Below are 117296 nucleotides of genomic sequence, written 5' to 3' on the forward strand. Positions count from 1 at the left end.
GCACCAAATCTGTGTAACAAATGGTATCAACCCAAAAATTGCTGCAACAACTTATGAGACATAATAGAGCATGAGGATGATGATCATATACTTCTATCATCATGTTATAAACTCTTATACACTTTTACAATTTATTTAATTTATTTATTAAATTATTATTTAATTAATGAATTCATGTTTATTACAGATTTATGACTAGAACAACTTGACACACAGTGCTGAGCTGCATCTCAAATTAATCTTCAGGTTCCCAGCTTTCAGATGATGTACACCACTTCTATGTGACATCTACTGTTGACCTGCTATCTCCCCCTAAAGACCCCCCTAAAAGAGACAAAAATGTGTCTATTGTTTTCAAGAATCTTCACACAGGGTTAAATTATTCAGAAACAGCTGTTGCATGGCAACATTCTGCATCAACTGTTGTTTTTATTCTTACTGTATGTATATATATCTCTGGGACTTGAGCTACTGAGCTCCAGTCAGTCCAAAAGTGTTTCATTTGACACCTGAAGCCAGAATTGTGCAGCACACCGACCTCACTCTTTACTCTGTTTGCATGAAATGACACAAAGTGCAGCCTAAAAAGACAAACTGAGACTGACAGAGACACAGTCAGACATATGAACAGTAACTATAACACACACATCTGATGTAGTGTCCTACTCTGGGAGAGGTCAAGCTGACATCCTGGGGTCAAACGAGACCTTTTCTATTCTGTTACGCTTTATTATTGGTGGACATCTCTTTGTCTTAGACATTTGAAGGGTGATGCATGGACACATTATTCAGCCCATTATTTCCACTAGATGGAATTAGAAAAATGATGAGCACATCCATGAAGAAACAGACACGTGTCACAGACGGTGACAGTCACATTTGCCTGGTGTCTAGGAAGCTGTGTGTTTCCAAATGTGACATGCATGTATGATCATGTGTGTATACAGTATGTTTAATTGGAAGAGGAGGAGCACGTCAAGCGGCTGCCATCCAATCATGGGCGTTCCTCGGAGGAGCGAGGCGCCTGCATTATTAATCCGCTGCATTTGGGGGTGAGTGAGCCTGGCTATCAGAGGCAACAAACCGTTTACAGTGGGGAGATGTCTGCAGTGCACCCCCCCAACAAGACCTCCACCACCATCACTGTCTGCCTGCCACCTCAACTCCATACATGCAAATGTGATTTCAGAGGCAATTTGCAAAGCAAAGGGTAGATTACTGGTGTGTGTCGTTAAAAAAAAACACATTTCCTCATTATAAAATCTGTTGTTTGTGAGACTTATGAATATGTTATTCTGTCAGGGTTCCTGTGCAAACCAATTACAAGACAAGACAACTGATGAAGGAGGTAGAACAAAGCATACAGTATCGGGTTAAAGTCATATTTGTTCTCTCAACAAGGACGAAGAGCTTCTGGTCACACCTGATTTTACCTGAAAGCTGGATAAGAAGCAGTGGTTGTCTGTGCCCGAGCCCGAGCAGCTAGAGGGGGCAAGCTGTTAACACCAGTAATACTGGAGGAAGGAACTCATCAATTCATGGCGTGTCTTTGTTCCCACTCCACAGGTGAGAAGGAGGAGGAGGAGGAAGAGGATGAGGGGAGGTGTGCGTCTAACTTTCATCAAGGTCTAGACAGCCTCTCAGATGAACTCATTAGCTTCCTGAAGGATTATTAACTCACCTTTCCCATCTCCTTTTCTCTCTCTCTCACATCCTCACTTGTTTGAACTATTTCCCTTTTCATCCCCTTTCTCTTCACCAGATCTTCCACTTTCCTTTCAGCTTCTTCCTGCTGTTCCGCCATCGCTCTTTACTCTCGCTTTCCTTTAAAAAGCAACAATAACCCTCTTAATCGTCACTTGGCCATCCATCTGTTTAAATGCAATAACAATTTACCAAGTTACCTGCTGAGATCTGGGAGTCTGCAACATCACTATTGAAGTGGAGAAATTAATGAAATTAACATACAGTAGGTGTTAATGAGTGTGTGAATTTATTTATTTATTTATTTATTTATTTATTTATTTATTTATTTATTTATTTATTTATTTATTTATTTATTCATTTATTGATTTATTCATTTATTTATTTATTTTATTTATTTATTTATGTATTATTTGTTTATTTATTTTTATTTACAATTTTTATTTATTATATATTTTTTTATTTTGTATTCATTTATTCATTTTTATTTAAAAATGTAATTCATTATAATTTTTATTTTATTTTTTTTAATAATTTTTATTTTATTTTTAACATTTTTTATTTATTAATTTTATATTTACTTTTCTATCTTATTATTATTTTATTATTATAACCATTTTTTTTCCTCCACTCTTTTTTGAATACTCTGTTTTTCCATTTACAGTTACTATCTGTTATTAAATGTACATATTATTTTTGTTATGGTTTAGTTTGTTGTCAAAGTTGAACTTCAAAGTCACATTGCAAAATTAAATGCACAGTTGGAGTAAATCATAAGGCTAATTGAAGTAAAAGGCCGAGTCACTTTTAAGGTATATTTTGATACTTCATATTCTTTATTGTCAGTGGACACATGGCATATACTGTGACTTACTAAAGGACCTGAAAATAGGACAGAGACAGATATAGAAGGACAAGATACATTTTCATCCAACCATCAAGTGGATTCTAACTTCTAAGTGAACAAACTGTGCTAAATCAGTCATTATTTATTCAACAGAATGTGGCATGCTGTACTTTTTTCTAAAAGATTCCTCCATAAACTAAAGAACTTTTACGCTTCAAGTGGCGGTGCAAACTTTTTCACAAAAACAAGAACATTATATTTTGCCATTTCCGATCTGCTTTTCTGTTATACATCATAATATTACAAGAGAATGATGTGGATGGAAACCCGTCAGCGGAGAGGAAAAGACAAACTGACACATTAACTTCCTGAGCGTATACACCAAACAACACTGAGAATCTTTAAAGGGACTGTATGTAAGTTTTTACACATATAAACGTTTTTTAATGCCATATGTGAACAGGTTGTATAATCTAAAAAATTAGACCTTCCGCGACCTTCTGAGTTTCCTCTATCAGCCTGTAGACTGATTTTAATGTGAAGAATGGAGGCCGTTTTTTCCAGGAAAATCTAACGGAGGTGACGTCATATCAAAGCGGACCCTGAGCTGGCAAAATTCCTGGACAGGTAAGATAACATTACTGCCAAGCACGTGAAATATAAAGTGATATTGTGGTTGTCAATCACGTTCAGTCTCGTGTGTGTCGCCTCACTGTTTTGACCGATGCTCGCTCATGTCTACGTAGTGCGAGCACGAGCAACAGGACGCTGACTGTCGTTGACTTAACAAACACATGTTAACAAGCAATTTCTGATTCTTACATAGAGCTCCTTAAAGCTGGCAACTTTTTAACATCTCCTGCTCCGCACTGATTGGCTGATGTATAGCAACCAGTGTCTCCATAGTGACATGGAGGCAGCAGTTTGCTGTGAGCAGGGGATGATCAGCAGCCCTAAAAATGCACTGCGGCCACAGTGACAAAGCAAAAGCATTAACGTCTGTAAAAAAAAAACACACCTTAAATTCTGTGCACATACATACACATGAGGAGACAAACACATGTGCACATTCGTACTCATCTGGAAGCACTCTCTCCTCCCTTCCGACCTCACACCCTAATAGCTGTGATATTGAGCAGTTGTCGTTTAATCTTGGAGGAGAAATGCAAGCTGAGCCCTGAGATGAGAAAAGATGCCACATCTCTCACAGCAATATCTCTGCTCTGGCAATAAGTTCAGATTTCATTATACATTATGCAAGAGACAATCTTCTGCTCTAAATGAAATGTGCATTACACCCAGATGGCTGTCTGACCCATAAGATTGGGAAATGGGAAGTCTGAAATTACCTGGATAAAAAAAGGCACATGAGTGCCTCGTTTTTACGATTTTTTTATTTTTTCCGTGGTAATGTTGAATCACCGCCACCACCACTCCCTACATGTTTGGGTTTCAGACCATGCAATAGGGAAAGCTGAGAAGTGGATTGGATTTCAGTGTATCCATGGTAACAGTCTTGACAACGAAAGCGTCAATCTCCTGCTCTGAAAGGTTGCATCTGCATGATTGATAAGGGTGAGTGCACATGTGAGTGATGTGTTGGTTAAAAAAAATCTCCCCCTCTTCAATTTATAAATCATCCACATTTGAACGCGTGGTGACGGGTGATGCCACTTGATGCTGTGCTCTCGTGATGCTTGTTGTTTTCTGGTGTCCATGGTTCTTATTTCTGATGCTGCTCTGCTGCTCCCTCACACAGTAATCATCCTGCATTTATGTTAAATCAACACTCAACAAAACTTTTCTACTGGGGGGGAAAAACAGAGAACCATCTTGTTGTATTCACTGTGAAAAGATGCTTGTTGTACTTAGTTATTATTGTGGCTGAAAGAAGGAAAAAGAAAAGTAGTTCTTTCCAACCTTGACAGGAAATGAAGGTGAAGAAATCAGACACACCTGTGAGCTGGGGGAAGGGGAACAAAAGCAGCATGGAGGAGACAAGAAAGAGCTGTGAGATCTTCACTCAAAAGAGAAAAGCAGTGACGTTAATTGAAGTAAACAGAGTTGTTTCAAAGAACTGGCTGGATTTTCCTGGACTTCCCTCGTCGGCAACAATGCGCTGCTGGAAGTGTGCCGATCCCTGAAGTTTGCTCTCCTATCTCTTTGACCTGCTCGGATGTGGCTTCCTTCTCTCTGTTGGACCTACAGAAAGTTAAGATAAGTCTCCTTTTCACAACTCTCCAGGCTCCTCCTGCCTCAGGTTAATGTGCATGACCTCATCCTCTACCGTCAGCCAAATTCAATCTGATTTTGCGCCGCCCCCTACCACTTACACGGCTTATTGCCTCCTTGGACATTCTTTTTTTAATCTTTTTGTAGCTGGGTTATCTCTTAAACTTGCTAATGTCCATATTTTTAAACTGACAGTTATTCTCCTAGTGCTTTAAAATACCAATCAAGGTCAAAGTCGCTTTATACTTCTGACAACATCGGGCCTCAGGGAGCAGAGAACAGGCCTAACGACGGAGAAAGACAGCAGTTTATCTGCAGACAAACTTTACCTCATAAAATCCCTCATAAGGTGTTCTGTCTTCAAAATTGCTGCCGTTGTTGTCGTCTCTCAACTCTCAATTGCCACCTCACTCACGGGTGTTTGACATCACGCCTTTATTGGAACAAATGTCCTGAAGTTTGTGGCAGTATGTCTGCACACAGTGTGAGATGTGTGTGTGCGTATACGTGCTGTTCGTGCACGTATCATATGCTGCTGATGAGCGGCAGTTACATCTATGTGTGAATCCCTGTGGTGAAAACACACACAGCTGAGAACAGCACCCTCCACGTCGATACGATATGTTCACCTCACACCCTCCAGTCACTACATCACCCGTTTTCTCTCGCTAATGAACCGGCCACCATTCACGGCTCTGCAGAGGCCCAATTCAGGCACTCGGTAAGGGATGATGGAGCTACAGCGAGCCGGTCATGAGTTAGCATTTCAGCACTTCCGGTTCCCTCGTCTAGAAGTCAACAGTTTTTTTTTAATGGGTTTTTAGTTAGATGCCTGAAATAAGGTCTGTGGTTAACACAAGCTGAAAGAGATTTTATTCTATGACATAAAATACATCAATATACACCCCACCCCAGCCTTAATGTGTCTTAAAAAAGGCGGTTGCTAACAAGTGGCTAAATGAGTCTACTAAACGTCATAACGCCGACTCGTCCGCCTTTACAGCCTCGTTGTTTATACTCGTGCTCATGCGACCGTGGTGTAGTTTGTTAGCTTTTTACTTCTGCCGATTACATTCACACTTCAAAAATCATAAAAGTGGTGGTCATTTGTGGAGATTATCTCACTGAACAAAACATGAAAGTATCTAGTAAGTAAGAGTTCTGTAATAATCCAAAACCTAATGGAAAGATACCATTGTTTTTTTGTCGAGGGAACCCCGGACAAGGCTAACTTCCTGGTTGGCCCTGAAAGGTTTATTTTGCACAACTCGGTCTCACGGGAAGGCGGATAAATAGCACGTCATTACACCGACATTCAGCGTGTCACAAGGTCACATTTTAGTTGTTTGAAGTATCTTTCTGCACCACAATCTGCTGCTGCTTAATTGGGACTACAAATTGAGACTCAAACTTCAGCACAAATTAAAGTTTTGCTATTTTTATTTATTTTTAAACTTTATAAAACTTCAGGGATATGTTCTTTATTTATTTATTTATTTAAATTTTTGTTTAACTTCATAAGAAGCTTTATAAGAGCTCCCTGCACTTTGTTTTAAGATAACGCTGATAAGTTATATTTTAATTAAACATATGCTTTAAGGCATTTCAACGAAGTTTTGTTTTGGAATTTGTGTTATTCCCATTTTTGACACCAAGATTTAAATTTTTACTGCAAATGTGTATTGGTTCAAATTATCGGTTATCGATCCTTGATTACCAATAATCGGTATCGGTCCTGAAAAAAACGCATTGTCGATCCCTACTTTTCACCTATCTTTTTTACACAACACAACAAAACTACGGTGAAATCCGCAGTTAGGTTTAGGCAACAAAATTAGGTTTAGGAAAAACATCATGGTTGGCTTAAAATAAGTACATAAACTAAGTAAAATACGTACGGAAATAACGTAACATAAGTAAGGAAGACACGTAATAAACGTCACTAAAAACACGGTGCTTAACGCCTGGTATAATGTTGTAATAATGGTGCTTAACGCCTGGTATAACGGTGTAATAATGGTGCTTAACGCCTGGCATAACGGTGTAATAATGGTGCTTAACGCCTGGTATAATGTTGTAATAATGGTGCTTAACGCCTGGCATAACGGTGTAATAATGGTGCTTAACGCCTGGTATAATGTTGTAATAATGGTGCTTAACGCCTGGTATAACGGTGTAATAATGGTGCTTAACGCCTGGTAAAATGGTGTAATAATGGTGCTTAACGCCTGGTTCTTAGACGACATGGAAACAAACACTACAGATGGTGATGACTGAATTTTCCTGAGTTTGAGGTGAATCGAAAAGGGCCTTTTTTAAATATGTGTTAGCGCAGTTGGTCAGGACTTTCAGTGTCCTCTACTGTGTTCTCAGCAAGAGCAGAATAAGATGAAAAAGCAGAACAACCCACAGAGAGATTTTCCACAAAGCAATAGGAGGATGAAAGAAGTCACAGTTTTGAGCATATAGTAGCAGCTCCATGTTAAACTTCATGCTTAATAGAGTGGCAAGAATATCACTATAAACACAAATGAAGCGTAAAACACATCCACCCCCGTCCCCCCCAGAGACCCTCCTCCTCTATTCACCTGGAAGTAATGCAACCATTAAGCTGGACTGTGACGCCCGTCTCACACCAGGGTTTTCTTTCCCAGAGCGATGGCTCCAATAAACCCCCTTATTATTGGTCAAACATGCTCCTTTCTCCACAGTAACAGTGGACTGACTGGGCTGAGAGGTTAGGAAAGTGACAGTAAAGGCCAACTAATGATGTTGAGCGGCAAGAGGCGAGGAAGCCAGGTCTCTTAGCAACGGTTTCGCCTCTTCTGCCGACGCTGTGATACCGGCTGGAATAAACAGAGTTTGGTGTTTGTGTGTGTTTGTTGGCAGATATGTCTGCGTAACTGTAGCAGGTGTCGTCAGTTTGACACCACAAAAAGCTTTGCATAATGCCTGGTGGTGACTCGGACCAAAAACATGGTTTTCTTGTGTTGTGCCTTGTGTGTATGTGGGTATATTATGAATTCAGCTGGAGAACATTATGTTCTATATATTATAGGTTGTAACTTTAACAAGAGTACATCAAATTTGAGTCCGTTGTTTGGTTTAATCTGTGATGTGGGCGTGAATGTGTGCGCTGCATGTATGTATATGTGTTGCTATGACCATACGGGACTAAATTCCCCCTTTAATTGTCACAGTCTAGTTAAACCAAAACAAAAGTATGTGCTGAGCTAAAGTAATAAAACATATGTACGTATGATGATGCAATATTATTAATCAATCAGTTTGTTTTCAGCTACAGTGTAAAAATGAAACTTAAAAGCAACATCTTCTAACATGTTGTAAAACTGAATGAAACGTAACGTTTTTAACACAAACAAAAAGTCTTCTTTAGGTTTAGGCAAAAAAAACCAGGTAGGTTTAGGCAACAACACTACAACTTCTTTAAGTTTAGGCAACAACACTACAACTTCTTTAAGTTTAGGCAATAAAACTACAACTTCTTTAAGTTTAGGCAATAAAACTACAACTTCTTTAGGTTTAGGCAAAAAAAAAACAGGTAGGTTTAGGCAAAAACACTACAACTTCTTTAAGTTTAGGCAATAAAACTACAACTTCTTTAGGTTTAGGCAATAAAAATAGGCATATTTTATCACCACTTGTGTACATGACAGTTCTGTGTAGTCATTGTCTTTATTTGTCCAGCTTTGTTGTCCTTGTACCTAGTTATTTTTTATTTCTGTGTACGTATGTTTGCAGCTTGAATGATGGCACATACATCATGGCCTTTATATGTGTGGTTGTCTGCATGCTAAGATGTTCACGCACTGTACACATCTACTGTAAATACACACATCAAATCTGATTCTGTGACTGTGCTGGCGTATGTCTGCGCTGTCTTGTTCTGTGACATCAACAGTGTAAGAAATGTATTTCAGATACACAACACATGCGAGTGCATTGCACCCTCTTGAGTTGAGACGTGAGAACTTCTGTTTCCTTCTTTTCCAGCACAGAAGGAAAAGTTAATTTCACCAACTCTGTAAACTCAATTTACCTGAAGCTCACAGACTCAGCAGCTGTCCTTCTGTTTACCTTAATTAAATCAACATAATATAAATGCACAGCAAAACTAAAACTAAACTAACACATGCTGTAGACCCTCTTTTTCTATAATTTATATTATTTTATCATTAGTTTGTGTAATTTAAATACATTTATAAATGATATATTGTATCATAGTTTATAAGAGACCAATCTGATTAGATGAGTAAACTATTTATTAACAGTTTAATAAAATGTTATATTCTATATTAAGTATTTGTACTTAATATAGTACATACAATTTTAATATAGCAGGCCTATATAAAATGTTGTCTGCAACAATAACATAAATTATAGGATTAGAAAATATTATTACCATTTCATTGTATAACAGTAAAATAATCATTGCTTAAGTTTAATTATCTATCAATTTATCATTTATTAATGATGGTTATTATAATGTTTTACCCAAATTAAATTGATTTAAGTCATATACTGTAAGTACTTGTGCCTGAATTAAAGATCTCTGGCGACATCTGTCGTTTGACAGGAATACTGCATGACATATTTAATTCTCTGTTTATGACGTAGAAGAAGAAGAAGTATAAAAGTTAAAAACACAATATAAAAGTTTAAAAATATATGATATGATGTTTTGAAAAAATGTTCGTGTTAATTTATATCAAATTAGTAAAAAGCATGTGCACCACATTTGCTGAAATTCTGTGCATGTTGATTATTATATCTGACAGATTATAGTCCACTCAGTCCTTTTTACCTGCTGAAATTTCTTTAAAGGACCATTAAACCCATAAAATACAGTTTTCACCTGCCAAAAACTGATTGCAGCTCCTACCTTGTGACTGAAAGTTTTTGAACGAGTGAAAAATGTGTGAAAAATATTAGAAAAATGTCCAAAAGTATTTGTAAAATAGGCTGTGATATGCGCCGACATATCCTGCAGCTTCTATGCTGATGACACTATTTTCTCCAAGTAGATGTTGTATTTTATTTTGGTCAGAGAGGGAATCGAAATCTTGGAGTTTACATTTAATTTTTGTAAAGAATTTTGTCAGAAAAAGTATTTGTAAAATACGTGAAAAAACGAGTGGAAAATATGTGAAAAATATTAGAAAAATATCCAAAATTATCTGTAAAATATGTGAAGAAACTAGTGAAAAATGTCAGAAAAATATTAGAAAAATGTCCAAAAATTATCTGTAAAATATGTGAAGAAACTCATGCAAAATATTTGAAAAATATTAGAAAAATGTCCAAAAAGTATTTGTAAAATATGTGAAGAAACTAGTGAAAAATATGTGAAAAATATTAGAATAATATCCAAAATTATCTGTAAAATATGTGAAGAAAATAGTGCAAAATTTCTGAAAAATATTAGAAAAATGTCAAAAAATTATCTGTAAAATATGTGAAGAAACTAGTGAAAAATATGTGAAACATATTTGAATAATATCCAAAATTAGAGAGGGAATAGAAATCTTGGAATTTACATTTAATTTTTGTAAAGAATTTTTTCCTAATTTCTTTATATGTGTTTCATTGTAGCAGGAAATGTTGCTCTGTCTCCACCTGTCTCTGTGGACAGAGCTCTCTCTCTTTCTCTCTCTCTCTCTCTCTCTCTCTGTGTGTCTCTCTTTCTCTCTCTTGTCGCAGCAGCTCCACTCTGCTGCTGCGCATCTCTGTGTGGAGCTGTGCGTCAGGAGGAGAACTCTACAGGAGCAGCAGGAGGACACACTGGTTCATGTGAGGAGCTGCTATCAAATGAACAAAACGCGCAGTGTTTCTGCCTGAAGAAGAGCCATCAGAGAACGACGACAGGCATCAATCACTGTAACAAGAAGCTGCTTGAAGCTGCAGTTGTTGTTGGAAGCGACTTGTTTTTGGAGTTTGGTGTGATTTCTGGACACTTTCCACGCTGCAAGACGCAGAAACAAAAAATGCATGCTGTTGTTTATAAAACTGACAACTGCTGATTTTACAGCATGGTTATTTTAGTGCTTTAAAGACCCCCTTCTTGTACTTTGGACCTGGTGTGTAGACTCACATTGCAGGAGGTGCTGATGCTGCAGAAGAAGAAGAAGTGAGGAAGGATTTAGTGAATTTTGTGGATTGCCTCGTTTCATTGGACAAACATGATTTCAATTAAATAACTTGCAGGATCGCCCTCCTCTCCAAGACTGAAGCCAGACAACCTACACCTTTCCTCTGTGTCAACCATCACCTTTGTGCAAGGACTATGTTGATGAAGGAGTACCGCATCTGCATGCCTCTCACAGTGGAGGAGGTAGGGCAAGTTTTCTTGCTTTTCGTGATGTTTTGCATCCTGATTGTCTAATCTAGCCACCGCCAGATGGAGCTGCTGTTGTCTCTCTTTTAGCCTGCTGTTTTGTGTTCAAGAGAAGTCATGCACTTTAAGAGAGATAGTGTACAGCAGCAGCAGCAGCAGAGGGAATCATGTTATTATTGGTTGTGAAGGACAAACTGTGCTATTTTACTTTGAGTGTCTGGATTGTGATTGTATGCTTTGTGAGTGTTAAAAAGTCTAGACACAAATTGCTTTCTACCTGTGTTCACAGCTGTTATTCTGTTTCCTCTCCTCCAAACACCACTGCATTTTTTTATTATTACATGGTCCTCATGTGTTCTTACCTTTGTACTCCTTTATACCTTTTGCATGCACTCTGTCTGAGAGTTAAAATGCAAATTGAATGCACATTTTTGATCATGTGTTATCTACTGTTACACCCCACCCTTTGGCAGCCCTATTGGGGCGAACAACACTTAAACACTGACCCAAACCAACAACAAAAGACACCTTTAAAACTCTCAAAATCCATAGGATTTATTAACAAAGACATGTCAAAAGTCATAAACTGAGAGGCAGCAGAACCAGCAGTCCCCACACCAGAAGCCTTCTCCTTCTGCTGCTGGCACAGGAGCTTTTAAGCACTTCCTTCCCAACCTCTTTGAGCAAATGCAGCACACCTGGGCACCTCGTTGAGGAGTGCAGCACATCTGGGCAGAGCTACTGGAGAGGGAAAAGGGACAGCAGCACAGAAAACACATACAGCCGTAACACCCCCACCCTGTTGTTGTAGTTTTTTAATTCAGGAATTGATGCATGCACTCTGTCTCAGAGTTAAAATGCAAATTTAATGCACATTTCTGATCATGTTCTACCTACAGAGACACATTCACACACACAGTATTTGCGTTTGGAGATGAGTAGGGTGAAGGAGAGGATGAGGGAGAGAAGCATCTGCTGGGTAAAGTTGCCCTCAGGTCACAATGACACAGAAACAGCCTCACGATCAAGATGCTGTGGTGTTTAGACATTTTAGGATGCAAATATGATTTCTTAAATGTTCAGCGCTCAGCTTAGTTTTGACTGTATTAATTAGATTTTTGCTTTGTCCTCCTGTTTTTCCTTTATTTGCTTTATGTTTCATGTCTGAACCTAAACAACAGATGCTGCAGCATAAAGGTTTTATTGAGATTAACTGTGCCATAAAGGTTTTTACACACCATTTAACCCAGTTTACGGTGTGTCACGAGCTGCTACTTAAAGGGATTCAGTGCACCTCTGAATAAGAGTGCTTCATAGAGTCACTACCACTACTGTTAAATTGTGTCTTAGTCAGCTGTGCAGTTTGTGGAGATATGATCCGTCACTGCAGTCAAGTTAAGCTCATTGTTGTGTTCTTAGGTTGGGTGAGGAGGAGATCTGTACTTTTAATCAGAGTGCCGTCTCCCCTGAAGTCTCTTGATCCTTATCTGGCTCCGTCGTCCTGCTTTGTTTCTGTGAGTTTCATGTTTATAATTACCAGCACGCTGCTTTATCACACCGTGTCCTACGGCTGATTGGCTCTTCTTCTTTGCTTCGCTCCAGCGGTGATGGAAGACACCGTTGTCCTCTGTGGCCAGCTAAAGGCTACCACATCTGTTGTTGTAATGATAGTAATGGGGTCTGACCTAATCTATTGATCTGTCATTGACTTGACAAATGAACATTTGTAATCTATTAATTTTTTGCAGAGTGCAAGTACACACAGGAACACATAAATCACAGTCATCACCAGTATTGTGGGCTCTTTCCTGATTCCACGCAACAGCCACCAATGAAATCAAGAAGCGGTCAATATCTTTTAGTGACGCTGTCATCCGGACCGGTGCACATGACTTATTGTACTGCTATGTGCTCTTATGAAAATTGGATGCATGATAAAACAGGTCTCCATCTCACAGAGTCAATATACCGGATTCATGATGAGCAATGATTCATTCAGTGCTTTGGTGTCACGGTTATATTGTATACATTGCTGACTCAACACATGATAAGAGTCACGAATCAGAATGTCCTCGAATGGCATTGCAGCATGAGAGAAACAGACTCTTCTCCAGTGCCCAGTTGCATAAATCACCTTACATTACAACCTTAAGTTTGTCCCTTATGTAAAATATTCCCTTAGCTCAGGGGTTCATTTAGGAGTGTTGCATAAAGCCTCTTAGGTTGTCTCTGATTCTGTTGCGTAGTTTGTCTGTGAGATTCATATTGCCACCTCCGTGAATCTTGGAATAACGTTTAACTCTACAATATTACATTTATACTAAATATGAATGTTATTTGTTAAACAGGCATATGACACAGTTTGATTGTCACAATCCCTTTTGTGTTTATATTTAGATAACGTCATTGGTGTTGAGGTTTCTCCTGTAATTGTGGCTTTTTCAGCCGTGTGTGTGTGTGTCAGTGTGTTTACATGTAAATGGTTAATGCCTGTTGGAGATGCACCGCAGAGCAAACCATTTATTTAACTAATGTAAGGTCTAAAGATTCAGGGTCGCTGTGTTCTCAGAGCTACATTATCTAACACAGTTAAAATGACATTTATTTTTGTCAAATTGTGTTTGTTGTGCTAGTACATTTAGTCCATGTTGAGTGTTTTCATATCAGCGTGCACATTCAGAAACCTGCCATTGATCAGAAAACATTGCATCTTTAATAGGATGAGGGAGGCCAGAGGATGCATCTGTCAAAATGTAAACATAGGATATAGAGAGCTGAAGTCCCGCCCTTTCCGGTGGACACCATGGGACCTTATTTCGGAAAAAATATGAACGATAATCAATGGAGAGAGAGATACAAATTGTTTTGATCCCGTTTGAATTGCGCCATGAAACACACATATGATGTTTGCCAATTTAAAAGATACATTTTGTGGCAGCTGCCAATTCTCTGGTGCTTGCTGTTGTTTCCCTTTTCCCTGGTGTTTTTTTGGTTGAGTTGCTGAGTGATTAGAGGGTTATTCAGTTCACCTGTTGCGCAGGGTGTGGGGACTGGCTCTTAAATGATAGTTGAGAGCAGCTTGGTGCATTCCCCTCTTGGCCAATCAGGGTGTAACGACGCCCTTTCTGTAGGGCTTAAAAGAGGAGGGAAACTGCACACCCAGTGTCATTCTGATCTCTCCTTCACTCAATGCAACATGTGTTATCAGCTTTACCAGAAACTCTGGTCTGTTTTGGGCCCTTTTGGGATTCTGTGATCTTTGTGTTTTGTTTGTTGAGAGTGTTGACTCTCCTAGTTGGGGAAACAAGTTAAGTGCCAACCAATTAGGTTACCTGCACTGGGACGATTAGGTACTATTTGTGCAACAGCTGGCTTGCCTTACGATAGCCTAACGCCTGCAGGCTGTATTTTTGTATTCTATTCATTTGTTGATTTTCAATGAAACCCTTTATACCCATTTCTTTTAGTGTATTTTATTTGGGAAAACTTTAAAGGAGGGTAAAAGGAAAAACACGAACCAATATTTCAGTTTCCTTAATTGTTTGTTAATATAGAGGCATTTGTTCATTATTGAAGAGGCATTTGTTCATTATTATTATTAAGAAGGCATTTTATTTTATATTATTATGTGGATGGGAACTGTTTTTCAGTCTTCTGACCGAACAACTAAAGTCTGGGGAACTCAGTACCGCCACAATTTTCAAGTCAAGAAAGTCTCAGTTTGTCGTAGTTATCATTTAGTTTTGTGTGAAACCGCTCAGTGAACTACATCTCTCGTCTCAGGCAACATAACGTTACTTCTTAACTGATGTGTTTTATCCAGCGACTCCTGGAGTGTGTTCCAATCCACGTACTTCCAGAAGTACACTTCAACGTAGTGCACGTTGTGCACTCTGTACTCACTTGAGCAGTGCGTAAATTTCAACGGGGTAGGGTCGTCTCAAATCGAATACTCTGCGGCGCACTGACCGGAAATGACGATCGCAACATTTGACCGCGGTTCGCTACCCGCCAAAATATCTTCTGAAAAAAAATGAAAGCAGAGTGGAAATTACGTTTCCAACGTCGTAGCCTACGATGTGTCCTGCTGTTGGCTGAAAATGCACCGGTATGTTTACGTATTGTATTGTTTTATTCTGTTATCTACGTATGTTTGAATAGTGGTCGTGGCTCCGCCCCTTCCGCTACGTAGCCAAGATGGCGACAGTTGAGTGTGGAAAGTGTCCAGCGCTCCACACTCAACGATCTGACCGTTTTGAGTACAACATCCGGGTACTTTGCGTGCACTGCATTTTGCCGTACTTCCCAGTGTGAACGCACTTATGCACTCAAATTAGTAAGTGTAACTACAGAAGTACGCGGATTGGAACACACTCATGATGTTTTTATCAGCCGGGAAGAGAGCGAACGATCAGACCCGTTGCTGTGTGTGAGTTCATCCCAGTAGGAAACACTCAGGCGTCGTAGCTTCAGAGAGAGAGACGTCACTACGACCCTTTTGGGTGTGTTGTCTTTCTAATTACGTGTTTTACGTGTGATACTTCGACAGTTTTACAACAAAAAGCGACTTTCTTGACTTGAAAATTATCCTTTAAATTGTCAAACATCATATGTGTGATTCATGTCTCAATTCAAACTCTTTCCGTTGACTACCGTTCATATTTTTTCCGAAATAAGGTCCCATGGTGTCCACCGGAAGGGCCGTGGCTTTGGCTCTCTATACACAAACACAAATGCCACTTCACGTAGATTTATTGTCATTTCATTTCTAGTTGTGTCGGATGTCTTTTGTTTGTTGGAACAACAATCTAAGAATTTAAAACAAGTTTGAAAAACGTGTAATCCTAAAAAATCAAATTAAATGGGCGAATCATTCAGCGGATAATGGCTAAACGGATGTTCAAGGCTTTTTTTCTAAATGATCCTTGAATTCTTGCGTGAATTTTTAGTGCTTGCGCTGATAATACTAAACCATGAAAGTAGCTTACTGTACGATCTCCTGCAGCATGAAAGACAGACACTTGTTTTGAATAAGGTGACATCAGCCAACCAGTGTAAGGTCAGTCTGTCTCCGGAGGGTTTCCATATGTTTGTTTGTTTGTGTCCCAGTATACTGAGACGCTGGGCCCAGACCCAAGATCTTGTTTACGTCCCCGGAGCGGAGACTCTGTGCTCTGACTAACGAGAAGCCTGTTCCGTCGCTGTTCCCGGTGGAGCTCGTATAGCTCAGCCAGGCAGTGACCTGGCTCACTCACGCCAGATGGAGAGAAGCATGCTCACTAAGACGATCTGCCAGACGTATGAGCAGATGAGAGAAAGAGACAGAGACAGAAAGCATGTTGAGAATTTGATTGATTGCTTTGGGTAACCGTCTGAGTCCGCCTTAGTCAGCATTTTGTTTTGGCCTTTGCGGGTCGACGATTCTCCGAAGCATCTGTATGCGCAGCCACGGACAATTCATTCTGACATTCATTTTCTAGACGACACTGGGCAGAGCTTTCACTGCCTCATCAATTACCATTCAGTTTCCTCTGCAATTAATTAACCATTCACTGGTTAAAGGACAGAGAGTGTCTTTTCTGCACCTGAGCAGCAGCTGAATTACTCTCACCGCTTGCTTGATCAGCTCCTCAGTAATGAGCTTTGCAGAATGAGTTGAGAGAACATGAACACCATCTTTGCTTTGTTAAAAGACAAGGGGGAAGTGTCTGCTTGCCATCATCGTTTAATAAAAGCAGTAAATTAGTCATGAAAATGGAGCCTGATTCCTCTTTCCGTGCTAGTGTTTAAGCTACTTGATTGGCCTTGGAGCTTCACTGAAAAACCTTTAAGGATTAAAAAACACTTCTTATGCTTCCTCTCCGTGATGTATAGCATTAATGGAAAATTAATTCATTCAATACTTTAACTTGTGCTGTATATTTTATACTCTTTCAGTTTTGATGAGTGGATTTTTACGATGAGTATTAGGGCCACATTGAGGGAAAGAAAAATCTGAAATTTCAAAAATAAAGTCATAATATTACGAGAAAAAAGTAATTTGCTCCTCCACAAAAGAGTCAGTTTCCACCATCTGGTCCGTGTGCTTCTTTCTTCGGAATAAACGATTTCTTGCACAATCTTTTCAAGGTCCTGATACTGATGATAATTTGGTGCTGATGTGGCAAAAGATGAAGTATTTTGTTATTTGTGAAACTGAAACTAAAGTATAACTTCACAAGATGCTCCACGTTCCTCATTTTCACACTATTTACCCTCTAAAATAACAAGGTAAAATTACTACTTAATAATATTATACTTTATTCTCAAATACTATGACTTTATTTTGCTTAAAATTCTGACTTTATTCTCATAATATTATGACTTTTTTCTCGTAAACTTATGACTTTATTCTCATAATATTATGACTTTATTCTCGAAATCTCAGATTGATTTTTTTCCTCAGTGTGGCCCTAATACTCCGTCGTAGATTTGAACATGAAATCAAAGAAAGATAATACACGACAATGGATCGGTTCTCTGCCGATTCTTTGCAGATTCCTGCTGTACTTTGCTTTTATGTTTTTCCATTCACAACATATATAAGTTGCTTTCTCTGTTGGCCTGTGTTCAATGGTCTGTATTCGGTGCTTGCCGTTAGTCAATCTTTATATGGCTTTGTTACGTTCCGCCTCTGGTTTTTACTGATAGCGATCAGTCACTTTGCGTATTTATCCACATACCATTACTTGAATTGCTTCCATTTGCCTGACTTGTATGGTTCTCCAGCTGCCAGGCTGCCGGCTCATAGGACAGCACTGAACAAGTCCCCGCTGTGCGGGGATAATTGAAACCCTGGTGGTGTTTCCGAGGTTGCGCTTACAAACCTCGTCTGAGATTATTGCTTCTCTATTAAAGCTAATTTTCTGCACTTCTCCAGCTGAGAAGCTTTCTTTCTGAGTCAGACTGTTGCTGATTTCTCTGGAATGCATTATTTTGAGATCCTGCAACATCGGCATTACATTCCCGGCTAATCTTTTGGCAATTATTGCAATGTGTTTCGTTTCCAGGATCCTAAATAATCATTTTAATGTGCTACATTATTGTCTGTGTGTGTGTTTGCATGTTTTTGTGACGAGTTGGGGGACTGAGGGAGATTCAGATTTTGGTGCACTGGATTAGTGAAGCAGTTGCAAAGATGTTTTAGCCTCCAGCAGAGTGAGACAGAGATGGCATACACTTACATGTTCTTGATGTCAGCAGATGCTCTGCTTGTATCTTCGGTCTGTCTGACTCTTCTTGACAATCTGTGTCAACTAAAGCGAGCACTACAGCTTTTAAAGGCATTAACTTGGCCAACTTGATTTGGCTTGTAAATGGATTGTGTAAGAGTGTAATGCAGTGGCACTCAGTTTTGGCCTTGGCCAACTGCAAGTAGAAGTATAGGGCCCTTTTTGTCTGTTAGTTGGATGGATAAATTGACTAAAGATGGCGATGTGGTGATCCGGTGGTTGGAGTTTGGCTGGGGAACTCTTATGCATAATTTTTCTGACATGTTTTTTTTTAGTTTTTCCTCTGTTTTATGATGCCCAGTTCCCATTAAAGCTGCAGTAGGTAGAAGTGGAGCAAATAGGATTTAAAAAAAAGTTATTTTTATAAAATGGTCACTATATCCTGACAGTAGTGCATGAGACAGGTAGTCCTGGTAACAGGAAAAAATCATGTGCCTCTGAGTCCTCCGCTGCTCCTAACGACATCTGCAAGATTTCCCAGACCGGAGGAAAACAACCAGTCAGAGCCGAGCTGGAGCCTTGCCGTCTCCAAGCAGCTGTCAATCACTCGTGAACTCTGATCAAACAGTCAAACTAGGCAGCGCTGATCAAATATGAAGCAATATTCTGTTACTGTAATGCCTATTTCTCTCCTCAAATGTTTTCAGAAACACCTTCTAGTGTACTGTTTAGCTGTAAAATGAGAAAGTTTGTGAGATCAGTTGAGGAAATACCAAGCACCGCCCACCAGCCAGAGCAAACTTTCTCATTTTACAGCTAAACAGTACACTACAAGATGTTTCTGATTACAGCAGCCATGCATGAGGAGCTGCAGAAGTCTAGTTTTCTCTCAGAGCACTTGAATTACAATATGCTGAAAGATTATTATGGAATTTTTTCCCAATGATGCCAAAAACATTCTGCCTACTGCAGATTTAAAATGTGGTCCATGTCACTGCCTTCTCTGCTGTTGGCCTGAGGAGGGTGTAGACAGACATGCACGAGCTCCATGACGCAAAGTGTTGCCAGCTGCTTCTTTTCACCTGCCCGCAAGGAGCAACACAGCCTGAAGTAACGCACAGAAGGCTCTCCAGACCCATCCGCCTCCATGCAGGTTCCCCGAATCAAAGGAACACTTCTACTGTAGTAATCATGTTTTTTTTTTAGGCAATTTACTGAGAAGACGTGGAAAGGTCACATACTGAAACCGAGCTAGCAGAAATGGCCCGACTGCAGTGGCTACGTAGCAACATTAATGATGTGGTAAACATCTAGGGTCAACAGTTTTCTATTCATAGTAGAGAGCTAAGGACTAAATTAAGAGCGGTTGTGTAGGAACACTTGGTCAGGTGACTGGAGGTTGTGGGAATCAGGCTGACGGTGGACAGGTGAGGCGGGGGAGGCAGAGTCCATGCCTACATGTGCCACAAGCAAAGCATTTAAAAATGTGATTTAGCCTAGTTAGGCAAGAGATATCCTTCAGTATTGACTGGAACAGAGTAGACATGGCGCTTTCATTAATTTAAAGGCACACGGTCGATAAAGGGCAGACACAAAGACGGAGGTGAGGCTGGGAAGAATAGACAAAGGAGAACAAGTCAAACGTGGTGATTAATTGGGTAATATGCCAGAGCACAAAAAGAAAACAAAGATGCAATGGCTCACAAATGACACACAGAGCAAGTCAATGAAAGGGTTTAGAAACACAATCAAGCAGCCTGGAACACAAAGACGTGTGTAGCTGGACAAAGAGAGCCGGCTACAGTACAAACAAAGAGAGGACGGCACTACGATGGAAATTTAGACACTGTATTATTCTTTTTTTAATATCTACATCTGCATCAGCTTAATGATTTAGAGAGGGAGACCTAGAGAGAGAAAAATCAGGTGCTAACAAGAGATGATGCCTACACTGTAAAAAAAAAAGTATAAAATAACGGAAATTTTCCGGCAGCAGGGGCGCCAGAAAATGTCTGTTTTCCGGCCACAGGTGTCGCTGTTAACAAGCATTTCTGAAAGTTACAAATACTCCCTTTTAAATAAATAAACTGATACTTATAATACATAAACTGCTGAGGCATGATTGTTGGTGGACGGAACATAAGCTGCATAACCAGAAAGATGAGGAATGTTCTTTGTATCTAAAGCAACATTTGTTAGAAACGTATGAGTGCATTGCAGAAACAGCAGTGCCTCAAAACAGCAGTAACTCTGCCTACAGCCTATGTCATGGCATTGGCTGACATCTGTTGTGCCCTGTTGCTGCTGCCTCTGGCTGTGTGTTTGAAACGCCACACATTGCAGCACTGAGCTTCAAACAGAGGTCCCGTGGGGTTAGAGAAAGCAGTGGCACATTTTTAATGGTCCCTTGCACACACACACACACATTGTACTGACACTTCCTAAGAACCTGGGTACACCGCTTTAATTCCAGGAAAAAGCAGCCTTGTGGATTTATTATTTATTTCGCAGTATCTTGTGGGATGTGCACCGGCAGAACGCCGCTGAAATAGAGGCAATGTGAGGATACTCTGCTGTACCTGGACGAGCTCAGGACATTTCTTTCATTAATATTTCCCTCATAAACAAGAATGTCGACTTCTGTTAACTACACATTACTACAAACTTATACTAGCACATTGCTAACTCCACTAATTACCCCACTTTACAAAAAAAATATACAGTAAAACCACCATAAATAGTCTTCCAATTAAACGACAGAATATGTTGTTAAAGTCTGCTGGTTGCCTGGCAACCTCAAGGTGAGAATAAGACTCATATAACCTCTCATAACCTCACATAACCTCCCGTAACGCTGCAACGTGACATTTTTATATAAAAAAAAAATGATTGAATAGAAAACAATTTGGATTCAGACTTGGACATTGAGGACATTTAAACACCGGCTACACATCTTTTCGGTGTATCTATTGTTTGAACTTGTTGTCATATGAATGAATGAATTTAATTTCAGCATGTCAAACTTCCTGAGACTCAAGTACCGATGAGTCGAGACGTTTGCGAGTCAGATTTGATTTGAATGTTTTGGTGAATACAACACTGGTGTGCCTGCGTGTGTTTGTGTGTTCTACAGAGCGGGCTGTTTAATGGGAAGCCATCACCTTCACGTTATCAGAACAGGAAACTCTTAATCGCCCATCCCTCCATTTCACCCTGTACCCCACCTCCTCTCTTCCTGTCCTCCTAAACCTTACTTACTGTCAACATCCTGTCTAAACAAGGAGAAACAACGGCTACTGAGAATAGAAGCTGTGCTGACACATTGTGAATGTGTCAGTAGAGTTATGGGACAGGTGGTAGGAGAGATGCTGTATGAGGAAAGGGGAGCAGCTGGGCATGCCGCGCTATAATGTGATCTCAACTTATCAGGACGCATTGTGCGCTCTTGATTGGTGATGGATTGTATATGTGATCAGACTCATTATATGATAATGAGGAGTGACGTGGATCAGTCATTTGCTTTTGTTTTTAAATTACACTGATTCCCCCAAAACGGCTGCTACAGAACATCTTGTAATTCAGTCTCAGCCAAGTCTTTAACTGGAATTATGCTTCTGCTGACATAGACGTAAACATGCTTGCGAACCTACGCAAAGACGGGTGTTATTGATAACCGTAGGTCGCAAAGGCTCGTAGAGAGTCTGACGAGTGGGAGTACATTTCTGCATAGTACTACAACAAGTGCTCTTACAAGTGCATATAAAGAAATTACTCTTCCAGGCATTTAATATTGTTGCCCATCTTGTCAGTGTCCCATCCTTTTATGTTGATGAATCCATATTCTTTCACAGATTTGACACTGTCACAGAGGGGAAATTTATGTCCTGATTTCTTTGTTTTCTCTGCATTGTAGTTTGTTAAACGGGGCACTGCTTCCTAGCTGACACATACGTTCATTATATCCCCAAAAACACACAAACGTGTCCGAAAGACACCATAATTCCAGTTTTAGAAGTTTCAAACTTTGCAAACACAACAAAAAGCTGTGTCGATTTTATCGATATTTTTTAAATCGGGTTATATGAGGTACTTATCCATAGTAGGTGTATTCCTCACAGTAGATGACGGTCGGCATGCCTCCAGCATCGAGAAGCAGACAGGAAAACCGGCAGCGGAGCAAATCAATACAGTGCTGTGGACGGGGATGGCAGAAAAACACATTTTAGTCAACAAAAAGAAAAGGCTCACCTTAAAAAAATGTATAAGTGTACGCTATATTTAGAATATTTACCGACAGCAATCTGAACTGAAAGTGAAACGCATCTATAGCCGACTGTTTTTGTCATCTGAGCCTGCTGGCTTTGGAGAGAGGGCGTAGAAAAAGTTTCACTTTCTGCTCAGATCCCCGTCAGAAAGGGCGATCTGACGGCAAGATAGAGCGGTGAAAATATTCTAGATATAGCGTACACTTAAATAGATATTTTAGGTGGGTAAGATAAGTTTTTCTGCCGTCCCGTCCACACCACTGTATTGCTTTGCTCTGGTGTTGGTACTCCTTGTCTGCTTCTCCAAATCTTCTGTAAATAATACATTAAAAGTACGTCATTCAACCCCAAACACCCAAACTATCCTTTTAAATTTGGACTCTCAGACCTGCACATTACACTCCCTCATCCTGTGAATTCACACAATGATGCAGACACAAATCATTGTAGCACTCATATTCTGTTGCAGGTTGGGAACATATGCGCGCACCGCCACCGCCACCAATCAAAATGTTTCCGTTAGCAACTCAAAGCGAGAGATTCGACCGATCAGTCAATGAGCCGCATAATTATCGTCTGATCCTTTTGAAAGGGTTCGCCTTCAAAGGGTAATTAGGAGACGTTCTCTCCAACTCCACTGGCATAAACCCAATCACCTTCCAACCTGGTCATCACCGAGACGCAATTACAGTAACGTATAGCTGTCCCTGCATGTGCCATTAACCTTCTCACAAGTGTCTCTCTATAGATACTGCGGTAAAGCCACGGCATGCAAATGGGCTGCTTCACAGTAAAACAAGCCTGTCCAATAGATACAGCATATCGGAAGTGTGATGTATTGACCATGACACACACCCACACCCTTCTCCAGTATGTGGGTGTGTGTGGTGTACTGTAAGCACAGATACACCGTGTACATACCAGAATAACAGGTACAAGTGTCCCTGGTTGCTATAGGAACATCAGCAGCTCACAACTGATTAGAAACACTCTTTGATGATGAAGTGGCCTTTCCTGAGAAACAAGAGGAAGAGCGTTTTGCTAAAGGGCACACAATTAAATACATTAATTGTCATCATACATTAAGTTATTTAATTTAAATTTTCAATTTAACACCTTTAATGTGTTTTAATGTGTGTTGAAAGACCTTAAAGATAATTTCCGGGGGTCGCCAGATGGCTGTGGAGAAAAAACATTACATAAAAATAACATAACATATTATAGACCGGGGGATGTTGTTTTTGCATTACATCGCCTGCAGCCTATGATATAATTTGCCTTAGAATAGATTTTATGTGAGTGTGCTTGTGAAAGTCAAAGTGTGCGTGCACACGGGTTTCTGACGGGGGATTTCAGGCGGGTCGGGGAGAGAAAAAGTCACGAAACGCATTAAAAAATCCACATTGCCTGGAGCACATTGGACAACGCCGAGGTGCTAGCTGTTCAAACTAAACAAAATTGACATCACAAACAAAGCACTCTCTGTTTAGCCTACATTTATTAATCAGAGCATTCACAATAATCACTCAAAATCAGACGGGGGAGGCACGTGGAAACAGCGGTTTACGGCGGGCAGGGGGTTGCGACTCGAAAAGGTTGAGAACCACTGATCTAACACACCAGATGGTCTAATGTTACAGGGGCTTGTTTGGAAACTTTCTTCTCTTATTTCACGACAATAGTTCACTGAAATGTGTTTCTGAAAACATTTTATGCCAGAAATAAGCTGTGCAGTTGCTGAATCTATCTTTATTTTAGATTTTACAACGCTCAGTTTAAATGTTTCTCGGGAGTTTCCAGAGCCGGCGAGTCGCGTCGGACGCCCCTGATTTGCTTAAAGTAGCCTAGACATCAATTTTATGCAAATGAGGAGCGGGCGACGTGATGGTCCGTCTCTCGAGTCGCGCCGCCACGCTACCAGAATGCATTGCACGGTTGCTTACATAGACAATGAATGAGAAACATGGAAAAGGACGGAGCCTGTGGACGCGTACCTCGAGTACATGTGTATTGATGTGTGTCTATAGTCTACCAAACGCTTTGTCAGGCGGTATTTGATTTATTTGATAGGCGTGATTAAATAGTTTCATATGAGTTTGGCAAATTATGGAAGAGTTGCACGATGAGGAGGAGCTCCTGTGCCTAGAATTAATAAAGAGAAGAACCAAATGAGGAGGTGGTATGTGCGGCCTATTAACACAACTCGGCTCTGATGACCAATTAAACGTCTACGGCGTCTACGGTGCCTGGCGTGTAGTCTACCTCTCCAGCTCTGCGGAAGTTCTGCACAAGCTTTACTGCAGAAGTATAAATGAGACATAAGCCCTGGTGTGTGTGTCGGTGTCGGTGTGCTACCGTCTTTTCTGTATTTTAACACCCACATAGAAATTTGACAGAAACACTTACCATCAGAAATGAATTTCCTCTCCCTTGAGTGTCTCAAAATCAGTGTCAAATATCTTTAAGAAACGCACAAGGACAACGTTTCCTTCAAGTGGCCACCTGGGCCTGTTTTTTCTTCCAAGTGTAAACAGGAACGAACTTGTGAGGGCCGACGTGCACGCAGAGTTGGAAAGTTATTTGAACAAGCTTTAACAACCTTTTTAAACCACCCACTGAAAATGAATAAAACCCCTCTCATCTTGTGGTGCATGATTATGCCATACTTCACACTGTATGTCCTTGCTTTTGTATTCCCACAAACACTTTCTGTCACGATATGTTTTCTCTTGTGTGTGTGTTTGTTCCCGGCTGGTTTCTGTGACTCAACGTTCCTGTGCAGCGACTAGTCGGTGCCACGGGTGCAGGTGGCCAGCAGCATGGATCCTCTTCTCTCTCTCCCTCTGGCGTCTGTTGATTTTGTCAGCAAACCTGCAGTAATCTGGAGTTATTCTCTGCTCTATACAAACTGATATTTAATTGCAGTGATGTGACTTTTCCAAGAGCTGCTGCTCATCGCAAAATGATCTTTACCTCCATGTTCATGCAATATATGCATCACTGTAAACAAACATAACACACGGCGACCACAGGCGCAGTTTGTGTTGGTTCAAGGAACTCACTTAAAGGGACTGTTTGTAACTTTTTAAGCGTATAAATGTAGCGGGTCGGGACACATGCGCGAGCAGCCTCGTCTCCGCTGCCTGCTCTCCTTCACTCAGACAGCGTGCGCGTTCTCGCGTACTCGCTCAACCTCTAGACGTGAACACGCGTTCACTCCACACTGCAGAAGAGTTAGTAGCTCTGAGAATATCTAGTGAATGTAGAGTGGACGTTTGTGCAGAAATAACTGCTGCAGCTCCTCCAGACCAACAGAGGTTTCCCGTGTCTTGTGAAGTGACGGGGCTCTGCAGAGAGACACGTTATTGTCTCTTTACCGACCGGGTGCCGGTGTCTCCCTGCTCTCTCCGGCTGCGGGCGGAGAGAGCAGGCCACAGGTTGATTTCACGGCCACAGGTGTCGCTGTTAAGAAGCATTTCTGAAAGTTACAAATAGTCCCTTTAACCCCCCTAAAAATATATTTTTTTCTAACAACACAGAACTAATAATTTATTGTAATGATGAATAATATCAACCATGTTGTGTCTTCTTATTGACAGAATAAGAAACCAACAAGATAAGAAGATAGAATTGTGGTCTTTTTATTTACATTTAACATCGGACACTCTCTGTCCACACAGAATCCGTTAAATATGCACTTCCTGTTATGCCATGTAAACAAACCACGTACCTATCAGCTGTTTGGTCAAGATCAGTCTAGAGACGTAGACACTTTTACGATGGGTGAGTAGTACTTGCTATCTTCCGACGTTTGTGTTTCTTAAACAGAAAACATCGGTTTTATGCTGCGATATTTACTGAAAATGATGTACAGTACATTAAAGGTAGACTAAGTAAACTTTGAAGCACTCTCTTGGTGATCTCCATTCAGTCAGTCACACACAAATGCACATGTACTCGTAAAATAAATCTATTTCCTAACCCCTATCTCTCGGCCTCACAGCTACAACCTATAATTCTAACCTTAACTTAAGATGAGGTTACCTTACTTTGCAAAAAATCCTCCGGTCTCGACCTCAAAAACTGCAACTTTTTTTCCCACAAGGACTAAAGTACAACACACATCACACACTGCTGTTTCAGCAGAAACATGGTCATGCTGCTGTTGAGAGCGAGTGCATATGACTGACTGCATTTGCTCCATTTACGCCGATTCAGCAGAATGTGAAGGTTGAGTGTTGACTTCCTGTAACGATTTGATAAACTCACATGCCATAGCAGTGTCGGTCACATAGGCAGTGTTAGGAGGATGCCAAGGAGGGCAGCTGGCATCGAGGGAAGCCATGTGTTGTGGTAGCTCAACACCAGTGTGTGCCGTGCCACACGTTGCCTGCTTTACTCAAGAACTCAGTCAGTCAGTGCAGCATCCAAGAGCAATGGAGCGTGACAGGTCCGAGAGCAAGATAACCGAGTGTCAGCAGTGCCTTTTCTTCAGGAGGAACAGCAGGTTCACATTCTACCAGAGTACGTCTTTTGCATCGTGAGTAAAGTGTTGCAGGAATTCATTATGCAGAACTTGTTTTGGATGCTTGAAAAAAATGCTTTAGCTCTTACACAACATACACCGAGGTGAGGCCTCTACACACCGCAGCGGGGTTTTTTTTGTGCGATTAATTTGAACGTCAATATACTTTTTCTAACTGTTGTTTTTGTCATGAGTACTTTCACACAGAATGCAAATATTAAAGGCAGGGTTGACAATGTTCTCCAGTCTCCACTATTTGTTATATTGGTTGAAATGGTCTTTACACCCCGACAGCGATCCATTACTGATGAGCTCTGATAAAAGACTGGAAAAGAGCCGTCATCTGTAGCTGCTGTAATCCTGTTAAAACTTCTACCAATCACTGCCTTGCGGTCCGCTTGGAAAGAACCAATCAGATGCCTCCCTGCCTCTCTGCTCGTACTCTACCCTTGGCGTGGAGTTATCTATACGATACCTCCTCATTTCACTAAATTATCTGTTAGTTTTACTTGCTGACAGCCTAATAACTTTCACTTGTTTGATGTACAGCAACAATATAAGACATTTATACCGATGTTAGTTTTATGTAACCAGGTTTTGAGATATTTCCGCCTACACTTCACTACAATGGAGGTGAATGGAATTTCATTTCCACAGGATGAAATGCACTTTAGTAGTGGCAACAAATAAAACGTAGTATCCAACTGCTATTATGAATGGACTGAAGTGGAAATGACACCAGCTCTGATACGCACAGACTTGCCAAGAGCAAAAGGCCGCATTACATAAACTATGTGAAAGACGTGTGGAGAGGTGTAATTTATTAATACTGATCGTTGCAGGTTGGAAGCAGCACTCTCCTGTCGTGCTTCCCTCTCCACCCCTCTCTCTGGCTCTCTTCCTCCCCCCCCCGTCTTCTCATCCTGCATCTCTGCAGTGTCTGAGGTCACTGAACCAAACATTACATAACGTCAAGATCACTCACTACGGATCACTCCACTATGCATCATTTTTACTCCCCGCCTGGCAGCGCATCGGGTGACCTGCTGACGTGATGTGTTTATACTGTATGCATGGGCCAGGAGAGAAAAAAGGGTGAAAGGGAGGATTGGATTAAGGCAGAGAGTCAAAGAGAGGTAAAGATGCCGCCGAGCAGGGATAAAAGAGCAAAAAGAGGGCAGTGCTGCAAAAAAAGATATTTGGGAGACTGACAGATTGTTGAGCTATTACATAACTTGATTGAGGGCGGCCGTTTCTCTCTCGCCCTCCCCACTACTCCGGCTCCTCTTCCCATTTAGAGGATGCATGTCACTTTCTCCTTCAAGCTTTTCTCTGCTTTGCATTACTTTCCGAGTTTTTCTCATTTCCCCACTCTCTCTATCTTCGCCTCTCGTCTCCATGAGGTTTGAGAGCATCATTATGTCATTCTTCTGATTCTGAAATCATTTCACCAAAACACTTTGCCATCCAGACTCTGTTTAATCTCACTCCCTGCAAAGCTTAATTCAAAGTCAGTAAAAAGCAGGAGCAGTCGGATCAATCAAACCCCCTGAGGAGAACAAAGAAGAAGCAGAGCCGTCGGGTGGATGCTGAGGTTTGACATGCATTAGCAGCAATGCTGATTTTTAAGTGATGTCATTTCTGTCACATATAAAATATGTGTTTGTGTTTCAACTCATCTTGGAGCTGTACTGATGTGCAGCGTACTGCAACCTAATAATCAGTCAAGGTAGTCAATTCTTCTTCCCCATTCAGTCGGTTGATAAACAGCTCTCCCTCCCAGTTACATAAGCCTTTTGTCCTCTCTGTTCCACTCTGGAGTGTTTTGGTACAACTTGAATTTCAGGTTGCTTGGGGAAAACCGTCTCATTTATTATGCATAGAGAGAGCGCGGCGTATTTCTTACAGCCCTGCTGAGATAGAGAGAGAGAGAGAAAAGAAAAAGTAAGCACGAAAAGTAGAGCAAAGGGAGAAAGAATGAGAGAGAAAGAGATTGACCACAAGTGTTATCTTGGTTTGGTCTTGCATACAATATCAGCCTTGTTGATATTGTATCTGCGGGGTGTAACGTATCATCTACTACATCGATGCATCGATTTATATTCCTACAATCCAATTACATCGATAGGTACTCGGCAAGTTGTCCTTCACGGGGGACGTATATCGATCTAAAATTGATTTGCAAATCTACTGCATCGATACTAAGAATTAGCACCTTGTATTTAAGCACGACAAACATTATATGGACGTATTTTTTAGCACTTTTAATAGTAAAGAAATGTTAAACGTTACTCCGGCTCACTCTCTCTGTCTATGACATCATCGACATGCGCCAGCAGCGCCAATCTCAGAAAGACGACAACAAAACGAAGCTTGGCTGATGGCGAGGAAGAGCCAGACGAGTGAGAGAGCCGTGTTTGAGGTGGAAACATTTTGGCTTTTGTAAAAAGGGAGATGTCCTTGATAAATCGCTCGCTGTTTGCAGAATATGCAAAGACCAGATAAAATACAACGGCAACACGACCAATCTTTCCACGCACCTGCTGAGACACCATGGGAACGCCCAGGGAACTCTAGCAGTGTTCTCGCAGCAGCGGAAACATTATTGGTAAGAAATTAGGCCAAAACTTACCTATAGGGCTAAAGACATCACGGCATCCATTGCCAGGTTTATCTGTCAAGATATACGACCGTACAGTGTGGTTGAAAATCCTGGGATCCTGGCCGTCCACACGCCATCGTACAAAATCGTATCGCTCTAGTTGAGCCAAATATCGTCCTTGAATCGTATCGGAACCGTGGAAAGTGATACGTATCGTATCGTTGTAAAAACTTATCTTTACACCCCTAGTATCTGCCTTGATGGAGCCTACTGTAACTCGGGCATCCCCACTGTTGATGGAAAACGGCAACAACATAGATGAAGAAACTGCAAAAGGAGAAGCTTGTTGAAAACCCTTGGAAGTCGGCATGACATCATACCAGCAGTGGCATGTGCAATAAGGGCAGGGAGGGTTAGGACCGAGCATAGGGTCGTCTTTATGGAGTGAGAAGGACTGGCAGTGCTGTGGGAGAAACATAAGACAGCTGTGGAGCTAATATATTTGCAAATGTAAGGGTTTTCTGTGAGGTGTGGAATAATCAGAATTCTAATTATCAGTGTAGGTTTAGTCATCTCAGTCAAAAAGGGGATTTAAGGCAGAACAAGCAGTGGAAATTGACTGGCAGATTTAAGAGTCTGAGCCTGATAAATTAAAATAGGCAATTTCTCATTCTTTTCTATAAACACAGTAAAATTATATGATTAAGGACAAATAAGGTACTGTATTTGTTATGCCAACAATCAAGGATTTCTGGTTAGGGAACACTTAATGTGATGGAGAGCAGTTAGTATATTTACTACTCACATCTTGTTTCCAACTACCCGGGGATCCGGTTGGAATTTACAGCAACAGGACAACTCTGCACAAGTTCTTGCTTTTTCAGAGTTGTATAACTCACAACCAAGTGAGAAGGCAGAGCTGTAATTTCCCCCAGGTACTGTACGGTACATGCAGTACAGAGCAGATCAAAAGTAGACTGGACTACACAGCTGAAGCAGAAACACAGAAAACGCAATATAATGTACAAAACTGATTTATAAATGTGCGTTTTAGTCAAGACACTGCTGAGTCAGCCCTGCTCTGATTTAAATAAAAAATGTTTTGGTTATATAAAATGTGTTAATGAAGGCAGTTTTTTTTTATAAATAAAAAAAACAAAAACAACTAGGGCCCGTTGCACAAGAGGGATTTACCACATACATGCAGATCGCAATTTGTGGCAGCTTCACGTTTCACAAAAGACTACCGCTCACCAACTTCAGATAAATTAAAGTCCTAAAGAGCATTTCTTTTGATTAGTGAAACATGTAAAAATCAACTGAAGAGAAAATCATAGCTTGCATGTTGCACATTCGGGTTTCTGTAGCACGATTAATTATGCAGTCGCCATTTGGAGAGTGAGAGGCCACGTCTGAGGGGAGAACAGGAATGAAAACGGATCCTTGCACTTGAGCAGAGGGGGGGGGGGGGACCACGAAGCGAGATTAGTTGGTTAGTGAGGTCTATTGAGCCTAAAGCCAGAAGGTGGTTCTCTTTTAACCCGGATAGATCGCCATGGTAACTTATGCTGCAGACCTATGGTGCATTCAAATGGGGTCGTGTTTACTGTGTTCACGAGTCCATATGAACGCCCCCCCTCTTGTGGTATTCACGACCTCGTAAGCAGAACGTTTCTGAAAGCTCAGAGTTCACGAGTTGTGACGTGTTTATTGACGTTGTCAGAAGTTGTCAGAATGTAAGTACATTTTTCGGTTAATAATAAGTGAATATATTGAACTCCAACTCCTTTGGAAATAGCGTCACTCTATAGTGAATAGTCAAATCTATGAGCGATATAGACTCAATGGAAGGAATACGTTATATATGCAAACTAACATTACGTTAGTCATGAAACCAAAGCCGAAGTGTAACCCCCAGCTGATAACAGAGCACAGGGTGTGCAGCCCGTCATGGTCAAATATCGCCGCTTTGTCACGCCCCTCGGCGTCTGATACCGAGGCAAAAGGCTCAGAATACGCAACCTGATCAATGGTAATGACAGAAGAAGGGTGCTCTTTGAGGCTCATGGACACTGAAACGCTTCACTTCACAGTTGGAGGCTGGCAAAGGAGGCACCCAGGGGAGAGGACTACACACAGTATACAGTAGGTGCAGCTCACAGAAAGGTGAACTAAAACACCTGCATCTGTGTTTGTGGGGAATTATTTCCTATTAAAGAAGATGTGTTTGCATGCCCCGTCCTGCTCACAGTGCACACACACACAACCTGCAGGATGTTCAAATGCAAACAATTACAAGTGAATCTTCATCAGTAGCACTCCGTATTTAATCAGGTAGAAATTTGGTGCTTGATGAATTAAAGCTGTGATGGGAGAGGAGAGCGGAGATGGACCGTTAGACACACTGAGCCTTAATTGTATGGATCTATTCAGTAGCTGCTAGATTCAAAATGAGAGTGTGCATGCCCGAGGTAATGTGCATGTGCGTTTGTATAATTTAACGGAGACACAACGATTGCATTTTTTCCCTCCTTTGTAATCTGTTCATCTGTACTTCTTCCACTGAGGTTTTGAAGACTATTTTTCAGTCCATAGGCCATTTCAAGGACTATGTCATGACAAAGTCATTGTGAGGTGTTTTTCCACATCAGCACCTACAGTAAGTGGATGAACGAATGTCCAGCATCACACAGTCACAGCCTTGACGGACAATAATACAGCACACAGTGGCACGACTTCACTGCTTCTTCCAATCTACACGCTGAAAAACAGAACAGAGAACAAAAGAAAGTTGGCGGCACGAAACTAAAGTCTGAATCCACGGCATCTAAAGTCATTAAATCATAACTAATCAGATTAAGAGCCAAAACATTTAACAGTTCTGCGCCTGTGGTGGCTGTAAATGATTTAATCAGACATGTTGCGCCATATTTTCTCTTCTGTGAAGTGTCTTATTTCAACCAGAATGCACTGCACGACAGGTTATCTAAGTCAGTCTTACATTAGTCTCTCATAGGGAAGCTTTATGCAGCAGGTACATTTAAGTGTCTATAGCAAGTCTGACTTTAAGTTATATTAAAGACAAAGACTAGATCTATTTTCATACAACTGATCCCAGCTCAGCTGTCCTAATCCAGTCAAGCATATACAGCACATGGCCAAGAAACTGGCTCTCTAGGAGAATCTAGCTGGAGAAATCACGGCTCTGTAATCCTTTACGCTGACAATGGAAACTGTTCATGTTTAAGAAGTTGGGTTAACTGCAGAAGGAGATAAACATGGGGGACAAATGTGTACAGTAGTTAGGTCTTACGTCACAACAGCTGCAGAAAGGTTTTACAGCACCCTCTCAAACACACACAACCAGACTCACTCACGATATTTAAAGGCATTGAGCCACTGATATTTTACTATGAGAGCACAGCCATGACCTCTGTGCCTACAATAGCTTAACAGAAACTGTGTATGTACACGTGTGTGTGTGAATACAAAGTGTGTGAATGCATGTGCAGTACACACTAAACCTTATAAGCATGAAATGATTTCGAACAGGCGCAGTTTGAACTTAGATTAGTTTAGATGAAATGAGGAGTTATCTATACGACACCTCCTCATTTCACTACAAACACTGAAAACACTGTCTGAAAATTTCCGAGAAAAAAAAGATCTGAAAAATGTCCTAAAAAAAAAGTGTGAAAAATGCCCGAAAAAAAAATTTGTGAAAAAGTGTCCGAAAAAAAGTCTGAAAAAATGTAAAAAAAAAAAAAGATATGAAAAATGCACGAAAAAAAAGTCTGAAAAAATAGATCTAAAAAATGTCGGACAAAAAAAGTCATGATAGAAAAAATACAGAAAAATGTCCGAAAAAAAAGGTAGGAAAAATGCCCGAAAAAAAAGTCTGAAAAAATAGATCTTAAAAATGTTGGACAAAAAAAGTCTGATAGAAAAGATCTGAAAAATGTTCGAAAAAAAAGTCTGAAAAATGTCCAAAAAAAAAAAGTCTGAAAAAATGTCCAAAAAAAAAGATCTGAAAAATTCCCGAAAAAAAAGTCTGTAATATGTCTGAAAATTTTCGAGAAAAAAAAGATCTGAAAAATGTCGGACAAATAAAGTCTCATAAAAAAGATCTGAAAAATGTAATAAAAAAAAAGTGTGAAAAATGTCCTAAAAAAAAGTGTGAAAAATGTCCGAAAAAAAGTGTGAAAAATGTCCGGAAAAAAAATTGTGAAAAAGTGTCCGAAAAAAAAAGTCTGATAGAAAAGATTTGAAAAATGTCCAAAAAAAAAAAGTCTGAAAAATGTCCGAAAAAAAAAAGTCTGAAAAAATGTCCGGAAAAAAAATCTGAAAAATTCCCCCAAAAAATGTCTGAAAAAATGTCCAAAAGAAGTCTGTAATATGTCTGAAAATTTTCGAGAAAAAAAGATCTGAAAAATGTCGTTAAAAAAAAAAAAGTGTGAAAAATGCCCGAAAAAAAGTGTGAAAAATGTCCGGAAAAAAAATTGTGAAAAAGTGTCCGAAAAAAAAAGATATGAAAAATGTCCGAAAAAAATTGTGAAAAATGTAAAAAAAAAAACAATTGTGAAAAATGTCCGAAAAAAAATTCTGAAAAAATGTTCGAAAAAAAAAGTCTGAAAAAATGTAAAAAAAAACAAAAAAATATGAAAAATGCACGAAACAAAAGTCTGAAAAAATAGATCTAAAAAATGTCGGACAAAAAAAGTCATGATAGAAAAAATACAGGAAAATGTCCGGAAAAAAAAAGTCTGAAAAAATGTCCGAAAAAAAAGATCTGAAAAATTCCCGAAAAAAAAGTCTGAAAAAATGTCCAAAAAAAAGTCTGTAATATGTCTGAAAATTTTCGAGAAAAAAAAGATCTGAAAAATGTCGGACAAATAAAGTGTCATAAAAAAGATCTGAAAAATTTCCAAAAAACAGTCTAAAAAATTTCAGAAAAAAATGTCTGAAAAAAAGTCCAAAACAAAAAGTCTGAAAAAATTTCCGAAACAAAAAGTCTGAAAAATTGCACGAAAAAAAAGTCTGGAAAAATGTCGAAAAACAAGTCTGTAATATGTCTGAATTTTTTCAGTAATTTTTTTCTTTCTGCTCTACTCTCTCTTTCACTTTAATTTCCCTCTATCACTTGGACAACAGCAGCATTGATTGTCAGATTGATGCCTCCCACTGCATTAAAGCTTCAGTGGGCAGAATGTTTTTGGCATCATTGAGCAAAAATTCCATAATAACCTTTCAGCATTTTGTAATTCAAGTGTTCTGAAAGAAAACTAGAGTTCTGCACGTCCTCACGGCTCTGTTTTCAGTCGGGATCATAAATCTGATGAAGGTGAGGAAACAGTGAGGTACCCTTGAGCAGGCTGTGTTTGTACTGGACAGCTTCCAAGTGAGAAAGTGTAACTGTGTGAATGTGATCAGGGCATTCCTGAAGAAGAGAACATTGCTCTCGGTGAACCTCCCCCCCTGAATAAATAAAGGTGAAAAACAAAGAAAAGGATACAGATCTTATCTCCCTCTCTCTCATTCACACAACTACGAACACACACAACCCTCAAATGGACATCAAAACGACGCAGCAGCCATTTATCTTAAAAGGAGCACAGTCATTTATCCAAGAATACAAAGCGCTCAAAGCAGTAATTACTCTGTCTGAGGTTGAATTTTAATTTCATGTTAGCATTGTGCCCAGTATGGTCTTATGTGTGTGTGTGTGTGCGCTCTGTCAGGATTCTTATCTTACACTCACACTAACACACTCCTTGGCTGCGGCACAATGACGGCTCCCCGCCACCTGCTGTTGTGTTAGAACAGAGAAGCAGAAAGAGACACAGTTTGATCATAATATTGGTTCAATGCTTTCATCTTCAAATAATATTTTACTTTTCATATACTGCATGCATATTAAGCCGTGGTGACTCAGTTGCATGTTTTAGTTGCAACCGGCAGGTTTCTTAAATGTACTGTAGTTTGTGTTGTTGTTGTTGTTTTGCATTTATTGGGGGAATCATTCTTAATTTCCGAAGACCATGATGTTAACGTTTTAGTCTTTTTTAGCGGGTACAGGGGGTCTTTGGGGGGAGATAGCAGGTCAACAGTAGATGTCACATAGAAGTGGTGTACATCATCTGAAAGCTGGGAACCTGGAGATTAATTTGAGATGCTGCTCAGCACTGTGGGTCAAGTTGTTCTAGTCATAAATCAGAAATGAATTACATGAATGAATGAATGAATTAAAATTGTGAAAGTGTATAAGGGTTTAGAACATTATGATAGAACTATATGATGGTCATCCCCATGCTCTATTATGTATTATGTACACAGATATGGTGCTAAATTTAACAATTTTTTTCCACTCGAGAATTGATAAAAATGATCAATAATCCCTCCAAAATACCACATTAAAACACCAAGACCTTTAGGAACACCATAGAAAAAGCCATGCTGAGATTTGGTGACAGAAAACTTTTGACGTTTGGAGATTTCTGCAAGAATTGCATTTTACCGGCGATTGGATGTCGAGCACTTCTGTTCTGGAAACGTCTCATAAACCAAGAAGGTGAGAAGAAGAGTTCAAAAAAGGAAAGGTTGAAATTAGGCACAAACATAGAGACACTGTGAGGATACAAAAAAAAAAGCAAGAAAGCAGGAAAATTGAGGGTGTCGATAAACCAAATGACTTAAAAACAACACTTAAAAACAATACCCGCGCCGACGATACAGCACCTTACCTCCCTGATGTCAGCCGTTGATCCTGCTAACGGCTCCGTAGTCTTTAGAGGGAAATAGAAAACAGACAATCAGAGATTATTCATGGCCACTCTCACCTGAGCAAGGGGCCACTTCTCCCTCCTAGTCATTAGAGCAAGATTTCCAAAGACAACAATGAAAACAGCCTCTCATTCATCAGCGGCAGACAGCAGACAGGAGCTGAAGACAATGGCAGCCAGGATGAACATCATAACAGCTGCCGTGTTTATGCAATATGTCTGAGGCCTGAATGAGCCGAGGGAAACATGAAAGATGGTGCTTAATGTTAATACGCTGTTGCTCGCCATCAGTGTGATCAGAGTGGCACTCAATGGTCCCCTCAAGTGGGTATTCTGCCATCATGCTTTTCATCTAGCAAGGAGATTTATGTGCCGTTCAACCGCTTCTCATCTTTGTTTTGCCCAAACAGGAACCTCTGGAAATGTAATTATTGATCTGTATGACAGACAACCTCATCCTTCTTCTTCTTCTGTTAGCTGTCTGAATGTCATGGACTCCCTCACTCTCCATCATAATGACCCTTACGGTATATTTTAAATACACATGAAAATTTCAGTGATATTGTTAATGCCGTAGTTAATTATAAAAGGTGGACGAAATAATGTGAACTTATTACAGCAATTACTTCGCCTTTGAAATTCACTTCTGCAAACACAGTGACAAAGATCTTGGGGCGCTTTCACAAGCCAACATTTAGTTTGTTTTAATTGAACTCTTGTGTAGTTTGTTTGGGTGGATGTGAACGCAGTAATCGTGCCAAAACAACCAGTCTGAGACCGCCTGCAAGAGGTGGTCTCAGACCGTTTAAATGACACAGGTAAATGACAGGTTAACATGACATCTTCAGCACAAGTCCAATGTTTGCTTGACATCTGGGCCAAAGAGAACACACAGAACATGCTAAATAAAGTCCACAAAAATAGTGATGTTTATAAAGTCTCAAAAAACACTGGACTTTTGCCCAGGAGACCGCTGTTCATACCACGTGTGAAACCAGAATCAACGTTGATTTATTTGGCACTTAATCTTTTCCTCCACCTACCTAAGGAGTTTTGTTGCCTAAACCTAACCAAGTCGATCTTTTCCTCCACCTACCTAAGGAGTTTTGTTGCCTAATCCTAACCAAGTCGATCTTTTCCTCCACCTACCTAAGGAGTTTTGTTGCCTAATCCTAACCAAGTTGATCTTTTCCTCCACCTACCTAAGGAGTTTTGTTGCCTAATCCTAACCAAGTCGATCTTTTCCTCAACCTAACTAAGGAGTTTTGTTGCTGTCACATTTATTGGCCCATGCAGTTCATTTATATGTCAAGCATTCTGTTCCTTAGCAGTGGATTTCACAGAGATATATCTGAGTGAAATCCATCCATATTGTTTTATCTCATCTGCCCATATGGTGGATGAATTATTCTGACATCAGAGGGCTCACAAAGATATATATATATATATATATATATATAAACATATAAACACCCTGTCTCTCACAGCAGATGCACACCAACAGTGGCCAAATGAAGAGACATATTTGTTTACTCTGGCAAAGGTCGATCCTAATTTATCAAACCATATGCTGACAAACATAATTAAAAACTTGGACCTCGAATACATTCAATACTTGGATTGAATAACATTACAGCAACAAATAAGTCTTTAAAAAAACACTCGCAAAGTAGCCTTAGTTGCTTCCTGTGACGACAGAAGTTTATTTTGAAAAATACGTAGGCATGTAATGAACGGAAATTGACACGTGTTGCTGGACATACGTAGGAAAACGCACCAAAAAAAGGAGGAATAACTTTTCGTAAGCGATCATGCGAACCGTTATGAGGATGAAAGTTGATATGGGAAACATGTTAGCAAGCAGTGGCTTATTAACAACACGTCCAACAGATACGGAGCAACATTAGTATTCATTTAGAGTTGTTTTTGTGTCATTTTATTTTGTTTTAGTCTCCACCAACTCCTGAGGGAAATATCTCTTTAGCTGCTAAACGCTCCACAATGTTCACCAGCTCGTCACTAACTCTGTCTGTCTGCTGTTTGGTCCTGAGCAGGTAGCATACAGTCGATTTTATTGAGCGTAATTTGCTTAAAACAAGCTGCCTGCTGCCTCTGAAAATAACCACGGTGAGACTGAACCAAACAGTAAAGTCGAAGGCCTGCGACTGTGTCATTGCAGCGGAAAAATTATGCCAGACTCCGACAGCTGTTCAGTCAGAAACATACGGCCATCAACATTCCAGCTGGGAATACTCCCTCTGCTTTTTTCTCTCATGGTCGGCAGATGGAAAAATTTGGCATTGTGGTAGAAGAAGTTGCACCCTGAGCTTGTTTATTGGTACATGTTGGCTCTGCTGTTTTTTTTTCCACTGCTCTATCAAATTACTCTTCTCTCCATTCCTTGCGTTTTGTGGCTGAATGTAGAGTCACAAGTCAACACCCCAATCAGTCCTTGTCCTTTCTTTTTTTTTTTTTTTTCCATTAGCTTAACGCTGCTATCCTTGGTTGGGAGCTCTGTTTGTGTGTGTGGCAGTTGAGTCCTACATGACCCCTTGGCATTCCAGCGGAGTGGCACAAGTCACCATTGGGGCTGTATCAATTTCCTCTCCGGCCCGGAAATAGGCCTACAGGCAGTCGGAAACCTCCGTCCTGGAAGCGCTCTCACTCCGACGCTTGTCGTTTTCCAAATGTATGGAAAATAGTTGCAGATCCAGCCTGTCAAGTGTCACCAAAAGTGACATTATGATTGGGCCAAGTGGGTCATTCAGCGATGAGTGAAAGATGTGGGTGTTGACTGATGTGCCAGTGGGGAGCCGGGGTATAGGGTCACCTCGCTGGCCGCTGCTGCTGCTGTTACTATTGTTGTACTGCTTGGACCCGATACGATGCAGACAGCTCTTAATACCCCCGGCTTTCTTTCGCTATGGCGACTGTCCCCAGGTGTCAGCACCGCGCAGTGATAGCAGTAATCCTGGTATTTTCCCTTCTGCGTTTATTTTTGTGGCTGCTATAAAATTATACCGTTGAGTCAGTTGTCAAGCAAAGAGCAGGTTGTTTCCATTCAGAGCAGCCTCATCTGAGTTGTGCTCCAGATGCGTACCTACAGTATAAGGACGGTTTGTTTCTATAACAACGTTAAAATGTCAGCATGAGTTCCTCCTCCTACCTTTAATTGTCTTACTAGATTTAATAAAAAAACAATTGATCTAATATCTTCTGTGTTTTGTTTGTCTGCTGTCTGTGTTTCAGTACCGGATCGGCCAGCTGTATATGATCAGTAAACACAGTCATGAGCAGAGTGAACGCGGGGAGGGGGTGGAGGTGGTCCAGAACGAGCCGTATGACGACCCCGAGCACGGATCGGGCCAGTTCACCGAGAAACGAATCTACCTCAACAAGTGAGTGTCTTCCTCTTGCTATGTAACATATGTTCAATTTAATTAAATTAATTATTTACAATGTGTAATAATGTGTGTTTTATATCACTGGTTCCCAACCTGGGGGTCCCAACCCCCGCTTGGGGTCACCAAAGCTTCACAGGGGGTTGCAAGGCCTTCTTGATTTTAGGGGTGTAACACAACTCTTTTAAAAAACATACATTTGGTTTATATCTCAACATTTCATGCATTTCTGTGAAGAAAACTAAATTAGATTGTATTTTTTATAGTTTGACACTGAATCTGTCAAAAGGGAAACCTATTAAGTATGTACGATGGTTAAAAATAATAATAAAAAACAATACAGAGAATTAAGAGTTCCTAAAACACACAGGAAGTGTGAATCTGCTCAAAATTCATCCAAATCCCTCGTTTTACACAAACTGCCTGCAGTTATTACGTTCACTATTTGGGTTAATTGTACAGTTTATCAGTTGTTCTGTATTGTTATTGTTATGCATTGAATATAATATGAAATATCCATAAAGTATGTCACTTAGTCAGTTTACTCTTAGTGATAGAAAAGGGGTCCCTTAAGGAAAAAGGTTGGGTTTGGTTTATATAATGCTCCATTGAAAGGAGAAACCTATCTTTGATTGTCTAGACCACTGACAGGTGAAGTGAATAACATCTTCTTCACATCTCGTTACCATGGCACCTGGCAGTGGGGGGGATATATTAGACAGCAGGTGAAAATTTAGAACTTTGAACTTATCGAGTTGGAAGCAGAAAAAATGGGCCAGCGTAAAGATGTGAGCGACTTTGACAAGGGCCAAACTGTGACGGCTAGACGACTGGGTCAGAGCATCTCCAGAACTGCAGCTCTTGTGGGATGTTCCCGGTCTGCAGTGGTCAGGATCTACCAGAAGTGGTCCAAGGAAGGAAAACCGGTGAACCGGCGACAGGGTCAGACCCGAGGCTCATCGATGCACGTTGGGAGCGAAGGCTGGCCCGTGTTGTCTGATCCAATAGAAGAGCTATTGGAGCTCAAACTGCTGAAAAAGTTAATGCTGGTTCTGATAGAAAGGTGTCAGAACACACAGTGCATCGCAGTTTGTTGTGTACGGGGCTGCGTAGCCGCAGACCGGTCAGGGTGCCCGTGCTGACCTAATGTTATGGCTGATCGGTGTAAGTCCTGCTGAACACTTTATATACTTCACTGTATAGCTGTGACCGACTCTCTCATCAGTCCTTAGTGTTAAAAACATAGATTAGACATTCGTTAGTTGTCAGATGATGTGTTCATGTCAATCTGTCTTATTCAAATAAATAGCTGAATATGAGTAGGACATGATGCACAACATATGATCATTTTAGATATCATAAGGCTTTACTGCAGTGATACTCAACTTGGCCCGAGATAGGGTGCCAGGTGTAATAAACAAGATTCAAAATAGTCTAATAGAGCGTGTTTATATTTATATAAAAAAAGGTTTGTTATGTGTTCATTAACTGGCTCCTGGCTTTCTGTTATTTTGCAAAAGTGCCCCCCGGGCAAAGCAAGTAGTTGAGTATTCCTGCTTTACAGGCTGCACGAAGCATCGCTGTTGTGTTTCAGGAATAAGCAAGGGAACAATGTAGTTAAGTGTCCCTTTTCATCTCTCTCCAAGCCTATTTTCCTGTGCTTTGTGCAATTTGATAAGCGTGAAATTGAGTATTTAATTTTCTGTTATGTCGATTACAATTGAATTAACTGCAGCAGTGTTTGTGTGTGTGGTCTCCTCATTCTTAGTTGTGAATTCACTCTGAATATAACCCCTCATCACACACCTGCATTATTTCTCCTGTGCAGCATTACAGCAGAAAAGAATATTAAGTACTTTTCATTGAGCACACCGATGAGGTGAATCCAGGTGAACGCCTGGTTCAGCACCTCAGTGATTGCCCTTATTTAATCTTTAATTGCAAACAGAAGTAAACAAACAAAGCTTTGAGATTACAGAAACATGGATTTTAAAGAGTAGCCTGCAAGTTAATGTCAGGGATATGTTGCTAATGTTTAGTAGCCTCTTTATTAGGTACACCTGTGCAATCTAAATCATAATGTCTCCGACAATGTCACCACAAACTGTGCATTACGAGAGCTTGTCGGAAATGTTTATTACTGAAATCATAGTCTGAAGTTAACACCCGCCAAGCGCCGAATGCGGGTAGATTTTCCGTTTGGCGAGTAAATCTTGGAAGGCTATCCACCACACTGGCGGGTAAATGTTTGTACCAAAATAGTCATGTAGTAAAGAACTATGCCGAGAGGCTCTACCATGTTTTGGTGTCTGCTTTAAATATAATGTAAACCCATCCAAGGGCAACGGTAAACGCTCAGAGAAAGTGTGGTGATATAGTTTAAAGAGCGAAAAAACACTGGGGAGGGGAGGCGGATGGGTCCAACAAACACAAGGCTTTCATCCAGGAGACAGCTGGTTGTGTCCTGTGCGTTACGTTTCACTTTCACGTTACAATCAGCTGTTTGTTAGTGTCCCGTTTTCACAACGCTCAGTGTCGTTTTCTCTTTACAAACGTAGTAGTTTTAAGCCCAACCACGTAGTTCTTTCCTAAACCTAACAAGGGTAACTATAGTGGTTTTGATGCCAAAGGGTGTGACAAATGTAACGGGTGTTATCTGCGTTGTGTTCTATATGGAAGGACCCGGACCACAACAGCTACTGGTTGTTCTCTTTTAATGGAGTCTGGATGATAGTTGTGCCTGTACAAGTCAACAAAAGCGCATAGAAAGCTCTGTAACATGCGGTCTCTTCCAAACGCACAGGTTATCACCCCACTGTCAGCAGATAAACACACAAGAAACCCTGTAGCACATGTAACAACGTGTCTACTATAAAGCTCGCAAACGTGCGACTTACAAAGTTTATATTCAAATGACACATGGCTGCATGTGCACAATTTTAGGTGTAACGTTTATAACTGCATACTATTGCATTTGCATTGCCTACAAGACAAAATAAATGTTAAACTCTGACAGGGAAAATAATACATACCTCCTCTCAGAAAGCCTAGCGCAGACTGAAAGTAGCTCTGCATTGATGTCACAGAACTGCGACTTCTTGAAGTGACAGTACAGGTTGGAACAGGCTACAAAATACTCCTCAACCATAACCAAACAAATGTTTTACACTATATTGATCAGGATTTGGTGGAATTTCAACATAAAAATAAAGCTATTATTTCAACCCGGTTACACAAAGCGGCGGTATGTGACGAGTTGGGATGAAAACATGTTGGCTTCACTCGTAGTTCTTTAATACTCAAACTGAAGAACGGCATACGATGATGCAATGACTGATAAGATGAAGTCCACATTGATCATGAATCAAATACATGTTGTCACAGACAACTGGGACACTCATTCCCCCAAAAAGTGAGACAATGAGACAGAGATGAAAAGAGAGCCACAGTGAGAGGCAGAGAGGGGAAGGTTTTTGTGGTCAGAAGTGACAAATAAGTGGGCCTTTGGGAAATCTGAAGTGTCATTGAGAAACTCTGAGGACAGGAAGATTTAGTGCCGTGTGTGTGTGTGTGTGTGTGTGTGTGTGTGTGTGTGTGCGTGTGTGCGTGTGTGTGTGTGTGTGTGTGTGTGTGTGCGTGTGTGTGTGTGTGTGTGTGTGTGTGCGTGGGCAGAGGGAGATGAGGTCAGTGTAAGTGATGGATAATTTGAGCAGTCGCTGTCGGACGCCGCGCCTGCCTCTCTCCACCCACAGACCACCTGTTACCACGTTATATCTGCAGTCTGTGCATGCGTGTCGTGTCGTTAAGGCAGTGTGAGGAGGACATGTGACCAGTCTGCTGTGTCTGCAACACTCACCCTGGCTGTTTGACAGTCCATTGGAGAGAGAGACCGGAGGGAACCGTCCGTCTCGTCCCAGCGGTCCGTACAGACTCTCGGCATAATCTCCACATTCAATTACGGCGGCCGGACACAGAATGAGAAGGGGAGAGGGCGATAATATGTGACTTAAAATAATCAATGGCTGGTGTAAAAGAGGATTTGATACAGCGTAATGTGTGTCCAATTATGGTGCCACTTGCTTTGTTGGTGGCTGCAGTGAAGTTTCTGATGGGACTCAGTAATAATAAGACTGCACTCTCTTATTCCCTCTTGATAATCAGGATTTACTGTTCCATTGTTAAAAGTAAAAGTTTCAAAAAGAGTTTTTTTCCACCCGTGCATTCATGCATTTCTCAAATCTTTGGCTTAGCAATCTCCCTCCAGCTAAGCAAAGTTCGGCCCCTGTTGTTCCTCTTCCTCTGTAATCGTTTGCATTTTGATTGGAAGCCCAATAAAATGCTCGGCTACTTGGCTGCGACTGTCTGCATTCAGAATCAATTTGTGCTGAGTAATAGCTGGTTCTCTGTACTTTCCGCCCTCCACGTCCCTCTCCGTATCTATCTCGGTGAAACTCCGCTGCAGGGTGGAGCGCGTAATCAGTGTAATCAACTTCCCCCAGGGGCCGTCATGGCTGCCTTGCATGGCCTCCATTATGGCTCCGCACAGCTGGATGCTTGTCATTGCTTTTTCTGGGCGATGGGGTCAAGGAAAAGAGTGGAGCAACTTTAAGAGAGGGGACTACTTTAACTGTGCAGCACACAAACTGTTTATCTCACCAGCCCTCTAACTGTCTTTATCCTTCAGTTTACAATCCATCCTCTTCTTTCTGTGTTTCAGCAAGCTGCCCAGCTGGGCCAGAGCAGTGGTCCCGAAAATATTCTACGTCACAGAGAAGGCTTGGAACTATTACCCGTACACCATCACAGGTGACACTTTAATCACACATCCTTGTGCTTTTATCTACAATCAGAAAGTATACACATCCATGAAATAGCATGTGTTTACATGCACTTTTGTCCTGTTATCATTACCTACAGAACATTATATTATGTAACACATATTAGCATTGGTTTAAACTAGGGCCGTGAAAGTTAACGATATAATAACACGTTAAAGCAACTTAATTTAATGCCACTAGTTTACGCATTAATGCAACTTGCGATTTTGAGGTTGTAGGTTGAGTGAAGATACTGGCATCAAACTAGAAAACCTAATGGATCCATTGGTACCATCATGTCATACTAGCTTGTCAAGAAGGAGGCTAAATAACGTTCCAAACGTACGCTAAATTTTGGCGAGGAAAAACTGGCATGGCCATTTTCAAAGGGGTCCCTTGACCTCTGACCTCCAGATATGTGAATGAAAATGCGTTCTATGGGTACCCACGGGTCTCCCCTTTACAGACATGCCCACTTTATGATAATCACATGTTTGGGGCAAGTCATAGTCAAGTCAGCACACTGACACACTGACAGCTGTTGTTGCCTGTTGGGCTGCAGTTTGCCATGTTATGATTTATTTTTTATACTAAATGCAGTACCTGTGAGGGTTTCTGGACAATATCTGTCATTGTTTTGTGTTGTTAATTGATTATCAATAATAAATATATACATACATTTGCATAAAGCAGCATATCTGCCCACTCCCATGTTGATAAGAGTATTAAATACTTGATAAATCTCCCTTTAAGGCACATTTTGAACAGATAAAAAATGTGCGATTAATCACGATTAACTATTTTAATTAATTGACAGCCCTAATTATATTATGTAACAAATATTAGCATTGGTTTAAAAAACTAGACAACCACTGTCCCTTTAAATAAAGACTTCCCCGCTCTGTAACAGCATGGCTTTCTGCAGATTTTTTACTAGAACAATGTGCATACACACAAACTCCCATTTTCTGCAGCCCTCTACAAAACATGGCTCTGTTCACCTGCTGGCTGCCGTTATATGGGATCATTGGGAGGGTGAAGGGATGTGGAAGCAATATTCTGTCCAACACAATCCACAATGAGCAGAGTGGAGGGAGAGATGGAGAGACGGAGGTCAAGAGGGACGGTGGAAATGATGGGGAGAGAACGGGCAGGTTTAACTGGAAGATAAACAGTGAGGCTAAACAGGAACACAATATGCTTTTTGATTGTAGTTTGTGTCTGACAGTGGAACGTGTTTTGACTATTTTCTCAATAATTTGCATCACTGTTTTGCTGCTGCTAAAAGTAAAGTAAAGCAGCAACTTGAGTATGATATGAAACGCACATGAAGATGTGCATTTTAGTTTTCCTCAGTGTCAAAACTTTGTGTTACATAAGATATGAATGCTCCCGTTATTAGCAGCTTTTCAAAAGGATATTATAACGTCACGTGTTATTGTGGCACACTGAATCCACCTGACACTTCAAGTGGTGTTTTTTTTTGTATCATCTGGCAATGCCAGGATGCAATATCTATCAGGTTTGAAGGTTCCACAACAAACTTGACACAAAGATTGAGTCAGTTTTTTGTGAATGTGCCAGACAGCTGTTTTTGAAATCATCCTGAATATGTTGTTTGGAAGGATTCCTGTAATTCATTTAAAGTGTTATCATTACAGACTGTCAAAACACCTTTGAAAACACACTTCTAGCAGAAGCAGAACTGCTTTAAATGCCACAAAAATACTGACAAACTCTAATAAACTACCATCAGTCTGCAGGGTTATGTTGAACCTTCAGTAAGTGGGAGCACTGCAGCTCTCCTGTACGTACAGTGTGTCCATGTGACAAATCCATGTGACTAATACTTTTGTTTATGAGACTGTGTCTTAACAAGTCATGTGCTATCGCTGGGACAAAAATGCTATTGCTGAGACTTAATGTTCCTTTTTTTCCATTTTGAACTAAATTGTTTTCTCTTATCTCTCGTACTGTTTCATTTCTTTGTTCTCTTCTACCTGTCTGCCCCCATCACACACCTCCCATTTCTGCCCATTACACGAATGGCCTCTGCTGGGAATATGGTCAGAGTACACGGTGAGTACTCTCAATGTGTCTGCACCCACGCACAAAAATCACACATACAAAAAAACACTTTGATCCAAGAGCGGACATGTAAATCTTTGTGGTGGAGAGGTTTAAAGGTGAGAGAAGCTACACTTCCTGAATGCCGCTGGCACGGGATGGCAAATGTGTGTGAAGATCCAGACTTTATGACATAGAGAGGGAGAGACATTGTTTTGTGACATTATTCTGACCTTCATTCATCAGATTGCTGCTCACAGCAAATGAAGTCTAATCCAAACAGTAACAACATCTCGTCTCAGATTTGAGCATTTTCCGTGCTGTGACATTTAACTACAACTATCCCGTCTTTGAAACGTGTAATTTCACATCTGTCAAAAACCCGAGTGTGATCTGGAAACTCATTTAAATACAAATAGAATGTTTTTTTACGCCTCTGCGCCGGTGAAAGCCATGGCCGGAGGCATCATGTTTTTTGGGTTGTACGTCCGTCCGACCCATTCTCATGAAGAGCGATACCTCAGAAACACCTTCTTCAGATTTGGCAGAGAAGTCCACTTTGACTCAAGGATGACATTATTAGATTTTGGTACTCAAAGGTCAAGGTCACTGTGACCTTACATCCGTCCATAGATAGTATATAAGAAGTGGACGTAGTCACCGTGACATCACCCGTTGGTTTGTGGCCTGAGCCATCATCTCACGTTTTTGGCCGTCGTCATATTGTTTTTTAGAAATTACACAAGAGGGTGGAGCTAAGCACAACCGAACGCTCAATAAGACATTTTTAGGCGACCAAAATGTTAATATTAACTTTCATGAAGAGAAAATACTTTGAAAGGGTTAAAGACAAAAACAGTGACCACTCCCAGACCGGACAACGCCGTGGTAGCGACCTGTCAATCACAAGGTAGCCACGCCCTAAAGCATCCCCTGCTTTATGGTCTATTTGACTCTAAATGGGACCATAATTTACTAAATGAACATCATGCTGTATTGAAGAAGACTTGAAACTAGCGATTGAGACCATAAACTCATGTTTACAATGTTTACTGAGGTAATAAATCAAGTGAGAATAAGGCTCATCTTCTCATAGACTTCTATACAATCAGACTTCTTTTAGCAACCAGAGGAGTCGCCCCCTGCTGGATGTTAGAAAGAATGCAAGTTCAAGGTACTTCCTCATTGGCTTCAGGAGGTTGCCGCTTGGCCTGGTCATACAGTATTCACCGTGCATGTCAAATAACAGGCTCATCCTGCACTACTATTCTTCTTCGGGTCGGTGTCCCATGCACGCTCGCGTGTGGCTACGCCGTTCCAACACAAACTACACGGAAGCACCAAAACGGCAAAGTTATATTTAGTGAAGCCCGTCTTGCAAGTATAAGAATGCAAGTTTAAGACATTTCAGCATTGGCTTCACTTTTCAGACCCCAGAGTTGCTCGCTGCGTCCGTCCCATTCTCGTGAAAGCAATATCTCAGGAACGCCTAGAGGAGACAGTATCTCATCTGGCACAACAAACGTCCACCTGGACTCAAGGATGAACTGATTAGATTTTGGTGGTCAGAGGTCAAGGTCACTCTGACCTCACAAAAACACGTTTTGGTCCATAACTCAAGACTTCATATGTTAATTATGACAATTTCACACAATGACATTTTGGACGGACATGGATGTAAACTGTAACGTGACTGGTTGGCGGAGACACACAACTGTGACGCTGGAATTCTATTTATTTGTTCCTGACTTTGCATTTTTCTCCTTTTGACTTCATGATTAGTTTGTGTTGTGCATAATTGTGTACAGCCAATTAAAAAGGGTTCCCAAGAGACAGTAATAATGAGCCTCAACTTATCCCAGTCAGAATCCTGGTGGCAGCAGGCTAAGCAAGGTAGATGTTCATCATCCTCCAGCGTTTCCTTGGGAATCTCGATGTGCTCCCAGGCCAAGTGTTATATCTGTATGTCATCCCTCCAGTGTGTTGTGGGTCTGCCCTGGGGTCACCTCCCAGTTGGATATATGCCTGGAATAACTCAATAACAGGGAGGCGTCCAGGATGAATCCTGATCAGAATCCTGGTGGAGTTTTTTAATACAAAGGAGCACCAGTTGACCTCTGAGCTCCTTCTGGATAGATGAGCTCCTCACTAAGTCTTAAGGGTAAACAAAAACACCTTGTAAAGGAAACTCATTTCAGCCTCTTGTATCTGAAATCAAGGTGTTTAGGTATATTTACTACTCTAGAGCTCCGGACCATAAGGTTGAAATGTAAAATTGACTTGTAAGAGCTACGGGCCCAGATCGTTTTTCACCGATTGTTTGGTGCAACACCTGCATCCCTTCTGCACCGACACCCCCCCCAAAGCTCTCAGCTCAGTATAACTGGTTAATTTACTGTCTAATGATTTGCTCTGGGACATTAGCCTGTCCACCTTATGTCTAAGGCAGCAAGGAAACATCAATGAGGAACGAATAAAATCAGCAGCAGGCCGGCCTTTTCCCCCTGAGACTGCACAGATACGTGGAACATCTGGATGTTTGAGGAAGGTCATTGCCGACGTTGACGTGAATGAGTAGCCTTTCCTGGAAAAATATGCTCACAGTATTCTCCAAATCAGCAATCATCGTGATTACGATAAGAGCCTCGAACAAAACGGAGGTCCACTTGTAAGTTAAACAAGTATTTATGGTCTGCGTTGATGGTGCTTGTGTAGTCACGCTGCCTCGTGGGACTGATTATGCTTGGGAAGGTTTTGTTATGATTAGCCCAAGGTGGGCGGTGATGATACAAAAGACGAGGATAATGATTGGTAGTGGCGTTGACTTTGTTATTCAAAATAGGTAGTCTGCATGTCATGACTTCATCTTCCCCAGAATGAAGGTTTATCCTTCAGTCTCTCACACACACACACACATTTCTATCGCCTCCTTCTAAAGCCTCGTCCACACTGGGAACGTCATCAGCGCGTGGCGGCTGCGTTACCTGTTGTTTTTTATTCGTGTTAACAGGTTAGAGCAGCCACACTGCCACTAAACACACACCTTTGCATTCACCCTGAGCTCCCAGCATCGAGCCCTATAGCTCATTCTGTCCTCGTCCCTCCTGCTGTCATAAACACACGGTCACAAACACACACAGCGTCTTGTACATCCAACAGTTTATGTAACCAGCATTCCACCATTCCTTGGTTTTATAATAATTGGAAGTGTTAAGCTTTAATCTAATCAGAGTGATGTGTTTAAGAGCTGATGAACGGCAGTCAATATGGCCAGAGGCAGTAAAGTGTGTGTGTGTGTGTGTGTGTGTGTGTAGTGCTCACGAAGAAACGGAGCGGTGCAGTAAATCTACACAGTGAGAGAATAATCATTATTGCTCATCTGGTTTGGGCCGTAAAACACAGACGTTAGAGGCACACATTCAGTCTCACATCTCATTCCTTTCTTTCTACCTGTGTGATGAAATGTGGTCCAAACCTCAGCTATGTAATTATCAACCTGACAACGTGACCGCCGTTAAGACAAATGTCTTTTCTGTCCCCTCCAGTGCTCCTTCCTGCCCAAGTTTTCCATCCACATAGAGACCAAATACGAGGACAACAAAGGGAGCAACGATAATGTAAGTAGAGCTGAGAGTGTCGTGCGGTTGGGAGCGTGTGTGTTGTGTGGGTAGATCATCTGACAAAGATAAAAAGGGATCTCAGCATGGCTTTTCAACAAGTGTTTCGCAGAATCTCCTCTCTTGTATCTTTGCCAGTCCCCTGTAGCACAAAAGTCTAATTTTCTTTTTTTTTGTCTTCCCACATTTTCACCCGATCTTCTTGCTTCAAAGCCTCCCAATCAGAACTGGCGAATTCTCTTTGTCAGATGGTGACCGCACCGTTATGCCATCCTTTAGTTCTGTGAGATTTTGCTCATATTTTGGGTTAGGGTTAGGGTTAGCACTCATTCTGCTATGTTCTCAATCCTGTAGGTAGTTTCTCCACAGTGTGATCAAGTCTTTCGGTAACATTCATGTGACTAAATGATGAAGTTACGGCAATTAGGTGCAGTTCTTGCAGAACATCAATCTCAAAAACGTAAAGAAATCATAAACAATTGCCCTGATTCTGTAGCTAAACATCACAATCAACAACTAAAAGTCACAGAAATGAATCAGTTCAGATCGATATAATGAACGTTTCTTGGCCTGAAAATTTTAAAACATTATTGCCAAAGCACACAAACACTTAGAAATAAATCAAGTAACAAATATTGAAGCAAAAAAACATGTTGTCTTTCCCTCAGTACCACTTCAGACTTTGGTGGCAGTCTGAAGGTTACACAATACTGCCTCGCTGTAGTGGAAAACAAAAGGCCGCAGCTCCACTTAGTGGCGGCTCGTGGGAGATGCAAACCCAGTATGATGGTTTCGCAGACGGTCCCAATTTCACATTTGAAACTGATCGTAACAAGAGGAGGTGTTTTAGAAGTGTGTGTTTGCTCCTTCTGCTCTAAAGTTTTCACTCCACCGCCTTCACCATTTTTTACCGTCTTTCTGTTTTCCATTATTCTCCCTCGTCTCTTTTAATAACTATTTCATCCCTCTCGCTGCCCTTACACCCGCTACACCTGTATAACAGTTAGTGTAGAAAGTATCTCTGTGACGCAGGAGCGGTGAAGTAGTTGTGAAAGGAGCGGATAACCGGCCGACATTGCTTTGCTGTTCATGTGTGAGTCAGACACAGGAAGAAATCAGTGACCACACGGAGTGAGTCACATTCATCCTCACAGTTTGTTTACTGTATTGTCTGAGAGTAAAGCAAGAAGGAAGGACACCTGTGCTTTGTACTTTTAAGACCAACAGGATATGATGTTACAGCCAAACCCCCTTAATAACCCCTTTGAACCTCTGCTTTCCTGTACAATAATTTATTTTCTGTATTTGAAGCTGCCCCGTCACAACCGCACCAAGTGACAGGGGAAATCAGAGCAACATCATCCAACAGCATTTGTCAACCCCGTCATTATTGATTTATCCGTCCACCTAACACACGTCAAACTGTTCCCTGTTCCTCAGATCTTCGGCGGCGAGCCCAGAGAAGAGGAAACCGAGGTGTGCTCCATGGACATCGTCTATGATGAGATCCCCGAGCGCCACTACAAGGAGTCAGAGGTGAGCGTAGTCAAGACCTCAGGATACACATATTCATGTTTGAGCTACCAGTAGCTCGCTACCTGTGTCTGAGTGGCTCACTAAAGGTTACAAGAGTATTGACATAAATTTGATAAGTCACATTGTAAACCAGTTTAAATTTCTATCCATCCAATCAAATTCACAGAAAATGTGACACAAAATGATAATTTGCCAATCGTCCGACAATTAAACGAGTTGCGCTGCTTTCAAATTTCATGACATCAGCGACCACAGTAACATTAGGCGATGTTAGCAGACCAGCAAGCGTACACCAGATTTGACAATGACCGCAGGAACTAGCCAGGCCAATAAAAAGGAATGGGTGATGACAAATGTGTGTGTCTCATTTGCGGTGCGAGCGTTTCAGATGGTAAAAGATGTAACGTCGAGCGCCACTTCACCAAAGTCCACGGCAACTTTTCACGGGACTTGGTAACAGTTTACGAACAGAGAAGGTAAAGGAGCTGAAAACAATGCTTAACAGACAACAGTCTCTGTTTACCAAACTGACGAAGAAGGCCAACGCTGCAGCAGAGGCTTCGTTTAGTGGCGCTCATCCTGACGAAACAAAAAGCCCTTCACCTTTGGCGGTATTGTAATAGAGGCGATGACTGCGGTGGCTGTAGTGTTATTGAAGGACTATGAAAGTAAGACAGAAATGATGTCTGCTGTACAACTCGGTGGCGCTATGTGTGTGAAGCTCTCGGCCACTTTCATTCTGTCAAATTAGCTCTCAGAGGAAAAAAAGGTTGGAGACCCCTGGTGTAAAGTGAAGAGGAGCACAGAGCGGATGAATACGTGGCAGAGAGAGAGAGGATGAAAAGGAGAGACTGGAGGAGCGAGTATGGAGATGAACAACAGCGAAGCAGAGAAGTCAACAAATGAGAAATGAGGAGAAGGGACGCCGTGTGAGCAGATAAACAGAATAGAGCGTTATCTTTCTGGAGCAGCGCCGGCTCCTCTTTCTGACCACCAGCTGGCCGTCTGCCTCCTCAGAGTTTATGCATGTTTATGTGAGCGGAAGGTGATGGACATTAGCTGTGGTGATCTGACATTTGTATGTGTGTGTGTGTGTGTGTGTGTGCCCGTCTATCAGGGTGTGATGGTCATAAAAAGCTGAGCTATTAATAACCAAGAGGGGTCCTGATGTCACTGCTGTGGTGTTTTATTATTGACACTTCCACACACACACACACACACACACACACACAAACACACCTCCCACCAGGCTTCTTCTGCTTTTATCCTCTCACAGCTAAAAATAGCGAGCGAGCTAAAAGTGGATGTCACATGGTCGATGTAAATATCATTTGGTTTTAGAGACAGATGGGTTTTGGAGTCACACCTGACGATGCACCACGGAGACCAGTTTCACACATGAATGAAGTCAAAAGCATCTGTGCTCTAACAGCAGGTGTTTTGCTTTGTGTTTTTTTGCTTTACGTGCTGGACGCAGACTTCACCACAGAGTTTTCTTATTCAAATAAAACACAATGGTCACAGACATACTTGTCTCACACTCGGGCTCCATAAAATAAATAATAAGAAGAAGAAACTGTATTTATATAGCAGCTTTCATACACCAAACACAGCTCAAAGTGCCCGATCAGACAGAACGTTTTTGCAGTTTGCTGCATCTTTTTTTGTGTTGTTGTTGCTAAGCAACAACCTAATGAGTCCTAACACAAGCATAACACAAACCATGAACTGTACGCTGCCTAAGAGTTAATAGTACAGCTTAGATTAATTGAAAACAACTTACCCAAAATCTCAAGAGGCCGCACTGATTTGCCTCCTGCTGTTTTCTGCTCAGATCATGGTGACTATACGGTTGGTAAACTCATAAAGCTCCAGGTATCCAGCAAGAGTCAGCACAATGAGAAAAAACGTTAATGACATCGGACGCTTTTCTGCTCTGAGTTGAATTTTTCTCAACTCAAGGTGTTTCGGTTAATTTTGAGGTAAATATTGGGGTAATTTGTCAGTAATTCTAAAGAAATTTCAAATAGTTTACTTGCTAATTATCACCTAATTGCCATGAAATTTGCGGACCTGTAAAATGAAGTGTTACCAAACATTTTAAAAACGACACTCATTATTATTTCTCATATTTTCCTTCTTTGTCTGCCAATAAACTTTATGACACATTTTATGCACGGACAAATGCAACAGGCCTCCACTGCGAGTGTTTTCCCAGCAGGAATGGAGAGAGTGGTGTATCACCCCCGCACACACACACACCCCCACAGTCAGACACACACACACACACACACACACACACACACACACACACAGTCAGACACATGACCCTAAGACAAATGAACACTACAGCTTAATTAGTCTATAGGGAGCAGTGATTAATGCACTTAAAGCTTGTGATTAGGGGACTCCCACCATGCAGCCTGGCTCTGCATGAGGCTCGTAAGGAATGCAGGTGATCCTGTCCTATAGGCAGCGAGGAGGAAGTGTTGTGTTTGAGAGAGATAAATGATGGGAAGGTATGGGTTGAAAAACTGTTAACCTATCCTTTAAGATAATTTTTTTTTGTATATATACATGCATGACGTGTCTCTTACTCTTACTGTACAGAAGTGAAGCCAAAATATCCTGGATACGGGAGCTGCATCTTGAGATTTTGACGTTATTTGGAGCCAGAGTCCGGGGCCTGGAGCCGCGGTATCGAGGTCCCGCCCACACAACCGCCCGAACCAATCGCGAGCAGAGCACAGCCGTAGCTTGTCAGCGAGAGAGACTCGCAGCTATCAATCATGACGTCTGACCCCCTTTTTATAGCATCGAATAACTAATTAAAACCAAACACCAACACTTGAACAAACATCAGCGTGATAAGAGCTACCTAAAATGACAGAAACCAGCTTATTTGACGTCCTTTGACTTTATATTTTGGCTCATGTCCCATCCACTAACATGGAGGGGGGGGCGGGGTTTATGACATATACTGCAGCCAGCCACCAGGGGGCGATCCAGATGTTTTGACTTCACTTTTGGGGAGCTGTCATGTCAATGGGAACAACATTGTAATAAGGTATAGGTTGAAAAACAGTTAACCGATCCTTCAAGAGGATTTTTGGTTTTCCCGTTTTGCAGATTTTAAGAGAAATAAGAAGAATTTATGATTGCTCTAATCTGGTCTCTCTCTGCCTTGCAGGACCTGCGGTATTTTGCGTCGAAGAAGACTGACCGAGGCCTCCTGCAGGAAGGATGGATCAACAGCCAAGAGCCCATCATGTGCTCCTACAAACTGGTCACAGTGAAGTTTGAAGTGTGGGGCCTGCAGACACGTGTGGAGCAGTTCGTTCACAAGGTCAGGAGAAAAAATAGCCTTTCCTTTCTCAGTCAAACTTTTTGACCCTCATAGAGCGGTGTCGGCGCTAGAGGCGTTTCATTTTCTGCTCCGAGAACACGTGACTCCCCACCAGTTGAACCAAATCAGATGTTCCATTTCCACCTTCTACAGTATCTCTGCCCTGTTCACATGCTACAGATTGCCTCGCACCACCTCCCTTTACTTCGGCTGCACACCTCATATCTCCTGTTTCCCAAATCCGTTTCTCTTAGCCCTCTACAGCATCCGTCTCTGGGGTGAACCGTCCCTGTGCTCTCCTTGCCCGAGGCACACAAACACACACACACTAACACCGACGGAGCTATTACTCACATGCTAACACCGGGAGTGACTCATATTAATCACATCTCTCCAAGGATGAACGGAAACATTTAGAAGTTAAAACTGTTTAAAAACCCTCAGTTAACTCTGATTCACATCCTCTCTCCTTGAACTCCCTCTGTTCCTCTTTACCTCTCTTCCTATTTGATCTTCCTCTGCTTCCTCCTCCTCCTCCTCCTCCTCTCTTTTTTTCTAATTCTGCTCAGGTGATTCGAGATGTCCTGCTTTTAGGACACAGGCAGGCCTTTGCCTGGGTGGATGAGTGGATTGGTAAGTTTGTTAAAGATGACAGCGCTCATGAAACATGGTCAGTTTAATGTGACTCATCTCAAGATTACAGTCTGATAATGTGGCAAAGCCCTGATCATTTTTTGTTAATGGCCACTACAGACAAATGGATGTATAGGCAGGGATTCAGTGGAGAGTAAATTCACTTAAAGGGTTCTATGTAAGAATCAGAAATTGCTTGTTAACAGTGACTCCTGTGGCCGTTAAGTCAACGAAAGTCAGTGTCCTCTAGTCCCCCCCGAATAGGATAAGCAGTTACAGATGATGGATGGATGGATGGATGGATGGATGGATGTTTAAAGGTACTATATGTAGCAATTTACATGTATTATTTACTTTGTATTGCCAAACTGTAAACGCATTGTAACGTAACTTAAAACCCGAGACCTTCCTCGACTTTCTCGGTTGCCTATAACAGCCTGTGGACTGATTTCTATGTAAAGGACTCGGGACTGTTTTACCGGGAAAATCCAAAGAACGTGACGTTTATGCGCGCTCCCCCAAGCGCCTCGCCTCTTTTAAGCTTCCCTACGGCGCCAACAGTGTGTAGCTAACGTAGTAAAATACTGTCTTGTGTACTTAAGTTAAGGTTATCCAGTTTGGTGTAACGTAGCTATGTGGCACGGATCTGCTGTTGGTTGCTTTGTAACTTAATCTCATGAAGTAATTTGCAAACTGCAAGCTAGTTAGTATCATGGAGCCAATGGTCCAGATAAATAAAGAAACATTACAGAACATTATGTAAGGGTTAATGCCCGACGAGGTGTCCATTGTCAGGAATTAATGGACAGCGTGAAGGGATGTCAGAAAGCTGACTGCAGTTAACGGCCACAGGTTTCATTAATACGAAGGATTTCCTGAAAGGTACATACTGTAGTACCTTTATGTATAACTATAGCCAACGTCCATTTAGTTTCCTGAGCAACTGACTGTTTCTATGTTAATCATAAAACACTGTTTCACTGCTTCTGTAGCATTATGAAGCTCCTGTCACTCTTTGACGTGTGTGATCCGTCCCAACAGACATGACCATGGAGGAGGTCAGAGAGTACGAGCGTGCCACACAGGAAGCCACCAACCTGAAGATCGGCACCTTCCCCCCCGCCATCTCCATCTCAGAGACCCCGCTGCCATCCAGCACCCGCAGCGGCCCCAACAGCGCCCCGACCACGCCCCTCTCCACAGAGGCCCCCGAGTTCCTGTCCGTGCCCAAGGAGCGCCCCAGGAAGAAGTCCGCCCCGGAGACCTTGACCCTGCCGGATCCGGGCCGCAGGGATTCGCTCTTCAAGCTGCCCAGCTTTTTCTCCTGGAACTCCAGTCCGCAGCCAGAATGAGAGCGGAGGCCGCCGCCCGTCAACCCGTGGATCAGTAGAGGATGCCTGCCCAGCACATCCCACAATGCCCCCTCAGCCAGTGGAAGTGAAGGAGACGGATCCCAGCCCCCTTCTGCAGACTCTCGCCGGTGTTAACAGTTAAAGCCACCAGGTCCAGACAGGCAGCCTGGTCTCCACAACGTCCTGCGAGGTGTAAAGGTATCGTAGTGTGTCCCATTGAAGAGTCTAACAAAAGCAGCTGGAGGCTCCTCATACTCCTTTCCGACAGACAGCATTAGTCAGACTGAGTGTAGCGTACATTCCTGAAAATGTTTTAGATATGTTGAGATTCAGTCACTGCACATTATCTTCACATGTACAGAATTAGTTTGTTTCTTCTGCTTTAAGCATCGGAGTCTCTGGCGTCGTTAACTGGAGCTTGTGGTGGTTTGACGTATCTGTTTATGTGGTCGGGACTTTTACGACAGATTCCTGTCGGCCACTGTATCAGTTGAGTATTTCACAGTCAGGTGTACGGTGATTCTTGTATATAATGTATGAACATTATTTAACCGGTAAAATGTCAAAAGAATATCTATCATATCCAGTGATGATGCTGCTATGAAATGTGTATTTTAAAGAGTCTTCTTTACGTGTTTATTATAGCGAGTTCTGTCTGTGTTATGTGATTGCATGATTTTAACTGCAGAAGCTGCTTTTTAAATATTAAATGTTCTCTTTGTTATCTCAGTCTCACACTTGATGTTGTGTTTTTACATGCTCATGTGGTTTGCATGTTTCAACTGTATTTCTTTTGTCATACTGTTGATGGGTTTTGTATTCAGCAAATTAAATTAAATCCTGTTATATCCATAATTGTGTGAGGAGTGTTTGTTAATACCATTTATTCACTCAAAGCAAATATACTCATAACTTAAAGTAGTTCAGAAGCCAAAAGTATTTATTAAGATTTAAGATATGCAGAGTGTTCGTGGGACGAGGGCTGTCACGATATCAGATTTGCACTACGCGATAATTGTGGCCAAAAGAATTTATGATATTACCTGTATCGCGATATCTATAAAAAAAAATATATATATATATATATATTAAAAATTCATCTATAACTTGCGTTTTGTCTCTTTTTTGGCAAATTAATTACACTACAAATATGAGTGTTGGGAGGTGGAGAGAGAGTCTGTAACCATAACTATACTACAGCATGATTTTAAGAGGCACTGCATTATTTGCACAATATAATGTGTATTGTTAACATATCAATATTTGATTTTTAAATAACGCGGTTATCATTAATACCTACATGGGACGCATATAAAACATTTTTCACACATTCACTGAAAACTTTCAGATGTGTATTAAAGGCATAAGACGAGTTTGAAGACTCTTGATCCTATTTAACTTGTTTATTATACTGATATTGAATAAATGCTATAATCAAATTACATTAGATCAGTATAAAGTTAACATTAAAGTTATTTCTCTGACCTCGATTCTTAATTTGCTTTCATTTAGAGAATGTGACGATACCAAACTTCATTTAAAATAACTTGAAAAATGTACATGCTTGCGCTGATTTTTAATCACAGGGGTGACACATAGAGACAGACAACCTTTCACGCTCACATTCACACCTACGGGACATTTAGAGTCAATAATCAATGCTAACACGAGGAGAACATGCAAACTCCACACAGAAGGGCCCCAAGTCGGGTTTTGAACCTGCGACCCTCTCGCTGTGAGGCGACAGCACTAACACAAACATTCATTTGTCAACGGACCACGCAGACCACTCAGATTTTTATAAAAAACTTTTATTTGAAAAATAATGACCTGAAGTGTTGGACAGCCACTTTAAAGAGTTTGACTTAGCAGGACAAACTAACACTAAACTCTTGGCAGCAGCTGCTGTTTTTTCCCATCACACCACATAATAAAAATAAATATTACAGTGTTCATGTTTTTTGTCTAAACACATATGACCAAACAATCAAAGCAAACTTTGCTGAATATTCCTCTTCCAATTTAACGACTTCATATCAAGAACATGTGAGTCAACAATGGCAAAGTTATGAATACAAGTCAGAGCTTATAATGTGCAAAGTTCAGTCAATGACGTTTATCTTTTAAAAGCAAGCATCCATACCCCTTTAGAAACCCCTAAAACATTTAATACATAACAAAATACAATGCTTGTACAACATAAGGTGTAATAACAGCACAGAAACAAATAAAATGAGGTTATGTTTTCCCATCCTTCCATGTAAACACAATAAAAACCTCCACCGAACGTGGAGCCAGCTGATAGATGAGTTAAGGGAGAAGAAGAAGAAGAGAAGTAGGCAGGAGTCTATTTCTGATGTGCGTGATTGAGCCATTTTCTTCCCTTCACTATCTTTCCTCTTTGGTGAGGCTGTTTGTTCTCCGGCTCTCCTTGAGGTTACGCATGGCATTGAGGAAAACTTCATACCAAAAAAAGATGAAGCCGGTCGACAGCGCAGCCTTCACGAGGCTGGGTGAGAGGCCTTTGAAGAAGCCTCGGACGCCCTCCTCTTTGGCTATTTGAACCATGCAGTCCACCAGGCCTGTATAACTCCGCACCTGCACATGAGCAACATAATACATAACACATTAGACCCAAAACGTGTGCTCCAGACATGTGAAACATGTCGTAGAAGAGCTTACCTGTCCAAAGTGAGCTCTGGCTGCCTCAAAGCCCCCCACCTGCAGCCTCTTCTTGAAAAGGTCAAACGGGTACGTCATCGTTTTGCTGAGCATTCCGGCTCCGCTGCCACAGACCAGGCTCCTCAGGTTTCCTTGAAGGGAGGACATAAAAAAGGAATAAAACTTCAAGCTGTGAATACTTCAAGCTGTGAATACTTCACGCGTGTGCTTAATGTGGTGTAATAACTGACCTCCTGAGTTTCCAGCTTTGGGTGGTGGAGCCGTCAGTTTCTTAAAGACGTTGTAGAAGAAGAACTGCAGCCCAGCGTAAGGAAACACCGCTATAAGTGTTGGAGTCAGGCCGCGGTAAAATGTCAGCACGCCCTCCGAGCGCCACATCGTGGACACGGCATGACGCAGGTTCCTGTATACCTGAGAAAACACATGAAGCATAATTAAAGGTAGGGGTCACAAAGTTAAATTCTTCCCAGAAGTAAATACATTTTTTTTTTGCAATAGGCCTCGCAATGGATGCGGTAGATCGCCGGAAGATCCGGGTACTTTTCCACTCGGAAGTCGAGCCATTTTGGCTTCATGCGCCACTGAGCAACTTTCATAGGAATGAACGGGGCCCTGCCTCCAACGCTGGATCCAGTTCTCTCTTCAAGACCTTTTAATACTTTCTAGAGCCTGTTTTGAGGAAGCTGAATTCTCAGTGTTTTGGATTTCTGTCTGAACAGGGGCTGACAGTTCTCCCAATAAAATCAACTCCTTTAATCCATTCAAAAAAAATTAAAAACTACGAGTTGACGTAAGAAATTCTTGACCACTATCAACAGCACTTTCTGACAGCTACTACGGTACATCAGCAGTGGCGAGTCCTACCTTGGTTTCTCCTTGAGCTGCAAAGCGTGTCCGCAGTGTGTCCAGAGGCTGGCAGACCACCGTGGCAGAGCAGGCAGCCAAGCCACCACACATGAAGTGAACTCCTGCCGTCTGGCTGTCGTACAGCGTTGACTTGTGCACCGCCTCCGTCAGAAACTCAAAACTGGCAAACTGCAAAACACAAACACACAGTTGGTAAGTAATTCTTGTAAATACAGAGGATAGTTTTTTGAAGTTTACAGGATCTACCTGGACAGCCCCGTAGCAGATAGAGAGGAGCTGTGCAGGAACATGGCCCTTCCAGAAAGCAGAGAGTCCCTCCTCTGAATAAATGCACCGGGACGCCTGAAATAATCCCCGGTACTTCCCCTCGGGCCTCTGTGAAGACACACTCTCAATCTGCAGCTGTGGGGAAAAAGAAATACTGATAAACATACAGGAAGCATTAATGACATTTAATTTCTATAACACTATTTTCCATGGCTGCCTGGTTGCAGTGGTGAGTCCTGACCACCGCACACTGACACATCCTTACCTGAAACCTGATTTTCAGCACATCAAGGGGGCTGATGAGGGCCCGGGTGACCATCCCAGCAGCTGACCCAGCCAGGGCTGCCTCCTCTGGGGCGAGGGCTACACCTTGAGCCCCGGGGTCGTAGCCCACCATGTCTCCACACTGTCAGATTCCTGTTAACACTGCAGAAAGAAGTCACAGTATTTGTGTTTTGTAATGTTAGCTCAGCATTAGTAAAGTCCAGGTACCTCAAAACTGATGAACTTGAGTAAATGTGTTTAGTTATGTATTTTGCTGTAGATATTGAAGGTATGAAAATCTGATAATGTGAATTATTCAAAACTTTGTTTGACTTGATTTTTGTTTGTTGGAATATGTAAACTTATGGTAACTTTTGCAATGTAAATACTGTAAATCTACTGTTACGGATATGTGCAATAACATGCTGATCACTCTGTGCAATAATCATATAATTATCTGACAGACACTTTATGCAATAATCTGGCAAAACTGTAATCTGGCAAAACTGTACATATTGTATTTTTATATTTTATATTGTGTTATCTTTTATATTGCACTATCTCCTTTTTTTATTGTATTATCTTTTCATTAGCACCTATGGGATTGTCACAATCTAATTTCGTTGTACTACACAATGACAATAAAGGGCTTGAATCTTGAATCTTGAATCTTGAATCTAAAAGCTGCATGCTGGATCTGGCTTGTATTAATGTGTGGTGTCTTGTAAACCCAGCAGCTGTGTGCATTAACACAATAAAAACAACTTCATTAGTATCAATATGCATCCAAAAACAAATTGTCAAGACTACAGTATAATAAGATATAATATTGATACTGGCAGCAGGCAGTGAGCAGCAGGTAGAGTAACAGTGACAGCATGTAGAGGACATGCAGTGGGACCTTGAGGCTAGCTAAGCTAAGCTAATAATAACAACAAAGCAGCTGTTGACTTTGTAAAGAGACATAAAGTTGCAACAGTAACACAGACAGACAGACACTTACCTGATAGTCAAAGTCCTGCATAAATACAACTAAACATCTATAATACTGGACCCAGGCACGCCCTAAAACATGCATTAACATTAAAGGAACTAGAGGCTGGTTCCTCCTGCAGACTGTCAGACTGGTATTACTTCCGGGTCAGATAGAGCAGACTACACCCAAGCAGAAATATATCGCGACAAGATGAATCCCTGCCTCACTTCAACCAACACGCCGGAAATAGCATAACCACCGCCTTCTTTTAATACATCTATAACCACCATGAACATAAGCATAACAGCAATCCCAGTTATTCGACAGATGAGATTTACATAATTAATTTGATTATAGATATAGATATAGATTTTTTAATTTAGATACCGTTACTGTCGTCAAGCCTAAAATATTGTAAAAGTATCAATATCCATCCAAAATCAAATTGTCAAGACTACAATATAATAAAATATAATATATAATAAAAAAAAATCATTAATTACATTTTTTATGTAAGTTCCCATAATTTCATCACATTTTTAATTTAATGTATTTTTTCTTTTTTGGTTTAAATTTATTTACAAATTATTTGTTTTATTATTATTTATTTAAAAAAATGTAATAACATTTTTGAATTAGATACCGTTTCTGTCGCCACGTCTAAAATATTTTTATAAAAGTATCAATTTCAATAATTAATTTTTAATAAAAACATATCTTAATCTAAACAAATCTAATCCAGACTAGTTCCTTTCACATTCTGTGTATTGATTATATTTTATTTCACTTTCCCTGATTTTATTTATTTATTGTATTATCAATATTATTATTATTATTATTATTATTATTATTATTATTATTATTATTATTATTTATTTATTTATTTATTTATTTATTTATTTATTTTAATTTGAGTTATTTATACAGTCTATGCTTTCAATATAAAACTTCCGAAATCGACGTTTGTGTATTTACCTGCTGTGACCACTAGAGGTCACTGTTCACCCGTGATGATAAACGTCTGATTAACATTGATTATTACTCTCATCCTATTAGCGTCAAGGCAGATATAACAGCATTTACGGGTAAAAACATTCAAAACAAATTTTTAATTAGTTCAAATAATCTCTGTGACTACGAGAATAGGAGAATTAAGGTCGATCCAGACGTAAAAAATCTTCATTTCGTTCGTGCTTATGTTATTTTTGGGCGAGGTCAAAGAGAGAGGCAGGGACTTATCTTGATCCGTGATGACTTCATCTTTGAAAAGGCTGAGTCCAGTAACGTCTGCTTAACTCTACGGAGAGGTACCGACCCGCCGGCCGGCTTATATGGACTGAATTTAGGTAATTTTAGGTAATTATTAACATATTATTTAAGAAATATAAGTAACTGGTCTCTTATTTGTCTGTCAAGTAAATATGTGACGTTAGTGAACCCGTTTCTCTCTCTTTTAGCCGGCGGTTGTAACGTTAAATGTCTGTTAACGTTAGCTAGATGTTCAACTTCTAACCGTCACTAACCGTTCTAACCGTTTTAACCGTTAATGTTTCTACAGTTGAGCTGAAGAAGCTAACATGCTAATGCTACATTAAGTTAGGGTTAGTTAGCAGTTGGTGTGTTGACAACAACAGCTTGCACACTTTGCTAATATATATAGTAGATTGCTCACTTTACTGTTGTATATAATGTGTTATTGCACACTTTGATAATATATATAGTATGTTATTCCATGTTTGTAATTTAGTTTTAGTAGTAGGGTATATTTATAGTGTATTCCAATATTAAATCTATCTATCTATCTATCTATCTATCTATCTATCTATCTATAGATAGATATATATAGATATATATTCCTTCAAATCACACATTGAAAATCTGGTTTCCAAGCTGAAACTTAAATTGGGTTCTTTATTTTTTATATATAAAGAAATAACATGACTACATAATAGTGATAACAAAACAATTAGGACAAGATATATATATAATAACAATACAGTAAATATATCAAAAAGACAAGTGTGTGTGTGTTGCGTGGAAGTGTATGGTTAATGTTTGTGAGGAGGATATTGATTTAAATATCTATAAAGAGTTCTAGCTTAGGTTACTTGTAACGTTAGTTTAAAGCTAGTTTAAAGGGACTGTTTGTAAGAATCAGTAATGCTTGTTAACAGCGACACCTGTGGCCGTTAAGGCAACGAAAGTCAGCGTCCTGTTGCTCGCGCTTGCTCGCTCTACATAGACATGAACGAGCATCGCTCAAAACAATATCACTCTATATTTCAGCTGCTTGGCAGTAATGTTAGCTGACCAGACGAAGGTCTCTCCATGAATCACTGCTGATCCTAGTGTTGGCTTTTCCTGCTTCAGCCTCCCGACCGCGGCCGGAGGGAACAGGGGAGACACCAGAGCTTTGGTCGGAGACGATATTGTTTCTCGCTGCGGAGCCCCGTCCCTTCACAAGACACGGGAAACCTCTGTTGGTCTGGAGGAGCTGCAGCATTTATTTCTGCACAAACGTCCACTGTACATTCACTAGATATTCTCAGAGCTAAACTAACTCTTCTGCAGTGAGGAGTGTGCGTGCATGCACGTGAGAGTGGAGCGAGAAAGCGAGAACGAGCGCGGTGTGTGAGTGAAGGCAAGCAGGCAGAGGAGCAGAGTACAGCAGAGACTCCGGTCCTGGAGACCAAAGTTACGGTCTCCCCCGCGTCCTCCGACCGCGGCCAACACTGTTTAACAGACGGGCTTCACTAGATAGAACTTTGCGGTTTTGGTGCTTCCTTGTAGTTTGTGTTGGAGTCTGAGTCTGAACAGCGTAGCCACACGCGAGCGTGCATGGGACACCGACCCGGCAGATTTATACGTGTAAGAAGTTACAAACTGTCCCTTCAAGTTACTTATAACGTTAGCTTAAAGCTAGCCTAAGTTACTTGTGATGGGCGTGTGTGTCTAACAGTATTAATACCTCACAGTTTAAAAGAATACTTGTGTTAAATCTGTTGATTAGAGGGGTATTTGGAGACCTTTTGGTTGACCCGGGTTAGTCCGTGTCACGTTAATCCCTCAGTGAATGAGCTCTGGGCAGCAGCTTGACAGTTTGATGACAGTACAGAATTCTGCGGGTTATTGTTGTCACAGATGGTTCTGCAGTCTCTGTCTAATGTGTTTGTGTCCAGAGCCTCTGAAAACACCAGTTTATATTTTGACTCCCCTAAAATGCATTAAAATAAAGTATTGTCTGATGTTTACAGCAGGTGTAATTGTGGGTGCAACCATCTATAATGGAAAACACTACTGATGACTACAGGATCCAGTCGTTTGACCTGGACACACAGATGTTGCTGAAAACAGCCTTGAAAGGTCAGCAGCACGTTACTGTCTTCTTTATCACTGACTTATAGGAAATTCAGTATCAAGTACATCTTTAGTAAATCTTTACTGCCTAATGCAATAACTCTCTAATAACACCTCACCTCTGTCTAACAGAGAACTCTCAGCTCTATCGTTTCTTTTTTAGTGTAATATTCTTGCACATGTTGAATTTTGCACGTATACATTTGCACATTTACTACCTCAATTATTATTATCTATTATCTTTATTTTATTAAAGAGCAAAACATTTTATCTTGCACATTTTGCTAACATATATAGTATGTTATTGCACACTTCGCTAACGTATATAGTATCTTGCACACTTTACTGATATATATAGTATGTTATTGCACACTTTGCTAATGTATATAGTATCTTGCACACTTTACTGATGTATATAGTATGTTATTGCACACTTTGCTAATGTATATAGTATCTTGCACACTTTACTGATGTATATAGTATGTTATTGCACACTTTGCTAATGTATATAGTATCTTGCACACTTTACTGATGTATATAGTATGTTATTGCACACTTTGCTAATGTATATAGTATCTTGCACACTTTGCTATTGTATATAGTATATTATTGCACACTTTGCTATTGTATATAGCAATAGCAAATATTGTGCTGCCCTCTTGGCCAAGTCACTCTTGGAAGAGAGATTTTAATTTCAATGAGTTTTTACCTGGTTAAATATATATAAGTTAATGTTGCAAACATGTCAAATCATTTTGAAAACCTTTCCCACATTGGCATGTTGTTCAGACTTCAACAATCAACCACTCAGCAGCCACTGTGTGAATGAGAAACACCTCAAACAATCTTTTTGTTAATGTGTTTTTTTTATCTTTCAGATCCGAGCTCAGTGAACTTGGAGAAGGTGTCCAGTATCATCATGGATCAGTCTTTAAAGGACCAGGTGTTCAGCAAAGAGGCGGGACGCATCTGCTACACCATCGTGCAGGTCAATACTGTTTGGCTGCTTGTTGTCACTGATCAAGATCACTGAGCACCATTGAGACAGAAGGATTTAAGACACCAGAGCAGGACTTAAACATCTGTTGAGTCTCTTTAACCAGATTCTTAATCCTATTTCCTTATTAATGCCTAACTGCCTGTTTACACTCCAACAACAGGAGGCTCTTAAACCAGCTTACCTGCAGCGCTACGTTTCCTGACTTTTTGTTCATCCTCCACCTTCTCTCTGAATCCGACCTCTCTTGGTCTCCTTACGCAGGCCGAGGCCAAGCAGAACAATGGAAGTGTGTTCAGGAGGAACTTGTTGAACCGCCTCCAGCAGGAGTTCAAGAACCGCGAGGAGACGAGGGGGCGCTCGCTGCAGGAGTGGGTGTGCTACGTCACGTTCATCTGTAACGTCTTCGACTACCTCAAAGTAAGTTACTTTTCTCGTTGACATCGTGTTATCATGTTGTCTTAATCATGAATACAGAGCGTTAGTGTTAAATAAGTCTGATCAAAGCATCTGTGAAATGGCTTTTCTTTTAGCTGTCACCTGATGTCTCTGATTACATCTTGTGTTCAGTGTAGAAGAAGTAAAACACCGTGCAAGTGCCTCTCATTGCTGCAACGTCTTGAACTTGAATCTTGCTTGCAAGTGTGGTAATTAGGGCTGTTAATCGATTTAAAATATTTAATCACATGTTTGTCCATAGTTAATCGTGATTAATCGCACAGTTTTTATCTGTTCAAAATGTACCTTAAAGGGAGATTTGTCAAGTATTTAACATGGGAGTGAGTAAATATGCTTGCTTTATGCAAACCTATTTATATATTTATTATTGGAAATCATTCATCATCCATTATCTGTAACCGCTTATCCTATATGGGCAATTTAGAGTCTTATTGGAAATCAATTAACACAAAACAATGACAGATATTGTCCAGAAACCCTCACAGGTACTGCATTTAGCATAAAAAATATGCTCAAATCATAACATGGCAAACTGCAGCCCAACAGGCAACAACAGCTGTCAGTGTGTCAGTGTGCTGACTTGACTATGACTTGCCCCAAACTGCATGTGATTATCATAAAGTGGGCATGTCTGTAAAGGGGAGACTCGTGGGTACCCATAGAACCCATTTTCATTCACATATCTTGAGGTCAGAGGTCAACGGACCCCTTTGAAAATGGCCATGACAGTTTTTCCTCACCAAAATTTGGTGTATGACATGGTTGGTACCAATAAATTCATTAGGTTTTCTAGTTTCATATGATGCAAGTATCTTCACTTTAAAACAGAGCCCGCTACAACCTAAAAATCACAAGTTGCGTTAATGCGTTAAAGAAATTAGTGGCGTTAAAACGAATTAACTTTGACAGTCTAGTAGTAACACAAGTGCTTAATATGTCAGTGGTGGGAAAATGAGCCTGGAAGGTGTGGCGGCCCAAGTTCTCTTTCACACTGACTCAGGTTTCATCCTTGATAATAGCCATTGTCGTCGACTCCTTTATGGTGACGGTCAGTGCTAATTTTTTCCACTTGTGCGAAAGGGAAATTAAATCAAGGGCTTAACACAGTCGGCTCAATGAAAGCTTAAGTCTTTTTAACTTTGATAACAGTTAGCTGCTGTAAGCACTATCTATGTTTGTCTGGACATTTAGGTGAACAACATGCCGATGGTGGCTCTGGTCCATCCTGTGTATGACTGTCTGATCAGGCTGGCCCAACCAGATGCTCTAATGAACGAGGAGGAGGTGAGAAACAGTGTGGAGTCATTTCTCCTTTTGTTATATTCATTTTAGTAGTTTAGATGTCAAATATTTTTTCTCTGTAATCTCTTATTTTTTGTTAATTTTGTTAATTTTAAATTTTTATTAAAAGAACAACATTTATTGATAGATATCATGTATATGCAGATATTTATCTATCCCCTCCCCCACTGGAGGCCGTCCTGTCCGACCTCAGCAGATTGACACGGAGGGTCGTCAGCTTGATTAGACTCACCTGGAGCTCTGAGCTATAAATACTGGCCATGTGCTCACTCACTCTCCAGTCCTTGTTGTCTCCACAGCACACAGGCCACACATCCATGCATCGCTTGCTTTGTTGATACTGCTGATCTACACACTCAGTTGTTCATTTGAGTTAACCGTAGTATAATAAGTTGTGTTGGTTTTAAGTATAAACTTGTGTGGACTCCCTCCTTGTCATGTTCCCTGAGCTGGTTTGTGACTAATGGTTCTTTAAATATATGAACGAGGGCGTCTTTATTTTCATAGAAGTCACTGACATCCCCTCCACCCCCCTCCTCCCTCTGCAGGTAGACTGCCTGGTGCTGCAGCTGCATCGCATCGGGGAGCAGCTGGAGAAGGTGAACAGCCCGCGGATGGACGAGCTGTTCTTCCTGCTGCGGGACGGCTTCCTGCTCCAGGAGGGCCTGACCTCTATGGCCCGTCTGCTGCTGTTGGAGATCCTGGAGTTCAGGGCCGGAGGCTGGCTGCTCAGCAGCACCGCCCACAAATACTACTACAGTGAGTTAGCTGACTAGGATTGTTGACGAGGACAGAAGGCGCTGAGCAGCTGTTTCTCCAGGTGCGTTAGCCGACCTTCAAGGACCTTGGATACCTCTCCTTAGTCCCCACTGATTATAAAACCAGCATATTGATGAAGGACAGCGACATCCTCCAGGAAAACAGTGGACGGTTTTGAGAAGACGGCGGTTCACAAACTGTACAAATTTAGATTTTGCTGGATTGTTCCCTGCGTTTGATAATATTACTGAGAGATGGTGCCGTGGATGTGGAATGTGCAATAGTTCAAAGAAGTTCAGTTAACGAGGTTTAGCCACATTCAGGTTCACTTTGTTTTAAAAGTTTGATTATAGCTAAAGAAGCTGGAGATGTTTTTTATGTTTTTTATTGATCTTTTAGGCATTCCTGTTTGAGACGATTTCAAAGTCCGACTTATTTTGACCAAAATCCAAAGGACTTGGACTAGACATTCCAGTCAGATACAAGCTGATTTGGTCTTTGCTTTACTTTTTTTTATTGTTGTGTGACCAAATTGAATTGAAGATTTTAATAATTTAGTTGAATATTTTTAGTGTAGAATTGACATTTTACTAAAGGTTTGAAATGTAGTTCAGAGGAAGTTTCTGCCTAATTTGTCCTGTAGGATTCCTGCGTTACAATTTCCTAACATGTTGTTACGCGAGGACGTTCCGTCAGATAAAGCGTTGTCTTAATTCAGGGACCTTCTTTTATTTTTTTATTTTTTTATTTTTTGTTACAGCTCAAATTATAAATAAAAGACCAAGAGATCGGTTACAGTTCATATTCAAACTTGTTTCTACAGATAAATCAATCAGATGTTCAACACATATCTCGATTCACACGTTTCATTTGTTAAACAACTCGTGCCAATAAAACAAGAACAGCATCATACAATACTTCTTGACGAAGACTAAGCTCTTAATTTGTAGTTGAGGTGCTGGAAGACAGTGGTGGAAGCAGTACTCGGATCATTTACTGAAATAAAAGTAGCAATACCGCAGTAACCGAAAGTAAAAGTACCCATGCAGAATCCTACATATATTATTGATGCATTAATGTGTACATCACTTTATTGTGGCAGCTGGTAAAGGCAGGGCTAATGTGAATTACATCATATACTGCTGTGTATTTTGTGAATTGTATCTTAACCAAACACTATTTATTTGTTGATCATATCTTGTATTAATCTGAAAAATAACTGAAGTCATCATATAAATGAAGTACAGTGAAAAAAAATTACTGTATTTCCTTCAATATTGTACCAAGTAAAGAGTGAATGAGTTTAGATACTTTCCACCACTGCTGGAGGAGTAGCTGTTTATCCTCCCGTCACATATATAACACTAATAAAGCTAGCAGAGAAGTATTTCCCTTCTGACTTCAGCACCACCAGCACTAGTAGCTACACCACAGTATGTAGCTGAGGAGTCTGTTGTTACCTTTGTTGATACTCAGTGACGGCTTTACAGTATTCAACCAAAGCTGTGCCTTGGATTCAGACGGACACAAGCATAAAGAGACCGACGTCATGTGGTTCAAATGTTACATCTCTTAGAGATGGCGTGATTTTTTGAAAAGCTGTACCTGTAATTACATGTAAATAAGTAAAGCTTAATATAAAATTGGCAGACAAAGAATCCCTAATGTTAGAAAACAACATAAATAATTTAATTAGAAGGTCGAAATTTTGTAATATATTTCCCTAAATGCTTTTTTTCTAGTTGTGTTTGAAGATTTGCGTATAAGCTTTGGTATTCTCCACCTCCTTCGGATCAAAACAAACTGAGGCTAAACAGGTTTAACAATGTATTAAACTGAACCTTAAATGAGTCCCTTAATGACGGGGCACAGTACTGACTGACATCTGTTTATATATTTTATTACACTGTTGCATTTTTACATTTCCATTTTTTATGGTTGGGTTGTACATTTAATGCAAATTTATTTGTTCTAATAAATCTTGGAAGTTTTTTCTTCAATCATGTGTTTATTAACGATACAACTGAGCATGACTGTATATCTTACATGATGCAATTTCTCAATACAAAAAGTGACAGTAGTCCATGTTACCCTTTTATGTTTCACTGTAGTCCTATAGCACTTTTTACAGCGTAGTCCTTCCACGGTGTATTTACAGAAGCGCTTTGTTGCTGAATCTTCCATGCGTCTTTGAAACGTTTGTTTTTCTACCACCAGCGGTAGTGAGCGTAGGCTCTGTTGGCTTCGGCCATCTTGTGCAGCTCGATCTTCTTCTTGATGACGTTGCCCTCCTTGACGGACGCTGCCAGCAGTTCCTGGGAAAGCTTTTCATACATGTGTGTGCGTCGGTGTTTGCTGTCCCTGCACTCTGTGATCATCCATTTCATGGCGAGGAATCGACGGCGGTTGTCCGAAAGAGGGATGGGCACCTGGGTGGGGATGGAGAATGAGAATATGAATATGATGTTTATTCTTTGTTGACACAAGAAGAGCACCGATATGCCTCATCACTCACCTGGTAGTACTTTCCACCTTTCTGTATGCTGGCCAGCCCGACCACAGGCTTGCAGTTCTCCAGAGCCTGGTGAAAGATGGTGTAGGGGTTACACTCGATCTCGTCTTTCTGCGCTTCTGGAGCTTTGTGGTATTTCTCCACCTGTTTCCTCTTTATGCTCTCCAAAGTCTGGAAGCAGAGAGAGAAGTTGTGATCATTAGTATACAACTGGACCAACAGCAAATCTTTAAACGGTGTTTGCTTTCTTACATTTGTCATGATCTCTCTGGCCAAAACCTTGTTTCCATCCTCCATCATCATGTTGACGAATTTACTGGAAAGTAAAGACAAAGATGATCAGCTGACATGAACTCTCAGATGCACAGCTTTGACTAAACGCCCTCCTGCAGTGAGCTGGGATGTTCCTACCTGAGGACCTGGTCGTCGAAAACAGAGCTGGTGACTCCGCTGGTTGCCGCCTTGATGGGTCGGAGCGTTTTGAGCTTCCGCTCCTCCTTCTCCTCAGCGCTCAGCTCAGCCTCTGGCGTGCTGTAGGCCTCCTTCCTGACCTCTGGCTCCAGATAGTACGGGTTGTATCTGCTCCACCTCACCAGGAACACCCTGCAAGCAAAGGACATGAGAGAGAGTTTATGTGTGAGGAGTGAGGACATAAGATCCATTTCAAAATCAGCAGCCTGAATGAGAGCTGGAACAATATTGATTATTATAAACTGATTATTATGTACAGAAGGTAATCAGCAACAATTCAGCAGTGATCGTAAAGTGACGAAAATTTACCGGCTGTGAATCGTCAAATTTGGACATTTGCTGGTTTTCTTATTCGTTTGTTGTTGTTGTTGTTTATCATAGTAAATTCTATTTATTCAGGACATTTTGAAGGGCATTTTTTTACTTTTATTTTTTTATTTATTTTGACTATTTTCTGACATTTTTAGAAACCAAATAATATATCCACTGATTGAGAAATATTCAGGACATTAATTGAAAAAAAAAAAAAAAGAATTAGTAGTTGCATCCCTAAGTGATTTAATTTGGTCTTTTAGATATGTTAATATCAATGAAATATAATCCCCAAACATTTTTGATTTCACATGTATGAAAGACTACTGACATTATTAGTCCATGTTAACTGTTAGGTAGTGTTTGCTGCTTTTCTCAGATTTATATCATTGTAAATTGAAATAACTTTCAAAAGTCTCTCATCTGGGAAACTTCTCTCAAAAGGACATTGTTTATGGTCTTGTCATGGACAATAACAAAGATGACTTTCTGGTGAATAACATTCTCATTCTTGGAAAATTTTATTTGCACAAATCCAAGTATATGGAAGTGAAACCTATAAGTTTAATGTGTTTCATTCTGACTTTCTTTCTTAAATAAAAGCCCTTAAAATCATGAAAAACAAAAATGCTTTGAAACTTCTTAGTATAATAGAAGAATATTAATTACAGGTACAGCCCTTAATTTAATTTATTATTATTATCAAGTATAATTTTACATTTTGTATCTGTTCTTGTTCTGTATGCACATTGTCCTTTTACTCTAATGCAATGATCTATGAGCCATGTTAAATGTAAATTTGAATTTGTTCAACCTAAAAACAATTTTTTTTTTTTTATTTAAATAACTTTAGGTTTTGGATTATTAGTTTAACAACATTTGATGAAAAGAAAAGATCAGTATTTTGTTGTTTGGTTACATTTTATAGATAAAAGATTAAAAAAATAATGGACAGATCAATCGATGATGAAAACAGTTGCAGCTATATTGAAGACAGTTTGCTGATCTGTTATTATTTAAGACACTTTCTACAGTAAATCATTGATTGACTGATTAAAGGGACATTAGTAGCAGCCTTGTTACTGAACAATACAGATATTAACATTAGCTATTAGCAAACACATAAATTATAACATTGTTAGGATTCTGAACTGCAGGAAAAATAACACAGTAATGTTATAAACACATCTAACACCAGCTGTTAAGTGTTAGAGTCTTTATAAAATGATAATCACCTCGGTGTCCAAGGTTTTAATAATGCTGAGATGGAGGCAGCCATCTTCACAATGTGTGTGAGCCAGTGATGTGTCGGTCACGAACGAGCCGGTTCAAAGAGCCGACTCTTTTAAGTCAACGATAAGAGCCGGTTCACATCCCACATTTTGGTGAACTATTTTCATAAAATAAGAGAAGAAAGTTTCCAAAGGAGCCTCCGTACTGTTTCCGGTTTGAAGTCTGGGAGCAGCAGCCCACGGAGGGAAAGCGTTCGTCCAATCAGGTGGGGACAGCCTGTGTCTAGTGGCAGCCCACAAAGCGTCCAATGCTGGGAAGCGTCGCGTCCCTTCGCGATAAAAAAACGCCCCTGTGGACACGTACCATCACTGTGACTGAATCTTGTGTTAATGACATCCATGCGACCAATCATGATGACAGACAAGGATCATACCATCAAGCAGGGAGGGGCGGCGCGCTGACGGTCTACAGGTACAGAGCAGGAGGGAGAGGAGGAGAGAAAGAGAGAGAGAGGAGTGCAGTGCGCGAATAGCAGACAAGATGAGTGACAGTCGGTAACGAAGCAGCATGTAAAATTACGATATTCTGGAAATTATAAGGTTTAGTATAATTATATTGAATAATTTAAGTGATATATGTGCACACATACTAATCAAAAATCAAAACTAAATTTGGCTGAATTATAAAAGGCAGAAGTTGTAAAATGAAGAGCCGTTTGGGATCCGAAAGAGCCGGCTCTTCTTGGTGAGCTGAGCCAAATGAACCGGCTCACTAAAAAGAGCCAAAATTCCCATCACTAGTGTGAGCGTCCGTTAGGACCCCCAGGTTAGTACTTCCTGCAGATGCCTGCGAAAAAATAAAAATAAAAATCATAAATTTGAAAAATAAATGTAACACAAATTTGAAATATGATGTGTGTTGTTTTTTTTACCATTTGTAGATTTTATTTTTTTTAATAATACTATTTTTTAGACTGTCGCGCACACACGCCGCCCGGTGACGTCACGCGATGTTGTGAGTGCTATGGCGTACCAGGAAGAGGAGTCGCTTGAATCCTGGCTCAGTGAGTGACTACATCCTCCTTTTATGAATTAAATACTGTGAGTAATTAGCTAGATATGATTCTCAGGAAGGTAACGGTTCATCCGGTAGTACAGGCGGGGATAGAGGGGTCCAGGGTAACTAACAGTTACCCAGGACCCCAGCGCCTCTCTGCTCCATCAGCAGGATGAAGGAGGAGGAGGAGGAGGAGGAGGAGGAGGAGGAGGAGGAGAGCTGCTGCTTAAACAGATCAGGGTTTGTTTAGCTACAGATAGCTGCTATATGTCCCTCACACAGTAAGACCTGCTGCTGGTGGACAGAAAACACATGATGAATGAGCAGCACTGCTTTCTGCTGTCACTATGAACACCATAACTAGAAAGAGGAAGAAGCATAACTGCTGCTTTGTTGTGTTGATCACCAGACTCTCAGGGAGACAGATTCACTATAGGATATATTATACATGAATAACACAGCAGTTACTGGAAGTTACAGTTAAGCATACAACTGTGCATTTTGTGATCAAATCAACACATTTGTCACAGGTTTATATGTTCTGAATTAAGATAGAGATATCCAGACGCTGCAGGTTTGGCCCCTGGGGGCCCGTGGCAGCCAAATAGGCACTAAATGTTGCAGAAAACTGATTTAAAAATAAATATTCATAACAATTTTGCGATAGAAGCAACAAATTTGGCTCAGGTTTATATGTTATGAAAAGATATAGATATCGGGGTGCTGCAAATTTGGGCAAAATATGCGCTTAATATTCCTAAATGTTGCAGAAAACTGATTTTAATCACTCTTGATGTTTTCCAAGGTGTGTTCAAGCTGATTAGATCAGATGTCACAAGATCACAGACATGTCTCTTTAATTTTAAGGGTGCTTTTCAAAGGTTTTTAACCTGAGAAAAACGTGAAAACCAAAGAAAAGGAGCATTCAGGGTCAAACTTCAGCCCCTTACCTTCATGATAGAATGACAACCAGCTTCTTCTCCTTCTTCTCCTCCTCCTTCTTCTCCTTCTTCTTCTCCTTCTTCACCTTCTTCTCCTTCTTCTTCTTCACCTTCTTCTCCTTCTTCTTCTTCTTCTTCTTCTTCTTCACCTTCTTCTCCTTCTTCTTCTTCTTCACCTTCTTCTCCTTCTTCTTCTTCTTCTTCTCCTTCTTCTTCTTCACCTTCTTCACCTTCTTCTCCTCCTCCTTCTTCTTCTTCTCCTTCTTCTTCTCCTTCTTCTCCTCCTCCTTCTTCACCTTCTTCTCCTACATCTCCGTCTTCTTCCTCTTCTTCTTCTTCACCTTCTACTCCTTCTTCTCCTTCTTCACCTTCTTCTCCTTCTACTCTTTCTTCTCCTTCTCCTCCTCCTTCTTCACCTTCTTCTCCTTCTTCTCCTTCTTCTCCTTCTTCTTCTTCGTCTTCTTCTTCTTCTTTTTATTGGATTACTTTGGTGAAACTTTGCCGCCAGCAGCAACCCGCCTCCTCAGTTCTTGTATCATGCCGTAAATCGGCCACTGTTTTCTATGTTATACAGCTATATACATTGTTGAAAAAAGAAATATGTACACAAAAAAGTGCTGTTGCATATTTAAAATAAATAAAAATTAATCCTATTGGAGTTGGCACCTTGCCGTTGTGGATTAGCTTGTGTGTCTCTTGTGTGAGCTGAGATCTTAGTTTCCTTATAGGTTCGACCAAGTTTAGAGACCGGACAAATATCAGCTCCGTTACTCAGATTTGAAGGCCGTTGTAAAAATAAAACATTATCGTATGAACCTGAATCACATAACCAAACTAATCCCGGACGAGCCCCCTTTTTCAGAAATGTCCCCTCGGGGATTAATAAAGTACCTACCTACCTAAACAGTTCTCATGTGACCTGTGACTATACAGGTTACCGGTCAATCCTGAACTTTATCCAGCGATATCTCTGTCAGTTGTACTGCTGATAAAAACAGAAATGCACCGACGGAAAGCTGAAAATCCTGCCGTTCTAAAGGTGGTTGTCATTCTATCATGAAGGTAAGGGGGTGAAGTTAGACCCTGAAGTGATCCTCATGCTCATTTTATTTCATTTTCATGTTTTTCTCAGGTTAAAAACATGTCTGTGATCTTCTGACATCTGATCTAATCAGCTTGAACACACCTTGGAAATCATCGAGTCATAAAATCAGTTTTCTGCCGCCATTTCGAAAAATGGTGCCCCGATATCTATATCTTTTCATAACATATAAACCTACATCTGTGTTAAATTTTGTTGCGTTTATCGCAAAAATGCACAATTGTTATTTCCGTTTAGCCGCCCCACTAACAGCGTCTTTCTCTAACAGATAAAGCCACCCATCCGACAAACCGACAGGAGGACTGGGAGTACATCATAGGCTTCTGTGATCAGATCAACAAGGAACTAGAAGGGTATGTCTCTGATATATTTGCCAACATTTCTCTTTTTATAAAGAAAAGGTTTCTCATATGTGATGTCTTCTTGCAGTCCTCAGATAGCTGTGACTCTGCTCGTCCACAAAATCCACTCGCCACAAGAATGGGAGGCTCTTCAGGCTCTGACAGTAAGAAAGAAATCACCTTAAATATCAACAAGCACCTTCTTTTTATTTTCCTTAACACTTTGTTAATGTTTTGTGTGCAGGTATTGGAGGCTTGTATGAAGAACTGCGCGAGAAGGTTTCATAATGAAGTCGGAAAATACAGATTTTTGAATGAGCTGATTAAAGTTGTGTCTCCGAAGGTGAGCAAATAGGTTTATATGAAAAGCATGCTGACTGTATGATGCCTTCCCATCCAGCCTCTTTTCTTAATCGCCTCTTGTCTCCAGTACATGGGTGACAGCGCGCCCGAGAAGGTGAAGTTGAAGATTGTAGAGATGCTGTACAGCTGGACGGTGGCGTTTCCAAATGAAACCAAGATAAGTGAAGCCTACCAGACGCTGAGGAGACAGGGTGAGTTGAGATCAGTCAGATGGAGTTATTAACATAATGCATGTGGAGAAAGAAAAGACGTCTTACTATCCTCGTTCTCCTCACCATCAGGCCTCGTGACACATGACCCGGAGTTACCGCTGGACAGGACTCTGATTCCTTCTCCTCCGACACGACCGAAGCATCCGGTGTTTGACAACGAGGACATGGGCAAGGTGAGAGATTAGAGGAATCTGTTCAGGCTTTTTAAAGGGGACATATCATGAAAAACTCACTTTTTTCAGTGCTTGTGCATATACGCTTAGGTATCTGGGGTGTCTACCAACCCACAAACTGTGAAATAAAACAACCCAGATGCCTCGATCAGAAAACATGTGATTCAACAAGCCATTCGGTGAAGACTGAGCTGTTTCTGGAGGGGGGTTTAAAGAGACAGGCACTAAACGGAGCATTTCAGACAGTGGGGCAACCTCCAGGTTTGAGAAGTGAAGCCGATGAGGAAATGCATTAAACTTGTATTCATTCTACCAGCCAGCAGGGGGCGACTCCTCTGGTTGCTAAAGAAGTCTGATTGTATAGAAGTCTATGAGAAAATGAGCCTACTTCTCACTTGATTTATTACCTCAGTAAACATCGTAAACATGAGTTTATGGTCTCAATCGCTAGTTTCAAGTCTTCTTCAATACAGCATGATGTTCATTTAGTAAATTATGATCCCATTTAGAGTCAAATAGACCATAAAGCAGGGGATACTTTAGGGCGGGGCTACCTTGTGATTGACAGGTCGCTACCACGGTGTTGTCCGTCTGGGAGTTGTCCGTGTTTTCGTCTTTAACCCTTTCACAGTGTGTTTTCCGTTCATGATAGTTAATATTAACATTTTGGTCGCCTAAAAATGTCTTTTGGCGTTGGCCAAAATTCTGAACTCAAGGCTTCAAATTGGCAGTCCACAAACCAATGGGTGACTTCATGGTGACTACGTCCACTTCTTATATACAGTCTTTGGTTTCAGACAGAGGGTGAATACAGGTATATTCAGATAGACAGTATGAGAAAAATAAAGTGTTTTTTGAACATTAAAGCATGTACACATGTTCTAGTAGAAACATAAAATACAAGTATGAACCTGAATGTGCATAATATGTCCGTGTGTGTGTGTGTGTGTGTGTGTCTGTGTGTCTGTGTGTCTGTGTGTTTAGCTGCTTGCTGAGCTTCTTCGGAGTAAAAACCCAGAGGACCTCCAGGAAGCCAACAGATTAATCAAAAACATGGTGAAAGAGGTAAGAGAGAGCTGTACGTATTCCTCTGCTTGCTACTAAGGGGACTCATGAAATGGCTTCGAGATTCTGCCATGGCGGTACTATGTGAGAGATAATGTGCAGCGAGCCGATCATTGTTGCTTGTTGCTTCACGTTGGGGTCCTGCATCGCCCTATCAGGGTTTATTTCACAACAATGACCCACTTGCTGTACATTATCCCGTTTAGTACACGGCTACTTACTAAAGAAATCTACAATTGACATAAAAATGGTCCTCCAGAGTCCGACATCAGAACTGCGGCCATATCAACGGTCTGTTATAAAGAAATAACAGACCACGTTTGACCAATCAGAATCGAATATTCAACAAAGCCGTGTAATAGAATACTATAATATGTCTCATATATGACATGACATGTTAATGTGTAGTTCACAGTAACATTGTGTGTTGTTGTTGTCAGGACGAGGCTCGTGTGCAGAAGGTTACGAAGCGTATACACACTCTGGAGGAGGTGAACATCAACGTGAAGCTGCTGACAGAGATGCTGTCCCACTACAATAAAGACAGCTCCACCGACTCAGACAGGGATATTATTAAGGTGTGTGTCCGTGCACTTAGCGACCTAACATGATTTGGGGTTCTGAAGTGCAACAAATATGAAATTATATGATTGTAAAGTTATTTTATATGGTTGCATTTAGATGTTTAAGTCAATAAACTGAAATTTCAACAACACCAGCTGCATTTAAACTGCACAGCGCCTCCTTTGTGTTTCCTTCCAGGAACTCTACGAGCGCTGTGACAAGCTGAGGCGTGCTGCTTTCAAAATTGCCACCGAGACGGAGGACAATGACACCAGTCTAGGTTTGATTGTTTGGTATTTTCTGTCTCTCTGAAGAAGCCCATTGTTGACATTTCACCGTGTGTGACCTGTAACCGGTGACTCCTCAGGTGACATCCTGCAGGCCAGCGATGACCTCTCGAGGGTCATCAACTCCTACAAGAAGATCGTTGAGGGGCAGCCCATCAACGGTGACAGCGAGGAGCCTCGCTCTACAGCTGGTCACAGCGAGAGTGGTGAGAGATGTCTTGTAATTATTCATTTTACATTAAAGAAAAAAGAGATATCCTTCCATCATAATCAATTCAGCTGCTGGTATCGATCTTCACTCAACAGAGACCACCGATACGCTGATCGACCTCGCCGACCTCGCCGGCCTCGACACTCCGAGCCCTCCTCAGCCCGCCGCCCATCACTTCCAGCCCGCCGCCCATCACTTCCAGTCCGCTGATCTCATCTCCACCAATCCCACGGCTTCCCCCATCCCCGTCCTGCCTCCTCCTCCCAAACGCCTGGTCGGCTCCCACGGCAGCCAGAGCAGCAGCCCGAGTCACCCCCCCCTCGACAAGGCCTCCGCTGCTCTGTCTCTCCTCGACGATGAGCTGCTGTCTCTAGGTACTATACCCCCCCGTTGTGACTTATTGAGTTAAAGGAACAATTTGCTCCTGGCTCTCTACCACCAGCACCTTTTAAAGCTCTCTAAAAAACATGTAAAAAACAACTTCAAATAAATATTAAAGATAAAATATTTTCTCTCTTTTGGCGATACAAACGTGTGTACCTTCTTCCAGGACTGAACGACCCCCCTACCTCTCTGAGCAAACCCAAGTTGAACGAGCTGTCTGATCAGTGGACTTCCTTGCAGGTACGTCTACATCTTAGCAACTTGAACCCAACAACCGCAGCTTGTTTAGTCGACGTGTAACAGGAGAGAGTAAATCATCTCCTCGTGTCCTCCGCAGGCTCCAGCTTCAGGTGTGGACCTGTTTGGCTGTGCAGCTTATTCAGTTCCAGCGGTGCCTCCACCTGAACCAGCTGCTGCCACAAACAGTCTCCAGAACCTGCAGGACCTCGCCATGATGGGCTTCTCAGATCACAAGAGGTACCGAGTCGTCTGCAGTGTTTGAGTGATATCAAATACAGGATATTTCCACAGAATGTCCTCTTATTATGACATGTGTTTGACAGATTTATTTTGTGTAGTGCTCTTATTTGACAAGTCTACAATACTTTAAGGTCTCATAGTGATCTATCAAATGTGATTTTCAGTTTGTCCGTCCAGATGACGGCCAGAGGAAACAGCTTTGGGATGCCTGCAGCACCCCTCATAGCCGGGCACGGCTCTCCCTCCTCACCTTCTTTCCTCCAGGCTGCGATCCCCGGCTCTCCTGCTCTGTCCCATGTCAAGGTCCAGAGCCTGAGCTCGGCTCCGGGCAGTCCGCTGTTCCGCTCTCTGTCCCCCTGCCACCCTCCCCTCCAGGGCAGCCCGGCCAGAGCCGCAGACGTCTCCCTGAGCAACGTGCACGTCCCTCTGGAGGCCATCAGACCGAGTAAGGACAGGACAGGACAGGAGGGAGGAGGACGACCGGTTAATGGACAAATTATTAAAAATATATCTAGCTCCTGATTGGCTGTGTGTCCTGTCTGTCCTCAGGTAAAGTGCTGCCTGTGACGGCCTACGATAAGGACGGCGTTCGCATGCTCCTCAACTTCGCATCCGACTGTCCCCCCGGCAGGCCTGATGTGTTGGTGATGGTGGTGTCCATGCTCAATACGGCGCCCCTGCTTGTTCACAACGTGGTACTGCAAGCCGCCGTGCCCAAGGTAGAGACACGCATCCCTAAGTTCATTCACATGTGTTCTTTTATTTGCTATAGAGCTGATATGAGGCTTCAGCACTCTAAGTTAGTCAAATCAAATGACACTTTTCAGTGTCATTTTTACTTTTTGTGTTACTATCCCTCGGCCACCTTCAGCAAGGAAACACTGTCCGTGGAAACACAGAGATAGACTAGGAAAAAATGTGAATTTACCCCTTAATAAAAGCATAAAAATACAGCGCTGACTTCTCCGTTCATCCTCCACCAGTCAATGAAGGTGAAGCTGCAGCCTCCATCAGGAGCAGAACTGGCACCATTTAACCCGATCCTACCTCCAGCCTCCATCACCCAGATCATGCTGCTGGCCAACCCAACCAAGGTAGCTCACACAGTAACACTGAAAGGAACATTTCATGGGATCTGTTTCCAGAAATGGAATATGATATTAATAATTATGTTTTCATTAGTGTATAATCACATGAAACTAAGAATCGTTGTGTTTTCTTTAGCTTAGAATGAGCCGTTTATATCTAATTTACATACGGAGCAGGTCCTCTTCACAGAGTCCTCCATGTTGCTCCGCCGTGTTACTATAGTAGCCCTGAACAGACAAACCAAACACTGGCTCTAGAGAGACTCTTTCATGTTTTTATGTTACTTGAAGGCCACCGTAGTTCTCTGACACGCTTGTGAAACTGCGGTAACGTGAGCTGCAGAATGCTAAACTGTGGTACCGCCAGCCGCCGTCTGACTTCCGTTGCTCCTTAAGCATGGCTTCTGAGTGAGGTGAACGGCGTTGACACAGTGGATCACGTTACCGCAGTCTTGGAAAGGGAGGAGTGAGCGGAGGGGTACTCAGTTGGTTGCAATCTGCCACCACATCACTAGATGCTGCCAAATCCTACACACTGTCCCTTTAAGGACGTAAATACACAAACCACAAAGAACTGTCCTGATGCTACTGATGATGCTAAAAGATGTTTGTGTGTTCACAGGAGAAGGTGCGTCTGCGCTACAAGCTGGCTTTCACACTAGGAGACCGTCTGTGCAACGAGGTCGGAGAGGTCGACCAGTTCCCCCCCCCAGACAACTGGGATCAACTATAGAAGTGGATCAGACCGGTTCATGCTCCATGACGGGATGTGTGTGTTCGTGTGTGTTCACATCCATCCCAGAGAGAAAGGAGAGGAAGGTGGCAGCTTCACATTCCTTATCGTTGTTATTTCTTTTACTGGCAGTGAGAAGTTAACAGCAGACACTAAAGTTGTATTTATACAGTGCTCGTATACGTTCCTGCAGATAGCTAACAAACTAAAGATGCACGCTGGCAAGGGAGACAGCCGTGGTGTTTACAGGTCGACGGTATTAAGATAAATAATCCCCAAGATGAATATAACAGATTTGAATGTACTATAAATAACGGACGCATCAGAGCTCAGCCCTACTGAACAAAACTACTTTTAAAAGAAACTAAGAGCCGAAGATACAACGGTTTTGCTTTTATTTATTTATTCCTCTGGCTGAGGACTTGCTTAGCCCACAAACATACTTGAATATATCCAGAAATGTCATCTATTACAGTAAGTCAAAAGTACTGAACTGATTATTTGAGCCATCAAGATTTAAGATCAGTTAATGTTGCCCCTGTTTTAAATTAGTGGACCAACACTAGTTCATTTTCTGCTGTAAAGGCAACCAACTGCACTTCAGAAGGTTCATTTTTTATTGTGAATATACTGTATTGTTGTGACTTGAGTCTACCGAGTCTCAGCTCTGGTTTTATTTCATGTGATTTTATTTTGAAAAGAAATGAAAGGTGATATTTCAGTCATGGTTTTAGCATACTTCTGTTCTGTATTTAAAGATCTTCTACCAGTGTCAGTATTGGGAGTATTTTTGTCATATTTATTATGATTTTCTGTTTTAGTATTTCAGTGCATCACTGAACCTCGAAAATGTGAAAAATCGGAATTTAAATTTGAAAGGGAAATCTGTCATCAGGCAGATAACTAGCGTGTTCAGCAGCGGAGGGATGAAGTGGAACATAAATCAGTCCACCCTTTAGGTCCCTCCTCTGGTCGCCCTCAGCTCGACATCAATGTGGGACGTACAGAAGAAGTGTTTAATGTACATAGTATGTAATGTACCTATCGTTTTGTTGTACGACAAGTGACGTGAACATGTGACGTGTAGACTTTGGGAGAGTGTTAGGTCTGTACATACTGGATGATGTGCCATTTGTTCGCTACATGAAGACAAATAAATATTTCTTTCAATGGACGTTCTGATGTTTTCGGAGGTTATTGAACTTTACAACAACGTGCGTCATGAAAAGTGTTTTATTATCAAAGAGCACATTTCGATTACTTGAACTTTATGTACAATACAAAAAAAAAACTAAAAATGCAAAAGAGCTTTGTTTTTTTATTCACGCTTCTACGGTTCCCTCTTTGACTATGGCCATGGCGAGGTTCCTGGCCAGAGCGAGTCTCAGGAGCTCCACTTTGGTCAGCTCGATGTCTTCATCCTGAAATGACAAATACACTCGCATGAGAAGCGGGAAGAGGATTGTATGTCTTTAAGAGTTTGAGTCTGTGTATTGCAACACAAGCAATGCATCAGGGGGAAATTGTTGCGCCATCGGAGCAGGATTAGGTCTGTATGAGGAGATGAAGCGTACCTGCATGGGCCTGTCTGTGCCGCCAGCTGTGGTGTTCAGAGAGCTGGTGAGCTCCTCTAAACAGAACATCAGCTCATGGGTTTGGTCTGCTGAGAAGATCACCTAAACAGTCGACAAACAAAAACACATTTTAGTTCAAAACAGTCCCCGTATCTAACATAATAAGTATACTTTATCAAATCAAATGTGACAAAAGACTCTTAAGATTTAGTCTTGAGACTAGTATGCATGATCAGGATCATGATTAGGATCATGATCAGACATGTTTTGTTATCCAGTCTCAGACATGAAGTAAAGAGAGAAAAGTTCTCCTACACTAAAAGACAATTCCCTAAAACAGGAATATGCTCAAATAAACAGATCAATGAGTGAATCTGCTGTGAATCAATTATGCAACTAAAAGGTGATCACACTGAAAATGTGTCTGATACTAAATACAACTATTATAATGTGTTAGTCTGCTGCAAAACATTGAAATCAGTTTCATATTGTAATGCTACTTGGTTACATGTCTTTACTGCAACAATATCTTGTGATTCTAACGATAAGACAAACCCACAGTATAGCGCGGACTTTGTGCACGGTGACTGACCTCTTTCTGCTCCAGCAGCGGCAGGGCGTCGGTCAGCAGGGTCATCCAGAAGCTGCGGGGGGCGATCTTGGCCGTCATGAGGGAGAGGAGCAGCTTGGCCGCCTCGCTGAAGCGCTTCTCTCCGTACAGCTTGTGGAACTCGCGGTACTTCCCTGAGAATTAAAAGGGAGTTTTCAGACTCGGATTGAATTGTTCACACTCTTTATTTACAACTAATCTGCTTTTACTAAACAGCTGTTTGTCTTTGCTCCTCCCGCGGTGCTTCAGACTTCACTGATGTCATGAACTCTGTATGATTTCTTAATAAATATATAGATCTATTTACAAACTAACAGATTCTACTATAAGTCACAATCTATAGAAAAGACATTCCTTTAAATGCACTTGTATCTACAGAAGAATATAAACGGGTCATCTATTTCCACTGATATTCTTCCAGTTTATCACGCTGTCACATGCTGTTGCATTAAGCAGCACATGGCTTTATTTATATCTCTGTGTGCACACACGTCTCTGTGTCTGAGCCTCATGTGACTCTCTAAAGGAGACTAGAAGGGAAGCAGTCCAGGAGACCATCTGCCCTGACTGAACGTCCCCTCGCTTGATGTATGAATTGAACTCGAGAGTCACAAGTTGAAGCAGTGCTGCAAAATGCTGCAGTGTGTGTGTGTGTGTTCATACCGAGGAAGGTGAGCCTGTCGCTGAGCAGCATCGCTGGACCCAAGTTGTCTATCAGGTCCAAATCAGAGAAGGTTCCTTTGTTGCAGTAATCCTGTAGAAACCTGACACACACACATACTTTTAAATCCACTTGGAAAGAAACAACCTCACAACACAGTGCTTTCACACCACACGTGATTATTCATGCTACTTTTTTCCCAGAATACAAGATGATCGGCCCAATAATGACCCGATCTGACAAACATAAAGCAACGGGAACAAGGAGGAGCTTTTTGTTGTCATTACTCAAGAAATATCATCTCACAAGATTCATCTTAACTCTGAGTTTGTTGAAGTTTCAGTACTGAGGTTCTGTGCAGATTATTCAGCTAAAGTTCCAGCACAGCCACAGAGTGGTGTGTTGAGAAACATCTTGAAGAATGAGTGTGTTGTTGAGGGAACTAACCTCTCTGAAATGAGGGTGGCGAAGGCAGCATCTTTGGCCCTGATGCTCCAGGAGAGAGCAGAGCCCAGTCTGTTGTTCCTCAAGGCCCTCATAGCCATGATTTTACAGATACTCCGCACTGGACGAGGACGAGACGTTAAAAGGTTTTAAGTCCCTGCCGCATTGGACACACGACAATATGAATGTTTGTGTAAAACAGGTGCATACTAGAGAAAAAAAATAAAAAGCGGTACCTTGTTCTGACATTTGCCTCTGCTCACAGATCCTGAGCACCTTGAGGGCTTTGCGCTCCGTGTCTAAAGGAACGCGCTCGATCTGCAGCTCCAGGTAGACGCGGCCAAACTCTGGGCAGTGGTCGAAGTAGTCCACGGCCAGCTGCCACAGACTGAACACACACACAAAACATCCTATAAGATGAGGCATTTGTAGAGGCAAGTTTTCATACTTTATGTAAACCTTTAAATGAACACAGTAATTAAAGACATTAATTAATTTCCCTATAGGATAATTAGCATACTTTTAGATAAGCATACCTGTGATGAGTGAAGAGACCAGAGGCATATTCTAACAGGAGAAACTCTCTCAAGTTGGAGCCAAAGCTGAAAACAGACACACACACACCAGAATGACATGGTAGATGTTAGATGAATACATTTTAATCTTGTTATCTCCAGATTAAAAGTGTTTACAAGTACAAACACAACCAAACAGAGTCCCTTACTGTAGATTGTGAGACTGGAGGAGTTTGCAGTGATCCAACAGATCTGTCAAATGGGCCACAAACCACCAGTTGTTGAGAGCGATGCTGCAGAGACACACAAGGGTTAAAAGTTTATAGACATAAACATAAACACTCACGTGGCTTATGTGTAATGTATATTATGTACTTATACAGATGGATGTAATTCTGCATGTTACCTGCAGTCCTTGATGACCTGGTGGATATCAAACTCAAAGGCAGCCAGTAAGATGCTGTCCAGGGGCTCCGGGACGCTCCGCGAGTCCAGAAACATCGTCATGCATGACTGCAGCGCGCACACAGACACACACACACACAGTAAACAACAGGAATGTAGCAGTGAACATGAATGCTAAGCGGTACAGCAGCAGTTAGTGTAGCGTACCTGTGCATAGTAGTGCAACTCCGTGGGTTTGACTGTTGGGTGGCTGAAGAGCAGTCTAGTGACCAGGAAGTGGTACCAGGTGCTCAGTCGCTCCTTGTGCTCCAGCAGCGTGTCTTCATCCCCCACTAGGATCTAAAATTACAGGTGGGAAAAAAGGTGTTGGGATTACTATTGTACTGTTCAAACACATGTACAGTACACTACAGATATAAAGTTACATATTCTGTGCATGTAAGAAGCAGATGGACGGCAGCGAGGGCTACTGAAGGCTACTGACCCTGCAGATGATCTCCAGGTGTTGGTTGCTGGCGAACGAGTTGTCCTGCAGGCAGCGGTCCACCTCCTGGTGCCAGTGTCTCCACTTCACATCAAACTCTGTCAGTGTCTGGGTGCCGCCAGGCTGATGATTGACATAGAAAGGTTATGTTATGTTGTGGTTATGTTGTATGAACATAAATAGTATGTTTGTATGATATCTGTGAAGCAAGGGAGGAACACCAGTCAGGAAGGTCGGACAAGATTTGAACAGTCTCACTAGAAGCTGGTTTGAGTCTATGGTCACTTTAAATGCTGTAAATGAAGGTGTCATTCTGCTGAATTGCATTAAACACAAAGGTGTTACCTGTGCATATTAAAACATCATGCATATGTGTGATTTCTGCACAAATTGTCCTCTACCGTGTGTGAACTAATTCTGGCTATCAAGAATATAAAATATCATCTTGCCAAGGCAGACTAAAGCTACACACTGAGATAAACCACTGAGAGATGATCTTACATTGTAGAAGGGCATCTTGCTGAGCAGAGTGTCCATCAGCTTGTACATGTTCTTGGCAGCAGGCTGCAGGGTGGCCTGCTTCACCAGCATCTGTCTGGCTTCATCCAACCTGCCCTGCAGCACGTAACTCACCACCTGCACAGCCCCGACACAAAGCAAGTGATAACTGAGATTTCACATGCAACATCAGGGCTAGGTGTTTACATAGCTTAGAGTTTCAAAGACGTAAACATGTGTGTGTGTGTGTCTGTGTGCTGCACCTACCACATCCCAGTAGTCGTGGTGCTCAGCAGGGCTCTCGCTTTGCAGCACTTCTCTGGCCTTCTCATCCACATCAGCCTTGTGTAACCTCACCCAGTCTAGGAGGTGGAGCAACAGGGAACCCGCTGAGGACACACACACACACACACACACACACACACACACATGAGTAAATGTCAAGTTATAAAATACATACAAAGGGAGATTAGCTACAAGCACAAAGTCAAACTCTAACCCGGAGCAGCATCGATGAACAGCACTTCACACAGATTCCAGATCAGTTCAATGGCCAACAGGATGGACACCTGTAACGCCAACACAGAGACTGAGGTTAGGAGGACAGTGTCAAAAATGAATAGTCATTCCTCTGCCTTAGCACCGTAGCATTAATTGTCCCTTTACTCACTGTAGCTACTGAGGAAGTGTTTTAAATAAAATGTTCTTGTTGTCATAAATTATACAAAATATTTGTATGGTGGTACTATACCTGGTTTCCATATTGCGTGGCCACGTCTGTATCTTTTGAAGAAACTGCAGAAAAGAGAGGAATGCTAATTTGATTATTCTCGCGTAATCACACTGAAGATAAAAATATTAAAACGATCTTTCAAAATTCTGACCTGCAACTTGCTGAAGCTCCTCCATACAGGCTCGTATCACAGATCTGTAGTTTTTACTGATGCTGACAAATCTAAGGAGCAAGACAGAGATAAATCATGATATGCAATCATCATGGGAAAAAGATTTATCAATACGGTGACATGCACAGGAATAGAGCCATCGGGTGAGTCTTACTGGGGTTTTTTGTTCTTGCTGGGGAGGTCCTCTCTAATCGTCTGCAGGCCAACAAAGATGTGATGGGACTCGTTGAAGAGTTTGCGTAAAATGGGGGAATATATGTCCTCATCTTTTCTGACCTCGTGGATGAAGGGGGAGGCTGATCCTTTAGCACCTGGAAATACAGACAGCGACAACGGAGTGACATTAATTAAGAGGTGATAACATAGAGAGAGAGGCTTGTATCCATATCCACACATACCTGATGCTTTGTAAAGGGTTTCATACGCAAGGATGTCGCCTGGACCCCATGCAAACCCCAAATGCAACCCATCACCGGCTGCAGGGATATTCTACATTTAAAGAAGAGAGACAGACACAGGGTCATTACACTGAAATTATCCACCAAAACATGTAGTAATAATAATAATAATAATAATAATAATAATAATAATACATTTTATAAAAACTCAAAGACACTTTACATAGATCATAAGATCATAAAACAAGGACATCATAAAAAAGATATAAAACAAACAATATTAATTACACATTAAAAGCAGTTCTAAAAAGGTGAGTTTGGAAAGATTAAAATTAAATATAATAATAATAATAATAATAATAATTTTACATGACAACATTTTCCAATGCATGATTGCAACTTCATTGAGAATTTCACAAAGACTTGTTATATATTATTATAATATATAATATATACATATATATATGTATATATTATATATGTATATATAATATATATGTATATATATTATATATACATATATATATATACATATATGTATATATTATATGTATATATATATGTGTATTTTTTGCAGTCAAACCATGTTTCCAACCTTTTATTAACTTTAATTGTTCCTAAACTCTTCCCATAATTCAAAGTTAGAATACTTTCTAACTAACTAGCCTTCTATCATCTGGTCTATTGTGTTCTACATGTTTTAAGACGTGTGTATTTCTGTTAATAACCTTTAATAACCTCTGTGTTTACATCATAACTCAGTTTATCCAGATGAGACTGTTAGTTCTGCTGTTAGCAGTTAGCTTGTTAGCATCGCTGTTCAGAGGCAGAATAAAGAGTAAAGTTGTTGTTTCTCACCGTTACAGCCGGCTCAACGTCTAACTCCTCCATCAGGGAACAATATGACCAACACAACACGATAGAAACGATCAACTATTCAGCTGTAAACTCCCCAAACACAACATGAAGCATGAGCTGCAGGTGCTCTGCTGCTTACGCGCCTCAGGTCATTCAAAAGCCCCTAACGGTGCGGAGTGATGACGTCACGGGAGGGCTGGCCTTCCTCCTGCCTGTACACAATGGGGGTTGGATGGGGGGGGGGGGGGGGGGGGGGGTCCATCTGCTGTGTTTGGCTCATGGTGTGGTTTTGTTACTAAAAAAATTACATAATTAATGAATATATTAACTACATATGATTAATGCATCTTAAGCTCTGGGAAACTGGGTTCACGTAGAAGAGGGAGGCAATCCCAGTTGACCACCTACACACCAAAAAACTGACAATAACCTGATAATAACCTGATAATAACCTGATAATAACCTGACAATAGCCTGACAATAACCTGATAATAACCTGATAATAACCTGATAATAACCTGACAATAACCTGATAATAACCTGATAATAACCTGACAATAGCCTGACAATAACCTGATAATAACCTGATAATAACCTGATAATAACCTGACAATAACCTGATAATAACCTGATAATAACCTGACAATAGCCTGACAATAACCTGATAATAACCTGATAATAACCTGATAATAACCTGACAATAACCTGATAATAACCTGACAATAACCTGATAATAACCTGATAATAACCTGATAATAACCTGATAATAATCTGACAATAGCCTGACAATAACCTGACAATAACCTGACAATAACCTGATGATAACCTGACAATAACCTGACAATAACCTGATAATAACCTGACAATAACCTGATAATAACCTGACAATAACCTGATAATAACCTGACAATAACCTGATAATAACCTGACAATAACCTGACAATAACCTGATAATAACCTGACAATAACCTGATAATAACCTGACAATAACCTGATAATAACCTGACAATAACCTGACAATAACCTGACAATAACCTGATAATAACCTGATAATAACCTGACAATAACCTGACAATAACCTGATAATAACCTGACAATAACCTGACAATAACCTGACAATAACCTGATAATAACCTGACAATAACCTGATAATAACCTGACAATAACCTGACAATAACCTGACAATAACCTGATAATAACCTGACAATAACCTGACAATAACCTGACAATAACCTGATAATAACCTGATAATAACCTGACAATAACCTGACAATAACCTGATAATAACCTGACAATAACCTGACAATAACCTGACAATAACCTGATGATAACCTGACAATAACCTGATAATAACCTGACAATAACCTGACAATAACCTGACAATAACCTGATAATAACCTGACAATAACCTGACAATAACCTGATAATAACCTGACAATAACCTGATAATAACCTGACAATAACCTGATAATAACCTGACAATAACCTGATATTTTCAGGTGGAATTTCATTCATTTATTATTTTTTTTATTTTTTTTATTTTCACATATATAAAACTGCACAAAATCCAGTCAATGAAAAAAAACAAGAAATGTGTCAGGAGAGGTCAAGAAGCTACAGCTGTCATTATGTGACCCAAGTAGGGAACAAACTGAGCTATATTGACTGTAAGATGTAGTTAAAAGCTCCAGTAAAAGATAGTAAGTGGACCTTGAGTTACGATTTTTTTTGTCAAATTTACAGTCTCCAATGTCAGGAGGGGGAAAAAAGAAAATAAATATTAAATCATCATCAATAAATCTGACAAACTATTTTATTTTATTTATTTTATTCGCACATATATAAAACTTCACAAAATCCAGTCAATGAAAAAAAAACAAGAAATGTGACAGGAGAGGTCAAGAAGCTCACACGCTTATACAAAGGACCTCCCCCAACCCCAGGAGAAAAAAAAATAATAACAAAAAGGAAGAAAGATCTAAACTAACATAATTTTAAAAAATACAACAAAAGTTAAACAACAAGAAGTACACAAAATGTGCAGAAAAACCTAACCAAACAGTGGAAAACAATCCAATAAAAACAATGAAATACATACAAAAAACAGTACAGAAGAAAAGAAAATATATCTAAACATATCAAAAGATAATTAGACATCATTTATTAAATGTGATGATAATTTCCTTTTAAAATGTTCTAAGGATAACGAGCTCTTGATAACATTCTCACTGTGCAATATCATTTTCCACTTGTGCAATTTTGTTAATAGTCTGTTTATTGTCAATACTGTATATACTGCTCCTATTTTTATACTTCCATCTATTTAAATGGTTCATATTTTGTTACATTTTGTTTAGCTCTTTTTATACTGTGTTAGTTGATTTATCTTGTTTTTTGCACTACCCCCTTTGCTGCTGTACACTGCAAATTTCCCTACTGCGGGACTAATAAAGGAATATCTTATCTTATCTTATCTTGGCTCATGATGTGGTTTTGTCCCGACATACATAACTAAAAATTACAATTGATTATATGTATTTTTATATGTGTATGTACTTCGTGTGCGTATATGTATGTATATATGTATACAGTATATATATATGTATATATAAATAGATTTAATTTAATTTTATTGTTTTTAATTTTATTTTTTTACTTGTGTATATTCTTTTTACGTATTTATCTATTTTATGTATATAATATGTTTTTCCTGTATCTATACTGGCTTATTTTATATTAATATTAGGTTTGTTAAGCGTTATGTTCTTTGTACCGAGAATTTTATTATTGGGAACGTTTGTGCATTTTTGTTCTGTTGTTTCAAAATGAACAAAAAAAACATAAATATAATATTGAAAAATAAATTACATAATTGATGAATATATGAACAACATGTGATTAATATATGTTAAGCTGTGGGAGAACTGGGTTCACATAGAAGAGGGAGGCATTTAATGTCTGTTCTCCACGTACAAACATACAACTATGTTCACTAGATTCTGTTCAAATCTGTGTTTTTATTTGTTTTATATGCAAATATACACTTTTTTGACATGTGAAAATATGTTATATTTTATAATTTATTATAGTAGCTCATCTTCATCATAGCACAGGAAAAACAAGATGGCCGCTGGGATGTAAAGGGTTAAAAAAAAGAAGAAGAAAAAAAGTGCAAATAGAACACGTCCAACGTGAGTTTATCACCATAACGTGCTGTTAACACAACCATGCAACACCGATGCATACTCTGCAGCATGAGAGGATGCATGTTGCAGGAGAAGAAGCTCCACAAACCTGAACAACAAAAGAACAACATCGCTGTGCGCGTGCATGTGCAGCAGACTGCCTCTGTGACGCGCATTGTGACTCTCCCGCCCATGCCCAGAGCGCGCTTTCACCCACGTGACTCCCTGCAGCCACTCAGAGCACTGCACTGTGGACGCGCACCGCAGCGTGACCGCGCACGTTCTGTTGGAATATTTAAGCGGGAGCGAGCACGTGCGCGCACCCGTATTCTTTGTGTGTGCAGCGTAGAGAAGCGCCAAAAGAAGTGACCATGGCTGATGAAAAACCAAAGGTGAGTGTCTCCACATTTATATATTAATACAGCAGTTTATTAAAGGGGGGCTGAGGAACAGGAGTTCATAGGAATAAACCCTCAGACCCTCATGTTGTGTTTTATAGAGAGAAAGTTGAGAGTTTAAACTACCACATATCACCTACTTTGATAGACCGGAAGGTTTGTGAACGCGCATCCGCAGAGGCGCGCAGACTGTGCAGCTTTCTGCAGCCAACCAGCTGGTGTCATCCTCAGTGCATCATATGCCTCCATGTATTTACCAGTGAGAGTGTGCATGTATTTACCAGTGAGAGTGTGCATGTATTTACCAGTGAGAGTGTGCATGTATTTACCAGTGAGAGTGTGCATGTATTTACCAGTGAGAGTGTGCATGTATTTACCAGTGAGAGTGTGCATGTATTTACCAGTGAGAGTGTGCATGTATTTACCAGTGAGAGTGTGCATGTATTTACTAGTGAAAGTGTGCATGTATTTACTAGTGAAAGTGTGCATGTATTTACCAGTGAGAGTGTGCATGTATTTACTAGTGAAAGTGTGCATGTATTTACTAGTGAGAGTGTGCATGTATTTACCAGTGAGAGTGTGCATGTATTTACCAGTGAGAGTGTGCATGTATTTACCAGTGAGAGTGTGCATGTATTTACCAGTGAGAGTGTGCATGTATTTACCAGTGAGAGTGTGCATGTATTTACCAGTGAGAGTGTGCATGTATTTACTAGTGAGAGTGTGCATGTATTTACCAGTGAGAGTGTGCATGTATTTACTAGTGAAAGTGTGCATGTATTTACTAGTGAGAGTGTGCATGTATTTACCAGTGAGAGTGTGCATGTATTTACCAGTGAGAGTGTGCATGTATTTACTAGTGAGAGTGTGCATGTATTTACTAGTGAAAGTGTGCATGTATTTACTAGTGAGAGTGTGCATGTATTTACCAGTGAGAGTGTGCATGTATTTACTAGTGAGAGTGTGCATGTATTTACCAGTGCATGCCTCCACTTATTTACCAGTGAGTGTGTGAATGCTTAACATGTTTATCTCTTATGTGCAAGTGTTAGAAAATGTGGTTTACCAATAAGAAGCCACTAAAATTACTGTACTTAAGTGCAATTTTGAGATAAGCTATTGCTTTACTTAACTGTTATTTCGTGCTTTCTACTTCTTCTCCACTACATCTCAGAGGGAAATATGTACTTTTAACTCAACTGTTTGATAACATTAGTTATTATGATTATTAATATAATATATAAATCAACTAGCTGGTGTCATCCTCAGTGCATGCCTCCATATATTTACCACTGCATGCCTCCATATATTTACTAGTGCATGCCTCCATATATTTACTAGTGCATGCCTCCATATATTTACTAGTGCATGCCTCCATATATTTACTAGTGCATGCCTCCATATATTTACCACTGCATGCCTCCATATATTTACCAGTGCATGCCTCCATATATTTACTAGTGCATGCCTCCATATATTTACTAGTGCATGCCTCCATATATTTACCAGTGCATGCCTCCATATATTTACCAGTGCATGCCTCCATATATTTACTAGTGCATGCCTCCATATATTTACTAGTGCATGCCTCCATATATTTACTAGTGCATGCCTCCATGTATTTACTAGTGCATGCCTCCATGTATTTACTAGTGCATGCCTCCATATATTTACTAGTGCATGCCTCCATATATTTACCAGTGCATGCCTCCATGTATTTACTAGTGCATGCCTCCATATATTTACTAGTGCATGCCTCCATATATTTACCAGTGCATGCCTCCATGTATTTACTAGTGCATGCCTCCATATATTTACTAGTGCATGCCTCCATGTATTTACTAGTGCATGCCTCCATATATTTACCACTGCATGCCTCCATGTATTTACTAGTGTGAGTGTGTAAATGCTGAACATGCTATGTGTGTGTTCTTTTGTGCAAGTGTTAGAAAATGTGCACACACAGTAGTACACCAATAAGAAGCCACTAAAATGACTGCACTTAAGTGCATTTTTGAGGCTATTGTTGTACTTCACTTGATTAACTGTTATTTTGTGCTACTTTCTACTTCTTCTCCACTACATCTCAGAGGGAAATATATACTTTTAACTCAACGAAATTTGTTTAATAACATTAGTTATTAGGATTACATTATAGATAATATAATATATAAATAAATTTATAAATTCTGTATTAAGATACCCGAATGAGCTCCACCATCATTTGCACATTTACTACCTCAATTTATTTATTAAAAAAACAAAACATTGTAACTTGCACACTTTACTAATGTATATAGTAGGGATGCCCTGATACCGATACTGCATCATATATCGGGCCGATACTGACTCTGATAGCTGGATCGGGTATCGGTGACAGTGGATCCGATTTATTCAATTCTATTCTATGGCTATATACCATATACATACTGGAATTTTAATTCCTGTTTAAATTTTGACCAACCTTTTGCCGCATTAAAAAAGTTTACACTTGAATTGTAATTCTTGTTCATTTTGAAGATTTTTTACCAAGTTGCTGGTGAATGATTTATTATTTTAATAATAAATAAAAGTTCTGTTAATTTTGGAGATTTTTTACCAAGTTACTGGTGTACGATTTATTATTTTAATAATAAATAAAAATTCTGTTAATTTTGAAAACGTTTTACCAAGTTGCTGGTGAATGATTAATTACTTTAATAATAAATAGAAATTCTGTTAATTTTGAAGATTTTTTACCAAGTTACTGGTGTACAATTTATTATTTTAATGATAAATAAAAATTCAATTTGTATTAATAAAATAAAAAAAATTATTTATTTGTTAAATTTTGTTAGTTAGGAAAGTAATGTTTAAGTCAAGCTTGATGTTGCTGTAACACAATAATTTCCCAATTTGGAATCAATAAAGTACATCTATCTATCTATGTATGTATCTATCTATCTATCTATCTATCTATCTATCTATCTATCTATCACCAGCTGCAACATTAAAGTGATGAACACATTGATGCATCAATAATAATCCAGTGATATGATATATATGATGGGCCATTCTGAATAATGAGTACTTTTACTTTTGGTACTTTAAGTATATTTCGATGCTAACACGTTTGTACTTTTTCTTAAGTAAGTTTTGAATGCAGGAGTTTTACTTGTAACTGAGTAGTTCTACACTGTAGTATTACTACTTGTACTTAAGTAAAATATGTGAATACTTCTTCTACCACAGCGGGCTGTGGACAACTTGTACTTGTATTTGAATTTGAAGGCACTGAAACACATGTAAATGTAAACAATGGGAAAATTATGAAAGATTTTTAAGTTTACTAAAATGTATTTTCTAAATTAATTTCTTAATTCTTAATTTTAGGAACCATTATTATATACCCAAACCACATGGTAATGTTTGATTTTGCCTAACTGAGTGAATTATTTCATCAGATTGAGGCAAAAATCTTGTATATTTAATCATATTTCAGCAACGGCGTATAAGTCAACCATGAAGTACTAAAGGCATATCTGCCATCCTGCCTGTTCACTGTGGATGCTTCATCTTTTATTATTATACAATAAAATCAAAGTATTCTATTTATAACAGAGAATCATCTGGGAGGCTGTAACCAGGACATGAACGGTGTTTGTAGTTGATAAAATCTGCATATCTTTCAAAATTGGAGCATGCTAATCATTTTGTTGTTGTTGATGGTCTCACTGATTAATCAGCTCTTTTTCCCTGCATGGCTGTTTACTGTTTTTCTCTCTGACTTCATCCTTCAGGAAGCCGTCAAGACAGAAAGCAACGAACACATAAACCTGAAGGTAGCAGGTCAGGAGGGATCGATAGTGCAGTTCAAGATCAAAAGACACACGCCGCTCATCAAACTCATGAAGGCCTACTGCGACAGACAGGTGGGCATGGCACAACATCATTCAGGATGATGTTATAGGTTTATATCTTAAACCAGTGGCAACAAATTACAATCCTCCCCACATACAGCTATTTGACCATCATTTCCTATAACTTGTGTAGAGGCCAGTGAGCGTTCTTGCGTTCCTATTGGCTGTGCTCCGGCTGGTGGGCGGTGCTTGGTATTTCCTCAACTTGATGTCAACATGACTGAGGGGTCACACACTTTCTCATTTTCCAGCTAAACAGTACACTACAAGATGTTTCTGAGAACATTTGAGGAGAGAAATAGACATTATAGTAACAGAATATTGATTCATATCTGATCAGCGCTGCCTAGTTTGACCGTTTGATCAGAGTTGGCGAGTGATTGACAGCTGCTCAGAGACGGCAAGGCTCCAGATCAGCTCTGATTGGTTGTTTTCCTCCGGTCTGTAAAATCTTGCAGATGCCGTTAGGAGGACTCAGAGGCACATGATTATATTTTTAGATTACCTGTCTCATGCACTACTGTCAGAATATAGTGACCGTTTTGTAAAAATAACTTTTTTTAAATCATATTTGCTCCATTTCTACCCACTGCAGCTTTAAGTGAATAATCCAGAGAAGGAAAGCTTTGTTATTCACCCTCACCCGTGTGATATTTAGCTGAGTATCAGCCCCTAAGACGAAATAACAATGAAGTAATCATATTACAGGAGTGAAATATCTTTCGGTCTCTTTTTCCTTTATCATTAAGCTGTTGATCTTTAAAGGTGAGTACGGTATATCAACCCCCCTCTTAAAGCTGCAGTGTGTAGAATTGGAGCAAATATGATTAAAAAAAGTTATTTTTATAAACATTTATGTTACTGTAATGCCTGTTTCTCCCCTCAAAAGTTTTCAGAAACATCTTGTAGTGTACTGTTTAGCTGTAAAATGAGAAAGTGTGTGTGACCCCATAGCCATGATGAGATGGAAATACCAAGCACCGCCCACCAGCCAGAGCACAGCCAATAGGAACGCTCTCTCTCTCTGAAATGACCTGTGATTGGCCAAAGTCTCCCGTCCAGGCTAGATTTTCTAAAGCCTGAAAACAGAGCCATGAGGAGGAGCAGAAGTTTAGTTTTCTCTCAGAAGACTTGAATTACAATATGCTGAAAGGTTATGATGGAATTTTTTGCCCAATGATGCCAAATATATTCAGCCTACTGCAGCTTTAATTAAACAAGCAACGTTGTATTTTAGATAGAAACCTGTTTATCTGAATTGACTCTTTAATGGAACTCTAGTTTTGAGACTGCATTGTCTGTTCTGTTTAGGAGCTGCCTCCTCCAGCTTTTTAATCTTGTTGGAGTGAAAAGGTGCAGCACTTCTAATATTACTCCCACCCACTGCATGTAATATATCCACTCGGTTGGATTTTTGGAACAATATGTTGGGTAAATGACACCTACAGTCCCTCTTGTAACTGGCCTTTTCACTGCATAAAGTGCACAACGTTTTTACTCCTCAAAAAAGCACAGTGTGCACAATACTGGGACCCTGGATCTGGCACACTTAAATGTAATGCAGCACTTATTAAAGTTATTAATACACTTGAGCTTTCCGTGCTATGACATGTCAACGTGACTTCTATTTGAGAGGTTGATCAGAGTGGAATATGTTTGGCATACTGTAGCAGAGACCTCGTAGTAGTCTCTGTCCAACTAGAGCAAGACGTAGGAGTTATGGTGCATTTCCATCATATGGAAATAATTATTGGAATTGCTTGATGGTTTGAAGCGACATCTTTTGAAGCATGCACATGTTTAATCTTGTTTGAAGACAAAAACAGCTGCGATAAGAGTGATTATTTTCAGCCTTTTCACACTCATAGTGACTGGTGGTTTGAGCTTTTGTTTTACAGGCTTATAAATAGTGCAACCTCAATGAAACCAGTAGTCATGTCTGGGCAGTTTATTAATCCCACTTACCATATGAATTATGTGGTTTTATTTGACATGGAGACTTTAGTTGACTTCAGATATTTACTTAATGGATGTTGAAGAAATCGCATACAAGAACATAAAGACATTGCAGTATACTGAAAGGTCAAACTTAAATGAAAGCCAGATGATGCTCACTAAAGAGTTATTCATCGGCGTCATGTTTTCAGAATTTTTTTTCCTGAAAGAGTTATTGTTCATAGTTTATTGGCTGTGATCCAGCTCTGCTCTCTTCTCTTTCTGCTCGAACGCAGTCAGTGTCGATGCAAATCTTCCCTCAATAGCTGAACACAGCGTAAGACTTCACCTTTCTCTCTCTCATCCTCCCCGAACCAAACCTCCTGAGTCTGAGCCTCCACATGTTAATCACAAAATATGTCTCATCTTTCCCATCAGCAGTTGTGAGCTAAATGACTTCTGAAGTCGCCCTTCGCCGTGCTACTTGCTGCTATAATGGGATGCAGGAATGCTGACTTATTCTAATTAACAGTTAACACTGGGATGAGTGCCAGATTGTTGTCAATTGCTCTGTAATCGTGATTGCAACTGTGATTGCACGGCTACAAAAACAATCCTGAGGTTTGATCACATTTATATTCTGAAGTATATCGAAAAGTTAAGAGAATGAAACGCAACCTCTGACGTTCCTCTTGATCTGAAAGTCAAATGAGGGAAGAATGGAAACTCAGTGTTTTCTATTCTTCAGACTGCCAGCAGGTCAAAAGAGACATGTTTGTCATGCAGCTCATTTTTAAAACTACACTGAGAACCAGATGTTTTTCATCATTCCTTTATTTGTGTTTCTCTGCAAGAGAGAGAGCCATAGCTCAATATTTCTCTGTTACCTTCAAACTTCAGCAGGCGCACCTTAAACAAGGCAATACATGCTTCACAGTGTTATAAATATAATATCTAGATTATTGTCTTGGCTGTTAGAAGAAAGCTTCCTATGTAATGCTCTGCAAGGAACTATAAATTACACAACAGATCCCATTTGAAAAATAATTAAATTATTGGGTGTGTGGCTTTTGTTACATCTTTATAAATCAAACCATTGTTTCTTTGAATTGCTCAAAAGTGCTTACGACAATCATTGAAAAATGTCACTTTCATGTATCAAATAGAAGTCACAGCCACCGACACCGTAAGAGAATCTCTACTTCCCCTTTACGCTGTTGTTGTTCTCTTAAACCCGTGATTTCTTTGAGTGAATCGTCCTTTATTCCCTCTGTTGGGCTGTGAAATTGTCTGTTTCACAATTTCTGTAAAGGAATGATGACGATAATGAGAGGCTTTACAACAATCGTTTTATGTGTTTGTCTCTGCAGGGACTGTCTATGAGGCAAATCAGGTTCAGATTTGATGGACAGCCGATAAATGAGACAGACACACCGTCACAGGTAAGTGTGAGGACTTGAAGACAATGACTTTAGTTATACTCAAAACAGACTGAATAGTGCGTTAGAAGGTACACATCCATGGGGCCTGGAGTTCATAGCGAGGTCAAACATGCTTCATGCACTTCCTCATGCGTCATAACTCGTGCCATCCTTTCATGAGGAAGTCCCATATTGATACGGCTTGATTTTTGGTAATCCATTTTTTCTCTCGACGATGTTGAATACATACAAGTACACAAAATAATATTATGTCCAGTGTCTGAGCAAGTCTTTATAAATACAACTGTAGAACATACAGGCACTGACAGATATAATAAAACACAAACACAGTGTTTCATTTTCGCTGCCGTTGTGCCATTTTGCCTATGCAAACAACAAATTTGCGTTTGATCACAACATGTGCTCTTCCTCTCTCTCTCTCTCTATACAATATATCCCTTCTCACTTTACACTTTTTGCTTAAAGGGATAGTTCAGGTGTTTTGAAGTGGGGTTTTTATGAGGTACTAATCCATAGTCCATGTATTACCTACAGTAGATGACGGTCTGCACGCCCCCAGTTTGGAGAAGCAGACCGCACAGAAGCAAAGCAATGTGCTGCTGTGGACGGGGCCGGCAGCAAAACGTATTTTAACCACCTAAAAGAAAGGCTCACCTAAAAATATCAATATCACTTTAAGTGTACGCTATATTTACAGTATTTTTTGCAGGTTTACCTTGCCATGAGACGGCTATACAGTCTGTGTTTCCGACAGGGAACTGAAGCTGTTATCTATACTCTCGCCAAAGCAACCAGACTCCATTGGAATTTTTTTTTAATTTTACCTTGCAGAACAGGTTTGGATTCACCAATGTCACACAATAACACAAACAAAACTAAGGGTTTTCTCAATGGAGTCTGGTGGCTTTGGTGAAAGCATACATGGATACTCCAGTTCCCCGTCAGAAAAAGCTGACGGCAAGGTAAAAGTGGAAATATTCTGAATATAACATACACTTAAACTGATATTGATGTTTTTAGGTGAGCCTTTCTTTTAGGTGCTAAAATATGTTTTGCTGCCGTGCGGTAACTCATGTCTGCTTCTCCAAACTGGGCGTCGACTGTCATCTACTGTAGGTTATACATTGACTATGGATAAGTACCTCATACAACACCACTTCAAAACACCCAAACTATCCCTTTAATAAAGCCAATTCATCTTAGAAAAGAAATACACAATATGCAGAACAACTGGGTGTGAAGAATAGCAAAGAGATTGCACAGAACTTCAGGCTTATCAAAGTCATGTGACACAGGTTTATTTAACATTTTGTTTCTGTTAACAGTTGGAAATGGAAGACGAAGATACGATTGACGTGTTTCAACAACAGACGGGAGGCCTCATTTAATCAAGCCACCATTTTCCTTCTGATACACAGCGGCCGCCTCTTTGCAACTCTGTCCTATTGTCTCAACAGAGAAGTTCCATGAGAAGCTGTCATTTCTCTGCACTACACACAACTGCTGTATAGTATTTCCATTCTTGCCCTCTCTTTTTGTACATAAACCACACCCAGGTTTTGTTTGTTCATGCTGTATTGTGGTAAATGTAAAGGACTTCTTCTTGCAAAGGTTGCAGACAGATAGGACTGAGTGAGGATTAACACAGCTGGCTTTACTGGTCAAATGTCTCCGGGCTAGGCTTGGTTATTGTTCAGAAAATCTGTACTATTTTATCACTTAGGGAACAGTATACCCAGTTTGGGAATGGGGGCTGCATTGACATTTGGTTTCTGTTATCTTCAGCAAAAAAATATTTGATTTTATACATTTTTATATGGTAGTGGATGTGTAGAGAATTAATCGTTTGGCTCGGCAAATTTTGGGAAGCCTGAAGAAACGTCTCAGTTAACTAAACATCTGTATTGTCTATTAAGATGCCTGTTAAAATAAAGCTATTGTCTTTTTCCAAACTTCCACTAATTTTGCTTTTCCAGTGTGATTGTTTGACCCTCTTCTGGGCAACAACCGATATAAAACACATTTGTAGGACTGTGACAAAGTCCAGATAGTATTTGTTAAAGCTGCAGTGGGTAGAAACGGAGCAAATATAATTTTTTTAAATCTGAAATAAATCATGTGTCCTTTGATGCTCCTAATGGCATCTGCAAGATTTCACAGACCGGAGGAAAACAACCAATCAGAGCTGAACTGTACCATGCCTTCTCTGAGCAGCTGTCAATCACTCGCAAACTCTGATCAAACTAGGCAGCGCTGATCAAATATGAATCAATATTCTGTTACTGTAATGCCTATTTCTCTCCTCAAATGTTCTCAGAAACATCTTGTAGTGTACCGTTTAGTTGTAAAATGAGAAGGTTTGTGACCCCCGCAGCCATGTTGAGACCAAGTTGAGGAAATACCAAGCACCGCCCACCAGCCGGAGCACAGCCAATAGGAACGCTCTCTTTAAAGCCTGAAAACAGAGCCATGAGGAGGTGCAGAAGTCTAGTTTTCTCTCAGAACACTTGATTTACAATATGCTTTTGCCTAATGATGCCAAAAATGTTCTGCCTACTGCAGGTTTAACTAAACATCTGTATTGTCTATTAAGATGCCTGTTACAATAAATTGTCTTTTTCCAAACTTCCACTATTTTTGTCTGGATTTCCAGTGTGATTGTTTGACCCTATTGTGGGCAACAAGTAATATAAAATATATTTGTAGAAGTCCAGATAGTAATATTGTTGACCCAAAATCTTCACCAGTTGGTGGTCAAAGATAAGATAAGATAAGATATTCCTTTATTAGTCCTGCAGTGGGGAGATGTGCAGTGTACAGCAGCAAAGGGGATAGTGCAAAAAACAAGATGCATCAGCTAACACAGTAAAAAAGAAGAGCTAAACAAAGTATAACAAAATATGAACCATTTAAATAGAAGGAAGTATAAAAATATGATCAGTATATACATTATTGGCAATAAACAGACTATTAACAGAATTGCACTAGTGGAAAATGATATTGCAAGTTCACCCACTTCAGTTTTTCTTTATCCTCAGGTTAAACCATTTTGCAGATTGTCATGATCAATGCTAATAGATTAGCAGAATAGAAAGCCCCTCAGGGGGATGTGGACTGTCTGATCACTGACATGCAGCCAGAGAACCTGCCACCAACAAGAGAGGCGAGCTCTGAGATTCTGTCCAATGAGCGACGAGTTCTGTGACGCTCCATCCAATCAGAGGCGAGTTCTGTGACGCTCCATCCAATCAGAGACGAGTTCTGTGACGCTCCATCCAATCAGAGGCGAGTTCTGTGACGCTCTGACCAATCAGAGCGCGTCTACCGCTGGTGGGCTGAGTCTGGTGGGCTGGCACCGCAGAACCAGCGGATGATCTGTGCGTTTCAGCCCGTTATGTTGTTCAGTCGTCGGGTGGAGTCTCAGTCTACATCCCGTCTGCAGCTCTGCGGGCAAACAACAAGAAGAAGGACTGTTCTTATCTACTTTAACTCGCCGACTGACTGGTTTGTTACCGAAACTACTACCGTGTAGATGACGACGACAACCACCTTTAAAGGAATGGAGCCCGGGTCTAAAAGCAGTTCCAGGTAAAAAACAGAAAAACCTTCCGCGGAGGAACAAAAGAAGTGATGCGGTCTGAAGCCTCCCAGCTAATATAACGCCTCTTTTCTACTGCAGCCTTCCTAAACTACTGCTAGCCTCCTGGATTTAACTCAAACTGACCCTTAGTCTGGCTAATTAACTTAATCTTATTGCTGTGTAGCCTTTTAGTGAAGTTAGGTAGCTTAGTCTGGTGGTCTGGGGCGTTGTTTATTAGGTTAGTTAGAGAAAGATAGAACAAGAAGTACAAGAAAAGGGTGTTTTCCATCCTAGTACCTCATATAGTTAGGCCCTATCTATCCATCTATCCATCTATATATCTGAGTTAGAGAAAGATAGAACAAGAAGTACAAGAAAGGGTGTTTTCCATCCTAGTTTATTGGGAGTAGAAATGGTTAAAGCTACCTAATGTAGATAGTATCTATCTATCTCTCTAAAACATACTTTGTAGTTTATAGAAAGAGAAAAAAGATGGGTCAAGAAGTACAAAAAAAGGGTGTTTTCCATCTTATTTTTTAAGGGTAGAAATGGTTAAAGCTACCTAATGTTAGTCTATTAGCTTTAACTGGCTGTAAAATAACTTTTTTTTGTTGCTCCTCCTCTATATTAAATGTGCTGCTATAGCTAACATTCTAATATATTAACTGTGTGGCTATTTTTATTCAATAAGGGGAAGACAGCTCAGGAGCTAAAGTCCAGATAGATTGCAGGAAGAATCCCAGACATGACTGTTGTTGGGTCTGCAGATGTTATATTATCACACCATTATATGGCCTCATGTTTAGGGTGAAAGGAAATTTGGAGAAATTCATAATAATGTCCATTTTTCACATTTGCTCAGGAGCTGATTGCAGGATCCTAGACATGACTATTGAGTCTGCAGATGTCATCATCACACCATTATATGTCTCATTGTTTAAGGGTGAAAGGAAGTTTAGATAATGTCCATTTTGTAGTTTCAGTCCACATTGTCTAAGCTGTTGTAATATCTGTTAAATCTTTATATATTTCTGGAAAACACACCTTTTAAGAGGGCCACTCATCCTAACGAGCTAATATATTAACTGTGTGGCCATTTCTTTCACATTTGCTCAGGAGCAAAAGTCCAGATATGTGAGTGATTGCATGATCCTAGACATGACTATTGGGTCTGCAGATTTTATATTATCACACCATTATATGGTTCATTGTCTAGGGTGAAAGGAAGTTTAGAGAAACTCGGGTAAATGTCCATTTTTCACATTAACTGTGTGGCCATTTTTCACATTTGCTCAGGAGCTAAAGTCATGACTATTGTTGGGTCTGCAGATGTCATTATCACACCATTATATGGCTCATTGTTTAGGGTGAAATGAAGTGTAGAGAAACTCATAATAATGTCCATTTTGTAGTGTGAGTCGACATTGTCTAAGCTGTTGTAATATCTGTTATATTCCTGGTTAAAAAAAAAAGCACCTTTAAGAGGGCCACTCATCCTGCAAGCATGCAGTCATGGCTTTCCAGTAAGTGATGCGTCTCGTGTGGATGATGCATTCCTGCCTCCCTTTGCAGTGAAAACAATGCAGAGAAAAAAAAATGCTCAATAAAGGGTCATTAATATAAGCCGGATTTTGAGGAAAATTAGCATTTTGCATAGTGAGCATGTCAAATCTCAGTCAGTCATTAAGCATTTTGAAGACGCATGCTGTTTTCAGGATGATGCAGGGGCTTGGGTGGGGGCTTTGCGCTAGCTAAGCCTGTAAATCTTCTCTTAGCTCTTTTGCTTTTGCTCCTTAAAGCCCCTTTTTACGAGCTGCTGGTCATTTCTGATGCTGACCGACCAAAAAGGGATCCGTACAGCAGCTACTTGAGCAGAATTAGGCTAAAATCTTAGTAGGCCATCAAAAAGCCTCCCACCCTGCCTTATCAGACATGCCATCTTTTGAGCTCAGCTATATATCTAGCTCCACCACCAGCCTGAAGCTCGGCCCTCCAGCTCCTAAACATTAATGCCATTTCATTGATATTATTTGCAGTGTTTCATTCTAGGGTGGGGTCTGCTGCCAGGCAGCTAAAAGCTTTTCCCCCCGTCGCAATCCGTGTGGAAAGCATGAGCTCATCCTCTCTGGCTAGGAGGTGAAGTCTGGTTTAGGCATTACTGTCACAGCCAAGTGTGACGAGCACTAGTGTGTGTACAAGAATTGATTGAGAAAATTCACGCCAATGCAGTCCACGCTGTGTGGATTTTTTTTTTTCTCCCTGTGAGTTGCTTTCTTTGCAGTTTTTTTTGTGTTGAGAGCTGAGTTGTTTTTTGGACTCCCATCTGCCCGTGCCCGCCTGGCCCTTGGACAGCTGCTCAGTGTGTCAGCTGGTGGCTTCAGGGACTCTGAGGAGAGGAGAGAGTTTGCTGGAAAAAAGAGGGAGGGGTCCAGCAGTCAGGGGCTCTGCAAACACACCAGTGTTTGTCGTCCACCCCAACTGTCCTTCAACACGGCGAGGAAAAGGGGTTTCCCTACTCGTTATCGTGTTCCTTTTGTTCGGCTTGTGGTGGGAGGAATGTCGGTGGATGGCGTGCTTTGTTTACCATGCATTGGTCTGCATGCAGGCTTTCTATATTGTTCCAGAACAGTCCATTAGGTGACCTATATTAGCTGTGGACATCAGACTTTTCACCTCTATTGTGTCATATTGACCCAAAAGGGGGCATCAAATTTGATTTACTCCTTTTAATAATGGAATAGCAGCGCTACCAGTAACTGACCCCCATCCCCTCGTGTGTCACCGCAAAGGAATCTGTGCTGAGGAGAGGCAGCAGCTATCCAGCTAACTCTTTGATTGTATGCGACTGGAGTCAGCTGCAGGGCAGAGATTGTGACTGTCTGTCTGACAGGCTGACAGCCGGGGCTTAGAGAGCGGAGACCTTGCTGGTAGTGTGTTTTTATGTGTGTGCGGTATGTGTATAAAAGGGTTTGGGTGGAGTAGGGCGAAGGCTGTAAGTAGCTCGAGGCATCCTCCTGTTATGTTTGACTATTGATTTTTGCACTGTGCAGCTGATCTGCGGCATGTGACACGAAGGCCTTGTGTTTTAGTTTGGCCTTAAGAGTGGGGGATGGTATAGCTGCAGGATGTCAATCAAATTACATTACAATCCATCATTTGTTTGCTGCTTAGGGTACTACGACCGCCAGGCGGAGACTCCAGCATCTCCTTCGGCGTAGACGACAACTCGACTCCCCGCAAGGACAAGATGGCCTCCAGCATCTTTGCAGAACCTGACGACCCCCACGCTCATCGGAGGAACAATCCGCCCAGTAACTCCAGTAACTAACAACACTCCTACCTGTCTTATATCATTTTCCATGTGACAATACTAGAGCCAAAGGAATGAAAACAAAAGGGGTTTTGAGTTACGAGATAACAGTGGTTTTGCAACAGGGAGGGTGCAATAAGCAAAATCTCATATGGGCAAGTTCAGCCTTGTAAAAGTAGACGGAGCTACCAGAAGAAGCCTTAAGTAAGCAAAAAACACTGTGGAGTTAATTCTTCCAACTTGAGCGAGGGAAAGATACAAACTAGAGTGTTATTAAGTATTTTTCCATTTAGGTTGTCAGAAAGAAAGAACATCCCACAAGTGTAATAATAACCAAAAGGCCCTGAAGTACTGGGATAAGGGTAATTTGAAGCTCGACTTTGTTAGATGGGGATGAGGATCAGCCCTCAACGGAAAGAAATAGGTCAGTTAAAAAATGTGTCAGTTGGTGAAAAGCGTGGCCTTGTATAGACACGAGGGAAGTTTTATTTTGAGTACACAAGGAGAAGCTATGGTTGAAATGAGACGCGTGAGTGGCTTTGACTTGTCAAGGTCACTGCGGACATACAGCTGGCTTTTAAGAGGCTTGAATGAAAAATTAATGTAGTCAGACATAATTGTTCCTGTCAGTATGTTTATAATAAGCCAAGTTAAACTTTATCTAAACATAATTCTTTAGTATGCATTATCATTACTGCTTGTAGGAGGATGATAGTCAGTGTTTTGTTAAAGCTCAAAGAGTGCATAAAGAGGAAGACTCAAGCCCCACAGCAGCAGGACTTCAGCTCGGGGCCGTGAAGTTCCTCACAAGCCAGGGATCACATGTTTTCACACTGGCCACTTTGTGGGAAAACAGTTTACATGGTGTACCAGATTTTCTGGATGTGTGGACAATTACCCTAAAATCATGACTTCAGCCTCTGACCTTTATGGACAGCAGCTGTGGACAGTAAAAGCCCCTTCCTGCTTGCATTGTTTCACTTGGGTCAAGTTCAGTGGGCCATCTCATAGCTCCCCCCCCCCCCACTTTAACGGATACAACTGGATGAGGATATTTGTTTCTGCCTGAATGAGCCAGATTTATCACTATAACAGGTTTCATAAGCATTGTGCGATCTGTCTGACCTTTATATGAACTCCTAATATAGATGGAACAGGTTTGTTTGCTTTGGCATGCCGTCCTGAGTACGTCCGGGTTTAGCTCTTAGACTTGTTATAATAAGACGTTATGTACACTAACAGAGCTTGGAAGATACCTTTATTTGTGTTTTGCCATTTTCTGAAATTAGAGTTACAGGAAATATATTGAGAGGTGGGGAATGCTGCAAAGGTCCCACCGTGGTTTCGAAGTAGAGATGTTGCATTTAAGAAGTGCCCATTCTTAAAGTCACCGGGAAGAACTGATAGCTGATTTTCATGATCATTGTTTATGTTGAGTGTTGCTCCCTGTTAGTCGATTAGTCAACTAATCGGTTGTTTTGGTCTGGTTTTCATGCTGAATGACTTATTTCCAAGAAACCTATGAGCACATCTCTGGTAAACACAAGATTTAAGACCATTGCACACCGAGGGCATGATGAATAAACGACACGAAAATGCATAATACTTGCCTCCGAATATTATACGTCTAGGGCTTTTATTGTGAAAAATAAGAACGTAAGGAGTGGATCTGGTCTGCCTTTGTCAAGATGGAAAGGACTAATAAAGTTTGCCGTCCTGGTTCAGACCCAGGAGGATGAAAAGAGGAGATGTTGCGCGTCATATCTTTAGGGTAAAAAATACATGCGCAGTAAAATCTGATTTGCACTCCGCGAAATTGAGCCAATAGCAACGCACGACCTCAGCTCCAGTTACACTGCGCATGTGTCGTACCCCAAAGCTCAAAACATTAAACATGGGACAATATTTCTGATGTGATATCTTGTTGTGTGCGGGGAACCCAGAGGACAGACGATGACGCAGTCACGTGGGAAAGAACGATCGCCAATAGAGAACCAAGCTGACTGAAGAAGGAAGAACAATAACGGCTAGTGCATGAGCTAACGCAAAACGTGAAGTAGTAGTAAGATGGAGCTCAGAGATGGAGGACCAACTCGTTGATTTGTGGCAAAAACGCGACTGTTTATTTAACGTGTCTCCATGACTTCATCCATCCATCTTTCAGGAATTTTCAGTACAAAGTAAAAACTAACATCGCTAATTCTTCCTGCCCGTCGTCCGCCATGTTTACACTAAAGTCACGTTTGATCGTGGGTGATATCGCGAGATTTCCGCTTTTTTAGTCGGGACTCTTGAATGAATCTGTTAGTGTGTGGTGTTTTGGCCAAATCGTTCTCCACACAAAATAGGAACAACACTGTTAATTTAACATAACATGTTATACGTGGCGTCTCTCAAATTTTCAAAATCTGTTAAGATTTGAAAAATCTTTTCGTGTGGGCCGTACCAAAACAGCCGATAAGTCGACCATCGACTGAGAGGGGGCAGCCCTAATGCTGGGCATAAGCATATTGTTGTCCAGCCAGAGTGTTTGGCAGGTTGTTGGTCAGGATTTCAGGGGTTTTCAGATACCAGAGCTGTTGGTTTGTTCAAGTGCCCTCAGCTTCTGGCCACATGAAGAGCTCTCTGTAATCAGAGGAGGGCGCCAAGACTACCAGCAGCAGCATGATTGCTCATCCTGCCTTCAAGCTTGTGACCAGTGAGCTCAGTGTTATCATACATTTACATCGTGGACCCAGGAGATCTATAAGGTTAAGTAGAAGCTCTATGTGTTGCAGTGATGATAACATAATGCATCCCTGTCCGGCCCATGAATCTGGTTTAATCCTCTCTTCCGATTTACCGTCCAGAGAATTGATCAGACTCAGAACTGTGGAGCCGGTAATGAAGGAGCTCTTGTTGAGTGATCGAGGCTCTCAGCTGCGCTGATTCACTCCACTCCATTAACAACAATGGCCACTCCTCCGCTTCTTCGGCAGCCGTTGTTCTCCTCATGACAAAGACAGTCTGTCCCCTCCCTGGCCCTCTGGGCTAGAGCGCCAGAGAGCCGGGCTGTTACCTTATGTGGCTTTAGTTCCCCACAGTGGGCCAAACACTGGCTTTTTAATGCTCTTTCTGCTAAAGGAGAATACAGGCGCTGCAGGGTTATGTGAGTTTTGGCATTCACGCCGTCTGCCTGGAAGTGTTCCACTGTGTTTCTGGGTCTGTTGCAGATGCCCAAGCGGCTTTGGTGATGTTTCCTGTTGGTTCTCAGTGATTTTGTCTCATGTTAGTTCAGTCAAAGCTGATGTTTTGTCAAATCTGAGAAGATGAATCTCTTGGTGAGTTAGAAACATTGAGGGTCCGGGGTGGGGTGGCTAACTGGATTAGTGTCCATATGGTATGACTCTGCTGCTTTGAAGCCCGAGTCATGTTTTGTCATTTGTCTCTTGTGCTTCCTGTCTAGCTTCAATATAATCTATTGGCCAAAAAGGGAAAAAAATAACAGAATAGGCATTACAGTTGCATGTTTTCTCCATTAAAGGGTTTTTCATTATAGAGGGTTTCATATGCTGTACACATTATAAAGCCCCTTGAGGACAATCTGTGATATTGGGCTGTATAAATAAATGTGACTTGACCGGCCTTGACTAAGTCTTTGATCTGTGTCTGTCTCTCCCAGCTGGGGCAGCTGCAGGAACCCTCTGCGGAGAACCCTCGGCCCCACTTAGGCGATGCCAGCAGCCTCTTCTCTTCCCCAAGAACCCCGAGCCGGAGCTGACCACCATCCACAACTCTGGGGCCGCCTTGGTCTGGAATCAGAGACGAGAGGTACTGCTCCTCACTTTAGTCTCGACAGGCGCTGTTTCCAAAACAGAGCCAACGGCCTAGTTATGGACTGAAAAGCACACACTCATAGATTAAGTATAATTCAGTGGAACATTCATTGGCGGATGGATGACTTAATCCGTCGATTTGAAACTGACCCAGGATGTTGTTTGATCGATTTTCTCTCCACTGACATTAGTAATCCCTGTGGAGGTTTAATTTTTATTCTGGGAATGTGCCCGTCCTCACTCGCTGACACGGGTTTTCTAATTGAGCAATTTAAATGAGGTATAAAGAAACAGGATATCTTAGGGCTGCACCGATACCAATACTGATATCAGTATATACATGTATACCGATACCAATACTGATATCGGATATCGGGCCGAAAATAGCTGGATGGGATGTCAGTGGAAATGGGGCCTGATCTATTCAATTCAATTCAATTCTGGATTAGATTAAACTTTGTCATTGCACATAGTACAAGTACAACGAAATGCAGTTTTGCATCTAACCTGATTAAGAAAATATATACAAATGAGGATATATGTGTTGTATATACATGTATACAGATTTCAGTTAAGGTGCAAAGGATAGACACGTGTGTGTAAGAGTATTATAAAGAATAAATTACATATACAGGTGGAGTTATATTTATATCTATACACAGAGAGATTATGTGCATCGAGCTATATGCATATGGGACTACGATATGACTTTCGATAAATAAACATATATTGAAGTGTGCATATTAGCTCTACATAATGTCCGCCTGGTTGTCTTTAAAGTCAAAACCAGATTAGAATTGAATATTTTAAATAAAGCTAGGCTAAATGTTGTTTCTAGAGCAGCAACAGTGATGTTTACAACAGCAAAGTCACTATATGAACTCTTCGATAACTCACTGGAAACAGCGTGATAATAAATACTAACGTTACCGTCTTAAGCCGTTTAATACCGGGTTTTGGTAACCATCCCTAAATCAAATATTTTTTCTTAATCGTCACGTTTCCGGCTGTCTTTTGCGATGTGTTTATCGTGCATGTTCATATTGCAATGACGATGAAAATATGATTTATCGTTCAGCATTAACTTCCGGTTCCCTCTTCTGGAAGTCAACGTTTTTTTTTTTAATGGGTTTTTAGTTAGATGCCTGAAATAAAGTATGTGGTTAACACAAGCTTAAGAGATTTTAACGTTTTGTTCTATGATATAAAATATGTCAGTAAATATCTTACTGATGAATTTTGAAGCTTTTACAAGTCTTAAAAAAGGCGGTTGCTAACAAGTGGCTAAATGAGACTACTAAACATCATCACGCCGACTCGTCTACCTTCACAGCCTCGTTGTGTATTCATACGACCGTGGTGTAGTTCGTCTGGCGATTGCTTTCACACTTAAAAATCATAAAAATGGTGTTCGTTTATGGAGATTATCTTACTGAACAAAACGTGTAAGTATCATAAACGTGTGTCCGGGTTAGCCTACAAAAATCCGTCATCCCTGAACCGCTCTACAGGATTCAGATATAGAAATAGGAAGACATTTTTCATATCCAGACGATGAAGTCACCGGTTCCGTGAGGATGTCTGATATCTTTGTCTTCTGTTTTCATTGCAGGTTGAGAATGGCCAGGAAGGAGCAAATAATGGTAAGTGTCCTGAACTCTTGAGCTGTTTATGAAGAGGCTTTATAAGTGTCTGTCACACTCTCACTGTGTCTAAACAGCAGTGCATGACTCAGATTATTCAGTGAATAGCTCCGTGGTACACTCTTAACAGATCAGGTAATTCCACTTTCACTGCATCTAAATATGTGCCGCCGCATTTGTGCTGCTCGCATACCAAGATACAGTACACACAAGTTCTCCTTTTACTAAGTCAACATCACATGATGATCTCTTTGATGTGGTTCCTCCCTGTCATGATGGCGTGATGGTCTGGAGGCAAGCAGCTGTTCTTTTAATGGCAGGCTTCACTTAGTATGAAAAGCTTTTTATTAACCTCCAGGTGCACGTTGGTGAGCGAGTGGCTGCTCAGATAATGGAGGGTTTGACCAGAAAGAAAAGCTCACTTCTTTGCCCTGTTTTTTAAATGTGATTGGAAGGTTTGTGCTCTTTGAAGTGTGTAATATGTGTGTATTAACGTTTATATGTTCATCAGAAATATACAGGACTTCAGTCAGTTTATTAACTTAAGTGTAACGCGTCTGTTTCTTCACATATTTCTTTGAAACATGTGAGCACGGGGAGAAGGGCAGCCAGGAGCGGGACAGATTTAATGGTGTGGTGCAAATGTGCGCTGCAGTTTTCATTGGGTTTGCGACCACAATCTGTCTTCAGCATCTGATTTACGTTATAAGACGTCAGCTCATTACATAGTCAGTACCAGCGAAGGCAAGCTCATAGACGCGAGTCAGTACCAGCGAAGGCAAGCTCATAGACGCTAGTCAGTACCAGTGAAGGCAAGCTCATAGACGCTAGTCAGTACCAGTGAAGGCAAGCTCATAGACGCGAGTCAGTGGTGGATCACTAAGCTCAGAAAAGAAATAATAACCTAAAGGTGATCTTGATATCCAAATATTTCGTTTGGCCGCAATTCAACTTCCTCTGAGAAAAACTGTTGTTATTATTTAAAATATTACTCATAGAATTATGCTATTATAACCTTTATCATATGTGTAATAATTAGTAATACATTTAATTACTTAAATGTCTTAACAAATCAAAGAAAAGTTTAGTTGCAGTCTGTAGTGATTTTTTACAGTTCACTGATTTCCCATCCACTAGGTGTTTTTGTCTGTAATAATTAAGTTTTAGTTATTTCTAGGGACTACCACTAACGATTATTTTCATTATCGATCAATCTGTCGACTATTTTTTTGATAAATCGATTAGTAGTTTGGTCTATAAAATATCAGAAAATGGTGAAACATGTCGATCAGTGTTTCCCAAAGCCCAAGACGACATCCTCAAATGTCTTATTTTGTCCACAACTCAAAGATATTCAGTTTACTGTCATAGAGGAGGAAAGAAACAAGAAAATATTCACATTTAAGACTTTTTTTTATTAAAAAATACTGCAATGTAATTAATTATAAAATAGTTGGCGACTAATTTAATAGATGACAACTAATGGATTAATCGTTGCAGCTCTCCTCATTTATAAGCCTATATTTAATGCACGTTTATTTCCACCACTACAACCTTCTTTGTGGTTCTTGTAAATCCCGTCTGCGCCGTGATTCCGCTGAGATTTTTCCCCGTCGCAAATAGCATGACCTCAGTAAAACCTAATTGACATAATTCTCCCCTGTTAACATTTGTTCTTCCTATTATTTGCACAATCCACCGTTAAATGCAACGAGGAGGCACACCGTGCAACCACTCTCCAGCCGGGTGCGTCTGTTTGATAAGTACAGCACATGTTTGGGGTAGAATGCGTCACATCTGCACCAGAAAAATAGGGACAAAAGTCTTAATAAATCTGGCGCAGAGAGTTAAAATACGTGAGCTTCTGGATCAACATTGAACAGCCTGCCCTGTGAAGTCCTAATACCTGAAAACTGTTATTAATGTAGTTTGTCACAGCAGCCACGCCTTGATGACATTTGTGCTAACATATAAAAACTGCTGGTGAGATAGCAACAGCTAGCTTTTGGTTTTATTTTTTCTCCTTGGTGTTTGCTGTAATTAAAAATTATGTAATTTATTATGAACTAACATCTTGGTAATTTAGTTTATCCCACAAATATGGCAACAACTAAATCCGTTCATTGAGAATTAAAACAGCTAACTAGCCTAGCAGAGCAGAGTAGCAGTAACTGTCACCTCAGTTTTGGTTAAGCTACTTTTTAAATGTATTAAATGATAAATTAATGTGTTATATTGATTTCAAGGTCATTAATATTAAAAAATGATAGATTGAAAGCAGAAAGAACACATTTTGTTTGTTGATGCTGTGTTTTCTCTACAATGTTTCTAAAGGCAGTTTGAAGTCTTATCTGAGGTCTGTGTCAAATGTTTTCTGTTGTAAAATAATCAATCTGTTACACAGTCAGTTTACCGTGAAAACTTTTAGCCTTTCTTTTTGCTCAACTTCATCTTTTCTGTGATTAATTCTCTCTGCTTTTCTAGGACCGTACTGTTGTGGACATGTTACTTTGATTAGCCTCCAGGCACAGTTTGTTTTACCAGACTTGCTGTGAAACTGTCGACGTGTATTTGACATTTTGTTGGCCCCTAATCACACACGCTGTTACCCAGAAACAGTCTGTGATGACATTCATTGAATATCAGTTAACGTGCTTTGTATTGATGTGTTGCGTCTGTAGAGTGTCCTGACGACGTGGAGGGGGAGCAAGAGGAGCCAGAGCAGCAGAAGGAGTCGACAGAGCCCTCTGCTCCGTCGGGAGGTGCCAACGCCGCCGCGGGCGGCCGAAGAAACCCACCTGGTGGCAAGTCCAGCCTCATCCTGGGCTGAGACCACTTGTTTTTGTTTATTTTCATTGGAACGCTTTTTTTATTTTTTAAAGATAAATACCCCCCCCACCTCCACTCTCTTCCTCCTCATCGACTTGTCACCTTCTTCTCCCCTACTTCACATGCACTCACGCCGTCACGTCCACGGGGCCCCTCGCGTCCTCTCGCGTCCTCTCCCTCCACCCTCAAACCTTTTGTTTTGATCCTTTTTTCTATTAAAAGAAGAAAACTGTTGACAAAAGCACTTTATGTATCTCTCTCTCTCTCTCTCTCTTTCTCTTCCCCTCTTCCATTTCAGCCCATCCTGTAGTGCATCGCGCCTGCTGGGAAAGGCATGACGTTTAGCTTGTCCCCCATTCTCCCCCTGTTGTAAATGGTAAAGGAAAAAAATACTAAAAAAGATTTGATGCGTGGATTTCTAAATACAATAAAGATTGATATGAATTTGTTGTGGCTGACTTTTTATTTTCTTTCTTTTGGGTAGTAAGAGTCATGCAGTAGTATCGTAGGGATATTTGATTTTGCTAAAGTGAATATTGCAGTTCAGAAGGGACGTATGAAGTGTATAAACAGACATAAAATCAGCCGTACTGCTGATTCTCCTCTCTCAGTTTTCATGTTTCACGCAGCCACCCATAGCGCTGAATATTATTTATGTTCAGTTAGATGCAGACTGCGGCCGTTGAGAGCAGAGACAGGCTCTGTGACTGGAGATCTGCCCAGCCAAAGTAATCACAAAAGCTGCCTCCAATTCTGCCAAAAGAGAAACTGCGTGTCTTTTTCATGACATCATACGCTGGATATTTGGCTCTCCTCACAGCGTTTCTGATTTAAGATAGGCGTTGCATTTTGTTTCAGATTCAGAAGGTGAAGTGATTCATGCAGGATGTAATGTTCCTGATGAAACATAAACCCTTAACGGCACTCCTCAAAGATGGCTTTATTTGGAAATGCTCGTCTGAAGTCTGAGCAGCATTAGGAACGTACAAAGGGGATTCAGCAGTACAACAATCATTCTTTACAGCACCTGTTGGTTTGATTTCTCTTCCACATATCAGACTTATCCAATATTGACTCATTTCATATTCTCACATATTTAGAGACCATAGTTATCTCTGGATTAAAAGTTATTTTGAGAATTTATCTTTGAGGTTTTTCCTA

At 40.7% G+C, this 117296-nt stretch overlaps 8 protein-coding genes across 13 annotated transcripts; 5 read left to right on the top strand and 3 right to left on the bottom strand.

Annotated features, from left to right (window-relative positions):
- Window positions 1–10506: 10506 nt before the first annotated feature.
- pitpnc1a (phosphatidylinositol transfer protein cytoplasmic 1a) lies at window positions 10507–58144 on the top strand. 2 transcript variants are annotated; one of them, XM_037791586.1, is made up of 9 exons: window positions 10507–11135; window positions 39770–39918; window positions 44639–44727; window positions 46810–46817; window positions 50351–50422; window positions 51863–51958; window positions 55149–55304; window positions 55874–55937; window positions 56979–58144. In XM_037791586.1, exons 1-9 carry the CDS (start codon window positions 11088–11090, stop codon window positions 57287–57289), a joined length of 993 nt encoding a protein of 330 aa, XP_037647514.1. In that variant the 5' UTR covers window positions 10507–11087; the 3' UTR covers window positions 57290–58144. The 2 variants fall into 2 exon arrangements, with proteins under 2 accessions (XP_037647514.1, XP_037647515.1); XM_037791587.1 differs by lacking the exon at window positions 10507–11135 and adding an exon at window positions 27023–27154.
- A 942-nt stretch (window positions 58145–59086) lies between these two features.
- On the bottom strand, window positions 59087–62565 carry slc25a19 (solute carrier family 25 member 19). The gene is made up of 7 exons (XM_037791589.1): window positions 62373–62565; window positions 61371–61531; window positions 61085–61240; window positions 60836–61006; window positions 60202–60382; window positions 59972–60102; window positions 59087–59887 (listed from the first exon to the last, which is right to left on the bottom strand). The coding sequence occupies exons 2-7, from the start codon at window positions 61500–61502 to the stop codon at window positions 59678–59680; spliced, it is 981 nt and encodes a 326-aa protein (XP_037647517.1). The 5' UTR covers window positions 61503–61531; window positions 62373–62565; the 3' UTR covers window positions 59087–59677.
- A 979-nt stretch (window positions 62566–63544) lies between these two features.
- Window positions 63545–70811, top strand: mif4gdb (MIF4G domain containing b). Of its 2 annotated transcripts, none has more exons than XM_037791602.1 (6): window positions 63545–63701; window positions 65600–65708; window positions 66581–66690; window positions 66964–67119; window positions 68350–68442; window positions 69009–70811. In XM_037791602.1, exons 2-6 carry the CDS (start codon window positions 65630–65632, stop codon window positions 69234–69236), a joined length of 666 nt encoding a protein of 221 aa, XP_037647530.1. In that variant the 5' UTR covers window positions 63545–63701; window positions 65600–65629; the 3' UTR covers window positions 69237–70811. The 2 variants fall into 2 exon arrangements, with proteins under 2 accessions (XP_037647530.1, XP_037647528.1); XM_037791600.1 differs by having other exon boundaries at window positions 63567–63691.
- A 291-nt stretch (window positions 70812–71102) lies between these two features.
- On the bottom strand, window positions 71103–73902 carry mrps7 (mitochondrial ribosomal protein S7). The gene is made up of 5 exons (XM_037791598.1): window positions 73750–73902; window positions 72143–72334; window positions 71984–72047; window positions 71735–71902; window positions 71103–71648 (listed from the first exon to the last, which is right to left on the bottom strand). The coding sequence occupies exons 1-5, from the start codon at window positions 73791–73793 to the stop codon at window positions 71427–71429; spliced, it is 690 nt and encodes a 229-aa protein (XP_037647526.1). The 5' UTR covers window positions 73794–73902; the 3' UTR covers window positions 71103–71426.
- An 817-nt stretch (window positions 73903–74719) lies between these two features.
- On the top strand, window positions 74720–83921 carry gga3b (golgi associated, gamma adaptin ear containing, ARF binding protein 3b). 3 transcript variants are annotated; one of them, XM_037791563.1, is made up of 17 exons: window positions 74720–74810; window positions 77115–77199; window positions 77276–77351; window positions 77432–77530; window positions 77618–77741; window positions 77832–77935; window positions 78920–79000; window positions 79441–79578; window positions 79763–79844; window positions 79932–80057; window positions 80131–80436; window positions 80613–80686; window positions 80784–80923; window positions 81091–81371; window positions 81476–81645; window positions 81910–82020; window positions 82637–83921. In XM_037791563.1, the coding sequence occupies exons 1-17, from the start codon at window positions 74771–74773 to the stop codon at window positions 82745–82747; spliced, it is 2148 nt and encodes a 715-aa protein (XP_037647491.1). In that variant the 5' UTR covers window positions 74720–74770; the 3' UTR covers window positions 82748–83921. The 3 variants fall into 3 exon arrangements, with proteins under 3 accessions (XP_037647491.1, XP_037647493.1, XP_037647492.1); XM_037791565.1 differs by having other exon boundaries at window positions 80158–80436; XM_037791564.1 differs by lacking the exon at window positions 74720–74810 and adding an exon at window positions 75022–75282.
- Window positions 83922–83966: 45 nt separating this feature from the next.
- nup85 (nucleoporin 85) lies at window positions 83967–90286 on the bottom strand. The gene is made up of 19 exons (XM_037791566.1): window positions 90100–90286; window positions 89242–89332; window positions 88998–89154; window positions 88823–88893; window positions 88690–88733; window positions 88438–88507; window positions 88206–88327; window positions 87942–88076; window positions 87441–87563; window positions 87164–87295; window positions 86958–87064; window positions 86761–86844; window positions 86573–86638; window positions 86273–86424; window positions 86040–86157; window positions 85595–85695; window positions 84914–85065; window positions 84322–84423; window positions 83967–84168 (listed from the first exon to the last, which is right to left on the bottom strand). The coding sequence occupies exons 1-19, from the start codon at window positions 90130–90132 to the stop codon at window positions 84070–84072; spliced, it is 1959 nt and encodes a 652-aa protein (XP_037647494.1). The 5' UTR covers window positions 90133–90286; the 3' UTR covers window positions 83967–84069.
- A 3238-nt stretch (window positions 90287–93524) lies between these two features.
- LOC119501308 (small ubiquitin-related modifier 2-like) lies at window positions 93525–102920 on the top strand. Its single transcript, XM_037791607.1, has 4 exons — window positions 93525–93676; window positions 97462–97593; window positions 100887–100958; window positions 102284–102920. The coding sequence occupies exons 1-4, from the start codon at window positions 93656–93658 to the stop codon at window positions 102344–102346; spliced, it is 288 nt and encodes a 95-aa protein (XP_037647535.1). The 5' UTR covers window positions 93525–93655; the 3' UTR covers window positions 102347–102920.
- Window positions 102921–104316: 1396 nt separating this feature from the next.
- LOC119501307 (jupiter microtubule associated homolog 1-like) lies at window positions 104317–116579 on the top strand. 2 transcript variants are annotated; one of them, XM_037791606.1, is made up of 5 exons: window positions 104317–104546; window positions 107710–107849; window positions 111510–111658; window positions 113276–113306; window positions 115988–116579. In XM_037791606.1, the coding sequence occupies exons 1-5, from the start codon at window positions 104491–104493 to the stop codon at window positions 116134–116136; spliced, it is 525 nt and encodes a 174-aa protein (XP_037647534.1). In that variant the 5' UTR covers window positions 104317–104490; the 3' UTR covers window positions 116137–116579. The 2 variants fall into 2 exon arrangements, with proteins under 2 accessions (XP_037647534.1, XP_037647533.1); XM_037791605.1 differs by having other exon boundaries at window positions 104322–104546; window positions 107710–107858.
- The last annotated feature ends 717 nt before the right edge of the window (window positions 116580–117296 follow it).

This window comes from Sebastes umbrosus, chromosome 14 (assembly GCF_015220745.1).
Source record: "Sebastes umbrosus isolate fSebUmb1 chromosome 14, fSebUmb1.pri, whole genome shotgun sequence".
Classification (NCBI taxonomy): domain Eukaryota; kingdom Metazoa; phylum Chordata; class Actinopteri; order Perciformes; family Sebastidae; genus Sebastes; species Sebastes umbrosus.

Excerpts from the sequence above, each read along its gene's own strand:
- nup85 (XM_037791566.1), bottom strand. The coding sequence starts at position 90,132 with ATGGAGGAGTTAGACGTTGAGCCGGCTGTAACG. Across the intron at positions 86,639-86,760 it reads CTCCAGTCTCACAATCTACA|CTTTGGCTCCAACTTGAGAG; the intron begins GTAAGGGACTCT and ends GTCTGTTTTCAG. Across the intron at positions 84,424-84,913 it reads CGCTGCTGGAGCAGAAAGAG|GTGATCTTCTCAGCAGACCA; the intron begins GTCAGTCACCGT and ends TCGACTGTTTAG.
- LOC119501307 (XM_037791605.1), top strand. The coding sequence starts at position 104,491 with ATGACGACGACAACCACCTTTAAAGGAATGGAGCCCGGGTCTAAAAGC. Across the intron at positions 104,547-107,709 it reads GGGTCTAAAAGCAGTTCCAG|GGTACTACGACCGCCAGGCG; the intron begins GTAAAAAACAGA and ends TTTGCTGCTTAG. Across the intron at positions 111,659-113,275 it reads TCTGGAATCAGAGACGAGAG|GTTGAGAATGGCCAGGAAGG; the intron begins GTACTGCTCCTC and ends TTTTCATTGCAG.
- slc25a19 (XM_037791589.1), bottom strand. The coding sequence starts at position 61,502 with ATGGTGGGCTACGACCCCGGGGCTCAAGGTGTAGCCCTCGCCCCAGAG. Across the intron at positions 60,103-60,201 it reads CAAAGCTGGAAACTCAGGAG|GAAACCTGAGGAGCCTGGTC; the intron begins GTCAGTTATTAC and ends CCTCCCTTCAAG. Across the intron at positions 59,888-59,971 it reads CCAGAGCTCACTTTGGACAG|GTGCGGAGTTATACAGGCCT; the intron begins GTAAGCTCTTCT and ends GCTCATGTGCAG.
- LOC119501308 (XM_037791607.1), top strand. The coding sequence starts at position 93,656 with ATGGCTGATGAAAAACCAAAG. Across the intron at positions 93,677-97,461 it reads TGGCTGATGAAAAACCAAAG|GAAGCCGTCAAGACAGAAAG; the intron begins GTGAGTGTCTCC and ends TTCATCCTTCAG. Across the intron at positions 97,594-100,886 it reads AGGCCTACTGCGACAGACAG|GGACTGTCTATGAGGCAAAT; the intron begins GTGGGCATGGCA and ends TTGTCTCTGCAG.
- pitpnc1a (XM_037791586.1), top strand. The coding sequence starts at position 11,088 with ATGTTGATGAAGGAGTACCGCATCTGCATGCCTCTCACAGTGGAGGAG. Across the intron at positions 11,136-39,769 it reads TGCCTCTCACAGTGGAGGAG|TACCGGATCGGCCAGCTGTA; the intron begins GTAGGGCAAGTT and ends TCTGTGTTTCAG. Across the intron at positions 50,423-51,862 it reads ACAAAGGGAGCAACGATAAT|ATCTTCGGCGGCGAGCCCAG; the intron begins GTAAGTAGAGCT and ends CCTGTTCCTCAG.
- mrps7 (XM_037791598.1), bottom strand. The coding sequence starts at position 73,793 with ATGGCTGCCTCCATCTCAGCATTATTAAAACCTTGGACACCGAG. Across the intron at positions 72,335-73,749 it reads TTAAAACCTTGGACACCGAG|GGTGTTCCTGGTGAGGTGGA; the intron begins GTGATTATCATT and ends CTTTGCTTGCAG. Across the intron at positions 72,048-72,142 it reads TTCGACGACCAGGTCCTCAG|TAAATTCGTCAACATGATGA; the intron begins GTAGGAACATCC and ends TTTACTTTCCAG.
- mif4gdb (XM_037791602.1), top strand. The coding sequence starts at position 65,630 with ATGGAAAACACTACTGATGACTACAGGATCCAGTCGTTTGACCTGGAC. Across the intron at positions 67,120-68,349 it reads ACGTCTTCGACTACCTCAAA|GTGAACAACATGCCGATGGT; the intron begins GTAAGTTACTTT and ends CTGGACATTTAG. Across the intron at positions 68,443-69,008 it reads CTCTAATGAACGAGGAGGAG|GTAGACTGCCTGGTGCTGCA; the intron begins GTGAGAAACAGT and ends CTCCCTCTGCAG.
- gga3b (XM_037791563.1), top strand. The coding sequence starts at position 74,771 with ATGGCGTACCAGGAAGAGGAGTCGCTTGAATCCTGGCTCA. Across the intron at positions 80,058-80,130 it reads AGCTGGTCACAGCGAGAGTG|CTGCTGGTATCGATCTTCAC; the intron begins GTGAGAGATGTC and ends TAATCAATTCAG. Across the intron at positions 82,021-82,636 it reads TGCTGGCCAACCCAACCAAG|GAGAAGGTGCGTCTGCGCTA; the intron begins GTAGCTCACACA and ends GTGTGTTCACAG.